The sequence below is a fragment of the Conger conger genome, chromosome 3 (assembly GCF_963514075.1).
Source record: "Conger conger chromosome 3, fConCon1.1, whole genome shotgun sequence".
NCBI lineage: Eukaryota > Metazoa > Chordata > Actinopteri > Anguilliformes > Congridae > Conger > Conger conger.
In genome coordinates this window covers 32,914,844-33,034,272 of record NC_083762.1, presented here as the reverse complement: position 1 = coordinate 33,034,272, position 119,429 = coordinate 32,914,844, and the positions used below count along the sequence as shown (strand labels likewise).

Here is a 119,429-nt window from a genome sequence, read left to right as displayed (position 1 = left end):
GTTAAGGTAGGTGACTGGGACCTGCAAGGTTGGTGGTTTGATCCCCGGTGTAGCCGCAATAAGATCCACACAGCCATTGGGCCCTTGAGCGAGGCCCTTAACCCTGCATGGAAGGCAACAGTAACTCAAATATCCATACATTGTAACAGAGGTATGCAGAAGAGCATCTCTGAACACACAACACGTTGAACCTTGAAGTAGATGTACTACAGCAACATAAGAGCTGGCGAAAGTTGGAAGTTGGAAAAAAATCAATTACCTAATAAAGTGCTCACTGAGTGTAAATTTAGACAATCTATGCAGTAAAGACCAATGGGAAAAATTGATAACAGGGAACTGGAGAGTTTGGAGATGAGGTAATGAGAAAGAAAATTAAGAAGAAGAAATAGAAGAACAGAAGAGGAAATTACGCAAGTTTGGGTGTTTAATGTGAGGCCGTGTAAATTGTATTTCCAAATGTCTGTGCTTGCTTGAGGTCAGAGGGTACAGAGTTAATGTAAAGAGGGAGAGTTTCTAGTCAGTATTGTATTTCTGTCAAAATCGCCAGAAAAGTACTGGTTGAGTGGCTGTGTGTAATTAGAATCTAATTATCGATTCATTCGGTGAATTGGTTGATTGAGTAACTAAAGGGACAATTCTTTTTTTAAAGGCATGTGTAATATGAGTGGTTGATAACTTTTTTCATTACATAACTTAAATAATATATTTTCCTTATGTCTAATATTCAATTTTGTCCAAAGATCTGAAACCATTCAGCATGCCAAATATGCTACCATAGAGGAAATCCGGAAGGGGGCAAATACACACCACTGTAAGATATTGTGATAAAAATGGTTTTAACATTTTTCGCTGACTTTATTATTTTAGCATTTTGTTGTTTAAATCTACCCTACTACTATTACCATGCATTACTGTCATACTGTATATATTTATAATTCATTTGAATATTATCTTTCTCCCTAAATGTTCTCTCCAATGCCCTTCTTGTAAGACAAATACTGTAAAAATCCAGCAGTAAACCACCTTCATCTTGCAGGTCGTCCCACCACCAAAATGTTAATGCAATGCAGTATTAAACCCTTGCCACTTACCAAACCATATTAGTTTATTTTTTGAGGACGAATATAGCAGAACATTGATCAGTTGATGATAATACTACCCAGGCAGTGCAATACAGTTAGCCAATGTCGCAGCACGACGGACAACCCTCTGGCACAATAGTACCACTAGGGGGCAGTATTCCCTCAAGACACTGCCTTTCAGATGGCATGTTGAGCCAAGGTCCAGACTCATTCAAGCATGCATATCTGCAGACCGGAAACTTCACGTGGGCGGAGTTCTTGCCACTAATTTTTTGGTCCGACCAATCAGAAGGCTTGGATTTTCGGTTCGACAAATTATAAGGCTCGAATTACGTGTGAATCAAATAGTGTATTTGCCTTTTGGCCTCGTCATCGTTATGGTATTACAATATGGTATTACATACCTCTAGATATGTGAACTGGGGAAAAATATGACAATGGCAGTAAATACAGTAGTCCACATTATTCCATTAAAAAGAGAAATACTTTGCTTTTAATTTCAGTTATCAAATAACCTACTCAGCAGGCTATGTATGTAAACATGAATTAGGTTTACTTTAGGTATACTTAAATACACAACTCTTACTGGGATAATATTTCATTAAGGTTTTTCTTAAGTTTAGAATTTGAATACTTCCATTTTATGTAGCAATTTTTTTCAAGCATTGCTATAAATGGTAAATGGCAGGCATTTTATATAGCGCCTTTATCCAAAGCGCTGTACAATTGATGCTTCTCCATTCACCCATTCACACACCGACGGCGATTGGCTGCCATGCAAGGCCCCGACCAGCTCATCAGGAGCATTTGGGGGTTAGGTGTCTTGCTCAGGGACACTTCGACACAGCCCAGGCAGGGGATCGAACCGGCAACCCTCTGACTGCCAGACGACTGCTCTTACTGCCTGAGCCATGTCGCCCCATTATCAAATTATCAATGATTATTTATGAGAAACATGCATTCATTGTATTCAATAAAATGTATTGTGTACAACTTTGGCACATATAATGATAATTAGTTATAATAAAAAAACAGAATACTAATTTGTGTGTGGAAATAGCTGATAAACAAAGAATTCCATCTAAAGTGCACCTTTAGCAAAAATGTATAATACAAACTTTTCAAACTGCCTTCTACCTACTCAAGTTTAGCAAATTCTGAGGTCACATCTGTATTTCAATCTCAAGAGTAGAGACTGAGATGTACAACAGGACAACTTTGCTTAAGGTGTGTTGTGGGTATCAAATATCAGAAAGATACTTAAAGGAACATGAACACCGGCTTGTACTCTTCAGGGCCGTGTTTATTTATTTATTTCTCATTTATCTATCCTTTGTTGCAGTCCCAGGTTCCAGTCTGTGAAATAATGTGAATAAAACTACAAAGAGCAAAAACATAAAGACAAGGATACAGGAAAGTCACAGGAAATAATAAAACAAAAACAAAATTAAGGAGAGGATAATGAGATAATTAGGTGTTTTTTAAAGATATTCTTTAAACAATGAGGCTGCAGTACAATTTGAATTCAGGGCCCTTTTAATCATCCAGACTGACAGAGACCCTCAAACATGATGAGGTAATTGTGCTGGGATGGAGTAGCCTGGAGTGATGAGGCCTGAGTGCCTGGGAGTAAACAGGACAAATTACGTAAAATCACATAACTAATATGTATATGCAGTCCCCTCCAAAGTATTGGAACAGCAAGGTCAATTCCATTTTTTTTTAAATACACTGAGGACAATTGAGTTTGAGGTTAAAGGATGTATATGAGACGACAGATCTGAATTTCAGCCTTTATTTCCTGGTATTTCTGTCTAGATTTGTTTAACAACTTAGAACATATCAGCTTTTGTATCAGACCATCCAATTTTTAGGTGAGGAAAAGTATTGGAACATGTGACTGACAGGTGTTTGTTGTTGCCCAGATGTGTCCTGTTAGATCAATTGGTTAAACAATACCAACTGCAAGATAAACACTTATCATTGTATATCTGCTGGCCTGTGGTTGAGTTCTTGTCTGAGTCCTGACAGCGTCATCCAACCCCAAGCCATAACACCCCAAACCACCATGTTTCTCTGATATGGGTGGGTGCTTTGGTTTTTAGGCAGTTCCTTTTAGCCTCCGCACTTTGTTTTTTACATCACTCTTGTACAGATTTCTCTTTGTCTCATCAGTCCATAACACGATATCCAGAACTCTACATGTTTTTTGTGTACCAAACAGTTGATTTTAACACACCTAATATTTTGTCTCATTGATTTTTCGGCCTATTTTTCTAATGATGAAACATAACACACCTGTTCAAGAATCATGTGAGCAGTCTATTGTCCAGTTACTTTTGGGCCCTTAAAATTGGAGGGACTATGGATGACAACAGCTACAATTCTTATGCTGTTCACCAAATATGGATGCAACAACCTTCAAATTAAAGGTAAAAGTCTGCACTTTAACCAGACAGTGATTGCTTTATTTCAGCCATTTGTTCGCTGGAGTACAGAGCGTAAAGAACAAAAAATGTGTCACTGTCCAAATATATTACATTATTGGATATTTGGCAGACACTCTTATCCAGAGTGACATACAGTTGATTAGACTAAGCAGGAGACAATCCCCCTGGAGCAATGCAGGGTTAAGGGCCTTGCTCAAGGGCCCAACAGCTGTGCGGATCTTATTGTGGCTACACTGGGAATTGAACCCCCGACCTTCCAGGTCCCAGTCATATAACTTAACCACTACATTACAGGCCGCCTCGTAAATACTTACAGACTGCACCGTAGCAAATCATAAAATATGTTATATATGCATATTTAAATGTTCATGCACAATAACATTTTTTATTGTAAAGTTATGTTCATCTAAAATGCCTACTGAACTTTAACCCACCATTTCACCAGACCATGTGCTGCTCCCTTGCTGCATCCTGTAAGCAAGTCCTTCCTCAAATTGTTGTATCATACTCACTTCAGCATCTCATTGAATTGCTTGCAGATATGTCATCAAACACCACTGTGTGCACATGTGTAAAATATGAAATACTTGGGGGAGGTTTTAGGGGCAAAAACATGATCTGTTGCCTGAGGGCAACACTGTGCAGTAGAGAGTTTATTGTGATGATTAGTCGTTTCTGTAGTGGCTTCCGAGGGCACCACAATTATCTTCCTGCTTGATTATTGGGATTAGATGGAGCAGAAGGGATAATTAAGATTAAAGATTATAGAAGGGATTAAACGGATTATTTGTACGCAAGAGATTATTTCCGGGTTGCAACGAGTTAAATCTTAACATGAGATTTTCTCAGCAGCAGGAAAAGTGCCTTTTTTAATATATGGAACACTCAAAGTTAGGCCAACACATGGCAGGACAGGAGGCACGCATCATAACGAGGATTATTAAGTAACCAACCATCGGGGAAGGAGTTAAAACTCAGCATTTTAACGTAGCCTATTTTAGATATTACAGTAATAATGAGTTAGTTATAGTTATAGCCTATTTAGCCTGATATTTATTTTCTTAAAAGGCAAATCCTTAAAAGTACTTTTAACGTTTAATGAATCAATGCGTTACATTTAATCAAATGTAATTAATCAAATTCAAGTTCATACTACTGATGACAATTCATAAAATGATAAGGAAATATAATTTTAAACAGGCTGTCGGCGTCTTCATATTCGATTTAATTTTGTGTTGTTTAATTGTTTTTTCTACTCGGTAATTCAACAACAGGTGTCCAGTTGAATCGACATCCCTGTTCCTGCCACTGTCTGTGTGTGCGATGCTTATTCATGCCACCGTAGCGTGATAGGGGCGTCGCTGCGCCTCGCACTGTGAACGAAAGTTAAGAAGAACAGCCTCTTAAGCGATCTCGTCGGTGGTACTACTTGGTGCTTGGGAGAGAGAACAGCGGACCCGCGCTCCGACTGCACCTCTTCAACCGGACTGAAGGCACCTTGTTTTCAAAAGCGAGAAGCCACATTCGGAGTCAACACAAAGCAGTGAGGGAATGCAAAACAGTTATGTCTTTATCATCTGAGATGGAGAAGAATTCCACCGAAGATGACTGTTTGGACTCTGGAGCAGAGACGGCAGGGTGAGTGCTGGAAAATTGCAGAAGGCGAAAAGCACTTAAGTGATTTTAGTACCTCTTACCATCTGTTAACCATATATTCTGCATACGTAATTCATATGCCTCGCAAGTATTGGCGTGGACCCACGAAAATAAGATATTGGCGGAACTGTGCAGTGCAAGAAAGCAAGTTCAATTCCTCGACATAACATCATAAAACTCCATAATCGCCATAATAATCTACACTATATGAATATTATGTTTATAGTAGGGGCACGAAAATAGACTCAATATATTGCACTTCTCGTAAGTATTGCCGTATGATCTGAAAGTGACATATAGACCACCGATATGAAGTCATACAGCAATTGTAAATATAATGTGACATCATCACCACTGTATTTCCCCGGTGTGATTTGGTGAACCTTGTGCTCAGGGAAGTTGGTTGAGGCGATTTGTTTTCTTTGAATGTGGTGCACATGGTGACATATGTGATGCATAGGGGATTCTATGTCATGTTCAAGGATACTCTGGTACCCATTTACAGCCATAATCCCAGCTGCTCTCAGATTTTGATTTTAAAAAACCCAGCAGCAGGTGCCCTTTGCAGAAATTTAACAAGCAGAAACAGATGTAAGCTAGTCGAGTGAGTGGAGACCCTGCCTTTTAGTCAATAGTTTCCATAGTGATGAGAGATGTGGACTTCAGAAGCCTTTAAAAGTGCACTTTACATGAGATAATTTAAATGTTTATTGGGGGAACAGACTATGACAGAATCAGACTTGATTTGGGGTGAAACTGAACAGTTTTGAAGTATTGCACAAAAGGTGATAACATGACCATGCTACATGCAGTGTGTAATTATCTTAGCTGGAACACAGCAACCAATTCAGGTGTAGCATTGTGTTTGTCTGTGTGTGTGAGAGAGGTAGAGAGAGTGTGTATGTGGTGTCAGTCAACACCCGACCAGTTCAGATGGCCAGTGACAGCAGCATCTTTCTTCACACAGACAGTCAGTGCTGTGGCACTGTCAGGGACTTCACTAAGAGCAAAGTGGACAGATAACTCATTCAGACCAAGCTGAATGGACAAGGGAGTGTTTTACCCCCTGTAGTCCACATGCATTTTCCCTCAGTTTCTCATGAATATGAGGTTACAGTGCAAACTGTTAGCTTTGATTTAAGGGTATTTACATCCATATTGTGTGATCTGTTCAGCAATTAACTTTACAGGCTTTAGTTTATATGTAATGAATATTATACCTGTGTGAATTGAGCATTCTGCAGACTAACCTGCAGCTCCATTTTCATAACATTGAATGTTCAGTTTCTTCCACTAAATCTGAAAGGTTTTTTGCAGTTTGATTAATCTCATCAATGGCCATCCTACGTCACCAGGGTGGCCATGAATGCTCTATTCTTGGACACATCTCTTCAGGAATTCTAATAAAGTGCAGGATAGAGCCAGAAACTAGTTTTACCAACTGTAGTTGACCTGCTAACAAGGCTGGCTAACAAGGCCAAGGTGGTGGAGAGAATTTGTTTCATTAATCCAATCAGAGAGGAGCCCCTCAGAGCAGATGGTGCATCTGGCATGACCATTTAGGATAATGAGTTGGATACACTGGTACCTGTAACCAATCCATCTGAATGACAGGGGTTTCCCATTTTAGTGTCTCACTCTGTCAGCCTTAGCTTTGGTCTGGCCATGGTCTTATTGTACTTGATATTGCAGAAATTATACATTTTACAAATCAAAATTGTTTGTTTTTTTAAACTTGTTTTTTTACTTGTTTTAAAGGTACAAGGTATGGTATCTCCTGGAAATCGACCTGGAAGATGAAGCTTTCTGAAGTTAAATCTGACTTTCAGTTGAGGCTGACCCCAATTTTTTAGCCAGTGATTTAAAGAGCTATGGATATCAGCTGATAGCAGGAGCCATGGGGGCTATTTGTCTGATTCATGAGATGCTCTGCTGCTGTCAAACCTCAAGATTGCGAGGCAATCTCAAGATCCCTTAAAGGGACATGAGCTACATGGGTACATAAAGTTTTAGAAAGAAATGCATCATACTGTGGCGATAGAAGATATTTTTACTGATATTTCTATTTTAGGCTGGTAGCTGGAATTTCCACCAGGGATAGCATAGCCATGGCTGAAACCTGTCACACTAGGACCCTGCAGTCTGAGAGCATCTATACAAACTGAGCCAGTGAGGAATGTGTTTGTCTTTGTTAGTGTGTGTGCCACCCAGATGTGTAATCTAGACTGCTGGTCCACTGTTTATCCAGATGCTTCTTCATTGAAATGTGAGAATTAACTGCGAAATCATTTTAACAGTCTGAAATGAACCCGTCCCTCTCCACCTCTCCCTCTCTCTCCAGGTCTGACTACAGCCCCATGTCTTCTGGCAGCAGTGAGTACACAGCCTCTGTCCTGTACAAACCCTCCGTGTTCACAGCTATACTGTACTGTATTTATGGTACTGTGTCCTCCATTTTCTGTCGTTTAAGTGAAATCCTAGGGCATGGACCTGTTCTCACAGCCCTGCATGAATGACTGTCGTTTCACCTCTTTTTAAATATGTGTGCTCAAGCTTGCAAAGGCAAGTGTGTGTGTTCCTTTTCTGGTAGACGTTGATTTTCCGCACCTAATTTGTGAAGTGTTAGGCTCTAGGAAGCCCTCCACCCAGTGTAAGCAGAGGAACATGGGCAGGTCCATGCTGGCCCCTTATTTCCCCATACTTCCTGTTAAAGGCCGAATAGCACTGCCTACCATTGTCTCTCCTGGTCTGGGGGGCAGTGTGGAACAGCAGTGCACATACATACTGTCCACTCAACTGTAGTTCACCTCTCTCTCTCTTCCAAGAAAAGCAGAGCCTGCGCACCTGAGAAAATTAAATACATGCCTCTGGCCTCAGTTGGTGGACGTACAGTCAAGACATAAATACCATAACTAATCAGTAAAATACATTACAACACTGTACAACAGTAGTTCTGTATCTGTACAACTTCCCCATCTCACAGCATGCTGTATTGTTGTGAGACCTGAATAAAACACTTTTCAAGGAAATTTCACTTGAACTCCGCAAGCCCACCCAGAGAAAAGATGGGACGATGTGGAGGGTAATTCAATAGCCATACTGCAAGTCCATCTGTTGCCATGAACTTAGAAACTGTTATTTTCTCTCATTGAGCTCAAGAAGGCCTAATAAGAAAATATGTTTTTGGCAGTCCCAGTGAATTCTTAGAAGTGGGACTGAGTGCCCCACTTTTACACCAAATTTAAAAACAATTGACATGTTTTTCTTCAAGGATGGGAAAAAATGAATGTGTGCTATATAAACAAATTGTGGGTACCCCCCTGCATTCAATAAGTGGACCCTGTTTCAGTACAGCGAAAATCAGCTGTGGGCTTTAGTGCTGTGTTCTACTCAATATCATTTCAATGTAAATTTCCCATGTGGGTCAATTACCCAAAGTTTAATGCTGCTCTTCACCAGACTCACTCCAGGAGTTTGATAGTGTGGTTTGGTTGAGAGATTATTTCAGACTCTCTCTCTCTTTCTGAAAACATTATTGATATTCCAGACCAGTCAGCAAGAATTTTCCATATGGTTTAACACAAATACACCACACACCCAACATGTATCACCACACTAAAGCAAAGAAAGGCTTATGTAAATGACACTATTGGAAAGAGCCAATCAACAGCTGCATTCAAAGTGTGAGGAGTAGCCGCCTTTCATCGTGTGAGATTTAACACATCACAAATGTGTCTGGAACTCCCTACAGTCTTCCTCAGGGACCACAGTGCAATTTTCCCCAATGCATTCTTAAGTTCTAGTGGTAGACATTGGATAAATTTAACAATGTTTCCATCCACAGAACTGGAACCAGGCTGAAACTGTGGATAAACACACTGTCAATCGCAATGAGCAGCAATGCTAACATGGTTTTGCTTGCTTGGCCCATGGTTTTAACACTGAACCGTAGCTGCCCCTATTATCCATGTTAGTATGGTTGCAAATAGTAGTGGACAGCAAATCAAGATATGCTTAAATTCAACAATATCATAATGTCTCCAATGCTGAGAACATGAACCTTAAAATCTGTGTTAGAAGTACCACCTCAAGAATTAAGTTTTTTTTAAACTGGAGACAACAGGACCATTAGAGAACAGGACCGGACAAACAGACCTTTAGAGCCGAGCACAAAAGGCTATCGCTTTGTGTTAGTCCTAGTAGACTAAGCAACACAATATCCAAAGGTGGTCCCCCTCAGCAATATATCTGCTTAGACTATGGCAGAAGTGCTGTTACATTTTTTCTCCCGTGTGGGAATCCTGAAACAAATTCTCACAAATCAAGGCACATCATTTATGTCATGGACACTGACAGAGCTATACAAATTGTAGAATGTCAGGTCTATACAAACCAGCGTCTACCACCCTCAAACTGACTGGTGAGTTTGTTTCCACCAATATTCAAAAGTTCCCCAAGCCTCCACGGGGACTTCCCCCTTTGAGGTATTGTATAGACAAAGACCCTGTGGCTTTTTGGACCTGTTAAAGGAAACTTGGGAGGAGAGTCCAAGCTAAAGTACAAATGAAATTCAATACGTGCTGGACCTGCAAGCAAAGTTGCACTCACTCAGTCAAATTGCATGCAAACATTTGCTTCAGGTTCAAGAAAGTCAGAGACGTCAATACAACAGGGGAGCGCAATGGCGAATATACAAATCGGGAGACAAAGTCCTGGCATTACTCCTGTCATTGGCATCCAAATTACTTGCCTAGTGGTAGTTACCGTAAGGTATATGCAGCCTCAAAATTTGATACCTATGCTATGCCTCGGGTGGACAAGCTACTTGATCAGTTGGGCACTGCTGATTTTTTTTTACACTGGATTTAACCAAGGGCTATTAGCAGATTCCCTTGTCTCCAGAGTCCAAGGAAAAATCGTCTTTCTCCAGTCCGGTTTACACCAATTCATCACTCTCCTGTTCGGGTTGCATTGGGCCCCGGCGACCTTCCAGTGTCTGATGGACAGTTAAGACCACATGCTGCATACGCTGCTGCCTACCTGGATGATATTATCACCCACAGTCATGACTGGCAGAGACATATGCAGCATTTGTGAGCTGTCCTGAAGATTCCGTGAAGGGTGGGGCTCACTGCAATCCCAAGGAAGTGTGCAATTGGACGGAGAGAGGTACAGTATCTGGGGTTCCTTTTGGAGTGGGGATTTGTCAGTCCTTTGGTAGATAAGACAGCGGCCATTTCAGCATGTCCCCAACCCAAGTCCAAAAAACAAGTGAGGTCATTCCTGGGGCTAGTGAATTACTATTGTCTGTTTATCCCGGATTCTTCTAGTCTTTCTAGTCCCTTGACTGACCTGACTTGAAAAGGAGCCTCAGATCTGGTCCAGAGGAAGGAGCAGTACCAGGTGGCATATCTGAAAACATGCAGTCTCTCTATCTCTCTCTCTCTCTCTCATTCTCTCTTTCCACAGGTGAGCGCTCCATGAGGGAGTTTCAGGACCCCTTCCGGGTCTGCATCCACATCATCACTGACCCAGGTCGGGCCAGACCTCTTCAGCGGGCAGCAGACACCCTCCTCTCCTGCATCCACCCAGAGCTGCATCTGTTTCGCGTGTCCGAACGGGGCGCCTGGCAACTGCGACCTAAGCCGCCCGTCTACGGTCCCCCCTCCGCCCACCAGAGGGCGCTGCCTGCCCAGTCCGCACTGGCTGTCATCCTGTTCCTCCACGAGGAGTACGGGGGAGAGGAGCCCATCCTGCACCTCCACCATGCCCTCCGGCACCCACCCTGGCGCTACCACCACACCGAGCGAGTGAGGGGCCGGCTCCTCCCCTTGGCCCCCAGCAGCCAGGACTTCTTCACGCTGGCACCAGGAACGCCCCTATGGGCCGTGCGCCAGGTGCACTATGGGAAGGAGGTGGTGCGCTTCACTGTGTACTGCCGGCACCAGAGCTTTGGCGACATGGTGAGGATGTATGGTCTGCTGCTACGCCGCCCGCTGGCCCAGCGCAAGGAGGGCTTCTGCCTCTTTGTGGTGTACTCAAACCCAGATGCCGAGATACAGCTGTCCCTAAAGAGGCTCCCCCGGGGCCAGAGCCCCATTCCTGCTGACTCTTCCGTCATGGAGTTCCGTGTGCGGGATGTTGGGGGGCTGGTGCCCCTCCTGCCCCATCCCTGCACCCTCATCAGTGAGGTGCGCTGGCAGACCGAGGACTACGACGGGAACAAGATATTGCTGCAGGTGAGCAGGGTAGGGGGGGTAGCAGGGTTAGCTGCCAGGTTCTGCTGTTCTTTGTTGTTGCTTAGCATTTGATCAGTTAAAGATTGGTCTGGCTAATCTAGTTACTTGGATTCAAACTGGTTGCGGATTAGAGTGAAAAAAGAAAAAACAACATGCCCAGTAGATTTCTAGTGTTGCAGCCCTCTGATATAGATGGTAAATGGTAAATGGCAGGCATTTATACAATTGATGCTTCTCCATTCACCCATTCATACACACACTCACACACCAACGGCAATTGGCTGCCATGCAAGGCCCCTACCAGCTCGTCAGGAGCATTTGGGGGTTGGGTCTCTTGCTCAGGGACACTTCGACACCGCCCGGGCGGAGGATCGAACCGGCAACCCTCCGACTGCCAGACGACTGCTCTTACTGCCTGAGCCATGTCACCCCCCAGATGGCATGCACAATGTTGTTGTAGCATTGTCAGGGCACTGGTGGGTGGAGCAGGGGGGGCACTGTGGGTAGCAGCTACTGGCTAGCATCTAGCCTCCACATCAAATACAGTCTCATAATGTATTATCATTAACTCACTATTATTACTGAGAGCATGTGAGAGCATTACAGAGGCGCATCCTGTAGCCTAGTGGCTAAGGTACATGACTGGGACCTGGAAGGTCGGTGGTTCAATGCATGGTGTCGCCAGAATAAGATCCACCCAGCTGTAGGGCCCTTGAGCAAATGCCATTCTCTAGGGGGGATTGTTCCCTGTTTGGTCTAATCAACCGTAACTTGCTTTGGATAAAACCATCGGCTAAATAACAAAATTATTATTATTATAGCATATGGAGGCTCCAAACATTACCAAAAACCCTCCAGTTACTTCTTCCAATGGGACCTTCCCCTAGACTGGAGTTTCATTGACTTGTCGCCCTGTTGCAGGGAGAACATAAAGAGAATCTGAGAGCATTTCCCACTGCACGGTTCACATGCCTGGCGGTCAGGCTCCAAGGCTTGGCATCTTAGTGCAGAAGTGGCCAATGTGCTTCATATTAAGCCAGACTGAGTTGCACCAGGCCGGCATGAGTGGGCCCAAGAGAGGATAGTTTTTCCGCTCCGGAACAAGGGTAAGAGATGCCTTCAGGACAGGAAGTGCGAGGCAGTGTTGTGATCGCTCTTATCCAGAGTAAAACAAGCCCTTAACCCCCCTCTCCAGGTGTTTCAACAGACCCCTCCCTGTGTGCATGTGTGTGGCAAAAAATACAGGTAGACTATGCAATAGCTTTCTGTTCTGTTCGTTGAGAAATCACTGAGCTTCACACACCATTAATAGTAACCCACAGCTATCTACTCTGCCTGTCTGCCCTGTCCTCCTGTGTTTTCTTTCCCGGAAAATTCCATTCCCTGGTGTAGCTCTGGTAGCATCTCTCTGTGTGTGGGCATGTGAAAGGGAGACAAAATGAGTGTCTGTGTGTGCATCTGTGCCTGTCCTGACCAGTTGAAACAACATCTGCAGGAGAGCCAGTGGGGTATTCGGTCATGGTTCTGGAAAGGTTCTTCATCTTCTTTTTAGGTAAGAGTGAGAAAAGTCCTTTCAGTTCATGATCCTGAAATAGGGTGCAGTATTGATTTGAAATAAGTTAATATTACCCACAGCACCCAGAGATGAAATATGAAATATTTCAGAATATTTAAAGAAGATTCTTTCCTGAAACCCCAAGTCGCATCAACACCGCTTTCTCCATTCAAAACCTAAATATAGACTTCCAGAAACAGTTCAGTGCTGTTTTGTAATTTATATGAAGCAAACTCAAGACAAAGTCTGGCTGCTATTGTTTTTTAAAAGAGAAAGAGAAAATGAGACAGAAAGAGTGAAGTGGGAATAGAGGAGAGTCTAAACAGGAAGTCAGGAACGGAAAATGGAAAATGATAAAATGGAAAAGGAGAGTTGACAGAAAATGGGAAACAGCAAGCAGAAAAAAGGTAGAGAGAGGGAGAGAGAGAGGTTAAGGCAGAGAGAGAGAGAGAGAGAGAGGTTAAGGCAGAGATAGAGCATTCTCTGTGTTTGCTGACAAAGAGTTAGAGGGGAGATTGGGGGGGGGGGATTGTGCCAGCTGGAGCTAGGGATAAGGAAAGCACAGGGCCGCTCTACAACACCCCCTACAGTAAGGGCGGTGTTCATTAGAGATGGAGGGTTGCTGTATGTACTGTGGGGTATTTCACAGAGCTTAGGGTGGTGTTCATTAGAGATGGAGGGTTGCTGTATGTACTGTGGGGTATTTCACAGAGCTTAGGGTGGTGTTCATTAGAGATGGAGGGTTGCTGTATGTACTGTGGGGTATTTCACAGAGCTTAGGGTGGTGTTCATTAGAGATGGAGGGTTGCTGTATGTACTGTGGGGTATTTCACAGAGCTTAGGGTGGTGTTCATTAGAGATGGAGGGTTGCTGTATGTACTGTGGGGTATTTCACAGAGCTTAGGGTGGTGTTCATTAGAGATGGAGGGTTGCTGTGTGTACTGTGGGGTATTTCACAGAGCTTAGGGTGGTGTTCATTAGAGATGGAGGGTTGCTGTATGTACTGTGGGGTATTTCACAGAGCTTAGGGCGGTGTTCATTAGAGATGGAGGGTTGCTGTATGTACTGTGGGGTATTTCACAGAGCTTAGGGTGGTGTTCATTAGAGATGGAGGGTTGCTGTATGTACTGTGGGGTATTTCACAGAGCTTAGGGTGGTGTTCATTAGAGATGGAGGGTTGCTGTATGTACTGTGGGGTATTTCACAGAGCTTAGGGTGGTGTTCATTAGAGATGGAGGGTTGCTGTATGTACTGTGGGGTATTTCACAGAGCTTAGGGTGGTGTTCATTAGAGATGGAGGGTTGCTGTATGTACTGTGGGGTATTTCACAGAGCTTAGGGTGGTGTTCATTAGAGATGGAGGGTTGCTGTATGTACTGTGGGGTATTTCACAGAGCTTTTTAAAGAACCTAGGTTGGTGGGTTGTTTTGGTCCTATCATTTCGATGAAAGGCGGGATGAGCCACTGGGCCTTCGAGGTCAGCCAGCATGTGAGAAACCAGCCCAAAATGTCCATTCTTTTGATGTTTGTCCTTTTAAAGATACTGTCACTGATTCGGTAGAAACACTACAGGGGTACAGGGATACAGAGTGACTTAGGACTAGGTGTTTTAAAGGCACTGTTTGTATGCTGGTTAATGCCTTTTCCAGCTGCCGCTGCAGCTCATAAACAGTGTGGGCTGGAAATGGGGGTCACATCATAGGGGTACCCCCTCTGCGTCCCTTTAACTACAGGGTGACACCCTTTAATGGGGCCCCATCTCAATGACTCTCTAGGGGCCCCTGAACCAGAGGTAATCTGCGAGGATGCGTTTATTATCACATTCTGTGTAAGACAGCAATATACAGGGACTTCAGGGTGGCAGAGGTGGCGTGTTTATCTTTTATCTTGGGATGGCCTGTGGCGTAGTGGTTAGGGTAAATGACTGGGACACGCAAGGTTGGTGGTTCTAATCCCGGTGTAGCCACAATATGATCCGCACAGCCGTTGGGCCCTTGAGCAAGGCCCTTAACCCTGCATTGCTCCAGGGGAGGATTGTCTCCTGCTTAATCTAATCAACTGTACGTCGCTCTGGATAAGAGCGTCTGCCAAATGCCAATAATGTAATGTAATGTTATATAATACCTCCCTAATAGATACATCTATAAACTACAGTTAAAGTGGGGGAGGTATAAACCATACAAAATGAGCACTGTGTAACTGACTGGGACACGCAAGGTCGGTGGTTCTAATCCAATTGTAGCCACAATAATATCCGGACAGCAGTTGGACCCTTGAGCTGCATTGCTCCAGGGGAGGATTGTCTCCTGCTTAGTCTAATCAACTGTACGTCGCTCTGGATAAGAGCGTCTGCCAAATGCCAGTAATGTAATATAATGTAACAGGCAAACAATCCCACCAAAATTAATGACAAAAAGAGGAGGTCTGGGTGTAGGAGATATAATTCCAGTTCCATCACTGTCTATAAGGAAAGGAGGCTTTACACTGTGTGAAATCAGGGTCGGCTCTCAGCGTATGCAATGTAAACCATCACCTAGGGTGCCATCTGTCTGGAAAAAAAGTGTGTTTTGTGTGTGAGGGCAGCACACGACCCCCTAAGGTGCAAGGAACCTGACATTCACTCCTGTTTCCTCTGTGTCTCTGGGAGAATGTTTCATGTCTTTATAATATGTTGCTTCCTCCCTCTTGTTCTCAAACATGTGTGCAGGTATTTATTGCATTTACCCTAGAGAGCATAAAACATCTAGGCAGATGCATCAGTGTATCCCCTTTCAACAAAATATGGTAAAGCAAAACAAACACTGTTATTCCATTGAACTACAAAAGGAATAACGCATTTGGTGCATTTCAACGGTAACAATAAACTAAAAAGCAATCATAATCATATACACTTATATACTGTACATATTTACCAGATGCTTCTCCTCTCTCTGTCCATATAATCTGATGGGCCTGGATGCACGTCCAAAGGTCAAGCTTGACCAGGCTTAAGCTCCTCAGTCAGTGACCTTCAGTGACCTGAAGAATAAAGAGATTGTCAGTGAACGTCAGCTGTCTGGACTAGGTGCATTTGGAGAATTAAGAAAGTTTTGATGTGCTGGCCACAGTTGGAACTGGTTTGAATTTAATGCCAGACCACGAGGCCCATCCCCAGACCACAACAGCATCTTAACAGGATGGGCCACCCAGTAGCCCCCTCAGACATCTGTATATAATGATCTGTGTAATGCTTTTGCAGTTCGGTTTTAGAAGCCAGCGCTGGAATTGACAAAATGGAAACCGTCTCATTTACCAGTCTTTCCACACTGCTGGCAGCGAAAACTGTTCAGGCTCAAAACGTATTTCATTATTTAACCTTTGTTTCACCAAGTAGGTCAACTTTTGCAGTGATGACCTAGGGAACCAAAGTGGGTCGGCATGAAAGGTGTTGTAAAGCCAGTCAGATGTAGGGGTGACACTCATGTCTCTTATGAAAGAGGGCACCATTCACAGCACTGTGCCTCAATCACTGTGCTGGGGCATTGGGTTTTCTATTTGGTCCAGAGGGAAGAGTGCCCATCAACATCTCTTCAGGCAGCAAATCCAGCCAGTTTTCCAATATGGTCTAAAATCAAGTTTTTAAAAAAAAGCCAGTTTTCCCAGGAGGTCTAGAATCAAGTTTTTAAATAAAAGCAAGTTTTCCAACGAAGTACAACCAAGACCACAACTTGGGCTGCTTACTCTAGTTTACAATTAGAAGTTTACCGGGTGGTATGACTGCTTTGAGTGACTGTTGAGCTAATTTTCATATCTCTGGGTAGGTCTAAGCAGATTAAATGACATTATCTGTAAATTCCATGAATACATAGAATTGTTGAAATGGCTATACAAAACAAGACTATATACAGTATAAAACTACTAACAAAATATATGTAGTGCCACTCACACCTTTAAATTGGAATTTAAACTGATTCTGTTTCAAAGGGTTATCCTTGTTCACCAGGTCTCCTGCAGTCTACCTGCAGTGGATTAATGCAAGGGTTAATAACATTTAATATAACGCCGTGACTTTCTGTCCTTTATGACTGCAGGTTCGAGGCTCAGCCCAGTGCAGACGCAGGCATACCATTGGCCAGTTCAATGACCTGCTGGAAAACTCACTTACGCCATCGTCCTTCCCACCAGACCCCGCCGTTGCTCCCCCATATGGGTGTGGCCCGCCCTCCTACCGAAACCGCCGCTACTGCCGGAACTCATCCCGCGCCCGACACCCGAACCAGACCCGGCTCTCCCAGCCGGACCTGGCTCTGGCCTGCCATAAGGCCCAGGCCAACCAGCGCTGTGAACCGGAGGCCTCTCGGTCCTGGTGGTCGGGCGTCCGCAGTCGCTCTCTCTTCTGCCTGCCCACCTTGAGCAGGGCCTGCGCCACCCCCTCCTCCCCCTCCCCTTCATTCTCCCTCTCCCGCCGCCCCTCCTTCCTCACGCCGCCATTTCGGCTCAACGTGGACACACTGGTGGGCGCCGAGGAGACCGACGTGGATACGGGTCTGAAGATGGACAGCAGGGCGGTGGACCTCTCTGTGGTTTCAGCGTACTCCGGGCCTCTCCCGGCCCCACCCCACCCGCAGGAAAACCCTGCTCTGCTGTGGAACGGCCGCTCCTCTTCAGCCCAGCCCCTGGTTCAGTACCGGCCTCGGCCCCACAGTGCCTGTCCCGCGGGCTCCGTGTGGGACGGAGGGAACAGAATATGGGCAGAGGCCAACGGTCACCAGGACACGCCTGCAGAGGAGGAACAGGAGTTTTACATATGAAAAGTATTGTGTGCCTAGGAGCTACTGCCATTTGCTGGCCACAGACAGAACTGCAGGGATACTTCATCCACACGCTCATGCCTACACAATATACACACACATCTTTTTGCAGTAGTGGTTAATTTATAGTTATATTTATAGTTATATTTAGAATTTTCTTGATGAAAGGGATTAATTCACAGAGCTAAGTAGATGACATCTACAGTGGGCTCCAGAGTTATTGGCACCCTTGATAAATATGCACGAAAAATAATACAGTTATTGACATAAGCTTTTGTTTTCCCAACATGCATAAAGTGGTGCGCTTTATTAATGATTGAATGGAATCCAAAGTGTTACAATTAAAAATATATGTTTATTTTTTCTTTTTCAAAAAAACTGGTTCCACAATTAGAAAGTATTAAACCCCTGGTTTAATATTTTGTGCAAACAGCCCTGACAAAGATGACAGCCATGAGTGTTTTTCTATATTTTCTATATATTTATCTATATTTTCAAATGTATTGAAATAAAAGTATATAGATTATATACAAAAGTAAAAAAGATCTTGTATGTTTGAACATAAAATATCCATGTTGGCTCACCTCATCTGGTTTCTTGGGTCTGAATTGGTTTATGATATTAAGGGGAAAACAAAAACCATCCCAGCATGGGGCTCTCAAGGACCAGGCGTGAGGACCACTGTTTAGGGATTCTGGTCCATGTTGAAATGATAGCATCACGCAGTTGCTGCTGAGTTATCGGCTGCACATTCACGCCAGGAATCTCCCTTTCCTGCAAATCTCAAAGGTGCTGTATTGGATTTAGATCCTATGATATCTAGAGCCTTAGTTTCCTCTTCTTAGCTGACAGGAGTGGAACCCAGTGTAGTCTTCTGCTGCTGTAGCTCATCCACTTCAAGTTTGACGCATGGTGTGGTCAGAGATGCTCTTCTGCTAACCACTGTTGTAAGGCATGTTTATTTGATTTGCTGTTGCCTTCCTGTCAGCCAGTCTGGCCCTTCTCCACTGACTTCTCTCATTTACAAGGTGTTTTCGCACACAGAACTGTCTTTCCCTGGATATTTTTTGCACCATTCTGTGTAAACTCAAGAGACTGTTGTTCATGGAAATCCCAGGAGAACATAAGTTTCTGAGATAGTCGAACCACACAGTCTGGCACCAACAATCACTAGTTCAAAGTCACATAGATCACATTTCTTCCCCATTCAGATCATTGGTCTGAACAAGAACTGAACCTTTTGACCATGTCTCCATGCTTTTATGTATTGAATTGCTGCCACATATTTGGCTGATTAGATGTTTGCATTAACAAGCTAATAAAGTGGTCACTTAGTGTAAATCTCTGCATTATAAATATATAATGGTATTTATAAAAACTGAGTAACAGTGCACGAAAGTGAAAATGACAGTCCATGTTACAAAGATGGATCATGAGCGACAAGTCACAACAGCTCATTCTGAAGGGTAACACCAACAGCATTGTGTGGTCTGCTTTTCTTTGTCACTATTTAAAATGTTTAAAATGTAAAATATATTTGTGTACAACCCATAGCTTTTTGACAGATTATTTCTAAATGAAGAATCACAATAAAACTTTGTCATTGTTTTACCCTTTGTATTGGTACACAGCAGGTATTTATTTGCTGATATTAACACAGTAAAATCATTTTTTTATCTTGTCTGTAAACTCTTGTGCTTGCATTTTGTGTGAAGGATATTCTACCAAACAAACTGCAGGCACGTGCTCAACTAGAGGAGGTCAATGGTACACCATAATGCATGCACAGACCTGCTAACTGAAACTGCCCTCCAGCAGGAGGTGCACTGCAGCATGTTTAGGGCTTTGGTTAGGGCACACATCAGACCCGAACAGTTATCATACCTTTCATTCCCTTAAGTCCAGGATCCCAAATTATCTTGGATTGCCTCTGTGTCTGCTGGTTATCGATGCCTTTCTGCACTGCTTCATTTAAGTCACTGTTTGGCTAAAGGGTCCTGTGTTTAATGGGAAATTTTGCTATGGATTGAAAGGAAATTGAATGTAAATCACAAAAAGCAGCAGAGATTGTGGCCCTCCAGGACTGGAGACATTCAGAAGAATTTAATACAAGGCTTTGCGATGAAATGGATTTTAACAGTTCCCCATTCTACAGGAACATTCTGTAAAGAACAAAAACCAGCATATGCCTGGGCTTTCCAGGCCCAAGGCTCCAAGCTTCTGATGTAAAGGGTCAGTCACCATGTTGTAGGAGATTCAACACTGCCACCATTTCATACCCTGGTGTCATGCTTCCAGTTAACTTGTGCTGGGTTTGGCAACAGCAGGTTGGCAGAGAGCACGTGTCCTGATGCATCACTTTGTGGATCCTGTCAGCAACAGCAGTAAATAATGGATGTGTTAACAATAAAGGCTGAATTAATGGCCCAATGCATTGTGGACCCTAACTCTGAGAATATTAATGGAAATACAGTAGGCTCTTAAGCTGGTTTGCTCTTTTAGGTGAGATCATTTTTGTACCAGAATGCTTTACCTGATATTTACCATCTCCATGTTTGTAAATTGCAAACAAAAAGCTCAGGACATTAGCTTTAATTTCAATATTGTCAATTTCATTTGGTAGAAATTGTGCTGGGTGGTGAAACTAAAACCATGACTACTGCAGGCATGTAGAATAGTATTCAGCTCACCTCAGAAGGCACATATGCAAGGTCAAATGAATTCTGGATAATTTGCTGTTATGCAAACTAATAGAAACACAATAGTGCTAAAATGATAATTGTGCTATCTTGCTGTTTTCAATTCTGGAAATCGAAATGATAGGTTATCTGTTTGAAATGGCTCTATGACAAGAGTTGTTTTCTTGTCTATTTTTGGAACAGCCAAATTATCAGCTTCTTATTAACAAAGCAATCTAAGGAGATTGCAGGGGATTAACAGATTTTGTAAATAAGCAGGTGCAGGCCCATTTAAATCCTTACGGGTTAAGAGAATGTTATCACATTAAATAACTACCTCATTTCAGCTTCTATGGAATTCTAAGACACAAACAAACCCAAAGACTTAAATATCTTCCTCTCTGGGTCTTGCCAATTATGCACTGCCTTTCTGGGCTTCAGGCTGCAACCAGCACTGGAAAGTCAAGATCTGGTTGAGATTCTGTGGCTCATCAACACATTGAAACAGTATTTCATCAGCCTGGTCTCACACTAATTTGACGACCGGTGACCGAATGTTCTGACCACTGAACTCACTGTGTTCCAAAATCTGAACATCCACCCCTAGTGGTTGAAGCTAGCAGTACGTTCTAATACCCCAACCAAAACCGAGATACTCGAACACTTGCATACCACACATTTTTGTGTCTCAATGCTCAATACCTCTGTTGCAACATTTTTTGCCATTTGCCCATGGATTATGTGTAAATAAATCTATTTTATATCTATTATATTTTCCTTGCAGTTGCAGAATGTTGTCGTGGGGTGGCGTTTATCCAGTATTCGGTATATGTGAACTGATTTCCAGGTCATGAAAAATCGGTGCAAGATCATGTTGGATCTAATAGGCTGAGCCATTCAGCAGCTGCAGGTTGAATGAGTCTTCATTTAGTTGCTGAACTAGAGATGACTTTCTAGTCTACCTCAGAGGATCTGTTGCTCTGTTAGATCAAAGGCTGCACTCAGGTCAAGGAGCAGTCATATACAGGCAACTGCAGTCAGAAGACAATCGTATACCATTAACAGCTTTAATGAGGACTGCTTCTGTGTTAGGAGCCAGACATGGAATCTCAGTTTTTAGATTAGGTCCAAAATTGTTATGATTATTTGGGATTAATTTGTTTGTTGTTTTTCTTAACCCTTTCCTCTTTGTCCCCCTAGATGACGATTTCCACCTATTTTGTACTAGTCCTATGAAAGTCAATATCTCAAAAACATTTTCTGCACACACATGGTTGAATAATTAAATTTCAGACAGAACAAATTCATGTCAGAGCATGTACATACAGTGTACACAAAAGCATGTTATGAAATGTGCCATTATAAAATGAAAAGTGCTGCCATGAAATTAAAAAAGAAAAAGGGAAAAATGCTACTTGTAAATATGAAAAAATATGAAAAGTATGCCCACCTTTGTGAAATAAAGGCCATTTTAAAATATAATATAAAATAGAAATCTAACTAAATACAAATGAGTATGAAGAAATATTTTTTAATTGAGTATTCATTCTTGAATTATTTCACAATTTCATTACTAATTTTTATATATATTGTTGAATTTATTGATATGTTTGTTTATATCATAGATGCATATTTATTTATTTAATTTGATAAACATGGTATTCCATAGAATCGGGTCACTAAATTGGTAATCCAGTCCTTGATGTCGTCCAGTGACAGTTCACTGCGCAGGCGCAGACTATTTTCTGTGGAAAAAATACGCAGTAAACCGTGTCAGCTGACTCTCAGCAGCATCACTGACAGTCAACACAAACGGCGTTCTCTATTCAAAACGGGAAAACAGCACATTTCGATTGAGCTGGGTGTTATGCTACCTAGAATACATTTTAACGAGGTGACATCTGCTTCGCTATGGCGGCAGAAATACACCCTACACCGCAGACCCGTACACCGATACTGCTGAGTAAAATCGAGGCTTCTCAAGATGTGGTGAATACGGCGGTCATCATTCCAAAAGAAGACGGCGTTATCAGCGTGTCGGAAGACAGGTAAGGATATGGTAACATGTAATACCAGAAAGAGCAGCAGCTGTTAGCGTACGGATTCACTTTAAATCAAACTCTTCCCGGGTTGTAGATCCAGACCTTTACCTGCAGGAGTCTTTATTGTACATAAGGCTATGCAATTCTCTAAGCAACATTGCTAATTGTCACCTAAATGTGGTGAACAGTTAATACCCGTTGCTAGCTCGTAAAAAATGTGAATTTCACAAACAGAAGCGAAGTGCCCCCCAGTTATTACGCAATATGCATAGGTTTGCTGTTGTCATGGCTGACACCTGCGTTCGTTGAACACATGGCTCGAGACGAACTTGGTTAGTTGAGTTACATATTGATGTTCAGAGTTATCAGTGACCAATCATGCTATCAGTGTTGACTGAAATCACCCCTTTGCTTGGAGAAAAAAATGTGCAGGGAATAGCCAAAGTCAGCTGACTTGGCAATCGCAGATATCCAGGTCAATCTTCTGTTCGGGGGCGCGCGCAAGACTAGTCATGGCCCTGCGGCCAGCAATCGCATATCCCTACCCTGTAGCTAAGAATGGAGTGTTTTTTTCTTTCGAAATTTCCAGATAAAGATTTCCTTTAATGCTGCATGGATTGGGGTGCATAACGTAGGTAGATACTGGCTCTCTTATGTTACTATGTGGGTGGAAGAGTGCAAAATAGTCACTTGTAGTCCTGTATTGTTTAGACCTGTGGTCCTTGGGACCTCCTGTGTATGCTGCTTTTGTCAAAACTCTTGGTAAAGTAAGCCTTAAGGTTGTTGAAAAAAATGTGTTTAAGTTCAACCATATTTGTGTAGTTAAACCTATTTTAACACAATTCAGGTTTGGCTTGTTGCCATTTGCTCAATTCATTATACATAGATGGTTTCAGGTTTCCACCCTCTAAGCAAATGGCACCCGACTGATTTCACCTCAGTTTGCAATTTAATCAGTTAAAACCAGTTAACCTCTTTTATTTGCCAGATTGTACATATGATACAGCACTGTAAAAGAAAGGGAAGTTTGTCTGACTGATTTAAAACCCTGGGATGTGAATATTGGACGTTATTATTATTATTATTATACAAAACTGTTTCTGGCATAACACATGCCTGACGAACAATTGCAATTTCTTTGTAAAGTGTCTTTGGGACAGTCCTCTGTGAGGAGTAAAAGGGAATTGAATTACAATTCAGAGCTTCAGGAATTCAGGAAAAAACACCAACATACACAGAGGGTTGCCAGGACCACGGTTGAGAAACACTGATTTAGACTATAGGGTGTAGAATAGTGCACACTCTACCGCTGGAGCTGGTGTGTGAGCAGTAAATGAACAGTTACAACTGAGGTTAAAAAAAAAAAGGTTTTGTGCTTTTATTGTAAAAGGGGTGGTGGAGTTGGGTGTGAAACGCTAAGGCAGCACTTTGGATGCAGCCCATGTGTCACTGTTCCATCTTTCTTGTTCCAGAACAGTCCGAGTATGGCTAAAGAGAGATGGCGGTCAGTACTGGCCAAGCGTGTACCACACCATGCCAGGTAGGCTGCCTCTGGACGGTGCTTGTTCCTTGGCTGGAGTTTGGAGTTAATGAGAAAGCAGAATATGGACACCCAAAAATGTCACAGATGCTGAGGGGATGGCATAGACAGATGAAGAATAGAGATACCCGCACAATGTATTACATGCTTCCAAACAGGTTTAATAGTCTAAAGGTCCTCGTCAGATATAGCTGTGCCTAGAGCTGCAAGTGCCTTGACTTGATATCTTCTTTTAAATGGTTGAAATGAATGTTTCGGCACCTCCAACTGTACTGGCTGTACAACACATTAGTAAAGTATGTCTAAATGTCTTATGCTGTGGATCTACAGTATTTGTGCAGTACTGTATATTGTGTCATGGCCCTATCACCTATGTCACCCAAAAAACAAACCTACAAATTCCACTGTGAAGCCTGGCAGTGGTGTCAAAGTGTGGGGATGATTTGCTACATCAGGAATTAAATGACTGGCTACGGTCATGTAGCAAGACAATGTTCCATAACACACAAGCATGTCTACGTCAGAATGGTAAAACTTAGTTTTGAAATGGAGTAGTCATAAGCCGACCTAAACCCGATTGATAATTTGGCGGGACCTGAAACATGCAGCTCATGTTAGAAAAATAAAAAATGTCACTGAGTTGGAAGAAATTCTCTGTGGATGAGTAGGTCACAATTTCACAACGGTGCTGTGATAGACTGATCAATAATCATCAGGTGAATCTGAGCTGCAGGCGGTATGAACACATCTTAAATTGTCGATGTCTATGTGCCTATTTAAAACATATCCGCTTTGATGTGTTGTTGGTAGGGTTGGGTACAGAAACCCAGTACCACTATGGCAGCGGTTCCCATTCAACTGTTACCTACTGGGCCGAATTGCAACACAGATTTCAGCACCTCATTTTGGTGCCATGCACATTCTCAAGATTACCGCTTTGTTGACTCAGTCAGTAACAGCAGGTACCGTTAGCAAGCTAGCTTACTGTAAACTCGGTCAAAATTCCAAGAGCAAAATGGTATAAATTATAAGTATAAAGTATAAAACAATTTAATTAAACAATTATTACATTTATTTGCCTTTCCAATACAAAATACACTGTTTAATGTCATCAGTTCAGGTGCCTTTGAGGCACCAGTACCACTTTATGGTATTGTTTTGCCATCAGTATCGGCTAAATCTAGCCAATACAAATCCATAGTTGCTGGTGTCTTTGTAAGCTTCAAATAGCAAAATACGTTTGTAGTGGGGATTCCTTTGCTTTATTGTTTGGGGAGAAGGAAATGTGACAGGTCTTAGAGGACTTCTGGTAAACTGCATCCACTGGTGGTACTTGGCTTTCCGCCCTGCCACATGTCCAGTTGTTCCTTCATGCAGAGGCTTACAGCTGACATCCCTAGCTCAGTTTTCAAGAATCAATCTCAACCAGACCTCTTGTCTTCTTCCTGAGTTGTGCAATATTCGTGCTGCCAGACTGTCTCAATAGAGTGGGTCACAGGTTCCTGTTTTTGTGCTGAACAGGGGTGAGGGGTTTGAATTCTGTTGAAATGCTGTAATTTTGCAGCACTTCTGTTTCTGTTTTAGTTTCTGTCAGCAGGATTATTCCCACCCACCCACCCACCCACTCACTCATTCATTTCCCCATTCACTCACACCTATTCAAACTCACTAACGTGTTAATTATTCTATTAGTCATCCCCTCACTCTTGTATGGAGAGACTTCCATTCACTCGGACATATATTTCACCCACTCTCGTTCACTCTCTCAAATAATCACTATATAATTCAGTCATTCAGTGAGCCAGTCGTTCACTCTCTCGCTAACCCAGTCTGCCCTCCATCTCCGCTTCTCCTCTGCAGCTCCCTGCTCCTGCATGTCCTTCAACCCGGAGACCAGGAGACTGTCAGTGGGCATGGACACTGGAGAGGTGTCAGTAAGTCAGTTACCATCATATAACAACCACAGGCAAAGTACCTGCTTAATAGAGAGAGAATCATAACTTTCAGATTCGCAAAACAAATGGTGTATGCTCTTATTTCATAGTAACAGGGCTCGTAAAAATGTGTGCTCACTGAGGTTTGTGCTGTGGTTCTGTGCCTACTTTCGCTCTACTGTTCTGCACCATCTTCATTACATTACATTACATTATTGGCATTTGGCAGACGTTCAGTTGATTAGACTAAGCAGGAGACAATCCTCCCCTGGAGCAATGCAGGGTTAAGGGCCTTGCTCAAGGGCCCAACGGCTGTGCGGATCTTATTGTGGCTACCCCGGGATTAGAACCACCGACCTTGCTTGTCCCAGTCATTTACCTTAACCACTACACTACAGGCCTCCCCAAAAGATTACCAAAGATTTCAAACATCATCTCTATCTGTCTCTCTCTCTGTCTCACTCTTGTTCTCTTTCTCTCTGTAAGGAATTCATCCTGTCTGAGGACTACAACAAGATGACCCCTGCCCTGAGCTACCAGGGTGAGACAGAATGTTCCAGTTTAATGATTTAATGGCAACCAGCTCAGTCAGTTCCTTCCTGGCCGTTTTCTCTGGAATGGGTACTTCATTGGTGGAAATAGATAACACTGCCTTAGATGCGATATTGCCATCTGAGGTCCCCTTGCTTTGCTCTTTGATTTAATTACCCTCTCCATCTGCAGGCTAGATTGAGGCATCTGTTCTGAAAATGACAGACACTGTGCTTTTATTTGTTCCCAGTGCAATAAGGAGAGACTGATGCTTGCATGTGTGTGTGGATATGTGTGCGTGTCTACGTGTCTCCAGCTCACCAGGGCAGAGTGACCGTGGTTCTGTTTGTCCTGGAGATGGAGTGGGTCCTCAGCACTGGACAGGACAAGAGCTTCACCTGGCACTGCTCTGAGAGCGGCCAACAGCTGGGCAGCTACCGCACTACTTCCTGGGTCTCAGGCCTGCAGTATCCTTCTGCCTGCTGTGGACCAACCAGAAGGCTGCGTCAGGAGAGGCAAAACGCTGATACAGCAATAGGCTGCATTGGTTTAGAGGGTCACATGTCTGGGAGCACAACACTGTACAATATGACACAGTATTACACAATTACAGTAGTGTAAAAATCCCCCTCATAATGCATCTGCTCTGGTAGGTAAAAATGTCATGATTGCAGTTGTCAGTTGAGCTTCTTGTACACTATTGAACTATAGTACACTATAGTGCACTCTAGTTCTGTCTGAATTGCAACTGTCGACCTTTCTAAATTTGGAGCGAAAAATACCCACAATTAAAGCTTACCTGATTTACCTTGCCCAAAACACCCAGTGTGACCCCCACCTCCCTGTGAGTAATGACCTCTGGCTCAGACTCTCTGTGAGTATTGACCTCTGAACCAGGCTCTCTCTGAGTAATGATCTCTGACCTCAGTCTCCCAAGAAGTAATCTTTAACCAGAGGCTTGCAGGTTTGACGTGGAGACACGGCATGCCTTTGTGGGCGACCACTCTGGTCAAGTGACCATCCTGAAACTGGAGCAGGACAGCGGCAGCCTGGTCACCACTTTTAAAGGCCACACAGGTAAGACCGTCCAACCCCAGGTAAATTAATCCAAAGGGAAGTCCACCCATGATCAGGCAGGTTCTGATTGTGACTGTTATCTGTGTTTTTCTCTGACCACAGGCAGTGTGACAGCTCTCTGCTGGGATCCAGTCCAGCGTGTCCTTTTCTCTGGGAGTTCTGACCACTCCATCATCATGTGGGACATCGGGGGTGGCAAAGGCACGGCTATCGAGCTGCAGGGGCACAAGTATGATGGGGGAGGGGGAGAGGGGAAGATTTAGGACTGGATTATTGGAAAGGGGTGGAGTGAGGAGTGGATTTGGGAGGTGGGGTCGATTGTTGATTTCACACTGGGGCTATACAAATCATGCAGGAGGTAATCCTTTAATAATGGGCCTTGGTTCACTGGTACCTGAGATGTTTACTCTCTGTTCTTGTGTGTCCCTGCCTATTCTATAGTGCCCATTCTACAGTGCAAAAAGCAAGTGAACAGGGTGTGATAAGAACATTAAAACAGCATATAATTTGTGTGTGTGTGTGTGTGTGTTCCTGTGTCCCTGTGAGCAGCGAGAAGGTGCAGGGACTATGCTATGTGCCTCACACACGCCAGCTCATCTCCTGTAGTTCCGATGGGGGCATCATCGTCTGGAACATGGACGTGACTCGACAGGAGGTTTCTGTTTTTCATTATTTATTGTAATGATATATTATATGGGCTTTTGTAAAACAATACCTGTGGCTACCATCTGTCATACTAGTAAATCTGAATTTGAATTTAAACTTGAAAGGATTTGGCTTTTGCATATGAGAGAGTAAGCAAGAAGTGTTGTTTTTGTATGTGTAGGACAGTGGATATGATGAGTATATAGCCCTGCCCTAGGGGAGTGATTCAAACTGTCAAGCAGAAACATTCAAGCAGAAACTATAAGACATATAGAAGTGATTGAGTAGTCACACTCCCCTGACCTGCAACTTTCTCCCGCGGTATTTGATTGGACATCAGGGAGGGAGGGTTTCAAACTAGTGGGGTGTAACTATACTACATCTCATCACATCTAACTACTGAATGTGTAGCTTTGCAAATGACTTTAAACTTTAAGCCGATCTTCTACGTGCTGAATGCTCCCTCCCTCCCCTTCTTCCACAGACCCCTGAATGGCTGGACAGTGACTCGTGTCAGAGGTGTGAGCAGCCCTTCTTCTGGAACTTTAAACAGATGTGGGACAGCAAGAGGATCGGCCTGCGGCAGGTACGTCTCCGGGGCAACTTGCCATGCGGTAACGTGTCCTTGTGCCGACATGTCGACATGGCATTGTTGCATTACGTAAACCTAAACTGTAGGTACAATACAAGTGTAAGAGTGTATAAATTTGTCTGTGCAGTGTTTCTCCAGGATGTCAGACCTGTGGGGGGGGGAGTGGGGGGGGGGTCACCTCAATAAGAATAGGCCCCCCAATAATACTTGTTTCTGCCCTACCTCTCTTCACTGACTGCTTGTTGCCTATACAAATTGCAGAGCATGCCTACAACATATCGAAAATAATGTCAAAGCAGGTGAAAAGAGAGGATCAAATATTCAGTTTAATGTTTAAAGAATCATGTTAAACAAGCTGGCTAAAATAGCATTGTTTGTGAGTTTTGTTATCAAATGAAGATCACTCACGGTAGTTATGATATTCTCTTGGCTTGTTATATAAAGCCATGGTTTGTGGAGAGGACCTCAAGTCAGAGTGTTGGACAGCTTTGCTGTACCTCTATCGTTTCTGATGGCTTCTGTATTATCAGTGGCTTGATTGATAAAGGATCAGCTCCCACTGTCACCATGAGATCATTACCTGACCTTTTTTTGGTGGCTATTTTTTCACTCTTAATAGCTGAAGATGACATTATCAGTATCATTTCACCAGGCTAGTCATTCACTTTCTTGAGGTACGAATCTCTGACTACGTAAACAAATCCACTTCTGCGCTTGCACAAGCAGCCAAACGTAGTGAGATAACTGAAAATTAGAACACAGTAATTTCATACTTGTTGTTGGTTACTAACCAAGGGGAGTCCACAGACCCTACAAATGTATTGAATCGTCACAAAATGGAGCGCTTACACAAATAAGTATATTGTTCTTAAAAAAAATTTTAGGCAGGTTGTCCTACCCCTTAGTGTATTGAAGAGGAAACCAAATTCCTAATATAGGCTATGTATAACAACATGATTGTTTCCCTTCTCAGGTGTGCATTGATAAGACAGCTTTTCAGAAACTGTGTTGATTTTTACTCAGAACTTGTGTCCAGGTGTGTTTCCGTAGTGCACCACTATGGGGCAGCAGACACTCATGGTTAGCAGTTTAGACCTTAAAGATCCTGGTCCTTTTGAAAGTGTTATTGCTGTGGAGAATTTCACACAGATTCACATTTAAAAAAACAATATCCCATTCACTGTTGCTTTAGCCAATTCACACTCTATGAAGCCCTTTCTGATTCTAGACATAATGTCTAAGGCTAGTGCCCTGAAGCCCTTTAACATGACCACTATACAATACTGAAGTGGGTCATTGAATTTCATAGTGAGTGCTTTTCAATTTGTTCTGTTGCTTGTGTAACCTGTGAGAATGTCAAGGCCCATAACCTTTCTGAGCTATGGTACAGTACAATGGCTTGGCTCCTTGCTACGCATTCTATTTGCTGTTAGCTCAGCACCAGAGCAGAGGCCGGATCCTGAGACTTTCCTGTGTTCTGCTGCCCCAGCACCACTGCAGGAAGTGTGGCCAGGCTGTGTGTGGGAAGTGCTCCTCCAAGCGCTCCACCATCCCGCTCATGGGGTTCGAGTTTGAGGTGCGCGTGTGTGACAGCTGCCATGACTCCATCACCGATGAGGAGTAAGTGAAAAGCTTGACGGGTCACGTGACACTGTATCCGTTATATTATTCTTACCTCCCTCTCGATAACTGGATAGATGATGGATAGGGTGTCTCATAATTGAGGTCTTACATTTTTACTGTAATGTCTTTCTTGTGCTCTCAAGAAATTGAATTTAGTTTGCTAATAACGGCCATTTTCAAGCTGAAAATCCTGCATAGTATGCCTTTAAAGTTGTTTTTATTGGTTTTCTCCATGGTCACCATTGTTGTTGTTGTAGCCGCGCACCCACAGCAACATTCCATGACAGCAAGCACAGCATCGTGCATGTGCACTTCGAACCCACCCGTGGCTGGCTGCTGACCTCCGGCCCTGATAAGGTTATCAAGGTGAGACTTGTTGCTGTCCAGATAAGAGTATCTGCTAACCACCCATAAATGCCCATCTCTGGACAACGCACAGGGCCGTCATACCATCATACCATACATTTCAAAGTTTCTGTGACTTGTGTCACGGAATTGAGCTTTGTGCTCTTTAAAGGATCTTTAATTAATCATTCTAAATGTGCTTCAAGAAATTGGAAAGGCATATAAAACTCCCAGAAGAAAAATCAACCATTCCTGAATGTGTGAGTGAATACCAGTCATGCTGGTTTATATATTTGCATATTTGAGGGAGCAAAATGTTAAAATTACTCTGAATTTGCATTCTTGTTCTATAGTTGGTAGAACTGAAATATACCATACTCAAAATATATTATGTGTGCGCTGGAAAACCCTTAACATCCTATCTGCCCTACAGCTATGGGACATGACTCCAGTTGTGTCCTGAGGGACACCCCATCACCCGAGGCAACATGGAGCCTTGTTCTTTGAGGATAGAGCAATGTTCGTGTGTCATTGGCACAAGAGACCACCTGGAGCGCAAACGCAATGAATGTTTGAGCACTGTTCTGACGGCATCTGAACAACATTTGAACAACATGCTAGGGAGCTTGAAGCACAGGATCTCATGACTTCCTGTTCCCTGAGTATTGTGCTCATTGCCAGGGCAACTTGCTCTGGGTTTGTTTTATCTTAGGGTTTTTAGTCCTTCTTACTGTCCTCTCTTAACCCTGTGCTATGCTGATATCTAATTGGCTGTCTTTACAGTAATGGGAGAACACTCATATTTGCACTTTTTGCGTACTGCTCTTGTTGACTTTTGAACAAAAGGTCTACCGTCTCAAAGGTTATCCATTGTTTGAAGGCGAGAGATGGGAGAAAACCAGTTCTTGCTTTTTCTCACTACCCTTTGACCTCCCTATCTTGAGTACTGTTGGATTGGAGGAATTGCCCCCCTCCACAAATTTAACGCTGTGAATAACCGAGAATTATGTGGATGAAATGGACATGGCTCTCAAACGGAGAGCAGGGATCATTCCAGAAGCACCGGAGCTCTCCAGGAAGTACCAATGAATGGGAGAATGCTTGTCTCCATCTCTCTGTTATTCTACCCACAGGCACACTTGATGTTGGTGGGAGATCAATATGTGTCAATTTCTAGGGTGTTGACTAGTTTTGATCAGTAAGTTTCATGTTGTATTTTTCACCTGTGCAGTCTGGCACGTGAAGTGCTCTTCAGGAGTTCGCATAGACCAGTCTTTCTCATCTGCTGTTTTATATGTGCAAATGGACTTTAATTCATGTCAGGAAATTATGTATGGTTGACCACCTTCTACTACTACTAGTGTGTTTTTAGAGACTGTAAGTGACTGTACTTGTGTAACAAGTCAGTCAGATTTCAGCTAACTGTAGCTATAGCAGGGTCCCTGTCATGAGACAGTGTCTTTAAGACAGGAACAGGCCACAGGGGCCAGTAGAGCTTTGTTAGAATGAATTGCATATGAGTTATCAATGATACGTATGATGAGTCGGGAGGGTGTCAGTACGCCTTGTGTTGAAGCATGGCTCTAGTCAGCTTCTGCTGGCTAGTTGAGAAAAGGCATGCTTGTGTGTGCATGTGAGCATGCCTTTTGTTACTGCACATCTAGTAAAATTGGTTGATTGGAATTCCTTGCATGATTCAAGCACAACTGCTGTTCTGTTATATGCTCTATATGTGTGTTGCACAGCAGATTTCTTTATAGATTTTTTAAAGTTGACGACGTTTGTGTGTTTGCGAGTTTCAGACTTTTTGATTGTACATGTGATGTGTGAGAACCCGGTGTGTTCTGTGGCCTGATTGCGGTAGCAACACAGTTTTACTGTCCTTTTGTGTCCTTGTATGCCCTCCCTTACTGTCCGAGTCTGTTGACTGTGTCACATACAATGAAGTCTGTAAGTATTTGGACAGTGACCCAATTTCTGTGGTTTTGGCTCTGTACTCCAGCACATTGAATTTAAAATGAAGTAATATGAGGTAGATCCTCCTCCATTTGAGGGCACTATAATTTTTGGGACAAATTACTTCACAGGTGCTTCTGATTAGTCAAGTGTGTTCAGTCACTTCCTTGGTATTTGAGCTATTTGAGAAATTTCAGTATCTAGTCTTGATTCTTGGCTTTTTATTACCTTTGCAGTCTGATTGGCCTTCAACACGAAGACAAAGAAGCCATTATGATGCTGAGAAATAATTAAAAACAGTCAGAGACATTGGCCAAATAATAGGCTTACCAAAATAAACTGTTTGGAACAGAAGTACAGAGGCTACAATGATGTAAGCCAAAAGTTTGCAACAAAAACAGCATAGCCAGGTTACAATTTGCTCAATGTACCTAAAAGAAACTTCAGCAAAAAGGTTATAGTTTGGGCATGTCTGGCAGGTGCTGGCCCACTTCTCTTCATTGATAATGTAACTGCTGATAGCAGCAGCAGAATTAATTCTGAAATACAGAAACATCTTGAAAACTGGCCCTGTACACATTAATAACATATTCATTATTTAATTTCAAATGCAATGTGCTGGAATACAAAACCAAAAAAAGTGAAATTGTGCCACTGTGCAAATACATACAGACAGCACTGTATTTACTGTATGCATCTTTCACTGATGGTATGTGCATATTGACTTCTGAGTTCAAAGGGGAAGACTTGAAACAAAACATTCCTCAAACTAGTCTGCTCTGCGATTGGGTGGTGGTGGAAAGGCATGCCCTCCTGGTAGTTTATTGGCCTGTTTGTATGGATTACCACCTTGCAGATATCACCTGAACTGCGCAGAATTCTTTATTCATTTCAGGTGACTGCTACCTGCATGAGCATGTGTCTATGACAATGCAAAAAGCTCACATAGAAGTGTTACACAGGTCTCTAGTACAATAAATGGTTTTGCTATGTAGCTTGGAAGTGCTAAAACACATTTTGTAGAGAATGTGAATTGGTCCAGGGCAGTGATCTCTCACTCCAGTCCTGCAGGGCCACAGTAGTCTGCTGGTTTCTGTGATTGCCTTTTAAATCTCTAGCCAATTTAGGGCTTGTAAAAAAAAAAAAGACGTGTATGTGTAGACTAGCCAACCATTGGCAGATTAAGCACTTAAGTGAAGCAACACATAAAAACCAGCTGACATGGCAGCCCACCAGGTTTTGAGTTTAAGATTCCTTTAGGATGCTTTCTATATAATGTCATGGAAACCTGCATATGTTATGGTATGGTTCTTCAAACATGTACAGTGCGCATTTAGTGTCTTTAAGTGCTGGGGTATGAAAGAGTCCTGGTGTGCAGTTGTAAATTGCAAGTAGCATAAGCTTCTACTGCAATACATGGAAAACATTTTTTCCAATCACTGAAATTGGAAATCCAATCAATCATGAGAACATTACACATTTACACATTTGTTGTGAAAATGCTTCTTGTTACCTTGCATTCGGTATATTGTTGCATTTCGTTGTTTGCTCACAACCTTTTACATTTTCAGACATTTGGTGATACTGCTTGGGTACAAAGTCACCCTTTTTAAAGATGGGCTAGTCTCTCCTGCTTTCTGAAGGCGGTTGACAGTAGAATGGCTAAAATAATGATCAGCCCCCTTCAGTAGCCAGTACCCTGAAAACATCATGAGTGATTGTCGGCAAAGCTCGGTCAACACAAACATCGGGCTCATTCCAATCGCTTATTTTCCTCCAATTTTTTCCTTTCCTTGCTCCTGACCCGGAAATCGATCAAGGTCCGCCATCTTTAAAGACATCCCAAGAAGTAGACGTTAGGAACTCAAAATCTTTCCTTTGAGCAACATCAGCACATCCTTTGCAGAAGTATTTTATATTTTTTGGAAAGCCCGACATATAAATAATTGACCAGTGGGTCCACCCTCCCCATCTGCCACGCATCTGCCACATCTGTAACTGACATTTGAAGGAGCAAGGACATTCCATTTGCCTAATTCACATTTTCTTGATATCTTAATTTCTTTTTCTTGCCACTTTTCCTAGCCTCTCCCAATGGGTGGAGCTAGGAGTAGAAAAAAGATCTTAAATAAAAGAGGCTTATGTGGAGTTCAAAGGTTAAGTCACAGCCAATCAGCTACAGATGGTATGATCCTACCACAATGATCCAACAAAGTGCTTCCTGGCCCTTGTGACTAACTCTGCTTTGATGTGGAGTTTCTCGCTCTCTTTTTGGTGAGGGGCATATTTTGTGAAGTAAGCCCAAAACTGTGACTGCTGCAAAAGTAAGATCATTATTGATTTTGCTCCATTAGCTTGGACCAGCTTCTGAAGTCTAATCCCTCCCCCTGTTCCCCCCTAAATTGCCCAATCTCTTGGAACTACAGACTATAAAATTACACTGGCATATAAACAGTTCTCTCAACTTATGTTCTATTGCAGCCACTTGATAGAGCTGTTTAAAGGGAAGGTTCATGTAGCTTGTGTTAGTGTGGGCCTGCGAGCCATGTTTGTGTCCCCACTGTAGGAAGCTTTACAGACAGTCTAAATATCGCAGCAGTGCTGAATGCTTGCTGTGTGAAAAGAAACAGATGACTGATTGCACTTTTGTGCACAGATAATTCAATTGGTGGATACTTCTTCCTGCTAATACCCACAGGAAGCATAAGTAGAAAGTGTGCTCCAATACTTTGTAATATCCTCATTTTCCCTCTCTTCTATACACTTACACACCATCATTCAGTGCAATTCTGCAGTCCTGCTGTTTGGTGGTTGACAGAATCTCAGCCGCCCAAAATAACGTGGGCTATGGCATTCCAGAGCGGGCACCAAGCACTATAGTGAACAAACTGCTGCAGGGGAGACAAAATGAGTTCCGATTTAAAAAAAGAAGGAAAATCTATTTTTTATGTAAATGGGCCCATAAATGATCCTGCTATCAGAGTGGTGACATTTCTGAAAATATTTCTTGGTGTTATTTCTGCAAAGACTGCGAGTTGTGCTGACCGTATTGCTCGACATTAGGCAGACTTTCTAAAGGCCGTCGGCCTGACATTCACTGATTAATGACATGTAGGAGGCCATTGTGAGCAGCCTGCACTGGAACACAGTCATTCTCTGTATAAAGCCAAAGTGGCGTAGTGGAATCCTGTAGTGAAATCTGCAGGCAGGGACATGAAGCAAACTGATTTACTGCACTCTCCATGAAAATGGGTTTAGTGCAGCAATATGAGCCAAAGGCCATGTTCAGCTAAACCACAGAGCACCTTCTCTTCATTTGAAGCAGAGGTAAATGCAAGCCATGCATTTATTTCTTAGATAATGCTGAGGCTGGTGTGGCTTAAATGAAAGCAATTTAGCGAGAGAAGAGAAAAACATGTATAGCAGGATTATGTAAAGGGGTTAGATCTACTGAGGGCTTTAACCAACAGCCCTTGCTTTTCGCATCATAAGATGAGATATAATTAGCTCAATGAGCTCAAAACTGAAGGTTCTCCAGCCAAGGGAACTCATCGCTTTGTTGTTGAAGATCCAAGGGATGACCTTGTGGAGAGGATACTAACATATCTCAATTCTGCAACACCTGCTTAAATGTATTACTTAAAGTTAAGGGTATATTACACTGGGGTAAGACAGAAGCAGCTCCAAAATATTTCAGCAGCCGGGATTGGTAAATTTAAATCTTGGTTCTGTTTATGACCTGGGTACAGTCTGGAGATGTACTGTATGGTGATACAACTGATAAAAGCTTGTTGTGAGTGAGCAGAAATAGCATTCGGTTTTTGTATATTTTCCAAAAATCAGGAAGAGTATTTGCTTTTGTTTTCATTTGAGATATGGATACCAGAAGCAGGATAAAATAATTGTACTGAATATACTTTTGTGACTTATTAGGGAAATTAAAACTTGAGAAATGTCTCAGAATCATGGGGTGACGTTTGTGATATTGATATAATGCATGAACAAAATCAATTTGTTTGAACATACTGTAGTTTAATTTATAAAGGCAAATTATATATATACACATTTTATATATGTGTGTGGATAATATGTGCAATGTGTGTATTGTAATGTGTTATGCTATAAGCACAATAATTAATGACTGTAAATTGTCTGTTGGGCCTTCATTATCTCCTGAGATGTATGTTACTTATAACTTGGCAGATTTGGAATACAGGTCAGTACTTCTGACCTCATTAAACAGTTTTTTGTCACAAATATTTTTTCAGATGAGGACAGAAACAACAGATTTGGCTAAATCCAAACTGGAAGAAACATACCTATGAAGTAACACACACACACACACACACACACACACACCACAGATGCATGAATAATAAAGATGTATTAACCAGTGCAGTTTCTTCAGTACAATCACAGAACAATGGACCACTTAACAAAAGACTACAATATAATTACCACATTATTGATTCAGAAGGGTATAGTCTTACAAAAGATTGAAATGACAGACTTCATTATGACCAGTCTCCATCAATCTGGCTTTCTTTTTAAAGTTGTAAAGCATGAACCTTTGTTACATTGGTCAGGCTGATCTGTAAAATCCAAAGCCCATTTTCCGTTTTATCAGACCCTTGACAGAACTGTGTTCGTATCATGTGAAGGGGGCCACAGGTTTATTTCACTGTCTTTTCTCGCATGGCAATTCAGTCCTCCACCAGCTAGCAGTTAAGAGCCTCTTTGTCAAGCCACTTCTCAAACAATTATTTGCAGCACCTGAATAATCTAGGTTAATGAAGTAATAGCTACTCATTAAGCACAGACGAAGACTGACGATGATGTTTACACGCAACACTTGCATGTTAAATTCAGTTTGATTGCCTACTACCACAGATGTGCTGCCGTAATTTTAAATGTTGTATATGCATGTTAGTTTTTCTTGGGAATTGGCAATTAATTAAAAATGACAGCAGTTATATAACATTCACAAAATGTTAAATAAACAATACGTTCTATTATAGTAAAAAAAATTGTTTGCAGCTGAGGTATGTTAAAACAGATAAAATAAATGAATGTCATGTACAAAATTCAATTGTAAACTCAGATTAGCATTTTCCCAGGCTGATAGATAATTGTCCTTGCTCCTTCAAATGTTAGTTTGAAGCCACGTCAGTTACATAAAGATGGCAGATGCATAGCAGATGAGGTGAGGTGGATCCACAGGTCATGCCACCCATCACAAAAAAATACTTCCACAAAGGATGCGCTTGTGTTTCCTTGCTCAAGAAATCTTCGGATTCTAATCCTAGCTCCTAGCTCCTTGAAGGAATATTTAATGGATTAGAATATGTTTAAAGATGACGGACCTCGATCAATTTCCAGGTAAGTAAAGGAGCAAGGCTCATGGCCTCAGGCTTGGAACTCTGGGGGCTCAGTTTTTGGCTGTTACACAACAAAATATTACACAACAATTTACAATCACTATGGATTTAGACATATCAAACATTAAGATTGACTCGTAAAGGCCCACCAGGTAATTTCCACAGAACTTTCAATTGCTTTATGAGAAAATTTATTAAATAATAAGTTGGTACTCATAGCACTCATTCCAATTCCTTATTTTTATCCACTTCAATATTTTTCTTGCTCCTAATCGATCGAGGTCCACCATCTTTAAGGACATTCCAAACCCTTCATTTCTAGCTCCTAGAAGGAACATTTAAGAACTTTTTAACTTTCCTTTCTCGTGGGAAAACACGAGTGCATCCTTAGTATTTTTTCACTACAGCATGACGTATAAATGATCGACCAGTGGGTCCACCTCTCCTCATCTGCCACATCTGTAACTGACGAGGATACAAACTAACGTTTGAAGGAGCGAGGATATTCCATTTGCCTGATTCACGTTTTCCTGATTTCCTCCTCTTTTCCTAGCCTCTCTCGATGGGTGGAACTAGGGGCAAGAACTTAAAAGAAAATGCAAAGACAAATAAGGGATTGGAATGAGTGCATAGTTTTTACTGTCTTGCACTGCCATCTTGGAAACCTGGGCAAAAACTTTACTTTGACCACTGAACTGAACACTCTCTTAGGCTACTGTGATGATGTCAAGTATATCTGAGGTAGTTAGGCATGGTTTATTTGGAAAAACATTCATTAACTATTCCTTTACATTAGCAGATGCTTTTATCCAAAGTGACATACAAAACCGTGCATAGCATAACTGTTATATAAAACAAGAATTAAATGTGGAAGACGGAAGATGAACAAAAAAGTTCTGTCGGTTCATAATTCTAAATACCTATTTGTCCTTTTGAAGTGCTTTTTATGAGGATCTGTACCGTTAATTTCATTATGAGAATACATCTATACTATTGTACCATATCTTTGTCTTTTTGCTTGTAAGTCATTAGTATTTTACTAGCAGCCAAATATGAGTAATATATGTAAATAAGTGGGCCTTTAAAATAAGTATCCACATAAAATAACATAATTTAGGTTTTGTTCAACAGTTGCTATCAGGAGTGAACTGATTGGTTGTTCAGACAGTTGACTTGGCTACTGTGGGTGTGGCATGAATTTCTGTGACAGCTGCTCCAGCTCTGCCTCTAGCCTCTCCTCATTGGCTGGTGTAGAGCGGGAGGCAGCCAGGGGGAGGTGGGTGGATACAGCCTTACGGTCTGGTGCATTGTGGGAAAGAAGAAAGGCAAAAGTCGACCAAGTGCATATGGATTCACCCTTCAATCACCAAAAAGCTAAATAAGTCCCTCAATTACCCATTGAAACCCCCTGTAATATTAATTGAAGCCCTCAATACTACATATCACATGGAGGGATAAGCTGTCTTGTAAATAACACTTGTCTGAGGACTTTTCAGTGACTTGAGTCTTTTGATTCAGTTTACAAAAAAGATTTGTTCACGGATTTGCTCAGTAGTACTCCCAGTTAGATATTTGTGAACAAACAACTCAAAGGACCCACGTTTAGCCTGCATTTGTTCAACACAGATTTGTTCAGTGATTCCTTGCAGCAGAAAAGCCTGTGCTGCAAGCTAACAAATGATACAAATTTTAAGGCTGCTCAGTGGCTCATTCGGTGGAGACACCATGCTGTGGTGCTTGGATGAGCCCCACGGTCTCCGATTAAATCTGCACTGTGCCAATGCCAAAATAGTTGAATTGGACATTCTAAATTAGGCTGAGAATTGGGCATGTTCAGCCCCACGTTGTTAACTCAACAGTGCTCTCTCCAAACAGGTTTATATTTTTGCATTTTTTGTTCACCTCAGTTATATCAGTTCATTCACTGATTTGTTCACAAACATCATTAGTTCCTTCAGGTCACAACTGGATACACCGATTCATTCAGTGACTGTTCAATGTCTGATTGTCTTCACCAATTACATTTTTATTAAATACAGCCATGTATCAAGACTATCTGTGCGTCATTTAACTTTTTCTATTGGCTCTCAATAGAAATATTGAAATAGAACCTGCATGTTAGCAGTCACAGATGAACAGAGTATAGAAAAGACATAAATAAGTGGCGAGGTAACACCTAAAAGATTTGCAAACCTAAAAGATGGACATGTACTGTAATTGGTTACTAGCCTAGGCCACAAGGTCTGACACCCAACCTGTGAGTCCCCCTTCAAGCCCTCTATCATAGCGCCTCACCCTGGAAGAAAAGGCCGCTGGGATGTTTGGGTGCGCTGGAAACTGCGAGCCACAGCACGGTGTCGGCTCCTTGAGCCTCTGTCCGCAACCTGTCCTTCATCTTCTCATGGAAGTCTGGCATAGCGGACCGCACCGCTGCACACACACACACACAGTCGTTCTGGACAACAGCATCTCATAAATACATGCAAATGGCTGGTCAGGGCACAGGTCAGAGCAGGGGAGGGCGAGGTATGTCAGGTTCAGAGCATGAGAGGGCGGGGTCAGGGCATGTTGGGGCAGGATGGGGTCGGTCAGGGTCAGGGCGTGTGAGGGCGGGGTCAGGGTATGTTGGTGCTGGATAGGGCCGGTCAGGGAGAGAGTGAGGGGATGGTACCTGGTGTATCAGCCCAGCCCGGGTGCATAGAGGAGAAGTGGATCTCCTTGTGCTGAGCGGCCCATCGCTCTGTGAGAATCACCTGCTGCCTCTGTCACAGCGACAAAACACAATCACATAACCATACAGTACAAAACAACACAACACAAACCAAACCATATGATATGACAGCACCAGTCACGTGGCACTCTCACCTTGTTCTGGGCGTAAGCCATGGTGCCGTCGAAGGTGCCCTTCTCAAACTGCAGGTCGTCCACATTGAGCTTCTGAACCAGCATGCCACCTGAGGACACGGTCACCTGAGGGTCATGACATAACAGAAATGTAATTCTGTTCATTTCTAAAAAAATAAACCAATGCAGGTCTTCTCAGAACAATTTGATTGCCATATGCCTATAGTTTAGAATGATCTATCTACCTAAGGTATAGCTGTGGATAACCAAGGAGCTACTGTACTTTGGCACTGCAAATTCATGCGTATCCTTTTTTTGCTATTTCAAAAGCAGTGGCTTTCCCAATGCCACTGTTGGCCCCTGTGATCATGAAGTCCCTGCCACTTAAATTCACATCCAGGTCCTCATCCTATCTGTCCACACAGCTTGAACTAGCAAGTCCACACCAGCCCCAGCCACAACCACAACCACTTTGCACAGCCACAATTTCGGAGTTTTACAAGGGAGAGTGTTAATGAAACTAGACTGCTCAGAAAATGTACCCTGATTATGGATTACAGTTCATCTGAAAATCATTTAGTTACCATCCACAAAGTTGTGTCATGCATGAAAAATTCAGATTGAACCCTGATTTGTTCAAATATGCCTCAAACAAAATGAGGAGCACATTCTATGCTGCAGTGTCACTCACCACTCTAGGATCATTTGACTTCTTCAGTGCTGGTATGAGCGCTGTGGTTAGGATGAATGTGCCTGGAAACGAAAGGAGGGAAATATTTTTTCACATTGGCCAGCTGAAAAAACTACTAATCGTGGCAGTCTGGGTGATGATAGACAGTTGAGTGTGTGTATGTGTTTGCACTTGTGTGGAGTGCTGTGCCCATGACATGCAGTTTGCTAATGTGTATGTGCATTAAACGACAGCGTTCTGTGTTCTCACCTAAAGTGTTTGTGGCAAAGTTCTTCTCGAGACCTTCCTCTGTGAGCTCTCTCGGGTTCACCATACAGCCAGCGTTGTTGATCTGGGAGAATCAAACACAGATGCACTAAAGCTATCGAGCAACTGTAGATGTGTGAAATTTAGTGGGTCAATCTGGCCTGGATATCAGAACAGAGAGATGTGTGTTCATGAGATGTTCTCTGCCTCATACCTGGGAGGAGACCCTTTAGACAACAAAAATATGTCTGTAACAGTGTGCCCATTTATGTAACTGAAGTGGCTTGGAATGTGACTGGAAATATATCCATGATACATTTGGTGATAGTGTGAAAGAAAAACAGCATTGAAATGTGCCTTTCAGCTGTGGCCCACCTACGAATCGAACCTGCAACCTCTGACTTAGAAGCTCAGGTCCCTATTACACTACACTGTTGCTCTAACAGCACAGGGTGTGAGCCTATGACAGCATACCAGCACATGTAAGCTGTGATTCTCCTGGAAGCTCTGTGCAAACTCCCACACCCGCCGGGGGCAAGACATGTCCAACAGGTGAACATGGACATTCTGGAACAGAGGAGAGGAGACGATGAAAAAGTACAAAAAAAACATACACCACTGCCTCCATTTTGACAAGATTAGACTACTGAATTATATAATTTCATATGAATTTTTAGCAAGATTTTCACTGGGTCTCAAAAACAGTATAGGCAATATGATTTGAAATCACACTTCTGTTGAAACACTTGATACATATCAGTTAAGAACTCCAGGGCAAGGAATTTGTCCTGTATGACACAAAGCATTGCTGCAGTAAGGTTTGTTTTGCTCTTGCACACATTAGTTGGTTTATCCTTTTTCTGTGTAATCACAGAGTATAATTGAGCAGGTCAAACAGTGGGTGACAGGTACCCTGCCAGTCTTTACCTGATTATCGCTCTGCTCCACGATTTCCCTCCTGGCCTCCTCAGCCCTGTCCTTGTTCCTGCAGACGAGGTGTACAGTCCCACCTGCGTACGGACACATAGGATAACAGCACTGAAGCCCCTGATATGCCGGCGTGTGTGTGTTGTGATTATCTTGACAATATTCATGACCGAGTCTAAGAACCTGTCATGACAGAACAGAAATGTAATTCTGTAAATTTCAAAAAAATAAACCAATGCAGATCAATGACATGGTCTTCTCAGAACTGAGAAGTGTCGATGTACCTATATATAATATATATATTTATATTATATTAATATAACAGTTATAGCTGTGGATCACCCAGGAGCTGCTGTACATTTACGCGTACCCTTTTTTGCAATTTCAAAGGCTGTGGCTTTCCCAATGCCACTGTTGGCCCCTGTGATCATGAAGTCCCTGCCACTTAAATTCACATCCAGGTCCCCAGCAACGAAATGTTTAGCGGCAGTTTCATACCCTCCTCTGCAAGACACACAACCATAGCTCATTACCATTAGTCTCACAAATAATGGAAGGTAGCAAACATTAGGGAACATCCAGGTAAGGTGATTAAAACCATAACCAAATTACAAATTACTACATAATTAAGCAATATCACACGAGAGGGAGTGCTGTTATACTGTATATCAGCACAGCTGTGACTCCGTCTTAAACTATAGTCTTTGCACAACTATTTTATGTTTTGATCTTATCAAATAAACAACAAAATCTAAATATTGTCTCAAATTATTGTCTCAAATTATTATTGTCGACTACAATACAAAAGAAAAAACACCGAAACGAGATCATGATAATACTTTAAAGACAAAAGAAATTATAAAATGTAATAAAAATTACAAGTAGCTTTTCAGTACCGCCTCCTTACAACCAACTCCAACCTCCCCTATTGCTCTTTGGAAGATGAAGACAAAAACAAAAACATATTAAACTATTTTAATGGTGGAAATAAATCAATCAAATATATTGCTACGATAACTTGTGTTATGCCCTCCTGATTTAAGGCAGATAATGATTTATTCCATTCAGCCCACAAGTGATTAGTACGGACTTGTCAACCATGATAATTAGAGCCAAACTCTAGTTGGAGACCTCTAAATTGGAATGGGAAATTGCAATACGCCTGTAATAATGAAACATTATTTATTATTAAAATGAAATTAAAACATTACAAAATAAACTGAAACGTGTTAGAACCATGGCATTGACTAGTGCATCGACCTCTATTACGAGCATATTTTATTACAGAAACTGTCAAAAACAACACGTAGGCTAACCTACGTTATAAAATCCGGGTCACCAGTGCGAATATTTCAAAGCATCAGCTCAGAGGTTGCCATAAATGGGCTACTTAGGCTATATTCTGTTAATGTCGCATCACGAATAAACTCAATGTAATTGAAACCATGTTGTTGTTGTAGGAGGTCGCACAATTTATCTGGTCAAAGGCAACACCGTCTTCCGATGCGCAACTCACTTTGTGTATTCCTGAAGTCCTTTCACGAACCACACCGCGTTCCTGTAAAATGACATCTTTCATATATTATTATATCTGCGACGACCGGCCACAGCACGTTAAACAACGTATTGGTTTGAAAACAAAGCCAAGCATTTAGACCGAGAGCACTAGCTCAATGTTTCATAACTTGAATAACTGCGTTTCGTAACTGAGTGAACTTGCCTCCGGAATTTCCGGTCCACCTTAAATCGGTTATGTTTTGCACGGTCTCCCGTGTGCAAGCGCTATGATGCCCTAAAAGTGAACTACAAAAAAATGAATAATGGGGGCAATGTCAGAAAATATAGGAACCCCTTATAGGGCGTTTTCACACGAGTGGTTCGGTTGCTTTGTTCAGATTCATGGACTAATAAATTACAACGTCGCACCTTCCATTTGGTTCGTTTTGTGTTCACACGGCATTATTTAACAGCGGACCAAAACTTGTCAACAAATGGCACGTGCGAACAAACTGTCCTCTCATTGGTCAGAATTCTCGTTTGGGAGACGTATCGTCTTCCTTTGGGAAAAAACGCTTAGTATCGAAAATGGAGCCGCTACTTGTATGGATAATTAAATGAGTTGCTATTCTCTGGATGGTATACCAGTATATGTATTCCGTATATGAGCAAAATATTCAGTTTGAACATGAATCAAGGCTACGTATCGAAACGTGTTGATGCATTTGATAAGACAACGGGTTGTCTCCAGACACCTCACTTGGTTTGGTTCGCAGCAGAGTGCGATTGCTGTGATCACACCTATTTTTCATACAGTCTATGGTTCACACCTGCCAAAACGAACCGCAACAGTGTTGAACGCAGCTTGCAAAAGCACACAGAAGACCGCCGAAGCATACAATGAAAGACACAACCGATTTAAGGTGGACCGGCGATTCCGAGTTGTGGGCTGCGAATAGGGAACAAACTTGAGCCTTTTACTGTGGACCTGCTGACCCCGAGGCTGTTATTTGCTGAGCAGTTGTACTAAGCAGCTTCATATTAGTTAAGTGCCAAAGCAGCATGCACCTAAAAGACCAGAATTAGTATGAGGTAAAGCTGGTAAATCAGCTGAGCCAGCTAATGTCTTTCATTAGTTTCTCATCCTGACTGAGGAATTGTGCAAATAAACAAATCCAGGTCAGGTGATTTGTACAAGATGCTGGGGATGACTTATCTTTTATTGTTATCTTGCCATGTTAAGATTCCCAGGGAGGTTAATCTACACTTTAAATGCAGTCTGAACTCACGTGTCATACATGCTTTTGCACAATACAATGTACGTTTTTACATGATTTATTTTGGTATTTGCAAATACATTGCTCCTGTTATAATTCAGATGCAAACACATTTCCATAATGCTACAATTACATGCATTACTTAAAATAAATAAATACAAATTGGTAGCCTGCTGAAACACTAAGCAAGACACTTCAAGTAATAAAATAATAAAATGCTGAATATCTAAATTCTAATATTTCACAAAGAATGCATGCTGAGTAAAGGATATTAACATGAAGAGAACAAGATTTTCTCAAGAATCCATGTAAGATCATTTGTACCAACTAAACCAAATACTTTATTAAAATAATGAAAAAACACCAATAAGCAAGTCCCTTCAGGTCAGAGTAACCATTATTTTAACATACATTTACAATTAGGTCCCATGCAGTTGGCCTTAAACATATTTGCATATCATTCAGTGGCAAAATTGCACCACAAAGAAAATAAACCCCAATAAAAATGTTAAAAAGCACCGCTGGTAAGTCTCGGTGCTGTTTTATTTCTAACAACCAAATGAGTGCAATAAAGTATGCCCCTCATTACAACATAAAACATCAATATATTGGTATACAAATCATCCAGCACAGGTAAAAACCTTTACATGCAATAATGTCATACCAAAGAGAAAGGATATTGTGTGGATAAAGGAAGTTATGCAATTGCTATGTGTTTTGTATTCTTTTATTAAAATAAAAGAGCTGTGGTCCTTAGCTTGTAGTCCAGTTAGCTGTGAGATTTCACCCATTTGATCGACTGCTACAGGGTGAAATAACTGCTAGTGGTGCTCAAATATGAAATACCAAGGGTGATGTAAGTACTGTTCTAAAATATGTGATGTATGTTCTTTGTTTTATGAAAATAGGCCTATATTTTGTCTTGAGAGGAGGTAAGGCCCATCTCAGTCAATAGGTTCAGGACCACTGCCTTATACAGTAATAACTAAGTACAAGGAACACAATTTCTTCAATATGGTAACACTTCAAAGGATGCTGAGATTCAGAAATTTTTATGCTCTGTCATGCCATATAATGCAATGTTGTGCTTTGATCATAGCAATCAATTATTATCTTTAAAGCCCTTACTAAGGTAGAAAAAATATTAACAGTGTCATTACATTGTTATGACATTACAGGACATTAGCTGCTTTGACTGTTATTACAATATGTATGGCTTTGCAGTGTACTGGCCCCTAGATATTATTTATGTTAATTTGTGTTTTGGTGTTTTATTATATTAAGCTGTTGGCTTGGACACAAAGGGAGGTCAGGGATGTGAGTGGGCAGCAGAAGAGAAACTGCACTGCACTGGTCACCACAGAACCAAAAAACAACTGAAAACAAAAGGTGGAGACAGGTATGCAGCAGATGTCCTCACCCCCTTGCCCTGCCTTGGCTCCACCCTCTGCTGCATTAACCTTCCTACAAATCCCACAATGCACTGTAGTACCAAAGTTACTCAGTGAGCAAAGAGAAATATAGAAAAAACAACGAATCTTGTCAGCAGAGTTTGCCAAGGCTCTCTTGCAAAAAGAGCTTTCCATCTCAATGGGATCTGGATACATAATTAAAATACATAATTAAAATAAAAAGAATATTGTAAGAACATTGCCAATGTGTCAGTCTTCACCATAGTCTTCCCTGGTGCTGGTGCGGGTGCAAAGATGTAGACACAAGGAGCAGCACAGCAGAAGAAACAGGACAGAGTGGCTGAGTGCCAGCACGAACACAGCAAACACGTACAGCGACTTGCGACAGAACTCGTGTGGCCGGTGGAAGGGCGGGATGAAGTTGGGCACGTAGACGGAGAACACCCAGTAGTTTCCCAGGATGAACCAGATGAAGAGGAAGGCGCTGAGGACCAAGTGCACTTGGTATTTGTAGGCGTTTTGCCGCCACGGGTACTCGTCGTCGTCGTCGTCACCAATGACGACAGACTTGGAGAGGAGGGACCTCATCCTGGTGATGTCATACAGGAGGAGCATCACCTGAAGGTGGAACATTCTCATAATGGTGTTGTACACACAGCCTAGAGTATAACTTGTATGTGTAACAGTCAAAAGATAATGATGACAATGTTATTCTTTTTACCATTGTTTTACTATTATTACTGCAAATTACTATCACTATTCTTGTCGTTGTTATAAACTGCTATGAGCTCAGGGTTGTAATTATGAACTTGGCACAGTATAAAGCTATTTTTTTTTCTGCTGACATTGAATGGAGGGAAATGGTGACTTAAATTAAGGATTTCAATTCTTCTATACTATTATTCTAATCACCTAGTGGTGGTAATATTTATCCCAAAGTTATTTAAATGTAAATGTATAATGACTAACAGAAGAATATAGAAGGATATGAGCTGCATTTGAATACATAGAAACAAGAGCTGACATTTAATCAACATTCGTCCTTAAATTTGAATAAAATTAAAGCAATATTTTTTTCTTTCCGTAGTTCAACAGTTTGGCAAACTATCCATCCATCCATCCATTATCTGAACCCGCTTATCCTGAACAGGGTCGCAGGGGGGCTGGAGCCTATCCCAGCATACATTGGGCGAAAGGCAGGAATACAACCTGGACAGGTCGCCAGTCCATCACAGGGCACATACACCATTCACTCACACACTCATACCTACGGCCAATTTAGACTCTCCAATCAGCCTAACATGCATGTCTTTGGACTGTGGGAGGAAACCGGAGTACCCGGAGGAAACCCACGCAGACACGGGGAGAACATGCAAACTCCGCACAGAGAGGCCCCGGCCGACGGGGATTCGAACCCAGGACCTCCTTGCTGTGAGGCGGCAGTGCTACCCACTGCACCATCCGTGCCGCCTCAGTTTGGCAAACTAAATTGCCAAATTGAGTTTGTGTAAAGCTGCCATTTAAGTCAAAGCTAAAGACAAAATAGTTTCCACTTCCAGGCCTATCTTTTTGTTTCAGTGGCTGCAGTTCCACTACCAACCACCAGATGTCATTATACTACCTGGGCTTTAAGAACCTGTTGATTTAATGTGAAAACTTCCTCACAGTTGTGTGTGCATACCTGTGTGTAGTTTTGGTGGAGGCGGTTCACAGGAGGAGTAAATACTTACCTTTAAGCTGCCGACAATCCCTCCTACAAGCAGGTAGAGTGGAATCATGGGTTGTGCTGGACAGTCATCAATGGTTTTTACTCCTGAAATAATGGAGGAGATTATTTTAATTCAGGACAGAAAGGACCAAATACAGGAAACCAAGTTAGCACATCTGGATCTGAATATGTACCAGCTGAGCATAACTAGTGAAGTGGATAGAAAAATATATTTGCAAAAATACTGTTCCCAATTACTTTAAGGAAGTTGGTAGAACACACCGGACACAATTACACCAGACACATGAACACCAGACACATGAACACCAGATACATGCACACTGAATACATACACACCAGACACATGCACACAGGACATATAGAAAGTAATCTTGAAGTAGCAACAGTATATTTTTTCCCATAATTTAATATCTTCTTTGCTATGGCAAACTGTGATCTGAATTTAGCATGTGACCCTAGCAGAGATTTCAGCATTAAAAAACATGGGTATTTTAAAGAATGGGCTGACAATTTAATCTGAAAAGCAGTTAATCATTCTGAGAGAACTCACTTTCATTGGATTGAAACTGTACTTTCTGCATCTGAATTAGCATGAGGAAAGTAGTCCTTATCAACACAAGCCACCAGATGAATCCAGAAGATTAAATTTAATGTGCTCTTATACAATCTTAAGTGCTTTTGATTAAACTCAACCCCACACACACGCATGCACATATGTGCACATGAGAAAAAACAAGCACATAGACACAGAGATACAAATATCTTACCCACGTAAGCCATAGTAAGAGGAAGGGCCAGGAATGCAAATAGGCCAAACACAAAAAATGCTGGAAAAATTAAAGCATAAACATTCTGTTTACTTTTGACTCCTTGCTTGCTTAGTTTTTACATCTCATTATACTGTACAGTTGTGAGAACAGACTGGACTGCCTTGACTCTTTTTCAAAGCGGTTCCAACTCCTGCCCGCCCTCCCTCTCCCCCTTGCCTTGCTCCTCTCCTTCTGAAGAACCAGCATAGCCCCTGGGAGAATCTCTCTACCCTCAAGCTCGGAAAAGCGAGAATCAGCAACAGAAAGGTCACAAGGTTACCCAAAATGATGTAATAAAGAAAAAGAACAATTTCAGGGTCATGAAGGGTGCTGGAGCCTGTCCCAGTATGCACTTGACAAGAGGCAATAATACAACCTGGATAGAGCGCCAATACATTGCAGTGCACTCACACACTCATACCTAGGGCCAATTTAGACTCTCCAATTAACCTTGCCTCTTTGGATTGTGGTAGAAAAATTAAGCACCTGGAGGAAACCCACGCAGACATGAAGAGCCCAGGCCAAGACCTTCCTGCTGTGAAGCAACAGTGTTACACATTGCACCACCGTGTCACCTTTACACAATTGTACAGAACCTTATATTAACCCACACAGTTCCACACAGACAATTTCAGGAAATTACACACAATACCACAAGTTTTCCCCAAGGGAACACAGTCTCTCATAGGCACAGTTAGCCTGTTTGCCCGTGGAGGGATTGTGCTTCACTGACATAGCTGTCACATCATTAAAATCCATGCTGCCTGGGAGAGAGGGAAAACTCACCATTACTGGCAATCTGAGAAAGGCATCGATGACAGGCCTTCTCTAGACCAGCGGTCATGCTGAATCCCTGTTCTGGTCACCTATGAGAGAAAAAACGCTGACACTCTTATGTGTGTGTGTGTGTGTGTGTGTGTGGGGAAGGGGGTGGAGAGGTGTTGTGCAGTTCAGTGCCCAATCTATTACATTAGATTCGCCATCATGTTCTACACAAACGTAATTTAATTCAAAATATTAATTCATGGTGGCTTCAGCTATCGGATGTTCAGCGTTACGGTTTTGACCTGAATACTAGTTGGCAGCACTTTTATTTCAAGATTCTAAAAACCAGTTTTCTCTGTGTAGGTGTACTATACTTAATAATTTAAGAATTCAATATTTAGGACCGGAGGTAATGTCAATGTACTTGGTCGTCCCCATATATTGATATCTTATACACTCTATTAGGTGAGCACTTTATTAGGTGTTTATTAGACTAATCTTTCTACTGCTGCTTCTACTTCTACTGCTGTAGCCTATCCACTTGCTATCCACAGAGTTATGATGCATTGTGAGTTCAGAGATGCTCTTCTGCATACCACTGCTATAATGTGTGGTTATTTGCATTACTGACACCTTCCTGTCAGCTTTGACCAGTCTGGCCATTCTCTCCTTATGTTTTTTGCACCATTCTTTTCAAACTCTAGAGACTAATGTGCGTGAAAATCCCAGGAGATCAGCAGTTTCTGAGATATTCAAACCACCCTGTCTGCCACCAACAATCATTCCACAGTCACTGAGATCACATTTTCCCCATTCTGATGGTTGATGTGAACATTAACTGAAGCTCCTGGCCCGTATCTACATGATTGTATGCATTGCACTGCTGCCACACAATTGGCTGATTTGATAATCGCATGAATATGTAGGTGTAATAAAGTTAAACTTTTCCCAATGAAGTGCTCGGTGAGTGTGTATCGATATATTTTCACATACACTCGTCTCAGAGAGCTTATTGAGTAGCTACCAAACTGTTCCAGACTGTATAACCTATGCATGTAGCCAAACTCAGGTTTAGTCAGACAACAAGCGTAAACGATCTCGCTATTACGCCATGTAGTATCATGTTTTCCCGTTATTTTAATTCCAAGTTGTTTTCAGTCATATCAATGCCATGTTTGTTTTCGTGCATGCATTATGATGTCATCGGTATATTGTGCATATTATATCGAGGTTTCCTGATCAATTGACAATAATGGATGGATTGAGTATATAATGTTTACATTGTGTGCTTGTCATCACAAAACCGGTGCGTTTTAGTGTATGACAATATATACTCAGATGGCCCAATAAAGACCCAATTGTTTTTTGTGATTATCAACACATCAGTTTTGAAGCATCAGCAAATTATCGGTAGTTTACAGGTGATGCAACCAACGCACTTTGCAATGGTGATGGAAGTTATTCACAAAATCTGCATTTCCCCCATTCGAATAAACCACCTGCACACATGCAAATACGAGAAAGATACGACTAGACTTACACATAAAAAGAAACCGTGTTGCAATATTTAGCTGACAAAGAAAAACATCTTACCTTAACAGTCTCAAAAATGCACCAGCGAAAAAACCAGTGCTTGTAGGCTATGACACAAGGAAGGTGTTTGACGTGCAGTACCACTACTTATCATATCTTATCTGACACTACATTCCGCAGCCTCCGTGAGAGATGCGCGTTTCCAATCGCGATTTTCTCATTTGCAGTAGGACGCACCTCCAGACTAAAACAACTCGTTTCTCCACCCCGTAATTATGCACGCAATAAAGCTGATGGATGAATAATTTTTTCGCTCCAACCACGGCAGCAGTTAAGGATAGTGATATTGGTTTCGGATGCTTGTGCAGATATAGGCTACTGCTCATTTAAACTATGTCCAGTTTCACACACTCCTCAAGTTGTGTTCACTTTAACCAACGCAGCACAATGCCAGATAGTAAACGTCATGAAGTCCATGCGAAACTGTACTAATTCAAATTATCATAATATCGCTTTTCAAATGGTTACTGATAATATAAAAACTAGGCTATTACTGGACATCAAACTTAATTTAAACATGATACTGCAGAACTATTATTCCCAGTCCATTAAGGAGTAGTATGCTAATGCAGAGTTCATCGCAGACTTAAGTAGCTTCCTCGCTTTGATGAATGGACATTTCAATGCCGTGAGCACAGTAGACAGGATGGAGCTGACAGGAGACACGTTAGATCTTCCCCGAATGGAAACTAGTGGAAATCCTCAAAGCTGATCACTATGGATAAAGCGAATAACACGTAAACATTGAAGTTCATGGGCACCACTGCATGCAAACAAGTATTTGAGCAAAAGCTCGCATAACCAAACGGAGTGGACGTAACATATGAAACTGTGTGGTGAAATTGTGTGGTGACATTTTAATCACATTCTGTACAGCCTGACTCTATATTTTTGGAATGGAGACTGGTGGGATTGTTACAAGGGCCCGCCTCGAATGTTCGGTATTATAGAATTCAATTTGATATGATATCTGCTTTAGATCTCATCACTGTCTCTGTGCGGTGACATGACATTCATTTTTGATAGGTGGCGGGGTGAAAGATTTAACTGCGCTGGTGCTGTCCATGGAATGTAATAATCATTGGGATGTGGTCAGTTCATCAATTCTGCATACATTCTAGCCCACGCATCTGAAGCACAGCTGGCTTCCGCCTCCCGGCTCAGATTCCCACGCTGTCTGTCCTTATGGCCTGCGGACACGCCGCAGTCGACATCCTCCCGCACTCAAAATAAGAAAAAAGGACACTGCCAAACTAATAAGGGTCAGATGAGCACATAGCCTACAATTCGCAGCGCAACATGCGGCCTGACTATGTCACTGCGTTTGTAGGCTTGTCTGCGTTAAATTGTCTTATTTACTAAGGCTACATTTAATTACGTAAGCAGCGAATGGTACTGGCTACTAATCTCATTTTTCGTATGAAGCGGAGCGCAGTTAAAAAACCCTCTGCAATTAATTGAATATCTTCATTGAATGTGGGGAAATTATCTTTTGGTAGGACGCGAGAGCGTATCGATCATGTTGGTCACCGCAGGACAAAATGTGATATTCCAGTTGTGGCTGCAATTGTCCATTGAAATGATACAGATGTAGGCAGATTGTATTTCTTCGAGAATAATAATAATTTCTATAGTTGGGTGTTTGTCACAGACGTCGCAGGTGTACTGGCACTTTTGGATAATAACTGTATCCTGTAACTGTGTCCTGAGGACCCACTGTGTATTTTTGTTCTAACCATAGTAACAAGCTCTGTGTTGTAATGAGCTGAAAATAGTTCTAAATTAAAGTTTTACATCTACTGAAGTATGAATTACCCTCTAAAAGCGACTTCATGCTAGAAACAGTTTTGCATACCCTTGAAACCTGAAGCAATTTGTGTAAAACAGAGTTTACTGACATGGCAACAAGCCAGACCTCCACTGTATTAAAATATGTTCAGCCACACAATAATGGTAAAACATGTATTCACCACCTTGGCTATGACACTAACCAGCATACACAGTGGATCCCTGGGACCAGGGTTGAGAAAAACAGTACTTTCACAATAATATTCCACCTTTCAAGAGAGTGATTTCATTGAGAGACAGAGACTGTACATTTACATATTCCAGGCCTTCCATACTTGAGGGAACAATTTCTTGAATAAACTTTACTTATTTCACTGCCATTTAATTTATTTATAAATTTTTTATTTAGTTAACATTTTTTTCCTATTTTGGTAGCCAATTGTACCCTATCTATTCCAATTATTGCTGTTAGCTGAGGATACATCGTCAACACCCCCATTCCTTGGCGGCCCGAATGGATCTAGTGATGCTGAGATCCTTCTTCAAGCCGTATCTCGGCTGTTACCATAATTATGAGGCGCTGCTCTGCACAGCAATCCTACTAACCCTGCCGAGTCCCTCTCAAGAAGTTGCAAGCCAATCATTCTGTTCCACGAGCCAAACTCGAAACCTTGGTGTGTAAATGTAGTGGATACCTGCATCATGGTCCGTTACTTTAGCCATACACCACCATGGCTTCATCGCTTTTTCACTCTGAGTAATTGAGGAGGGTGGAGAGGTAACCAAACCTGAGAATAAAAGGAAGGCAAATTAATAAATATTCACAAAACATACCAGTTTGAGTTCCAGTTCTATATACCCGAGTCCAGTTTCAGAGAAACAAGAATTTAGTTTGCTCTACAAATACACTGAGTGGGTATCCATGGAAACAGACTGGCTTTGTGTGGGCCCCATTACATAAGGGTCTGAAGAGTCTTAACAAAAGCTTAAACAAGAAGAAATAAATACCTGTCATTCAATACACTATCTTCAGTCAATTGATGAATCACAATTCTATTCCAGATATAATCTTCCAGCACTTTCAGGCATTATGGATAAAACTGATATCAAACATTATGCCCAAATTGTGCAAATGCTTAGGAAACTCAGCATGTCATCAGGAGCTTGCTCATCTGAGCAAATCAGCGCGTTACAGGGTAAACTCTTCCTTCACACTCAGTCTCATGAAGCCTTCAACAGCCACTTTGAGCACAAGGTAATTCAGTATCTACGGTTCCAACAACCTGGCAAGTTCCATCAACTTGGGTATTTACAGTGCTGTGAAGTATTTGCTCCCTTCCTGACTTCCTCTATTGTTGCCTATTTGTGACAATGAATAGTTAATATACAAACTTTAATATTAGACAAAGGGAAACCACACAAAACACATTTTTAAAAATGATTCCATTTGTTTACTGAAAGATTTTCACCCCCAAAAAGTTTAGGCTTACCAAAATCATCCGTTTGGAACATAATTAAGAAGAGAGCACTGGTGAACTGAAAAACTGGCAGACAAAGGAAGACCTCCACAGCTGATGACAGAAGAATTCTCTCCACAATACAGAAAAATCCCTAAACACCTGCCCGACAGATCAGAAACACTCTTCTGGAGTCAGATGTGGATTTGTCAATGAACCCTGTCTGCAGAGGACATCAGGAACAGAAACAGAGAGGCTACAATACAACATGCAAAACACTGGTGAGCCGCAAGAACAGGATGGTCAGTTTACAGTTTGCCAAAAAGTACTTAAAAAAGCAACCGCATTTCTGGAAAAACGTCTTGTGGACAGATGAGACAAAGATGAACTTATATCAGAGTTATGGCAAGAGCTAAAGCAACAAAGGAGTTTTTAGAAACTAAAACATTTTGAAATTATTGAGTGACCAAGTCAATCACCCAATCTGAACCCAATTGAGCATGCCTTTCATATGCTGAAAAGAACCTAAAAGGACTAACCCTAGAAAATCAGCTAAAGATGTCTGCAATACAGGTCTGGCAGAGCATCACCCAGCAACTGGTTATGTCCATGAATCGCAGGCTTCAAGCAGTCTATGCATGCAAACAAAATTCTACTAAAGACTACTTTCATTCACCTAACACTGCTGTGTCCCAAACATTATGGTGCACTATGAAACACTACTGTAATTTCTACATGGTGAAACCAAAATGTATAAAAATGCTCTATATTAAAATCTTTAACCACAATTTTTTAATTAGAAATCTCAAATTGAGTACAGAGGCATTGTAAATGTAGGCTGTGAACTGTGTGTATAAGATGAATATATGGAAGGAAATAATACAAAGCTCAATTTTATCTGACAAAGTGGAGCATCGAGTCGTGCTTGTGGTTGTATTTGGAACGAAGAGGATATCTAGTGCCTTCTAAAAATATGGGCTGACAATTACATAAGGCAGCAGTTGAAGGAAACCCATAAAAATACAATCCCATAAATGCTCATTGAATGATCTAGGAGCAAGGAGATAGAAGGCTCCCAAAGGATTCTTGAGCAAGGAAACACAAGCACATCTTCTTCCAGAACTATTTTTTCGCAACATGTGACGTATACATTATCAAGCAGCATTTAACGGGTTGGAATGTCCTCAATTTCCGGGCCAGTTGAGACGAGAATGGAAAAAATATGTGATTGGAATGAGCCCCTTGGGTTCTTTGTGAAGCTAGGAGCAAGGAAATGACACAAGGAAAGGAAGCAAGGAGTTAAAAATAGGGAACTTATTGGTGCAGACTTTAGAAAACAAACTAGTATAGAAACAGCCTAAACCTCACTCATATGGAACCTTAACATCAGAGTGAAGTATTAGCCACAAAGTTTCTTTTGAGGGTTACAGCACTTTTTATACAAAGTCCCCCCAGTTTTAGGGGACCAAAAGTAATTGGAGAAATTAACTCAAACACAAATGAAGTCAACATATTCCATATTTCATTGCAAATCATTTGCAATCAACTACTGCCTGAAGTCTACAACCCATAGACATCAGCAAATGCTGGGTATCTTCCCTGATGATGCTCTGCCAGGCCTGTATTGCAGCCCTCTTCAGCTCCTGCTTTTTTCGGGGTCTATTTCCCTTCAGTCTAGTCTTCAGCAAGTGAAATGCATGCTCAATTGGATTGAGGTCGGGTGACTGACAAACATTCCACTTTTTGTTTCCTTTGTCAGCAGTGACATCAACATCAGCGAAGTGAGCAAGTTCCAGTCACAGTCATACATGCCCAAGCCGTAACTCTACCTCGGCCATGTTTGACAGGTGAGGTGGTATGCTTTGGATCATGAGCGGTTTCTTTTTTTTCTCGAAGTTTTGCTCTTTCCATCACTCTGGTACAGATTCTTCGTCTCATCTCTCCATAATATTTTGTTCCAAACATCTACAGGTTTTTTTAATGTATGTTTTTGCAAACTTTAACTTGACCATTCTATTCTTGAGGCTTGCCAGGAGTTTGCATCTTGCAATGAACCCACTGAGCTTATGCTGGCGTAGTCTTCTCTTGATGACCTACATCCTGGAGAGCGTTCTTCATCAGTTACAAAGTCAGTCTTCAGTCTTCACCATTCAAAGGATTCTTCTGTCATCCACTACACTAGTCTTCTGTAGTCTACCAGGTTGTTTGCCATTGCTGAGCTCACCAGTGCGTCCTTGAACATTTTGTACAATGTACGAAATAGTTGATTTTGACACCTATGTTTTTTGTCTATGTCTCAGATTGAGTTATTCACACTTTTCAGCCTAATGATGGCCTGCTTACTGGCATTGACACTTCTTTAGTCCTCATGTTGAGACAACAACAGACCAATTGTCCAATTACTTTTGGCCCCCTAAAATTGAAGGGACTATGTATGAAAAACGGCTACAATTTCTACATTGTTCATCCAATATGGATGTAAAAATCTTCAAATTATAGATATGAAGTAAAAGTCTGCACTTAAACTTAGTCATTGCTTTATTTTAAATTCAGTGTGCTGGAGTACAAGGCTAAAACAACAAAAAATGTGTCACTGTCCAAATACTTACAGACTGCACTGTACAGTATATCTTGTCATTTTGTCTGTTTTAAATTAAATCCCTTCAACCAGGTCATTTCTGTCAACAGCCATTCCATATATGACTCTATCAACCCAGTCATTTTATATTTATATAATTTTAAATGGTCATATTATTCAAAATGGTCATGTTATTGTTGTGGTTCTGACAATTTGGTCATTTTGTGTTTGTTACCTTCAACCTGGTAATTGTATATGTGTGCTTCTGTCAGCCTGGCCATTTCATGCCATTATGTCTAAGGCATGTCCAGTCCCTGAGGGTTGAGATGGCCACCCACAGATGTAGTACTTTCCTCCTAAAGCCCTCCACATCCGCCCATTAACTGGCCCCCACCCTCTATACTTTAAACACTCTAAACTCCATAGGGACCCATTAATAACCAGCCAGTACAGCACAGTGATAAAGTTCTCTGCTATTGATTAGGCACAAAGGGAGGCTACTCAGGAGCCAATATTATATCTCCTGCAGCCTGTTTACTTATCTGAGGTTGTACACAGAGACACTAAGGCATTTCAGACACAGCCAGAAACGGATGCTTTCCCTGTGGCTAAGCTCAACGTTCCCCATTACCGACCCCTGCAGTCCCCTCATTGCTGGGCACTCCTCAACCCGGGCTCCGTATATCGTTCACTCTTTTCTTCAGAGCGAGTGACCACGGCTGCCCAGTTCTCTGTAGGATTCACAAGAGTTCTCTGAAGTTCACAAATCAGAGCGTGTGCAGCAGAAACCGTCTTCTGCATTAGCATCTTCATCATCACCAACATGACCAGTAATGTCCAGACACAGAGCAGGCACATTTGCCTGCCTCTCCACCTGATTGTAGAAACCACCACACCCCTGTAAAGCCCCTAGTGTGTCCTGTAGCACTCCGATCCTGGGGCAGGATCTACATTAAATCCCTTTATGGTCAAGGGTGTGAGGCCATGACCTGAATGAAATAGTAAGAGGCACTCTGTGTGTTCATGTGTCCTTAGGTTTGAGGAGCAGAGGCTCCCCCTGCTGGTGAAATGAGTCGAGCGCCACCCCCTCCACCCCTCCCCACCACACCCCCGCAGACTCTACGCCATGAGGTCGTCTCCGCGATCACTGTCCAGCAGAGAGCAGCGGTCCTGGTGGGACAGAGAGGAGGCGATGGACTGGCGGCTGCTGCGGCTCACACGGTCCCACAGGCCCAGGGCGGGGCTGCGGGCGGGGCTGCGGGCGGGGTTGCGTTCGCGGTCGTCCAGCCCCACGTGCATGCTGACCTGCGAGGGGCTGAGACTCCGCAGCTGACCCTGTGCCCGCAGCTCGTACCGCTCGGTCGAGGTCTTCTTAAACCTGTGAGAGGCAGAGGGAGAGCAATAACAATTCAGACACTGTGAAATAATAAGACAAATAATGGTAATTACCAATGTTATTGTTACTGTCATCATTCTTGTTATTATTTTTATTATCGACTTTGTTGCCAAGGTGCTTGACTGGGAACTGGAAGGTTGGTGGTTCAAGCCCCAGTGTGAACACAATAAGATCAGTGCAGCTGTTGGGCCCTTGAGCAAGGCCCTTAAACCCACATTGCTCCAGGGGGGGATTGACCTCTGCTTAGTCTAATGAACTGTAAATTATTGTAAATAACTGTAAACAACTGTAAATAACTGTCTGCCACAAACAATCATCAACGTCACTTAGATCACATCTTTTCCCCATTCTGATGGTTGATATGAACATTAACTGATCCGTATATAAATGATTGTACGCATTGCACTGCTGCCACACAATTGCCTGATTAGATAATAAGTAGTTCCTAATAAAGTGCTCGGTGTGTGTATTTCCTGCCTATAAACCACCTAGAATTAGAGAGAGAGAGAGAGAGATAGAGAGAGAGAGATAGTGATAGAGAGAGGAAGAGAGAGAGATAGAGAGAGATAGAGAGAGAGAGAGAGAGGGGGAGAGAGAGAGAGATAGAGAGAGAGAGAGAGAGAGAGACGGACTGTTGATTTAACAGCCATAATTTTTAATTGGTGGAGAGAGAATTCTAGAAAAATGTTAAATTCCTATAATTATTCCTTTTGTTACCCAAATATGTTCAACAATATGCCTATTTTTTCATTTTGAAAAATTAAGAGTAAGAAAGGAAAGAAAGTGGAAATTATCAAGCTGGGAGGGACATAAACGCATTACATAACAGAATAATGGAAAATACAGACAGGAATATCACAGCCTGAAGGCCAGGATGAGGTAGGCTCAGCAGTTTGCCAGGATGCATGTAAAATGTGTAAAGTGAAACATACTGCACTTCAGCAACGCATTCATCGCCTCGTGTGCCACAGAATAAAGCCCATTTGTACTGAATCGACTTAAATAACGTGGAGGAGATAGCAAAAGAAGCAGTACAGTACATACACATACGGTACATACATGTGCACTTGCACGCACACACACAAACACACGCACACACATACACACACGCCAGAATCTGAAAACAGAGGACCAGAGGTGAGGCGAGGGTTGAACAGTGTTCCGTCTGCAGTAAGGAGTGGGCGGACACCCCAGAGATGGCGTGTTGGATACCCCCCACCCCCTCCCCTCACCATTCGATTTTCTGGTTTCTATGGTGATGCACCTTTGGTAGACATACTGGATATTTAGATTACAACCCAGAGGGGGGGGGGAAAGCATTAGGAGCTCAGTACCCTCGCAAGAATTGCCCTCTTGCTAAAACGCCCCCTCACTTACAAAAGAGCAGCTATAACTAGTGCGAGTGCAAAAAACAAAGAGAGGAAAGCAGAGGGAGAGAGAGAGAGAAAAATAGAGGGAGAGAGAAAGAGAGAAAGATAGAGAGAGAGAGAGAGAGAGAGAGAGAGAGAGAGAGAGAGAGGGAGAAAGATAGAAAGACAGGGAAAGAGAAAGAGAAAGACAGAAAGACAAGGTTAGGTTAGGTTTTGCGCCTGGCTGTAACTGGAACAGCAGAACTTTCTCTGAGAACCTGACCCCAGGGGGCACACTTGAGTGCATTGGTGTTACTGTGTTGCTACTAATTTTGGGTGAAGCTATTGTTCCCAGCTGCTTGTTGAAGGGAAAAATGTTAATCAGTTTAACACACTTCATACCAGTTCCTTCATAAGGTGCCTGTGGGTCCAATATATCAGTGTTGATAAGGGCTGTCTAAAATGGATTTATAAAAATAAAGCAGATAACCTCATATGTTCTGAAACGTTTGCTTTTTCTGCCCCCAAAAAAGAGAAATGTGCCAAATGTACAGTCAGTTAAGTAGTAGTAGATAAGTACATAGCTGGGTGACAATAAAGGTGCTCAGGGGAGAAGTTACAGGCAAGCAAGTAAGTATCAGTATCACAGATGATTTAACTCAGATGATTAGAGATAAATGAACTCACAGTTTGAGCAGCAGAGATGAAACCACCACAGACACTGAAGAGGCAGCCATTGCTGCAGATCCCATCCATGGCTGCAGTACCAACCCCACGGGCATGAACACACCTGCAACGCAACAGATTACTTGTGACACACAAATGCCTACACCCGTTACACGGCTGCAACTGTACATACAACCAGGAACATAAGTCAAAACATAGGCTTATATCAGGGGTCGGCAACCCTGGTCCTGGAGAGCCGCAGGGTGTGCTGGCTTTCATCTCCACCTTAAAATAAGCAACCGATTCAGACCCAAGAAACCAGGTGAGGTGAGTTAACTGTGCAATCAACGGCTTTCATTGATCAATTAATGCCAAGTAACAACAAAAGCCAGCACACCCTGCGGCTCTCCAGGACCAGGGTTGCCGACCCCTGGCTTATACACATGCTATAGCACAACCTACATATACATTCACCTTCAACACACGGATACCTGTAGATATAGATAGAACTATTTGCTTGATATAGTAGGGCAGCACAATGGTGCAATGAGAAGGTCCTGGGCCTTTTTGTGTAGGGTTTGCATGTTCTCCCTGTTTTCTCCAGGTACTCCGGTTTCCTCCCACAGTCCAAAGACATGCAGGTACGGTTAATTAGAGAGTTTAAATTTCCCCTAGGTATGAGTGTGTGAGTGAATAGTGTGTGTGCCTGGAGATTGGTGGCATGTCCATGGTGTATTCCTGCCTTTTGCCCTATGCATGCTAGAAAATTAAGCACCCCCTGTAACCCTGATTAAAATAATGATGGATTAGGTAACGGGCGGAAATTTGAAGTCAGTGATTGCGCCTGTCCATGGAACAGTGTGTTTGGAATGTGCTACCAATGGCTGAGAAAATATCAATGACAGACGATCGGCTCAAAGAAACATGAGTCATTATTTTGCTGTGTTCAAGTCTGGGTCATTGTCTGCTGTAATCCTAAAAAAAGACCTCAGAATATACAATGCAGTGAATTCTTTCCCATGCATTTTTGCTTTTTTTCTGCCAAGAAAGCAATGCAGAATCCTGTGTTAACACGACCACTGTAGGTATAAAAGTCAATTTATGTTTTAATATGTGCAGAAGAGCACATTTCTGTGCAATTCTGGAATAACCTTAAATTCAGACTAAACCTGTTTTTGAAGAGGTATAAGTGTTTCTAGAACATTCATTCCCTGAAAAGCTGGAAAGTCGCACTAAAAAATGCCAACTGAGGAAAGGGACTGGTATGAACGCTCCAAGGGGATCTTGTGATACTGAATGATCCTTGCGCTCCTGCCCTGGCTAACAGCCAAAGACCCCTAGCAATGCTAGAATGTGAGCCCATCATGTATTGGTCAGTTCTCTTTATCCGACAGAAAGGCAGAAGAATGCTGACTCACAGTTGCTATCTGCTCTGTTTCGGCTGATCATTCAGGACCCCTCAGTTTCCATGCCCCAGGGTACGTACCAGTGTTCATTTGTATCTAAATCATTGCTGCTGGCTTTCCATTGTAAAGCAGCACTTGATATATGCCTTCATTGGCCAATGATTCAGTTATCTTCTTAAGATTCAGGGTGCAGGGTGCAGAATGAGCTCAATTTCCCAGAAAGTGATTTTGGGGAGGAAAAGCGTAGCAGCAATCCTGGAACCTGAAAGCCACTGGATCAATTCTTAAAAAAATGTAAAATCAGCAGACCAAAGAAACCAGATAAGGTGGATTAACTGTGCAATCTGCAATTTCAATTAACCAGCTGTAGTGAGAAGTGACATTTCATCAAACCATATATGGGAGCTGTGCTATGATGACAGTGAATTTAAGGATCTGAACCAATCTTTGTACTTCTTTTCACTTGCTCAAATAAATCAGCAATTGAGTGATCCCATTATCAGTTCCCAGTACTGAGTCACAATGAAACGCTCTCGGAACAGGGCTGGCCAGCTCTGCTCAGTAGTATATCAGTGTAACCCCACACCTGCAGGGGGTGGTGTGTGTCTTTGTTCCAGCTGGACACTCAGCTAACTAGCTAATATTGGTCTACATTTAACATCTCTGACTTGCACAGTCAGGTGTGCACAATTCATGGCACTTCTCAAAGGTCAGTCGAGATCAGTCGTCCGTATGTATTTGGACAGTTGGAACAATTTGTTCTTCTGGCTCTGTAGTTCAGCACATTGGATTTTAAATGAAACAATACATGTGAAGTTAAAGTGCAGACTGTCACCTTTAATTTCAGAGCATTTACATCCATATCAGGTGACGTGTGCAGGAATCATCTCCCTTTTTATACATAGTCCCCCATTTTAGGGGACCAAAAGTAATTGGATGGTTGGCTGCATCTGATTAGTCAAGTGTATTCAATTCCTTCCTTAGTGCAGGTGCAAGAAAGCTTTCAGTATTTAGTCTTGATTCTATGCTTTTGATTGCCTTTGGATTATTGACATTTGTCAACATTAAGCCCAGAGTTGTGCCAATGACAGCCAAGGAAGCCATTATTAAGCATGACAAACCAAAATGCATTGCCATGTGTTGTGTGATTTGTTGATAAAGATTAAACAGTAAAGGGACTTCTTCAGCATTTATATTGAGAAATATAATGTAATGACTAACCACAAGACCCAGTCAAATAAATTCTGATGAAGCTGAGCTGTTTCCATGTATCACATATAAACAGAAAGAACAATATTTTTCCCATTACGCATGAGAGTGAGGAGGTCCCTGCCTGTTTTGTCACAGTCAGTCAGATCTGTCCACTCACCAGCTGCTATGGGAATCCCCAGCAGATTGTAGATCAGAGCAAAGACAAAGTTTATGCGTATCCTCTGCACCGTTTTCTTAGACAGCTCAATGCTGGCCACCACATCCAGCAGGTCGTTCTGACGAGAAAGAGGAATTAGACAGACACACCAAATTATTTGAGGTCTTAAGTCTTTGAATGCTACAGCAAGACATCTGAGTTGAACATTCCACAGCAAGCATGATATACTTAATGGAAACACAGAAATCTGAACGGGTAGCTATATTGATATCCTGCCATTTTAAATGTAGAACTGGGAGAAAGGATCCCCAAACAAAGGGTGCCATATACAACCCTCAATCTACACAACTTCCTCCCAAACCCTATAATTAGCAGAATGGGCTATATGCTATTCTAGCCCTCATAGGTTCTGCTGCTGTTTGCACTGTGTGGCACGGCTAGCCACTGGACCCTGGAGAGCTGCAGGAGCTGGTGGTTCATTTTAACTCAATACTTCATTTATTACTTCAGTGAAACAGTTGATTACACTGTTAACTTACCACACCTGAAATTCTTGGGTGAACATTTGATTTGACCTCAAAAATAAAAACCAGAATATCCTACGGCTCTCTATAACCAGGTTTGGCCACCATGAGGGCCAATCTGTTTTGGGTTTTCATCCGAACCTCTGCTCTTAATTGTTAACTTAGCCCAACTATGTATTTATTTCTGATAAAAGCTCTGAGGAGCAGTAGCAGACTGCCCATGCATCCTAGACTTGAAACATTTTACTGTGGTCTGATATAGTAGTGAATCAGAACTGGGTCACAAATGACCCCCGTTCTGTTGCCCTGCCCTTACCCTGATGAGCACCACATCTGCGGCCTCGATGGCCACGTCGGTGCCGGTTCCTATGGCGATGCCCACGTCGGCCCTGGCCAGGGCCGGGGAGTCGTTGACCCCGTCGCCCACCATGGCCACCTTCAGACCCTGCTCCTGCAGCTCCTGCACCTTGGCCACCTTGTGCGAGGGCAGCACCTCCGCAAACACCTTCCTGATGCCCACCTGCAGGGCGGCTCACACGAGCACAGGGAAAACATGGGTCACAGGGTGCAGGCAAGGGGGAGTCAGGGATCAGCAAAAATCTTATCTTTTACCGTACCAATATTCCGGATATTCCCAGAAGACAGCGAGCGTACAGGCATGGTATCATGAGTAACAGTAACATCTTTAAACAATCAAAAGTCTTGTTCGATAGGTAGCTATGTGGAAAAAAAAAATCTTGACATGTGAATGAAACCTGCATTGTATTGGTTTGGTCCTGGGAATGAGAGTTAAGCATTAACATTATTCAATTACGATTTTAATTGAAGAACTGTTATATGAATCAATATTTAAGCTGTATTCAACATGTTAAATATTTCTATATTCATTTAATTGCCATAATATGAATATCGACATGATAAAATCCATCAAATCAATACGTCAAAACATCACTGAACCCTACATCAAACAATAATAAAGCTTGCAACAAAGCTTGGATGGAACTAAAACCAGAAACATCTCTGACACTGTCATGCAGTACCATTGCCAACCCAGCTTCAGACTCAAGCTCACTACAGCTTTTGGCTCAAGCGGGCTGGCCTGACTGTGGAAAGGTGCAGATTGAGGACAACTGGTAACCTGAGGAACTCCTGCAGTGGCAGCCACCTGAACCCTGGCCAGGATGAACCCGCTCTGTGCCGGAAGGAGCCTCTCACCTGTGTGGCGATGGCCTTGGCCGTGCGGTGGTTGTCACCGGTGATCATCACCACGCTGATACCCATGCTGCCGAGCGTGTGGATGGCCAGGGCGGACTCCGCCTTCACCGTGTCGGCGATGGCCAGCATGGCACACAGCACACCTGACACACGGATAACAGAACTGAACTGCCATATCATTCCTGACATACACAGTACCGTCTATAGATGGCAGAGCAGGGATTCTCAATTCTGGCCTTCAAGGCCAACAGCTTCAATACCTGCTCCCCCTTGGACAGTGGTCACCAACCCTGTTCCTGGAGATCTACCGTCCTATAGGTTTTAACTCCAACCCTAACAAAGCAGGCCTCATTCAACAGCTTCCGATCTCATGGAGCTGCTAATAAGAATCAGGTGTGGAAATTAGGGTTGACGTCAAAACCTTCAGGACGGTAGGGTGGGTGACCCCTGCCCTAGGAAAAGTAAAGTTATTCTATTCTATAGCAGTACTACTGATTCTACCAGATAAGTTGCATAAGTTCAGTAAGTTTGCAGATTCCACACCCCTGATATCACACATCAGCTTAGAGGGGAAGAATGAAAGCCAGCAGTGCTACTGGCCTTGAGAACATATTTGAGTATCCCTGAACTCTATTATATATTTAACCAGGACTGTACCATCTACAGACCCTGGCAAAATTTGTTTAAACTGGACTATACCATCAATGGCCACCAGGATGGCGGTCTGCCCTTTGATCTCGTGACTGGACATGGCGTCGTCCACATCGGTGTTGACATGCAGGCCATTGCGTCTCATCCACTCTCTGTTCCCAATCAGAACCGAGTAGGTGGAGGGGCCTGAGGAAGCACATGCAGTGGCCAGAGAGGTTAAAAAACACACACACACACACACATACACACATACACACACACACATACACATACATACAAACACACACACATACACATGCATACACACACACATACATACACACACACACACACACATATACACACACACACATACACATACACATACACACACACACACACACACACACACACATATATATACACACACACACATACACACACACACACATACACATACATACACACATACACACAAACACACACACACATATACACACACACACATACACATACATACACACATACACACACACATACATACACACACACACACACACACATATATACACACACACACATACACATACATACACACATACACACATATACACACACACACATACACATACATACACACATACACACACACATACATACACACACACACACACACACACACATATATACACACACACACATACACATACATACACATACATACACACATACACACACACATACACACATACACACACACGCATACATACACATATAGTGCAGTCTGTAAGTATATTTGGACAGTGACACACTTTTTGTTGTTTTTACTGTTTGATTCTTGGCTCCATTAGATTTGAAAATGAAAGAATGGATATGAGTGCTGTCCGATGAGTTTCAAGGCATTGGATCTGATTTGATCTGAGCAGATGAAATGTTTCTGTACACTTCAGAATTCATCCTGCTGCTGCTGCTGTAAGCAGTCGCATCATCAATAAAGATGAGTGAGCCAGTTCCAGCAGCAGCCAGATAAGCCCAAGCCATAACACAAAGATGAGGCGGTATGCATTGAATCGTGAGCAGCTCCTTTCTCCACACATTTCTCTTTCCATCACACTGGTACAGGCTAATACTGGTCCATAAGAGATTACTTCATCTTAACAATGCAATAAACAGTGGATTTTGCCACAACCAATGTTTTGGATATGTCTCTGATTGATTTATTCAGATTTGTCAAGCCTCATTGCGGCCTGCTTTGCCGGTATAGACACTTCTTTGGTTCTCATGTAAGACTCCAAATGTCCAAAACTCAAGGCCTTGAGTTAGCTTTCTTGTGCATGAACTAATGATTCAACAACACAGCTGGCCAACAAACAGCTGAGCAGCGAATTGCCCAATTATTTTTGGTCCCCCAAAATGGAGGAACTATGTATAAAAAGGGCTGCAATTCCTACACTTTTAACCCGAAATGGATGTAAATACCCACAAAATAATGCTGAGAGTCTGCACTTTAACCTCATATTGTTTCATTCAATATGTAGGAGTACAGAGGCAAAACACTGCATTTTCTGTCATTGCCCAAATACTTACAGACGGCACGCACACACACACCACATATGCAGGACATACAGTACCACTGTTCTGGATCATATTTCTGTAGAGAAGGGGAGGGGGTGCAGCCACACTAACCTGCAGGGGCAGGGTCAGTGTTGATCACCAGGCTGGTCTCATCGGTGGTGACTCCACGGACAGTAAGCCGTGCGTTCTCTGCATTGCGGGCGTTGGGCCCGGCCAGCAGGATCTCCTCGATGTTAGAGACTTTACAGCTGATGCCACAGCCAGGGACTGCCTGGAAGTCCTGACAGTAGCCCAACATGTCTGTCTCCAGCTCCTAAAACACACACACAAACACACACACACACACATACACACAAACACAACACATATTCACACACACACACATAGACGCACAAACACGACACACAGAAAGGGAAACACACACAAACACACACTCACACACACGCATACAACATACACACACGCATACACACACACATACACAAACACACACACACACACACATAAACACACAAACACAACACACAAACATGACACACAGAAAGGGAAACACACACACAAACACACACAGACACACACAAACAAAAAAACAAGACACACAGAAAGAGAAACACACAGACACACAGAGAGACACAAATTTACACACAGATTTCTTGTCAATGTTACAGTTTCATTTACATGCCAGGAGAAGAGCAGGCTAAAACACAGAGCAGCATTTATCTTGTCATCTGCAAAAAAGATTATAGTTTCAAGTGCTGTGGGGACTAAAGATGAAGCTCATTTTAAATCCCGGAGATGAAGAAATAGGCTTTTATAAACGAACCTAAACCACAATCAGTGCTGTTTACCAATCATCACTGAACGACCCTCTAGGAATGTGCCTCTTTAACTGCTGGCAACGTCTTTATAGAGTGAAACTCACTTTAGAAACTGCAGCATGTATCTACATGTATGTGTCTGTGCTGAGTGTGTATGTGTGTGCGTAAGTGGTTGCTGATTTTGTGGTAGGCACAGCATCTCTGAAAGCATGAATGGCAGATGCAAGGATATTATTCAGCATAATTGACAGTTGCTGACGCCTACAGGTTAACTAAAGCTCAGCAGGCCTTGATAATAAACACCCACACAAAGGCAGGCACACACACATGCACACACACAAATATTCAGACACACACACACACACACTAGCCCTTCCAGCTGCTACATCATTTATTTCACTATGGTAACTGCCCCCTCCCCCCACTCCCTAAAAAAAAAAGAAAAGGCTGCTGTTCTCAGAAAACAAAAGAACCTGTCTATAAAAGAAAAGAGGAAGGAAAAGAGTGAGAAAGGGAGGGAGTGAGAGAGGGGGCGTGGGGTGAAAAACGCCAGCGAAACGGAGAGAAAGTGAGAGGGAGACCCTCAGGCGCACTCCTCTTGCCTCCTTGCAGTACTTGGCCACGGCCGCCCCCAGCGGATGCTCACTGCTGGCTTCAGCCGTGCCCACGACCGCTAGAATCTTCCGCAGGGGCAGCCGGGCTCTCTCCCACAGAACCAGCACCCGAGTGACGCGCGGCACGCCGTTCGTGATGGTGCCCGTCTTGTCGAACATCACCACTTTGATCTGCGCAGGGAGAGGGAGAGAAAAGAGGGGTCTTAGACTAGGAGATCCCACATAGCGAGACTGGCAGGAGTCGTGGGGTGAGGGAACCATGCGTAAAGGCCATTTCATCCTCGTCAAAAAAAGGGTCATCAACAGGGTCTCTGCGGACACAAATGAGATCAGAACGGACCCAAAGTGCACCCCAAGTTGTTTCACCTACAAGCATGCCCTGTGTCACACTTCATCCTCTTCCATGAAGGACACCATTGTTGTTTGCGATTTGCACACAAATATAATGGGAAATGTATATAAAGTGGGGGGGCTGGGACACTTGCTTGGAATACGCTCAGGCTCAACTAAAAAAGGCAAGAGTCAGCGTATGTGTCTATTCCCTACTTTCAATACTTCATAAGCACCTTCGGCTTGAAGGCAGTGTGACACAGTCTGCGTAGTGCAGTCCAGCAGCCAGGCAGTGCAGTCACTGTGTCAGACTGCAGACATCCGACCTGACCAGAGGGGTCACTATTGTACAGTGATATGAGAACAGTCCGGCTGGCTCAACGCGCCCCCAGGATAGAGTGCAGGGCTGCCAGCCACAGCCGGCACTGGCACGGTCTGAGTTCTGTGGGACAGGCTAACACACAGGATCTCAGGAAATCAGGAACTCAGTGTCATAACAGGATGACCCACTCAACAGCCCACAGACTGCGGGCTTGACATCTCATGAGCTCGAGAAAGACATTGAAGTGAGCTAGGTATAAGTCTTGAAAAAAGTATTATAGGCACTTTTCATCTCTTTAAAACCCCTTGTGCATGCAACACTGAGTTGCACTGCAAAATCACAGCTGTTCTGCCACTTCAGACACTGTGACATGAACCTCAAACACATTTCCAATCTGGGCATCTGTACCATAGATATCTGCCACATTTGACTCAGGTAGGCCTTTAAGCAGGAAGTAGGAAAGCGGAAGTGGTCATACCTTGTGGGCCATCTCCAGCGGCTCGCCTCCCTTGATGAGGATGCCGTTCTGCGCGCCCACACCTGTCCCCACCATGACAGCGGTGGGCGTGGCCAGGCCCAGCGAGCAGGGGCAGGCGATCGACAGCACAGTGATGGAGGCCTGGAAGGCGAACCGCACGATGACGTCCGTCCTGGGGATGTTCTTATCATAACCCTGAGACAAACACACACACATCACACAGTATATACCCCTGCTCCACTGTCACAGTCATGTAGCCCTGGGGTACAAAGACACTAATGGCAATACACACTAGTTTGGGCATCCCTGGTCAAATTACTTTTGTTGATTGAAAAGAACACAACTTCTGCAGGGAACAAACTTTAACTTGATATATTTCTGCTAATGTTAATGATACATTTTAATTCACATTTACTTTTATTTACTCTCATATTCATGATGTTGAATCCAATGTGCTGGACTACAGAGCCAAAACAACACAAATTGTGTCGCTGTCCAGATATTTACTATATTGACTGCACTGTACATTAAATGACTGAAGTGATTTGCAATGGATTCAATACCCCAGTACAGGAAAGCCTTGAAGTGTGAAAATATTTTGTGGCACTTACGGGAAAATACTCGGCGACAATGTCAAAATTCACAAAACCAATGACAAGCCATGCTACGAGCGTTGCCAGGGAGACGATGACAATGAAAGGGACAAAGACGCCACTCAGCCTGTCCGCAAACTGCTGGATTGGGGCCTGTCCAAAACACACACACACTGTATTATTCTCATAAACCAGCAAATGAAGAAACAATGTGAATGTGAGTGTGGGTGAGTTTGTGAAGTGTGTGCATGTGGACGTTTGTTTTTCATGTCTGACCTTGGAGGTCTGTGCCTCCTCCACCAGTTTGACGATTTGGCAGAGAGTGGTGTCGGCCCCCACGTGTGTGGCCTGCACCAGCAGAGAGCCGTGACCGTTTATGGAACCAGCCATCACCGTGCTGCCAGGCTTTTTACTGACCGGCATGGGCTCACCTACAGGACACGCAGCCGTGGGTCAGTCACACACACACTCACACACACCATACAACACACAACAGACAAGCGGGCACCCAGACCTCCCCCCTGTACCTGTGATGAGAGACTCATCTGCCATAGAGCTGCCATCAATCACTTTCCCGTCCACCGGAAACTTCCCTCCCGGAACCACTTTGACCACATCCCCCCTCTGGACCAGTTCCACCGACACCTGCTCCTCACTGCAACATAAAGTACTGACATACTCACACACACAGCACCGACACTCTGACAAACACACACAGCACTAACACAGACATGGACTAACACTGAAACATAGCACTAATATGTGAACACGCAATTACACACACAGCACTGACATTCTGACAAACACACAGAGCACTAACAGACATGGACTAACACTGAAACACAGCACTAATATGTGAACACACAATTACACATGCATGCACTCCCATAGGCATGCATGCACACACACCCTGTGAGAATGTACCTGAGAATGGAGTTGTCTGTGCTGAGTGTCACAACTGTGGCATCAGTGGCTTGGAGGGACATCAGTTTGGCCAGAGCTTCAGATGTCTTACTCTGCAGAATTACACCACACACAGTCACTGAAATTGCGTGGCACAGGGAGTTACTGAAAATACAGCACAGACAGTAACTGCAGATTCTCAAGGTAGAATACAGAGATACTATTCAAAGTCATAAGCAGTTTTCTGCTCCCTCGGTGGCGGAACCAACATCCCACATTGTCCAGGACAGCAGAATCATTGGCTATGCTCCAGCATAGACTGAAGACCCACGTCTTCCATTGGCTATTGGCCCCTCCCATAGTACTCCCTGCTGTGGTATTTTTATGGTTTTATGTTATACTTTTATGGATATACTGTATGTTTTTATATAGATGTCGTCTGTATGTATTTAGAATTTGTATTTTGTTTCCTGGTTAACACAGTTAAAGGTACAATAGGTCATTTTGGACTCCTAACGGTCAAGAGAGGAATTGCTGCAAGAAACACCCTCAAACCACAACACTGTTTATCCCACTCCATCTCTGTGAACGCGCTGACATTGAAACCCCCGATGCCATTGGTGGTGGCAATTAGAACCAATTTTCATCCAATGAGCTTGAATTATTGTACAGCTATACAATGATTTGGTACATAGTGTTGGTGAGTCAACATGCCAGTGAGCCTTTTTCAATGATAGGAAGGGATTTACAATGGTCTTGTAACAATGTGTTAACTTACTAGTGCGTATTAGTGCTTTAGAGACATTGGGCCAGATTTACGGACACAAAGCTCGCAGTGGAAAATGCAGCCTGATGAGAATGTGATGGTGCGGAGTCAGTCTGCCTGAAATTAACGTCTTATTTATGAAGGCTACAGCTCAATTTGACCCTTGTTAATTGCGTAAATTCAACAGAATAGATAATCAGCTACACTTATAATATCACCGCCCTTTATTTGCGCGACCCACCCTTAAATGCATATGCACTAAGAAGAGAAGCGCATCTTCAGTAGATCACACCCATACTGCAGTTCTAGCCCTGTGTTCCAGTTTGATACATACAATGCAATGTTCCAGGGCAGAATGCGTCATATGTTTGCCTGAAATCGTCACAAAAGGCTTAGTACATCCGACCCATTGAATCTGCAGTACACTCACCAGCCTGGGAATGTTGTTAGTCAGGTCTATCACTATCGCTCAGCTCAGTCATTTGAATGTGCCTCTGTTTCTCCTAAGCTGAAAGCTGCTTTGTCTGATGTTATGTCATGCTAGGAAGTCACCTTCGAGGTTCTTCACAAGCAATTTCAGGACAATAGTTGTTTAGTACATCTAATTTAAAGCTTTTTAACCGTACAATAACAAGACCACTACGATAAAAACAAATCACGCCTTGTGGACAGTAGGTATGGCTGCATTATAGTCACATTGTTATATAATCCTCTGTAATTACATCAGCTGACCTCATCTTCATGGAGCTTTGGAAATAAAACTAAAATGTAACTTGCTGGTGTCATCTTCAGGACAGGAGTCACACAGGGTTGAAATATACTGTGATGTTTTTCCGTTTTTTTCTCTGTAGCCTGTCGACTTCAAGGATCAAAGTGTTGCGTATTCAGAGATGCTCTTCTGCTTACCACTGTTTTTCACACCATTCTCTGTAAACTACAATAACAGAACCTCTTGACCATGTCTGTGTGCCTTTATGCATTAAGTTGCTGCCACAAGATATTTGCTTTAACAAGCCGGTCTACCTAATAAAATGGTCACTGAGTATACATTAGTTGTAATATCAGAGTAAGCCATTTTTGTATCTACAATATCATCAGCTAAACTTACTTTTTAACAGTAACTAGCTTTGCATTACTGTAACTTCATCAAAGTTATCTATCCCTAGCAACTAATACAAACACTGTATAATAGGTTCCATCATTTTCCAAAAATTTCACTCAAAACTAGTTCCACGCCAGGGGCATCTGGGCAAATATCTGTTTTTGGGAGATTTAAGATGAATGACATGTGTGGAGGAGGTCATTGATCTGAAAGAGGCACAGGTTTTACTGGTCAGGTCACTTTATCCGACTTCAGTAATTAAAGGGTGTGCAATGCCCAAAATATGCTCAAGCATTGTGCTAGGTTGATCCAAGGCTGTAAAAGACACTACATATTAAGTTCCAAACTCGGCCATTCGGAGAAAGGTTGATTTTCTGAAACCAACACAAAGTGTTACAACATATAATAAATAGATAGTCATCTAGTGATGATGCCTCTGACAGAGACCTCAGTTTACTCCAATGGCCTGCACAGCCCCCAGATCTCAGTGCAATAGAGCACCTTCGGGATGAGGTAGAATGGAACATTGGCAGCATGAATTTGGCCCATACACAGCCCTTTCACAGGACGAGCTATCCAGCAGCTCCCATAGGCTTTCTTCAGTTCTGTTCTCACAGCTGTGACCTGTGCTGGACATTGAACCTGGGCCCTGACCTTTCTGGCAAGCTCTGTTTTATTGGCTATTTCTATGCTGGTGAGCAACAAGTGAACTGCTGAGTCAAGATGACTGGGGGAGAAATGTTTGCTTTGTGACATCACTACTCGGCCCCTGTAACTGATTTAAAGGAAAACTAAGCAAATTTACACAAACTGAAAGTTCAACAAAGGCGACAATCCTGCTTCGAACTGGTGAGTAACTTTGAACTAACGTAGAACTTTAGGAACAAGACATTAACCTGACAGTGAGGCATCTCTTTACGCTTCACTAAAACTCCAGTAAATACGTGCAGATATACTTCATAATAATGAATAATATGCAAGCTGATCATGCAATCACAATACAACTGCTGAACCAAGGGCTATGATTAGACCTTGATGAAGGGCTACCTTAGCCACATGCTCCAGCCAGCGGCCAAGGGCAATGAAGACGAACAGCATGGGCGGGGTGTCAAAGAACGTGATGGGGCTGCGCTCCGCTCTTTCCGCCATGGCAACCAGGACAACCACGCAGGAGTAGATGTAGGAGATGGTTGTAGCCAGGACGATCAGCACATCCATGTTTGCCGTCTTGTGTTTGAGCGAACGGTAGGCCTGTATGTAGAAGTACCGTCCCCCAAGAACCTGAGAGAAAGAGAGAGAGGGAGAGAAAGAATAAGTGAAAGAGTAACGACAAAGCATACTGTAAGTTGGGGCTGGGCTGTTCCAATCCTAGCCGGAGCTGCCATTTTGAGCCTCATCGTTACTTGCTTCAGTAGATCTACAGTATAGCAGTATAACTGTACGGTTTGTAAAAACTGTAGACCTATTTGCCTGAGCACCATTGGACCTGTGCTACTGTACACATATAGATGTGTGCAGCTGTGAACTTAGACGTCTGAAGCCTTGCATACCTGTGGAAATTACGAGTACCTTTACAACTCTACCTATGGACCTGGACACCTATGTATCTGTACACCTGTGGGCATGTACCTGGACTGGCGTGCAGAGCAAGAAGAAGGCCAGGTTGAGGGTGGAGAGGCCAGGCAGCAGGTTCTGCTCAGGGGGCATGGAGCCACCGTGGGCCTGGTGCTGACTGTCCATCACCATCATGTAGATCATCAGGCCCATAACCGGCACACCGAAGACCAGACTGAACAGGAAGGAGTTCTTCCATCTGCAGGAGATGGACATAAACACATGTACACATATACACAAGTATACCTCATACAACACACACAAACAATTTGGCCTTTACAGTGGATGGCTTACGCACCTCCACGGTACCACTGGAAAATGGCGTGGAGGAAATGTTGGACAATCTGCAGTAATGTATGTTTAGTAGACAGTACATATTTTGAGGACGCAGTAGTTTTGCGCATGCTTACATTCGGCAAAACCCTGGAAATATGTATATCTTCAACACTACATTTAGAGAAACCTTTAGCCTACTTAATTTCATTTCATTTATATAAGCAGAAGTAAGCAAGTAAGTTGTTTTGGACACAGCTCAAGTGTTTTATATGAAATAACATGAGAGAACAAGATCTATGTGCATGGAAATCGAGAAGCCATGTGCACAACACGTCATGCAGCAATGGAAAAAAAAAAGGTAAAAACAAGATGCCTTGTTTTTGGAGAAGTTCTACCTTTTAAAACTACCTAGACAATGTGTGCGGATCACTGCACTCAACCAGTGGAAGACGGAAGAAGATACATGTGTGTTCAGCGGTTATAGTTCCAACCGTCGAAACCGTCTAACGAAAACAACTTCTTCAATTTTTTTCCAACACATGTATTTCAAATACACTTGATACCGTGTAAAAATAAGACAGCTTCGGAGTTGCTGTAAGGTGTATTTCTTCACTTTGAAGGAGGTAGGCTACTGACTCTGATAGGCTTCAAGTCTTCATGCTAAGCTAACATGTTATGCTAACATAGAAATTGAGCCAGTGAATGCACAAAAATGAAAATGAAATTGAACATCTCGTCAAAGCGGTGGCAGGGATACTTGCTGTCGAATCTCCTCCTGGTGATCCAGGTGGTTACCGATCCCCTCGCCCTTCATGAGAGAAGCCCCGAACCCTAGACCCTGGAACAGAAAGGAACACAAACCCAGTTATCTCTCCTTCTCCAAAAGTTCACACTTCGACAACACTGGGCCAAAAAAAAAAAAGTAGCTCACATATTTTGAAAAAGAACAGCCAGGGCTAAAAGATCGTACTTAGGTGAAAGACTAACATGAAGTATGGAGACACATGGCATCTGAGCTATTAGTACATTTAATGAGCAGAACAAGAATAGACCGATGTTTCCATGTCAGCGACACCTTCCTGAAAGTCACTAAGGAGCAGTCATTAAGGCAATGGAGCCCACAGCAGGTGTGACTGCGGGTTAAACTCTTTACGTGTTAAGTGTAATTAAACTGCAGGATTTAATCAAGCAGAATTAGACTGTTCATGTTCAATAAAACTTTGATCCTTACCAGATAAATCTGGCACCATATCTCAGTAAAGTCCAGAATTAATTGCCAATAAAAATGTGGTAAGAATAGCAAATTATTGGGCAATTACTAAAAAGGTACACAAAAAGCTAAACCAACAAACTGAAAATCAAAATACTCAAAAACACCTCCTCTAATACCCATCAATTCAAGTGGTTATCAAAGGTTAAGGGTCACTATATCTTGAGTTTAATTGTGTACTTCTTAGTTGACACTGAATGTTTGATACTTCCACCTCCATACCATCGCTCATATCCATCCATTTCTGTCCCTATCCGACGCAGAGAAGCTAGTCCATGCTTTTATTACACCACACCTGGACTATTGTATTTCTCTGTTGATAGGTGTCCCCACCAATTTACACTCACAAATATCCAAATGGTTCAGAACAGCAATCCACTCTCCTTCTCCACTGGCTTACAGTCTCATACTGTTAGGCATAACATTACATTACATTACTGACCCACAAGGAGTTGCACCCCATTATATTACTGAGTTTTTGAATCCCTACCCCCCCGGTTGCCCTTCTCGCTCCTATAGTTCTGGCCCACTTGCTGTACCCTCCACTAAACTCCATTCTACGAGTGAGAGGGCTTTTAGCTCTGTAGTACCCAGGCTCTGGAATTACCTATTGTACCTGAGTGTATTAGGTCTTCCAATTCCATCCACTTTTTCAAAACAGTTAAAATTTTGCTTTAAAGCCAATAACACTTGTTCATGTTGGAGTCATGCTTCTCTCTCCTGGCTCCTTGTAAATACTGTATTTATTGCTCTGCTCTTATTATTTTATTAATTCCATCTATGTTGGGTTCTGCATTTTTCATTTTGTGTACGGTACAGTGCTTTGACTGTCGGAAAGGGCTTCACATATATCACTACTATTATTAAAGTGTCATTATTATTATTATTAAAACTTAGCTACTGAACCCCCTTTCAGTCACTGAGTCTATGGGTCATTAATCCTTTGATAAAGCAGCACCACAGTATTCAAGGTGTCCTATCATTGCAGCATTATATACAATTTGATTTTAAATTAAATATTACACTCTAGTAATTACCAGCCGAAGGCCATCAACTTGGGCAGCTCAGTTTGTATACGCTGAAAGAAACTGTGCTTATAATGTGCAACACTGCTTTCAGAAGCAGAAGTGCTGTATTGGCTAGCTGTCTATACCAGGTGCAGACTACTGTACATTTATATATGACATTATGGGCCAGTTTTGCAGACACAGATTAAGTCTAGTCCGAGACTAAATTCTATTTTGAATAGATTCTAAAAAAACCCCACAATTTAGTCCAGGACTAAAGCAGGACTTAATCGGTGTCAGGGAAACCAACCCGATATGTTTGATTGAATGGGAAATAAGCGCCATAAGCGCATTTCATTGAATCTAGGGGGGTGAATGTAATTATGACTACTTAACACGGATAACCTTTCAAAACATGTTTCCGCACCTCAATAACCCTGATGATGTCCCGAGCACCAAGTACTTCCGGGTCAAACTTGATGTCAGCTTTGCTGGTTGCCAGCGCGACTGAGGCCTCCAGAATGCCTTTAGTCCTCTTCAGTTGGGTCTCGATATTGTGGACACAGGATGCACATGTCATCCCTGTAATCTGAGAGGGGGAGATTCAAAACCAGGGTGACATTCTCCAGAAGGAGTGGCACAGTGTCACCAATCATAAGACAAAAGTGATACACTGACACTCTTCACAAGATGAAAGTGACACACTAACAATCTTCAAAAGACAAAGTGAAAGGACAAGTAGAAAGGATTTAATTGGTCTTGGGGTTTTAGTAACACATTGCACCCAGTGAACCCCCCCTGGAGTTCAGCCAAGAGGGAAACCATGCCAAATTCAGTACAGGCTTTTCTTCAATTTTTTGCATGAATATGAAATATATGAAAATATTTCTCAGTCATTTGTGAATACAAAGAAAGTATAAAAACAACACATCAGCAAAGAATTCAAAGATTTCAGTCCCTGTACCTTTAAATCTTTCTAGGAAATACAAAAACAAATAATTTTTATAAGCACATGTTTAACACTGGCGCTAATCACTGCACGCAAAGTGTCCCCACCTTGCAGGAACGTCACAACACGCATCATACAGGGAGAAGTGACTCACAACGAGGTCCAGTTTGCCATCCATGATGGCGCTGTCCTCCATAACCGTAGCACCGAAGCCCAAGTCTGTGATGAGCTGCGCGATCCGGGGTGGGTCCAGAATCTGGGAGTTGTACTTCACCTCTGCCTTTCCTGCCATGAGGGCCACCAGGACCAACATGATCCCTGGAACACCCACAGGACCAAGCCAAGAGAGTGCATTAATTTTCTTAAGCCGCAGAACGTTTGAGCTTAAAAGGTAGAGACAGAAATATTGAGTGGTCCCGTTCTCACTGTGCGTTTCTGCGAGTGACACTTTAGGTCACTCATCGAATCAGATCTTGTGACAGCTGCGAATATCATCTGAAACCATACAGTATAGCGCAATATGGTGAATTCCACGGCATGTTTAGAAAGTGTTGATATTCCTTTTGAACATGAAAAAATGGAGGTGTGAGTTTATCTGCTTTGGCATGACAAACCGCCTCCAACAGAAATGTTGTACGTTGTCGTTATTTAGAATTTTCTAATTATTTTGCATGAACAGCGCCTTGCGTCACACTGAACTAGGTATCCAGTATGGTTCTAGTACACACTGTTCTAACTCGGTAGTCACGGCTAAACTTTACAGATAGTGACTTGTTTGTAGAATGCGGTTGTCACCCTCTTTCACAACCAAACTGTGTGTGAACGTAACCACACAAAGCACTTTGATGGGGAAGGCGGCTAAATACAACCGTATTTAGCTGCAGTGAGAACGTAGCCAATGTTAAGATGAAAGAGCTGACAGTTGCGACACTATAACCTGGAATAACACTGAGGCAGGCTGAGAACGCCCACGCCCTGCCCTGATAATCGTCACACTGAGAGTCAGCATGGGGAAGGAGGGTGCAAAGGAGGTCACGTGCACCTTTGTGTTTCTGGAGGTTTCTCTCGATGTTAGCCACGCAGGAAGCGCAGGTCATGCCCGTCACGTGGATGAAGCACTTCTCAGTCCTCACTTCTGAGCTGTCGGCGTTAATCGTGTGGGACATATCGGGGGGCTTCAGGAGCGTGCCAGGGGCGTCCTCAAAAATCCCTGGGGGACTCGGTCCCACCCTCCCAGAGGTACCCTCTGTGGAAGCAAACAGTCAATAACAAGTGGTAGCCAATCGATGATCTGATTCAGAGTCACGTGGTTTCCTCAGAGCCCTTACTCCCACACAAACTGTTTATCTCAGGCCTGATAAAATCCAGTGCAATTGTCCCAACAATGCACTGATTACTACACACACTCAGTGATCACTTTATTTGGTAGACTTGTACACCAGCTTGTTAATGCAAATATTTAATCTGCCAATCATGTGGTAGCAACTAAATATATAAAAGCATACAGACTTGGTCAAGAGGTTCAGGTGTTTTTCAGACCAAATGTCAGAATGGGGAAGAAAAATTATCTAAGTGACTTTGACAGTGGAATGATTGTTGGTAACAGAGTGGTTTAATTATCTCAAAAAGCACTGATCTCCTGGGATTTTCACACACTCTAAAGTCTAAAGTCTCTAGAGAAACAAAAAACATCCAGTGAACAGCAGTTCAGCGGGCAGAAACGTGTTATTAATGAGAGGAGGTCGAAGCTGATAGGAAGGTGACAGAAATGCAAATAACAGCATTACAACAGTGGTATGCAGAATAGCATCTCTGAACACACAACACTTCAAACCTCTAAGTGGATAGGCTACAGCAGCAGAAGACTTAATAAATCTAAAAAATGAGTAGAATAAATACCTAATAATATGGTCACTGAGTGTATATATCGGGCAAACCTTTCAGAACACATTATAGAAGCTCATTGGATTACAGGTCTTGCCTTGCATGTGTGGAAAGCAAGGCCAGGCCCCTAAATTCACAATTGGATATGCCATTAGTTTTAAGGAAGGCAAGTAAACCTGTTCTGCATGTAATCAACATTCAGAACTTGAATTCAATTTTTTATTGCCAAGTGCCTTTAAAAATGTGGAACTGGTTTTGCCTTCAACAGCTGTTAAAATGTTTTGTTGCGCATTTCTAAAAGCGCCACTACTACGTAGCAACTGAAACATACAACTAAATACTCCTGAAGCCATTGTACAGTCTAGCTGTAATATTATCTAATATGTGGTTCTGCTTATTATAGTTAAGCTTTGTAGTTCTATGATTTCAGCACATTTGGTGGAAATTTGATTTTGAAGGCTTCTTTGGCTGGGGGTGGTTGCCAGTGGGTACGGGCCTCTTCAGCTGCCAGTCAGGGTAAAGTGGGTCTGAATAAAAGTTAATGATCGCCTCTCAGATATGTGTCTACTCAAAGAGGCGTTTATATCATGCTTTTCAAAGAGACCATTATACTTTCCCAAGAAGAAGGCTAAAATCTTGAAGAATGAAGAGTTTAATGAAGAGTTTATCAAAGAGACCATTGTTCTTTATTACATACATTGAGAAACTGACATCCCTGGCTACAGAACCCCCTCTATGAATTAAGCCCCCCCCCCCCCCCCCTCAAAAAAGCACACTTTACATCAGGGAGGTGCAGCTAAAAACTCCCCAGCATATTCAAATAAATAATTAAGCAAACAGTGAAGCTGGACTGACCTTCATGACTCCAGCACAGGTCAATCAGGAAAAGTGTTGGGGACAGGGAGGTGTGTCTAAATCAGCTCACTCTAATTCCTAATCTTGGCCCGATTGTGCCACCACAAACTGCCAGCCAGAGAGCTATCAGGAAAATGCCCTTCATGTCTAAGTAAAGTGGCCCCTTGAGAGGTAACCATGGAGACACCTTCTTTCAAACACTGTGTTTTGTTTCAACTGACAGGCACTGTTTTAGAATTGCTGCTGAACAGTTTTAATTCTGTTTGTGCATCTACATTATAAAACATGTCCATACAACCACGTTTGATGACCATTCACTGAACCCTGTTCTTCAGAGGGGAAGTCCAAAAAAACTCAACTGTGTCAGCTACAGTAAGGTCCTCCACTATAAAGTTTATTAGGATGCAAGCTAGCCCAGACAACTTACCTTTATCACATAAGTGCCATGTTGTAGCTGCTATCAAAATTTGGCTGAACTTAGATATTTAACTTCTACTAATTCTGTGCATTTAAATGGCAGTTATTTCTTAAAGGCTCCCATCACACTGAAGAGAAAATAAAACGCTACAGAAATGTAACCACACTGCACCATAGGTTGGGGTCAAAGTACCTAGATAGCAAAACTACTATTGTTATGACACTGCTATATGGAATTAATTCTGTTCGCGAGAAGCCACCTGAAATACGGCTGGATCACAAAAGTGTTTTTCAAAAGTTAATATTCTTTTCTCTCTTCCTGACATTGGCAGTTTTCAAATAAAAATCCAAAAGTGGATTTAATTGTATGCTTCAAATTGCAAATTTTAGGTTAGCATCCCCAGTGTGATAATATTATGTGTCAGAAAATTATCTTATTTTATGCACTTTATGAAAAATTCATTACGTCTGGTCTCGATTGTGACACACACAACTTGATTGAGAATAAAACCGGGCAAAAGGAGTCCCCAGAGGGAGATATTTATAGCATAGACTAAAACTAGAAAGATTAATCCCATTGTAGAGATGAGGTTGAATATCCAATGAGTTATGGACATGAAGGAACAAAGTCTTACAATTCTGAGCCTGCTAGGCATCCATGGGACATGGAATTTGATATTGATAATTGTCAGCCTGATTCTGAATGTGCTTTATGTTTTGTAGGCTATATGGCAGCTAGTTAGCTAATGACAAAATACTGGATTTGTTGGTGGTGTGAACTCAAAAGTATTACATGTCAGTTAACTTTTGTCACGAGTAATAAGTACAATAATACCAATAATATAGACAATAATTCAAATCAAATACATAATAATAATGTAATTATTCAATGATTTTATCATGCAAGGGCTTTATGCTATGAGTTTGCTGGCCATGGGCAGTGGGTTTGCTAGGCATGTGCTGCACATGTGCCAGGAGTGTGCCATAAAATGAGGCGTGTGCTAGTGCTCTGTGTGGGAGTACCTGGCAGCGAAGCGTCAAAGCCCATATCCTCAATGGCGGCCCGCAGCTCCTCTGGCTGGGTGAGACCGGGGTCGTAGCAGATCGTACCCTGCCCCTCCGACAGAGAGACCTGCACAGAGTGCACTCCGGGTCTCTGGGAGATCACCCCCTCGATGGACTGCACGCAAGAGCTGCAGGTCATTCCCACAATCGCCACGACGACAGTTCGCGAGGCCTCCTCTGCCTTCCCACCGTCTTCGGTGGCGGGCAGCGTCACCCTAAAACCCCCCGGGGGCAGGCTCTCCACCGCCCGCTTCAGCGTCTCCAAGGCGACCAGGGAAGGACAGTACTGCAGGTGGGCGCTCTGTGTCTCCAGGGAGACGGAGACGTGACGCACCCCCGCCGTGCCGCTCAGGTGTACGCTGATGTTCCTCACGCAGGACTGGCAGTGCATTCCCTGCACTCCCAGTGTGACCCCACACCACGTCCCTGCACCCTCTGACCCCCCGACCCCGTGTTCCTGCAGGGGGCGCCCTCCCTCCGCAGGGGCCAGGCAGACGGGCAGGGGCGCAGCTGCGGGGGCGAGGGGTGGGGCCAGGGGCAACAGAGCGGCCTCAAACCCCATGTCCTCGATGGCGGCTCTGAGCTGCTCGGGCTGGACCAGCTGAGGGGTGTAGGAAATGGCGGCCTCGCGGTTGCCCAGCGACACCCGGACACTCGCCACGCCCGCAAGCTGGCCCAGCTGACCCTCGATGGTGCTCACGCACGACTGGCAGGTCATGCCCTCCACCTGGATGTTGACCTTGGCCTCCCCGGGTGTGGCACCCGCTCTGCCCTCGGTCTGCTGGCACGGTTCCTGCACATGCAGCTCACTCTGGCTCCCTGGGTCATAACCCAGGTTGTCAAACACCGCCTTCTGGGGGCCCTGAGGGTTAGCGTCAGAGAGGAGCGGCCCATTCTCCTGAGGAGATGGAGAGGGTCAAGAGGTTCAGAGGAGGGGGAGAGAAGAACAGAATTAGTGAATTTGTAGACAGTTAAGTGTGAAGTAAAATGAACACTTAACTTAATATCTAGTTAACTAAATCTCTTAAGTGTTAAAAGTTTTCAAAATCAATGTTACATTTGGGTAATTAAATGAAACCGTACACTTGTGCAATTTTGCGCCTATTTTTTTGTGTTTGTGTGCTACAAATGTTTCATTTAATTTAGCAGCACAGTACTCCTGCTAAATGAGCGTGCATAAAGTCTCGACAGAATCGAATAGCGGAGGGCAAGGGGGGAAGGAAGGGATGACCGGAGAGAGAAAAGAGAGAAGAAAGAAGAGAAGGGGAGAGGGGAGAGAAGGAAAGAAAGAGGAGATACAAGGAGAGGAGAGGTAGCAGGAGGAAGAAACGAAAAGATAAAAGAGAGAGCATTTAAAACAAAAGAAAATGATGCACTTTTATTTATGACAATGACATTGGAGGGTCTCCAAAACAGTCAGCAAAAAAAGAGAACACAGGAATCAAAGGGAAGGATCTGGAATGCTGTTAGCTGACTCAGTGTCAATGTTCAGAGCAGAACTGCAGCACAGGGGCCTTCTCCCACAACTTAAAAAAAAGAATAATGATGCCCATTACATTGCAGTTACTTAGCTGATGTTTTTATCCAAAGCGACTAACAGTTGATTAAACTAGGTAGGGGCCAATCCCCCCTGGATCTTATTATGGCTACACTGGGGCTTGAAGCTCCAACCTTCCAGATCTCAGTCAAGCAGCTTAGCCACCTGCTAAACATCTTAAAAAGCCTGCTGCAAACCCCCAGTCTACCCAGGGAAATTACCTGTTTTGTTTTCAATTTACTGGAATAACAACAATACTCAGACATTATGGTCTGCAGTTAGCCTAAACTGCGATTTGTTCCGGATAATCTGTCTGTGCTGTACAATAAAGCATTTATTCACAGATGTTATACTATAGTTTTGTCCGGCTCACGGAAACTTGGCGAGCGCAAGACATTGTCTATTGAGTGCTGAAAATGAGAATCTGTAGTTTTGGGCTTAGGGGCTATCAAAATTCCCATTATTTCTGCCGTAATCTACACCACTACACAAACATTTCATCACTGTTCTAATCAGCACATGCACCATTCAATTTACTGATGAGAATCTTTAAAAAAAAATGTAAAACCCTATTCATTTGGCTCTGTTTGTTTGTACATTGTTGGGATTTTTATCCTGATTGAAGTTTTGTTCAATAAAATTAATTTTTATGTTCTTTTTAATCTTTCATTCATTGTTGGTAGACGCAGTAAAAATAACTTTGAATCCCTAGTTTCATCACCTGGTAATATTCCAGATTAACTGCCAAATTATGGATTCTTCCCCAAAGCCCAGGAGGTCAATATTAATAAGGAGAGGTCCAGGTCGATACAAAACCAAGCAAAGCCCAAGGCTAGAAGCGCCGCGCTAGAAGCCAGAATTCAATTACTTCACACATTACAGAAAAATGCAAGTCCACTGTGGAGGCATCAGAGTTGTGGTTTCATGATTTCATGATGAAGACTGTGTTGGATGAAACAATGCTTGTTTCTCTATAAATCACTGGGAGCACTGAAACAGATAGTGTGCAGGTCAGGTAAAAAAATTAATTTAAAAAAAGTATTATTATTATTAATAATAATAATACATATTATTAATGACAAACATGAGTGTTTTAATGTTTAATTAATTAAACCTTAATCTTCCTCCACCAGCAGTAGTTTTATTTCAACACCAGCACAAACTACAGGATCTATGTTTGTCACTTGTATTTTGCAACTAAGCACAGTAAAGATGAGCACATGAAGAAAAGTTCCAAAATGCCATAAGTCCCACACAGGGCCAACAATGTAATCTGTCTGTTCAAATGACAAATTACATGTTATCAGAATATGTTCATCACTCCCACTTCTATGATCTTTGATAAAACAACATGTTCTGGACTCAGCCTAATGGACAGGTCATTTGTGTTTAACTCCATATATAAGCCACTGATCATAGGTAGTATGTCTTTGCTTCAGAAAACATAGTCTTAGTCAAGCATGCAGACATGGTCAAGAAGTTCAGCTGTTTTTCACACCAAATGTCCGAATGGGGAAGAAATGTGATTTAAGTGACTGTGGAATGATTGTTAGTGCCAGACAGGGTGGTTTGAGTATCACAGAAACTGCTGATCTCCTGGGATTTTCACGCACAACGGTCTCTAGAGTTTGCAGAGAATGATAACTAAAACTAAAGACATCCAGTGAGCAGCAGTTCTGCAGGCAAAATGCCTTGTTAATAAGAGAGATCAGTGGAGAAGAGCCAGACTGGTCAAAGCTGACAGGAAGGTGACACTAACACAAATAACCACATATTACAACAGTGATATGCAGAAGAGCATCTCTGAACACACAATATGTCAAACCTCTTAAGTGGATAGCCTACAGCAGCAGAACACCAGTAAGTCAAAAAAATATGTCTAATTTATACCTAATAAAGTGCTCAATGGGTGTATATAGTGCCCTGACAATGTATATGAGACATTCGTAGAAGTTTGCCTTTTTTTCAAGCAATAAAAAACAAACCTGTATTACTTGTGTATAATCACAGGAGAGGAAAGTGTGCCACTAAATTTTTCATTGTGATAGCACCCTACAAAATCTAACTTTTGTTGGGGGGAAATCATGCTGACTTACTCTGAGTCAGCAAAACATATGGGACCTTTTTTTGATTTATCTAACAAAGTTAGGACAGATCACATGATAATCTGGCCAATCTACTGAGTGTTTTTTTTGCCTGAAAACAGTGGAAGGTCAATGGTCTAAATCTCTAAATGGCTCTTGTGAGGTCATGTGATGTGCTTTTCTCCACATTGCATAAATGTGACACTGCTTAAAGTCAACATGAATTTACTAATGGGAACAGGGATTTACACAATAATGGAACACCCAGATTATAGTGTCACATCGATTTCGTATCCAGAGTGAACATTTTGGCTTTTTACATCCTATCATTCTTCTAAGCATTGCACTGAATATTTTCACCCTAGAGAAAGTTATGTACCACTGCTTCATTCCAGTACACAAATCAAACCTCACAATAATCTATGACCTCTAGTCGGTCCAGAGTACAGACTCAAATGACAACTTTATCTCTGCTTCGTATGACCTTTTCTCTCGGGCTATGGAATTCACTCAAACCTACAGCAGAAAGGGAATGTATGACGAAATTTAAAATAAATACTCACTGTTAAAAGGTTAAAAAAGTTAAACTTACAGGAAACCAAATTGTTAGCTCATAGTAGCTACATACAAAATGAATGCTCTGCATTCTAAACTGTATAGTGAAATATATTTGTGCCTATCCTATCATTTTTAAATCCATTGCTGAAACGTAAACAAAATATATTAAAAAACCTACTGCATCCATAAAATTGATAGGCCTAACGTTGATGTTCTAGTTATATATCGAGCTATAGTGTAAACACAGTATCTTTCTTTGCTTAACATGTTTGTGGATTAATGTCTAGGCTGGATGGTACAGTTATATTCACTTAAGTCCGGGCAACTTCAGGCTATGCTATGAATTAATTTTCAACATACAAATCGCAAGCAAACAGCACGCAACTATAAATGTAGCCTAAAATGACAAGCAATAAGAATAGATATGTTCATATTGACATACTGATTTTAGGTTCATAGCCGAAGTTAACTGCTCACAAGAAAGTTACGAAACCTGGTCTGTGGCTCTCGCAGTTTACTAACCTTATGCTTAGCGAATCCATCCTTTGAAAAACCGACTTCTTGATGTCCCCGGCACAGCCTGATACTGCCCGTACCGACCGGTTCTGCTTCGGTCCCCCAAGCTCTGATCGTTGGATCGCCAGAAGAATGCGGTGGTCTGCCAACTTGACAGACGACCGAACCGACCTGTTCAGTGGTTAATACCGCAGACTTCCGAACGCGTTTAGTAACATAGTTATCTGGTGAACTTCTTTTCATTTTAAATGAGCTATAAGTTGTCAGCAAGCGAGAACTCACGTTAGTATTTATATTATTTTAAGAAGTAGAAGAAACAGCAGCACATCTGAACTGTTTTTCTGTCATTTTTGTCGTTCAGGCAACGCAGCAACCTGCTAGCTAGCTAGCTGTGAGATAAGTTTACAAAATAAATAAATTCCGTAAATTCCTTCTGCTCCGTGGAAGCTGTATCATAATGAAAGACCTAGTTTATTGCACGCTCTGTAGTAATCGTTATCTTGCTTCAGGCTGTTTGGCGATTTATTTACCCTGTACTCACCGGCATCATTTTACAGTAAATGCTGCGCAAAGGCACAAAGCGTGAATGCGCAAGTTGAATGATCTCCGTTTACAGAAGGCTATGTTATCCCATCCACGTACTGATATGATCGGTGCAGCTCCGCAACACTTGTTCTGAACTGATGCACGTGACCAAACACAAACGTATTCAGACCATTCAGGCACTCGTCCATCCACTCTTACACACATCGCTCCAAGTCTAGTCGAGTGACTCTGTGAGGAGCTGGCAACAGTAAAGCAAGTGCTAGTTGTCTAGTGTTCTACCAACTGACGTAAAAGTTCGAGTTTCTAACTGAAGTTTTTGTTAAGAAGAGGACATGCCCTGTATTTATCAATAGCAGTAAAAAGCAATCGTTGTTTGTTTTCCTTTATTCGATAGCCTATGAGTAACTTACAGTGGTGGAAGTATAAAAATCATGTACGTTACTTGAATGAAAGTAGAAATACCCTTGCTAAAACTAAGTAGCCTAGGCTACGCTATGTAATTTTCTACTTCAGTTGAAGTACAAAAGTACTTTTAAATGTAAACTACTTAAGTATCAAAAGTGAAAGTAATAATTCACAGTACTTTTACTCTCCCTTAACTCATCTCACTATTGCTTACCAGAATATTCCTCTGTCCAAATTGGGTCACATTTCACCCCTCTTTGACCTTTGGTAACCACATTAAGCAACTGTTACCTTTTACCACCAACATTGCAAAACTCCACCCCATCCTCTCCCTGTCCCATATGGAAAAGCTTTTCCACGCCTTTGTCTCCTCCAGGCTGAACTACTGCAATTCTCTCTTCGACCAGGATTCTAGACAAGAGCACCCAAAATCTCCAGTACATCCAAAACAACGCCATCAGGATTCTGGTGCGTGCAGAAACACCACCATATCACCCCCATCCTTGCATCACTGGCTCCCTGTGTCCTACAGGATTGCATTTAAAACAATCATGGAAATACTCTCCCGTACCTCAAGGAGCTGCTCACACCTCTAAACTCCACTTGCTGCATCAGGTCAAGCAACAGTCTACTCCTCCACAGCTCCAGGACCACGCTCCGCTCAATGAGGGACCAGGTCTTGAGCTCCTCTCACCCCCATCTGTGGAATATACTCCATGACCACTCGAGGGCGCCCCAGTCACAGTCACTGAGCTGTTTTAAAACTGGCCTAAAAACACACCTTTATCAGAAAGCTTTACTTCAGCTGTTAAGTACTGGCCTGAATGCTTGACCCCCACAGTGAGGGAGTCTGGTGGCTCTGTTATGCTGTGTTGGGCAATATTCCTGGCATGGTTTGGGTCTACTTGTCCCCTAGGGAAGGGTCACTGCAAATCAATACTAAGTTCTGTGTGATCACCTTTATCCTATGATGGAAACATTTATATCCAAATGGTAGTGGTCTCTTCCAGGATGGCAATGCCTCCATCCACAGGGCACAAGGGGTCACTGAATGATTTTATGAGTCTGAAAATGATGTGAATCATATGCTATGGCCTTTCTTTACCAGATCTCAACCCAGTTGAACACATGGGAAATTTTGGACAGATGTGTTAGCGTTCTTCATCACCAAATTAGGGAATATCTTTCGTGAGAATGGTGTTCCATCACTCCAGTGTTCCAGAGACTTGTGGAATCTATGCCAAGGTGCATTGAAGATGTTCTGGTGGCTCCTGGTGGCCCAACATCTTACTCAGACCTTACTTTATGTTGGGTTTTCCTTTCATTTGTCATCCGTGTGTATATGACAATTGTGTACCATATTTAATTACATGGTGTTGTTTTTGTGTGAATTGTCAAGATGGCCGGGTCTGAATCAAATGGGTTTGAATCCCCCTTCCCAAAACCCATGGCCTGGGGTACAATTTTATGTAGGATCACCGATAGGATACCTCCCCAGTGACAGGCGGTGCATTTTTTAAACCTTTTTCTAAGTGTGCCATCAAAGGATGATTATGGGTCTGCCTCGCAGGCATTTGGAATAACATAAAATTGTAGCTAGTGATATAATGAGAAAAATACAGCAGTTGCCTAGTAATTAAAACAGGAGTAGGCTTATAGCATATTACAATACTAGTGAATAAATGGGGGAGCGACATTTGAGAAAGATACCCTCACTGAGCACTTTATTAGGAACACCTATACACCTACTTATTCATGGGATTATGTAATCAGTCAATCATGTGGTAGCAGTGCAATGCATGAAATCATGCACATACAAGTCAGGAGCCAGATGGGCTGGTTTGTGTGTTTCTGTAAACGCTGATCTCCTGGGAGTTTCACACACAACAATCTCGACAGTTTACTTAGAATGATGCAAAAAACAAAAAAACATGTTGAGTGAGTGACAGAAGCTCCTTGTTGATGAGCGGTCAACCGAGAATGGTCCTACGGTAACTCAGATAACCATTGTGGTGAGCAGAAAAGCATCTCAGAATGAACAACATGTCAAACCTTGAGGCGGATGGGCTACAACAGCAGAAGACCACATCAGGTTCCACTTCTGTCAGCCAAGTACAGAAAGCTGAGGCTGCAGTGGACACAGGCTCACTAAAACTGGAAAGTTGAAGACTGGATAACGTAGCCTGGACTGATGAATCTTGATTTATGCTGAAGCATACAGATGGTTGGGTAAAAATTTGGCGCCAACAGCATGAATCCATGGAGGTGGCAGTGGTGTAATGGTGTGGGGAATGTTTTCTTGGCACACTTGGGGCTTGTTAATACCAATCAATCATTGCTTGAATGCCACAGCCTATTTGATTATTGTTGCTGGCCATTTTTTGTCAACATGGAACACAATCTCAACGGAATGTTTTCAACATCTTGTGGAATCCATGCCACGAATAATTGAGCCTGTTTTGAGAGAAAAGGGAGGCCCTACCCAGTATGACTATAGTGCTAAAAAGTTTGTAGAAGAGCGCAAAAAAACCCCGAAAATGCTCATATTTTCACTCATCTTTTTTTATTTTTTATTCCAAACTGATTTTTATGAGATTTTCAGGATTGGAATAGCGCGTCTGCCTTTTCATGTATATATTGGTCCTAGAACGGCGAAACGACGAGGCTAGCGATTTCCGTGTTTTGCATGTAAGTGTGGTTCGGACATTATCTAACGACCGTGCCTCTGTTAATGCTCAGTGAGTGTATATCCATATTATGGGACCGTGGTCTCTAAAGAGAGTAACGGTTCAGTTCATCAACATCAGAAAAGGACTGACATCTTGCGAGAGGTAGAGTGTGTCACGGCGTTTTCGTTACAGTGTGTGCTAGTTGCTAGATTACGAGAACAAATTTAGTCGGTCTCGGGAAATCTTGAAACTCGAAATGACAAACAGCTGTGAGTGTTATTAGGGGCACGCTGGTCAAGGAAATATCGTAATCGCTTTAGCAAAAACATACAACCATTTAATAATGCTGAACGATACCAATACGGAAGCAACAATATCGCGCTTTATTTCTATGTCAGGATGGCCGAGCGGTCTAAGGCGCCAGACTCAAGGTGTATGCCTTCCACTGAAATGGGTATTCTGGTCTCCAATTGGAGGCGTGGGTTCGAATCCCACTTCTGACATACCTTTTGAAAATAATTAATACAGACACCCCGTATCACGTAACGTTTTAAACTGCCTCCACCAGCCCCGGCTGCAACAGTGAGAAAAACGATTATCTTTCATTACTTTGATAGTAATACAAGTAATACAAGTAATTGAAGTAATAAAAGAATTAGCCTGTCGCCGAATTGTCACCATAATATCTCATCATGAAAGTATCCTAAAATCGTGCTTACAAATAGCACCGAACCAAATACATAATTTTACCAAGATACATACTTATTAGCTATAGCTATATGGCTGATCCATAGCAAATAAAACAAGGTATTCGTGTGGCAGTCCAATTTTTCAAATGCATAAGTAAAACACAACAATCAGGAATTTCCTTACTTACTAGTGTACACACTACTGCAGTAGGTCTACTCTTGTCTTCTAAAAAAGTTCAGCTGAAAATACCTGTAGGGAACCTAGTCCACGAAAAAAACAACAACAAAAACAAAAACACGTGGTAGAGGAACCTACCTGCTGCGTGCTCCACGTGGAACCGTACATGTTCGAAGTCGGCCAGGGCTATAGCATAACACTCAACACTGCTTTCTTCATCGGCTGATGGAAGGTAATTGACGGAAGCGTGGTCTCTCGCGCTCAAAAAAGGGAAAACTAATTTAATCTGGGAACATATGACTGTCACAGACATCCAATCGACCTCGCGATGTGAATCTCCCTTCATTCGCCTTTGGAGGAAACCCATCAATGGAATGCTTACTGCAAATGCAATAGAACTTCTCAGTTAGATTACAGGAAATAAACCACCTGTCAAATGGGCTTAATTCAAAAAAGAGATATATAATGTAAACACAGCAAAGGTTGGCTTTGGCACAGCTTCTCTTGCTGCAGGAAAACAATGACACAGTGTTTGGCTCAAGAGCTATAGCCGATATAGTCATAGAAAAAAACGGACTGTAGGCAGAATATGGCCAGAAGAACTGCGCTCAGTGTGTTTTAGAAAATAAATCATAACATTTCGTGCCTGTCACACGATTTCCAGTCTGTGCACCGATTCCCCTCACATAGCCGGCCAGCTCACTGTCATTAAGTGACAGAAATACAAATAATCATTTGGGCCCATAAAAAGATCACACATTGCGTACCATCAACCAAGAAAATTGTACATTCTACCTTTTGAGGACCCCTGTCAGTCAGGGCCATTGTAATTATCGTAACATCCCCCCAACCCTTTATGGCACCCCTGCCAATAATAATATTAATACCCGTTTCCTTTAGATTTCACATAGGCCTACCATATATTTTATTTTAAGGTTTTTTCTCTTTCACTTCTTAGTGATTTTACATCTAATGGTAAAATACATAGAGCTTGTTTATGCCACAACCACAACTTAAAACAAGCACAAGTGCTTTTGTATTGGACTGTGCAGAAGACTTCAAGCCACTGCAAAAACAGAAGATTGACATGAGATATCGATAGATATGTATTTTTATTTTTAGCCTGAGAAGTTGATAATAAGTTCACATTCTAAACATGCTTATCTTATGAGATAAGACTGTTAGGCGTGTTGAGTGTTATATGGTCATGAGTTAATTAAACACCCACAACAATGAAAAAAGGAAACATGCTTGGTCATTGTACCAGTTCACCATTTGCAATGCGCACAAAGGAGCGATTGTCTTAAAATGCACTGAAACAGAGCACTTGACGAGACTGGTTTGGCAGACTTTTTAGTTGTATGAGATTTTTTTTTGTGATGCGTTAACCCAGCACAGCTCATATCCTCTCCAAGGAGGAAGGAATCAGTCAAGTTCGTAGGCACGGTGTGAAGCACTATTCACACATTTGCATACCTCAACATTGGCACACTTTAATGTATGAAATTACATTCATAGACTAAAGTTATGTTCCACTTCGATTCTGACAACTCCAGAAAAGATGGTCAAGGACACATAAGTACAATGCATAAATGTTTATTTCAACACAGACACAGAGAAAGACACAAAGCTTGTCCCTTAATGTGATACCAGTAGTACAAGAGAAACTAAATTAATGCTTTCACCTTTTAAGGTGGTTCTGTGAACAGTGTTGTGGTTATCTGGTTTGGTCTTGATCCAACAAATCAGCTCAAAAATACCTTGCCTAGTCTCCTTCATGCATCAAATATTTGAAGGGGATTGTCACAAATAATCCCCTTGGTTGATGCTAATACAATGTAGGTTGCATTAACAAAAGGCCAAGATGTGAGGAGACAATGGGGGAAATCTCTGTGGGGGAAAATGTTAGATAGATTGTATATGTTGGTTAGGTTGTAGCCAGAAATATACAGTATGTATGCTTGATTAATGATCATACTGGTGATTCACCTGTACTGAGTAGTCCCGTGGTGTTGGGCAGGATTAAACACAGGGAATTTAAACACCACTGAAGGATCAACATAGTGAAGTTGGAGCAAGCATGTGTTATCAATATCACTGCAGAGTATTGGAGCACATGCTGCTACATACAACAAATGACTTCTTTTTAAAATTAATTTCTTATTTTTTTCTTCAAAGAAGAGCAGCAAGTATGATGAACTGTTTTTCCAAAGCATGTGATGGTGATCCTGACCTGTAGATTGCCTCGCATTTACAATGTTCAAGTTTTATTCAATTGCATTTGTCATTAAACAACACTGAATACTCCACTTTACCCTCCCATTATGTTAAAGCTCTCTGTAGCTTATATTATTACCATAATTACAACTGGGAAAGCCCCACAGCAATATTTTAAAAACAGCTGCTCTTACAGAGGCATCAGTTCCTCCATGTAAGAAAATACATTTATTAGGACACTGCAATTGGCAACATTTTCAAAGTATGCCAGAGATTTAAAGGGCGCAGTTATGAAAGTAAACATTCACAAACATTCACACAAATACATAGAAACACACCTGTGCATGCACACGTACACACAGACAGACAGATGCACGCGCACGCATGCACGCACACACTCACACACACACACACACACAAACCTGGCTTTGCCACCAATGGAGCTAAAGATTCCATGTTCTTAAAGTAGGACTTTTCCTGAAGGGGTGTGGCCCAAGCCAGAACAGCCATAACTTGTACACCACTAGAAGCACTTGAACCTCCTATAGAGCATTCCAGAATCAAGTAACACAGCAAGACAGAGTAAAATATAATAGTATCCTGTGTGATAATATGGAAAAGTGATTGTCATGTTTTCCACAGCATGCCCCTAAGGCCACATATTACTGTACTACAGTACTGCATTCTTCTAAAGCCAGACATTACTGTACTGCAGGGCTGTGCTTTCCTGAGGTTAGACATTACTGTACTGCGATGCGTTGCTTATCGGATTGCCAATGCATAGCATTTCATGCTTTCAGAATACACAGTATTCAGAATAACAGCAGTGAGCTGCCTCGCGTGCAAAATTATGTCACCATGCAGAATGCGTCTCCAGGGTACACACTTCACACTTCATAAGGCCAAATATGTGCCAGAGTCCAATTCAAGTAAATCTTCTGTACTCAGAGGTATGATGTCAGAACAACACCTGAGATTTCATCTTTGCCACAGTTTGTCCAGTTGAAAAAGCAGCTGCCCTCCACAAAACATTGAGGACAATTGCACCATGTAGCTGCTTATATATTCAAAGGAAAGAAGAAGGAAAATAAGAATTAAATATGATTCTACTCAATTGTACTCAGTCAGGAGTTAAGTTGAGTTCAGAGTCTGTCAGTGTTCTGCGAAACTGAATCCTCAGGCATTTTGGACACTCCTCGTTCCTGAAGCACTCAGTATGGAAGCAGGATTTGCAGTCTGGAGGAAAGACAGTGTATCACTTAGCAGAAACCCATTTTTAAAGATCAGACAGAGGTTCTCTGAAACACAGTGGCTCCGGTTTTAAAATAGCTGGAGTTGTCTCACCCTGACCCTGTCTGGCAAAGTCACATATTGCTTTACAGTACACAGTTATCATACCTCTCGGCGTGCAAACTGGTTACACCAGGTACTAGCATCTCGGGATATGTACTCAAGCTCTGCCCAAGCCATTAAAGATTGGCACAATAAACAATGTCTTGTTATCCAATAAACTGACTCAGTAGTGCAAGAACCTGTGAAATGAGTGGTAAGGCCCATAGTGCTTTATAAATTCCTACCTCTACAGCGTTTGCAGGTCCCAGTCTGAAAGGGGAACAGTACATCCTTTTTCTTGCAGAACTCACAGATGAAGCCCCTGGCCAGGCAAATCTGGAAACAAGAGGGCACAGCTCAGCACAGGGCTGTGATCTTTAGTACAGGACACCTGCAGCACACAAGGTCTCACACCCACATGCCCCCACCTGGCCCACACTGAGGGTAGAGTACAGTGAGTGCAGAGTGGACTCTAGTATGAAACAAAATCAAGTACCAATGGTGTCTCATGAGTTCAAAATGAGCTTTAAACTAATCATTGATCTCAACCTATTTTCTGTCAGGGGTTAGGACCGAAGAACCAATCGCAACACAGAAGTAGGCAGGATAAGTCTCTTTATTAAGTGACAGGCAGATCAGGCAAGCAGTGGTTGAATTCTAGCAAACAGGTACAGCAGAGGTAAAAACGCTCATAGTCATTATCACAAGCACAAGTCCATACAGGAGTAAGCAGTCCAAACAGGCAGAGATACCAAACATAATCCAAGAATCAAAAGCCAAGAGTTCACGCAAAGTCCGGTAGCAGGTAATTAAACACAGAACAGAAGGCTAATCCAAAAAACAGAAGCTGGGGTACACAAAGGAGGTCAGAAAACAGAACATGCAGGTAGAAGAATGCTGGAAAGAATGGAGGGCCGTGCAGGAGGGCTGAGTCGGGACACGTTGAAGGGCTTGACACGGGAGATGTGGGAAAACCCGAAGGATGCGGTATGGGAGATTCAGTTGGACGGGGCTGATGACTCTGGTGATGGAGGACCAATGAACCGTGGTGAAAGTTTGCCGCAGGCTGTGCATAGAGGGATGAAAGCCAGACCTTCTGTCCCACCGGTGTACCGGGGAGCTGGGCGTCGATGGCGCTCAGCCAACCTCTTGTGTGTAGAAGCAGAAGGGCGGCCTGTAGTGTAGTGGTTAAGGTACATGACTAGGAACCGCAAGGTGAGTGGTTCGATCCCCAGTGTAGCCATCATAAAATCCGCACAGCCGTTGGGCCCTTGAGCAAGGCCCTTAAGCCTGCATTGCTCCAGGGGAGGACTGTCTCCTGCTTAGTCAAATCAACTGTATATCACTCTGGATAAGAGCGTCTGCCAAATGCCATTAATGTAATGTAATGTAGAAGTGTGGCACAAGCTCTTTTTAATGCCCGACAGCTGGAACTTCCACCTCTCTCTCCCTCCGGCGGCTGGTAGCCAAGGTAACAGGCCAATAGGGACAGACCCATGGAGGAGACAGGCAGGGGGTTTTGGGTGTATTCCATCCAGGGACGTGAGGTAACCCAGGATAGGGAACTTGTGGTCAGACAGGTTTCAGAACAAAGAGGCGATCGAATGTCATTGGGGGCAGGATTGCTTTTTAAAGCTTGAACAGAATGCTGCAACCCTCCAGCCAATGATGCCACTCTTCAAATGCCAGCTTAATAGCAAGCAGCTTTCAGTCACCGATGCTGTAATTTATTTCTGTAAGAGTTAGGCAGCGGGAGAAGAATGTGCATGGGTGAACTTTGTTATCAGGAGCTCTCTGAGAAAGTACTGCTTCGACACCAGTGTCGGAGGCATCCACCTCAAGGGTGAACTGTTTTTCAGGGTCGGGAGCGGAGGTAAAGCATCTCTTGGGTTCTTGAAACGCTCTATCAGTTTATTGACACCAGGTGAAAGTGACTTTGGTCGAGGTGAAGGTTGTGGAAGGGGTTGTGTCGGAGCTGTAATTCCGAATGAAGCACCTATAAAAATTGTCAAAGCTCAGGAAATTCTTTACGGGTAGTTGGGGTAGGCCAGACCATGACAGTCTTGTCATGGTCCATTTCTATTTGGCCTTGGGAATCCATAAATCCCAGAAACCGGATGGTTGACTGTTGGATTTCACATTTCTCAGCTTTGAATTTCTCAGCTTCGAATAATTGATTTTCCAAGAGACGCTGGAGGACTTGACAGACATGCTAGACACGTTCTTCGAGTGAGGAGAAGATCAAGATGTCGTCCAGGTACACAAAGACAAAATAAGATATCGTGTCCTGCATGATGTCATTGATCATGGACTGAAAAACAACCGGTGCGTTGGTCAACCCAAACTGCATCACCAGATACTCGTAGGGATTGCTATAGCATCATGCACTTGTCCCCATCTCTAATGTGGACCAGGTGGTAGGCTTGCATAGGTCCAGTTTAGTAAAGAACTTCTTGCCTTGTAGAGAGGAGATCGCAGAGGAGACGATAACAATTGTCTAGCAATTCTTAACAGTGATGTCAGTAAGGCCTTGATAGTCGACAGAGGCTTGGGACTTGTCTTGGGACTTGTCTGCTCCAGTGGGGGAAGATGAGACCAGAAGCCAGAGACTCACTAATGTACTTTTCCATGGCCTCTGCTTCAGGTGCAGACAGGGAAAAGGGTCAGCCTCTGGGGGGCATAGTGCCTGGGAACAGGTCCTTGCCACAATCGTAGGAGAGATTCGATGATAGGAAGCTGGCTTGTTTGTGGAGGTCATGGTACAGAGATAGCACGTTGGGCAGATCCGAGGGCACCTCCTCGATGGTCAGAACAGGAGTAGTAGGACCGAAAACAGAGTAGAGACTGGTGATGTGGCAGCCAGTGATAGTGCCTTGGACCCAGTCAATCTGCAGGTAGTGTGATAAGAGCCAGGGTCTGCTCAACACCATGGGGACATGAGGCAACTTCAAGGCATAGAAATACATTTCTTCACAATGATTCCCAGAGACCAGAATTCCTGTGGGGGCAGTGACACTGTCGACTTTGGCCGGGGGGCACTAGAAAGTGCAAAGAACCATCGTCAGATGGGATGTGGGAATCTTCTGTCGGCTGATCAAGGCAGGGCACCTAGAGTTGGCGTTGCACCCCGAGTCAATCAGAACCTGCACTTGTTGTTGGGCTTCCTTCCAGGAAACCACAACATGCAGAATTGAGCAGAAGGTAGAATCCATGGATGTGCTGGTAAGTAACCCCTCCTTTAAGTCTCTTTCTTACTGGACACTTGGTGAGGAAGTGTGTAGGGACAGCGCAGTACAAACACAGCTGTTCAGCAATCCATCTCTGTCTCTCCTGTATAGACAGACAGGTGCGGTCGACTTGCATCGTGACTAGGATCTGTTCACTGGAGTGCGGGGCGAAGACTGGTCTGACAGGGGTTCCTAATACGTCTCTCGGTCTACCGGTCTTGCAACCGAGAATCAACCTGGATGGCCAAGTCAATTAGACCGACTAGAGTCTAAGGGAGCTCACAGGTAATCATTTCATCTTTCATTTCTTCAGAAAGTCCATGCAGAAATGTTGTTTCAGCCCGCAGAGGCCGCCAAAGTTCAAAATTCGCTGGCAAAGGAGCTGACAAGCCACAGAGTGCCACACAGCTGACCAGTCAAAGACTTTCCTCATCACAGTGGCAAAAGGAATAAAGTCGTCACACTCAGTAGCCCCAGAGGCCCAAAAGGCTGTTCCCCACTAACGTGCCTTTCTTGCCAACAAGGTGCTCACAAAGGCAACTTCCAAACATTTGTTTGGGAATGAAGTCCAACAGTTCAAGCAAAGTCCGGCAGCAGGTAATCAAACACAGAGGGGTAATCCAAAAAACAGAAGTCGGGGTACACAAAGGAGGTCAGAAAACAGAACAGGCAGGTAGAAAAATGCTGGAAAGAATGGTCTAAACACATTACAATCTGACAAACAGGTGTGAGTGAAGGGAATTGATAACCAGACAAAGAAATGAATGACAGAAAAGACTATGCAAAGTGAACTGGGACACAAGACAGGAAACATGAAATGCTAAGACAGTGTGACAGTTTTCATTCATTTCATTCTCTTCATCAACAAGCGTGCAATTGTGGGGACGAATCAATTGGCAAGTAACAAACCATGTCTTCGTATTATATTATAAATTTTATTTATCTGTGAAAAATATAATTTAATCGCCAAGTAGCCTAGCCTAGGCTTACACTACACCACTCTGTTATCTACCAGATTTATCTATTATTTCCGATTGATTAGTCAGATCATTAACGGTTGTTAATCAATGAAAATGATAGAAAACAGGTTGAGAATTAGTAAGGAATGTTTTGTGCCCCACCAATTTTCAGCTCACAAGACGCCACAGGTACGTACCATATGTAAGTACTACGTAAGTATGTTTTACAGCCCGTTTCATAGTACGTACCTCAAAATAATAAGTACCCAGTATTTACTCAGTAAATACTATGCAATTAACAGGCTGTAAAATAAAGTGTTACCAAGGTTATCATCTCCTAATGTAAATGTAATGTAATGTAATGGTTAGCTTACATACTGAAAGTGGAAACTATTCAGGGTGGAGGGTTAGTCTTTGGGAAACTTGGAGGGAGGTTAATGGGGGTGGAGGCCATTTTGCCCATTTTGAGGTTAGCTTGGGTGGACGTTAGTGAGGATGGAGTGTACTTAGAGTGGGGTGTATTGAGGGTGAATATTGGTTTCTGTGAAGACTAGAGGAGCCTTGTTTGGGTAAAAGACATTGAGGACAAGAACCTGGCAGCTGTCCACGTGAGTGATGGCTGTCCGTAGCAGTGCTCGTGTCTGGGGTACCAGCTGGCCACGTTTGATCCTCTGAAAGTCGTCCATGGAGAGGAGGATGGGCTCCTGTGTTAGGTGCCCAGGCAACTGCTCCAGCTCCTCCAAGACGCTAGCAACAAGGAACACAGCAACCAGGAGAATCAGCAGTGGTGTCTAGCAGTGGACAGAGCTGCAGTATGGAGCACTGATACTGAGATAGAGAGACAAATTTTGTCAGTGTGAGAGAGAAATAAAGAGAAACAGATAGCAGCAGCTATGATAGAGTCATCACCTATCTGATAATCTGCATGCTGTCAGCAGCTTCTTAATGGCCAGCAGCTGTTCCTGAAGCTCCTGTGATGGAAAAGAGTGGTCATAATTAAATCAGTGTTTCATCTGTAAATACTAGATACATTGAATTATTATGGATCATATAAATAAATATAATGTCACTGAATATCCCCTGTAATATACACTTTATTAGGTACACCCTTCTAGTCCAGGGTAGGACCTCCCCCAAAACAGCCTGAATGCTTTGTGGCATGGATTCTACAAGGTGCTGGAAATATTCCTTCCAAGAGACTCCTTCTGGTCCATGTTGACATCATACAGTTGCCGCAGATTTGTTGGCTGCATATTCATGCTGTGAATCTCCCTGTCCACCACATCCCAAAGGTGCTCTATTGGATCAAGATCTAGTGACTGGGGAGGGCACTGGAGTACAATAATGACATTATTGTACTCCAATTCCCAAAGTTGTCCAGGACCAGAGGCAGCAAAGCATCCCTGTACCACCACACTACCACCACCATGCTTGTTGGTATTATGGCTTTCTGTAAAATGCTTCATCTGATTTCCGCCAGAAATAATGGGACCAGTGTCATCCAAAAAGTTGCACTGTCAACTTCAACTTCTCTCCCATGAATCCTATTTTTGCCCAGTCTCTTTCTTGAAGATGAAATGTATTCACTAAAATTAAATGTAAAAATAATTTGAACTTTGAACTAGAATTCACCTACCATCCTTACCTATTCTGTGTGCATGAAAATGTATTGTTTACAGTGGTGCGTGGCTCACTTTTACAAGATAACGTGGAACGTTCAAATCCTAAACCTGATGCAAAGGCTGATTATTCATTAGACTATTATGAGGAAGTTGTTGAGTCTCTTCATTTGATTAATTTTCACTTCCAAATAAGACGTTTACATAAACTGGACTTCAGGAAAAGCACATGGACGGCGTTGACGTGGGTTTCCTCCGGGTACTCCGGTTTCCTCCACAGTCCAAAGACATGCAGGTTAGGCTGATTGGAGAGTCTAAATTGCCCGTAGGTATGAGTGTGTGAGTGAATGGTGTGTGTGCCCTGCGATGGACTGGCAACCTGTCCAGGGTGTATTCCTGCCTTTCGCCCAATGTATGCTGGGATAGGCTCTGTTCAGGATAAGTGGGTTAAGATAATGGATGGATGGATGATATGCCATATAGATGGCCTTCTGAAGGTATTGAGACAGAGAACAAAAAAAAAACCCTTGACAATGAAACAGGTGGCTAAAATACTATCCGAATCAAAAGAAGCGATGGAAAATACTACGAAAATAAGACCCAGGTAAAAAAAGAAATGTAATTACCCTTTAAGTTATGTGTGCGTGTGTGTATATACGCACCATGAAGCGGGCCAGCTCGCGGGCTCGGGAAACCAAGTTTGTGCCAACCCAGGCCAGGCTGAAGAGTGGCCGATGCCACACACTTTCCAGCAGCCGGTGTGAGAAATTACACACCGGGTAGCGGCCAAAGTCCCACTTCTCAAGCACGTGGCCCGGGATAACAGATTCTGCGTTGCTATGGCAACAGTCACAGAAGTATCTGCCCAGGTACTCACAGTAGCGTAGCTTCTTCAGGTACTCTGGTGGGGAAATTGCCAAGTGTCACGACAGGGAATATGTCTATTCATTTTGTTTGTATTCTTATCAACTGTGCATGTTATTATCTGTGATCCTTGCTGCACATCAAATCAGCTCTAGCTTGGTTGATTGATTGACAGTAATACAGTGGGAGCTTTGCAGCTGGATGTTCTTGATGATACTCACTGGCCTCCACCTGAGTCCCACAGCCCGCACAGAGGTAATGCTGGGAAGCCACAACCTCGCTGCGCCTGGAGAAGACAAGGATGCTCAGACAGCCTAGATACTCCACCCTAGATATTCACTACACTAGCGATTCCAGAGCGAGGAATCAGGGCTTTTGCTGTGGCCGCACCGAGACAGTGGAACAAGCTGCCTCTCTCTCTCTGGTCTGCACCATCCAGCAGGTGTATCTAATGAAGTGGCCACTGAGTGTATCTCAACATTTTAAAGATATTAATGGATATTTTGGACATTGTTTCAGTGTTTTTTCTTCCCACTGAGGGTTGTCACCTCACTTACTGGTTTCTTGGTTCTCTAAGAAATGCTGGCCAAATGTGTACAGACACTCCCACCCACACAGACAAACACACCCATTACATTACATTACATTACATTAAAAGCATTTAGCAGAGGCTCTTATTCAGAGTGACGTACAATGAAGTGCAAATCAAACCCAGGAACAAATACGTTCAGGACCCTAGAGGGGTGTACAGTTCCGAGTCCTAGCATGATCACATAGATACAAATTGAACCCTTGAAAAACAACTTATCAACTAGCATACCACTTTTGGCAATAACTATACATAAGTGCTATTATAATCCATGACACACACAATGTTATTCATGGTAGTGGGGTAAGGAGGGAAAGGTGCAGCCTGAAGAGATGCAGTCTGTGCTTGAAAATGGTCAAAGACTGCGCTGTTCTGATATTCCACAGGAAGGTCATTCCACCACCGTGGGGCCAGAACAGAGAGCAGGTGACAGGTGTCCCAATGTAGCAGAACCGAGGGGTCTGGCTGGTGTATAGGTGACCCACAACGCACCCACCCACATAGACAAACGCGCACTGGCACGCATGCACGCACACACAAGGAAGGAAGTTCTAGTCCTCCTTCAGAAAGGGGAAGAGGTACTTCATCTCATAACAAACCAGATGACAGCAACAGCGCTGAACAGAAAACCCTTAATGAACAACGGCACTACAGTAAGCATGTACTCAATTTGCACTTTATTAGGCATACCTGTACACCAGCTTGTTAATGCAAATATTTAATCAGCCAATCGTGTGGCAGCAACTAAATGCATAAAAGCATGCAGACCTGGCAAAGGATCCAGTGAGCAGCAGTCAAAGCTGACAGGAAGGTGACAGTAACACAAATAACTACACACTACAACAGTGGTGTACAGAAGAGCATCTCTGAACACACAACGCATTATAGCTTTAAGTAGTCTAATAAATGCCTAGTAAAGTGCTCATACACTGAGTGTATGTGCCTGTTTCAGACCCCACTTGAATCTGCCAATACTCCTTTCCTCTCATCACCTGCTCCTACCACCTACCACCCCCCACCTGCCCACTCACTTTTGGCTGGGGTGGGTGCTGAAGATGATCTGGAAGCGAGGTGGAGCCCATGCCAAAGTGCCCCTCATCCTGGACTTCTGTCTGATCTCGTTGGCCAGGGTGAGGATGTCCTCTGTTGCCATAGAGTCATTGCTAGGGAAAAACTGTCAAGGAAACAGTCAAGAGTCAAAAGGGCCTCTGTACTGTGAGTTACAGTCAGTCAGCGGAGTCTTGGTGGTACTGTGGGTCAATCAGTAAGCAGATTCTCGGTGGTGCTGTCAGTCAAAGTCAGTATGCAGAGACTCAGTGGTGCTGTCAGTCAAAGCCAGTAAGCAGAGACTCAGTGGTGCTGTATGTCACAGTCAACAAGGAGTGGAGCTGTGAGTCACAGTAATGAAGCACATACTCCCTGTGGTGCTGCTGGTTTCACCCCGGACGCGTGGTTTCCTGTGCTAATAGTAATTTCCTCCTTGCTCAATAATTATTACAAACTGCAATACAAAGGGTAGATTGCCTCGTGGGTGGACACAGAAAATTAAGTGAGAAACCTACATTACATATGAAATACATACATGCAAAAACATATTTCAAATATATGCTGCCCATCCCTACACAGTTCCTTCTACCCTGGCATGTTTTATTTCTGCCAAAGACAGAGTGGTGACTGTGGGGCATGGTGGTTTCTGAGCAGAACTAATGCAAATACATTACAAACACACTGTCACTGTGTGAGTTTGTGTGTGTGGGTGGCGGGGGTGGGGGTGTAACCGTGGTAATGCTCACTTCCTGTAGGGCAGAGTCTAGGCTGGTGACGCTGAGGTCGCCCTTGGCATACCACTGCTTCTTGAACGCAGACACCAGCTGCAGAGCCAGGAGTTCCGCTGAGCAGCAGATTGTGGGAAACTGGGGGGAGCTGGGCGGGAGAATAAGAATCACTACTACAATACATGCACACCCGCAACATTTTGTTTACAACACATATGCTACTCCAGCATTACACACGCAGAACGTTTGCTTCACGCACATTACTCAAACCATGTACAGCAGTTGTCTGAAATCCCTCTTGAAAAGTACTGTAGAAGGAACTAGGGAATGATTCTTCAGAATGTCAGCAGTGGTGTTACCTGGGAACTGTGCTGGAATCACTGTCAGTTTCATGTTCGTCAGCATCTGAAGCAGGAGTGAAAGAGGAAGAGATTAAAACTCAGTTTGTCAACGCAGACACACAGATTGCACACAGAACAGAAGATTCCAATCTTAATGACCATGAGCAAAGTCACACTCAGAGATGGCCAATGAAGATTGAAATGTGGTATACTTCCACATGCACATCAAAAGAAGTACAGTATTTGGACACACAATGTTTGTTGCTCTGTACTCCAGCACACTGGATTTGAAATTAATTAACAAGGTTCAAATGCAGACTGTCAGCTATATTTAAAGGGTTGATATGGTTGTATAAGCCATTTTTATATATAATCCCTTGAGGACCAAAAGCACCTGTAATTGTACAAAGACTTTGCATTCGATGATTTCAAATGAGGGTATCTCCCCTGGTGATGCTCTGCCAGGCCTGTACTGTAGCTATCTTCAATTCCTGTTTGTTGTGGGGGATTTTTGCCATCAGTCTTGTCTTCAGCAAGTGGAACTAAAGTTAAATGGACTCAAGATCATTCCACTTTCTGTTGCAATGCGTTTAGGGTCACTGTCCTGCTGCAAGCAGAGTTTGAGGCATTTGGTTGTATCTCAGCAGATAAGATGTTTCTGGACACTTTAGAATTAATCTTGCTGCAGCAGTCACCTATTTCCAACAGTTTGGCATCTTTTCCATAAATGTTTGTTCCAGCAAGCGTCAACCAGGCCATTCTGTTCTGGAGGTTTACCACTGCAGCAATGCACCTGAGGTTATGCTGGTGTTGTATTCTCTTTATTTAAGTCTTTGTCACATCTATGCCTACATCTTGGAGAGTATTCCTGATCAGTTTGATAGCTGAAATGGGGGTTTTCTTCACAATTGAAAGATGCACTTCAGCGGTCTTCTGTGACTACCAGGTTTTTTGCAACTGCTGAGCTCATCAATATATTATTGTTTCTTAACAATGTAAAAATCAGTTCATTATAAAAAACTGTTGACAGTCTTATTTTCTTGAGAAACAGTATGTTGAAAAAGGTAGAGAACTACATCATTTTTCAAGTAACTTCCACTTAGTTTCCAGTTTTCTGTGTAAATATTTGTCCATCCTGGTCAAATGGGAGAGCCCTTGTTAAATAACAAAGCTCTGTAGTACATCACTAACTCCCCTTATGTCAGGTTTTAAAGATGTGACATGTAATGATCTGCAAGCACACATTTCCTGTTAGCTTGTTAGAATGTAAGCTTGCTTAGCTTAACTAAACACCTACGATGTAGTTAACTCCAGTAACTTCACTTACAATTAGATCCAGTACGTGAGGGAAAATGGACTCTAGCATAATCAATCCATGCTATTATATCCAACTAGTAAAAACTTTGTGAGCCTATCTCATTTCTAATGGTTAAAAATAGGCGAAACAACAAGAGACAAAGTGATTCTGATTTCAAGATAAAAAAAACATGAGTGGACTAAGTACAGAGTGCATGGATGAGGTGAACAGAGATGGAACATGGGGTGGGGAACACAAAGGCTGATTTAAATAAAAATTATGTAATAGGAGAAAGTGTTGCAAAATGGATTTTTTTTGTGACTCAAACCTGAGAGAGGTGGTTGGTCCTGGGTGGGGGAAGGAGAGCTGGAGCAGGCTGAGAAGGACTGTGGGCTACACCACTCTGAGGAACAGAAACATGACATCACTCCTCAACAGTGGAATGGCAGACAATCCAGCAACATGTTTCTTATGTTGCAGATGAGGTACAACCTGTAATGGCATGTCCGTGTGCGTGTGTGTGTAATCAGCAAAATGTTGTATAGAAAAGCTGTGGTAATAAAGTTCCTGCTTCTGTAAATTAAAAGGCATCAAAAGAATCAAACAAATTGTAAAATGTTTAAATTAGGTCTGTCAAAATCTGAATATTTTTGTTGTACAGCTGCAGCAAGACTGTTGTCAAAGAACTCAAAATAAAAACAGCGGTACCTGGTTTTAGATTTAAACACATTTTCTAATACCTTAAAACTAGGTAACACTTGGTGACACCTTGTAAGGGAATTAAGCAAGTGATTTAACATTCAGTCCTTAGCGCTGGTAAAACAACCACAGTACCTCCTCCAGAGTCATGCCATCATCAACCACTGCACCTCCTACAGATGGTCATTTCTACACGTCACAACACCTCCTCTATATCTAAACCAGTCATTCTTAAAGGCATAGTTCACATTTCATGCACCATTGAAAAGCTACTAATCACTGTGCCCAGTAGATGGATACATGGTTAATGTTTTTGTATATGTCATGGTTACAGTTCTGATTTTAGATCAACTAAAATTCAGCTTAAAACTACTAAGATCTTGTTTTTCTGTTTTTATTTTTACTCGTTATAGGTGCATGTGTATAACTCTCAAGGTGCAAGTGTAAATAACTCAGCTTTTGGAGATGCAAGTAGAAGGTGTATTTCTATCACCAAATAGCAAAACGAATGCTGCTTCTATCAGCCAGATAGCAGTTACAGTAGTATGCAGCCTGTATATATTGTCAAATATTTGTCTCCTGGATGCACAGGGATGAAATTGGTATCAAAGATAAGATTGATATGGGTAAGACTTTCCCAAAATGTTGGGAATATCCCTTTAATATAGGTCCTGAGGTAATTTACAGAGATCTTTCTGTGTGCATGTAGCTTAGTGGATGCTGTATCTGCTGTATTGTCTTACCTACGTAGCCACTGTCAGAGGAGGCTGTAGATGCAGAGTGCTGTATGGGCTGAGGGCAGCACTTTTTGGTCTTGCTCTGGGAGGTCTCCCATATGCAGTCTGTGCAGCTCTGTGACAACCCACCCTCCTTATGACCAAAGACTGCACATTTTGCCCCCTCCAATGCCTCCAGCACCATGTCCACCACAATGAAGTGAGCGTTCTCCTGCAAAATACACAGCAAGTTACAGCAGCCATCTTATTTCAAATGTGAACATAAACATAGAAGTCGCCTCGACTCGACTCAACACAACTTTTCTCCACTCCACTCTACTCCACTCTACTCTGGTCCCTGAGGCCAGTGGCATTAGCAGTGAAACAGCAGTACCATTGACCTTCAGTTGCGATTGCTCACTTTTACACTGGAACTACTGTAAATGACCTGTGTTCAGTGGTCACATGTCCGGGGGTCAGGGGTTACTCCCACCTTTTCCAGGCCACAGTTGGATCTGAGGACATCATCAGGAGTATGAGGATTCTCACTGCAATCTCTGTCCTTTCTGTGCCCTGAAAAACATAGTAAGACTCTGGATAAGACCGCTGCCCTGTACCTGGGGTGAGTGTTGATTAGCTCCATGGAATATCACCTTGGAGAGAGCATTGATGCGTGGGAAGACTACCTGTTCGTGATCAATGCCTGGTGTCTGGGCTGAGGGGTAATTACCTGTATGTGCTGGCTGCCCTGTGTCTGAAGTGAAGTTGAACCTTATGGATTACCTGTGGATGACCACGGACTTGAATGTTGATTACCTGAATGGATTACTTGTGAGTGATATGTGAGGAGGGCGCTGATTTCCTGTGTGATGGCTGCACTGTACCTTAGGTGAATAGACTAACTTTAAGTGATAGGTCACATCACCTGTGTGTGATCACTGGCATGCGTCAGTGGTAATAGTTGTAGAAAAGTACCTGGGGGGATCTGAGCCTCGGACAGCGAGCGCTGTTTGGGGCCCTCTTCTCGGCTGTTTGCGAATGCCCCAGGGCGCTTGAAGGGGAGGTGGAGCCCCGTGCCCAGAAGGTGGTTCAGATTTGCAGAGAGGGAAACGCAGCGGGGCTTCTCTGCAGACCGGATTGGCTGAGGCTCCAGGGGTGGAGTTTTACCTGACTGTGGTGTCCGCTCTCTCGGTCCAGTTGGCGAAGGGGTTTCGGTGCGAAGGACACGGGTTCGTGGTCCGAGGGACCTTCTGGGACGGGACAGGCGCTTCCTGCGGGGCATAATCGGACTGCTCTGGGGCAGGGCGTAGCCTTGGTCCGCCTTGGCGTCGACCGGCGACGCTTTGTCTCCATTGAGCACACCGTCCCGGTTGGGCGCGTTGTCACTGTTGGGCGCGTTGTCACTGTTGGGCGCGTTGTCACTGTTAACGTCGTCGAGCGTGGAGTGGCGCGTGGCCGACTCCTCCTCGCTGTTGTCTGAGTTTGTGTGGGAGCTCTCTCTGGGCACGGGGCTTCCACGGGGAGACGAGGGAGAACGCTGCGACAGGGGCTGGTACCCAGACCCCCCCGAACTGTTGAGCAGAGAGAGGAGCATCTTCCTCACCGACACCGGAGAGGCTGAAAAACCTTGTGAACCACCCAAGTGACCAATCACTGCTGGGTTGGAGAACTCCTCTGGAAAATGAGAAAAATGTACAGAGGGATTATTCATTTTTGAAATATTAGAGTTTGAATTCACGTTGATAAGGCATTGTAATGTTTCAACGTGTGACTATACAGTTAAAAGCTTTTGCCTCCTGGACAAGTGGTTTTATAGATGTGTCTCATCATGTACCACAGGATGTCACACAAATGGGAGAGAACAAGGTGGAGAGAGGAGGAAAACAAGATCCTTAAAGCTAGCCTCAAAATGTGTGAAAAACATGCCAGCAAAACAGCATGGTAGTCAAAAATAGCGCCTGCATTGCTCCAGTGCTCATGAACCAGGAGGTCTGCTGATATATAAACAGTTTATTTTCCTTTTCTGCGCAAAAAGAAAGCAATTTTTCTAAGCTGTTTTAAGAGGTCCACCAACTGATGGTGGGCTCTACTGATTTAAGAAAAGTATAATGTATAGTTTTATAAAAACTGTTTTGAAAGTTTTTAAAAAGCCACAAGTGATACTCATATTTGTGGAGAAATATAAGGCAGGAGAACAACTGTCAGTGGCTGTCAGTGCAAGTATTTTGTTGTCTGTGCGTACTTGTGCCAAATGTCATTACATTTGACAGTGTGTCTTAATTATTTGCACAAGTATTACGAATGTGAATGGTGCAAGTGAAAATGCAGGTGTCAATGTGAACATTTGTGCAACTCATTAAGAGCAATTGCAAGTGCAATTGTGCAAGCATGCAAACTGATGAACCCTCATGGAGATGAGTCATTAAGGCTGAGTAAGTGAAATTCAAAGGAGTGCCACACACAGTCACCCCACTTCAGACACACACTGCATTCTCTGGAACAGAAGTACCTGTCACCTCTTTCTGTAGACCTGGAGAGCCACAGCTTCTGTAGTTTAGCAACCAACTTTGATTCAAGTACCCAGTTGAGGTGAGCAGATGTGACCTATCCCTTAAGTCCTTGGTAATACCTGACAGAGCAGACCATTTTGCAGTCCCAGACAAGGGTTTGGGGACTTCTGATAAAGACTGTCACATTGAACTGACAGTTGGCATACAGGGTTTCATTTCTGTAAGTTTGTTGTGACATCATGGGTTACTTGCGAGAGCTACACATGTTACTACAGTAGATATACAAACGTTTTCACAATGCTATTTTGGTGAAGCCAACCACAAGAGGGAAACGAGCAACAGACTACAGGGGGGGAACCTAAAGAGTGCACTTTCAGAACAAGGCAATTAATAATAAATAATATGAAATGAGTACATGCACAACAGGGTGAATATGTGAAAGTGGACTGCTAATCATAACTATGACAGTCCTCCTGATAACTCCCACTGTTTATAATCTACATACAGTACCTTAAGCCACATGACTACATGTTAAGACCACATTTCTGCAGCATCTATGTTTAAAAAATGAAACCAAGAATCTCTAAAATGAACAGATAATTAACACACAAAAAAAACAGTTGTCCAATTCCCTGATGAAACCATTGACTGTATTCTAGAATTGTAACAATAACCAATTTCGGTTTGGCCTACCTTGGTTTTGACTTAATGGTACGGTACATATTGGGTACAGTAGGAAAAAAATGAATGCAAAATATCAAATTGCTTTTCATTTAATATGAAAATGTAAACAGTGGCTAACGGGCCATACTTTCTTTCTGAAGAAAATATGGTGCATTACACACATGATCTCTATTTCTTAAATATGAGCATAGGTAGATGGTGCAAAAATGTCAATAGCACTGCAACTGTAGTTTGCTCAAAGCATACCGGTAGTCGGGTTTACATAGTGATCAAACCCTGCGTTCTCTACAACTAAGCACAGGAGCAGGACCGAATGGCTTGCATACCAGTCCATTTTTTCCCCTCGCTCCAGTAATAGGCATGTTTGAGTGATGCCATCTCTAATGAATTAGCATGTTCGACATGTTTCCGGCGACATGCTAATTGAACAGTGCCTGGTTGAGGGTGCTCAAGCTCTGGTTTCTCGTTTGAATTTGTCATGCAGATGAAGCTGGGCCAAACTAACAGCATCCAGCCCTTTGCAAATGTCATCCCGGGGAACAAAACAATATATATCAAAACCTTGTGTGAACTTCCTGGTCTTGTTCAGAGATGCTCACTAACATCAGCGTGGTCGGCTCCAGTATAGGCCATTCAGCCACAATTGTGTGGTATGCAGCACATAGTAAACTGAAAGCCCTGGTTTGGTATAACTATGTGTACTAGGCTACCGTTTTCCATGAATTTACTGGAAATGCCTGGTGTGGCATTAACAGAAATGGACCATTTCCTGTGTGTACCTGCAAGAGAGGGGCCAGGGGCCAGCAGGGGTGGAGCCAAGGACTGGTGGGGTTCGGACCAGCTCACACAGTGCGGCCGTGAGCGAAGAAGAGGACTACGAGGAAGAACAGAGGCACTCCTGTTGACCTGAATGTCAGAGGAAGAGAGATTCATTACACTATACAGCAGCGCTAGTCAACTCCTCGTCCTACGGGCCGCGGTGTCTGCAGGTATTTTCTCCGACCGTGCGCTACACCACCCAACTTCACTAATTATTTTACCTGCTTGGTTAAGATAATAAGCTAATTACTGAAATCAGGTGGCGTAGCGCACGGTTGAAGCAAGTACCTGCAATCTGTAATTGACAGAGACAGAGAAGCACACAGATAAAAAGCTGAGGAAGACCTTTGAATCTTACATTCACTTTTACCTCGAACAAAAAATATTTATCTTGAGTAACTGCTAGACAAAAAGTAGTAAGACTAGTAAGTAAGTGCATAGACAAAGGCTTAGGTAAAAATCAGAGAGTATACCAAGATATCAGTGTAACTGCAGTTGTCAAACATATCAAACTTTTGAGGGTGCGTGGGTGTATGCGCATGTGTGTCATATGTGTATGTGTGTGTGTTTCCTCTGTATGAATCCAGATTCAGTTCCCATTTTGAAAACTTCCTTTTCATTTTTATAACATTGTTCATTTCACAGAAGAAGGCAAAGCACACACTAACCATGATAAGAGTACTGAGCCTTCAAAAGCTCTATAATCAATCTTTTGATTGAAACCCCACACATAATGGGTGGACTGATCTTCATATGCCCAGGGGTGGCTGGACAGCACCCATGATAGAGCAAAACAGCACATATTTTAGTCTTTCCTTCATATAGCCTTCCACTCACTGAAAGCTAGAGCTGGACAACCTGATACATTGGCCCGGGCCTTGGAGGAGGACAGTCCAATGGTCTGTGAACTTGTGGTGAATATTACTAATTAATGTCATTATTAATGTTGTCCCTGTCCTGGGAATTTGACAGACCACCTGACGGGCCTTCCCAAAGCTGGAAAGCCAACTTAAGCCAACATCTAGAGCCACATCTAACCAACATCTGATTTACTATGACCAATAGCATGCAAAACTAATAACACAGCCATTGATTGGTCATGTTATTAGTTTTTGTGTATGTCTTAATAAATCAGGCCCTAATCTTTAAATCCTAACTGAAATCAAGCCTGTTCAGACACCTTTCTGACATTCCTGTTAAAGACCTTTCATCAGAGCCCCTTCATATGTCTACCCATGTACAGTAGCTGTGGCTTGTTTTATCTACGGCCTAATATTCTGTGACTTACGTAAGCTCATTTTCTTAAATACACAACTCTCATTATAGTGTTCATTGCAAATATTTATTATTTTACACATGCAAACAAAAATTTGTGAGAAAAAGCAACTGTATTCAGCAGTGTAGATCATTTCATTTTTTAATTTACAGCCAGCACCATCAAGATCACTGAAATCCTGTACTAATTATTAGTAAAAAAGAGCCTTTATGCAAGTATTTATGCACTTAATGTCTCATTACATTCACCTGTGCAGTAGCCAGGTCTGATTCACTTTTGCATTAAATATTTTGTGATTTGTCTCTATATTGCACAATTTTAGATGTGTAATCAAACTGGGTTAGGTACAGATTGTCAGCTTTTATTAAAGGATATTTTTATTCATTTTGAAATTACTGCACTTCATATACATAGCCCCTCCCCCCATTTCAGGGCACCATCATGTTTGGGACAAATTACTTTGCGGGTGTCTGGTCATCTAGTCTTGACTCACTCTTTATTGCCTTTGGAGTCGGTTATAGGCCTTTGTCAACATGAAGACCAGAGTTCTGCTAATGAAAGTCAAGGACACAATTATGAGGCTGAGAAAAGAGAAATAATATCAGAGACATAGGCCACATGCTTACCAAAATCAAGCACTGGTGAGCTCAGTAATCACAAAGGGCCTGGTAGGCCAAGGAAGACATCTACTGCTGATGACCAAAGACCATAATGAAGAAGTATAGGAGGTAGTATGGGAAGCAGTATAGGCCTGGCAGAACATTGCAAGAGAAGATGCGCTGCACCTGGTGATGTCTATGGGTCACAGACTTCAAGCAGTCATTGCATGCAAAAGATATGCGATAAAGGATAAGCATGGCTACTTTCATTTACATAACATAAATGTGTCCCAAACATTATGGTGACCTGAAATGGTCACCTGTCATTTCTACATGGTGAAAGAGTAATGCTGTTAAATAAAAGCTGCACATGTGCACACCCATGTGTGAATCATTTTATTACATAGTCAAATCAAGAAAAAAAATGTCTTTGTCCCAAACGTTGTGGAGCTCACCGTATAGTGTTCCTGCGTGTTCTGTACCCGTGTTCACAGTTACCCTGGTTATTTGCACTGCTGTCACTTTCAATTGTAATGGAAGTCACTTAAGAGAAAAGTATCTGTGAAATCACTAAATTAAGTTGACTTGTTGGCATAGGTGATTATATCTGCTGTCTTACACTCTTAGAATCAACCTCTACCAGAGACATTATTGCAGGACTTCCTAATCTATGGTTCTTTGATTATGAGTCTGTTGGGAGGAATCTGAAATGGCAAACTGCAGTAAACGAAAGTGGTGAATCATCAACAAGAACAGTCTGAGTATCATTTTTAGGGACAGCTCACAAATTGTTCAAATTATTAATACTGTTCATACAAAGTTATAGAAATGATTTAGACTTGAATTTGAATTTAATTTCAGGGAGGACACCCAGTCATTTGTTACTGGGTTAGCTGATGAGACTACCTATGCAGCGCAGAATGACAAATATGAGCCAGCTCGGTGTTTTGTCAGGTTCCCATGCAAAACGAAATTCTGAGCTCATTTGAATTATGGTCGTTCTTATTTATATGCAAAATTAGTAACGTGGCAGGTGAATGACTGGAGACCAGTGTGACCAGGTATGACTTGTCAGGGACAAAGTACACCTAAAAGGGCAATAGGCCTTATGAGGGAGAAACTGTCTCTCCTGAGAACACCAGCACACAATGTAACACATACAAGCGAAAGTATTGGCATGGTTGAAAATAAATTACCATCAATGTCTAATGAACAGTACGCGGTAACATAAGCTGATACGTATCATACTAATAAAGTGGCCTATTCTTTTGGAAGAACTTTAAAGCTGATGTAAATGCGCAGCGTTAAAAACTTGAAGTCAGTTTAGAACATTTTAAAATGAAACAATGGCTTGATCTATCTGCCTATATGACACCTCACCTCTTGTATAGCTGGATATGCCCTGACCGTCTAACCTGTATCCTTTGGAGAAAATTCCAGTCTTTTTAAGCGCAGTTCACATCGACACTGTCCCACATAAACACGCTAACAGAAAACAAACGAAAGGAACCGAGGGAAAACGACAAATGGCACGCACCTTTAAAACACCCTCCGGATCCATGTCGTGGTTCCTCTGTTGCCTTTGTTTATACGGTCACGATTCGAAGATTCGCTCAAGCCAAGGATCTGACATCCAAGTTCACAAAGTCCACTTCTTCGTATAGATTTTCCACAGTAGCATTATCTGAGCCCTGATGTCATTAATAATTGCGCGAAACGGGTTGTCCAATTAAACAAAACAATAAACATGATGTTTAATTAAAAATGAACCAAATTACTTGTAGGATAGGTTTCCATAATAGTCTAGAATAAATATCAATTATTTTAAATCAAGTGAACAAGTTGGGTTCAAATATGCAATTCTTCCAAGGGGTGTAGGTGTAGGCTATTGGCTATTGTACAGTTTCCTGGGCGTCTTTGGGTTTTGAGCAAATCGAGTAACACCAGTTTCACAACTGCCTAAAAATGCCTGTCATACTATAAACACCAAGCACGCGCTTTTACTAAAGGAGGCTTTCTGTCCTATTCAGTGAGTCTCTGCCACCCCAAGAAAACGTACTTTAAGCATAGTGTATGAATCGCAGTAGGCTACTGTATATTCCATATGTAAAATATTATACAGAAATAAAACATTTATTCCAATCGTTAAATCGTTACAATATTAACACATACCATCCCAGTACCCCGCGTTCAAAGAGAGTCGCTGCACAATCGTATAGGGAGCGTGCCTATAATTGATACAAAACGAAGGAATTGTATAATGCCCTGTGCGCATAGACGGTTAGACCTGTGCTTCCTGTATTTGTAGTATCTTGCAACCAGCTGCGTCGTGCAGGATCCCCTTTTGAAGACGACTGCAAGTTATACATTTCCTTAAACAAAGTGACACGTCACTGATAGAGTGATCAGGCAGACAATTGCTTGTCCACTCTTTTCGAAATTGCAATGCTTTCGAAAAGAATGCTAATTGTAATGTGTGTTCTTAACACGTCATTACTACAAATGCAATCATGATCTGGAATCACATTTAACACGCAAATAATAATGTTGACCCCCCACCATTGTTGTACCTGTGATTTAATTTGGTATGGGGCGCCGTTGGTATTATGAATGCACTTAAGTTCAGCTTTTAATTGATAAACAGTAGGCTTGTAAATTGGCTATTTAGCTACAGTAGTATGCTTTTTTCTTTAAGCACAGGTAGCGAAACAGCGGCATCTGCTGTTGAGAAATGCCAGGTTGGATATTGCGGAAGGCAGAACCCGGCAAAATAATTCGGGGAGCTACAATCCAATCGCTAAAAAACGAACATCCGCCCATCTGCCTACCGTTGTAAACGATATGTCAAAGGGAAATTACCTCGGTTGTAGCCTAGGGCAAACGAGACTGAGTTTCGTCATCACCTTAATAATACGACATAATAATACATCGTGACAAACGAGCGAACCGACTGGCGGAGAATTACTGAGTTAGCTGGACAACCGCAGTCCATATTCCAATCTTATGGGGGTTCTGGGGACTTTGTCCATTTATCCAGTTTGCGCAGTAACCCTGCCTTGTGATACATGTCCCAGAATGTCGTACTTATGAGATTATATGTTCAGAGATCTGTAAATTATGAATCACATTGAGAGTAAGAAAGGTAAATTAAACAGACTCGCTATTTTAATTTTGTCAAGTCAAGGTTGTTGCCTTGTTTTGCTTTATGTTACTATGCTGCCACCTTGTGCTTTGAGAAATTATTATTATTGTATTGACTAATTTATTTATTTACAGTTACATGCACATTTTCTGAACCTATACCTCAAGTCCACACTTAAGTACATGGGCTAACCCTTTTTGCTATCGTGGGATGCGACCATTGTGGAAAGGAAAGATGTGAAGTGCAAGAGAGATGTGTTGCTTGACTTGGCAATGGACCTCCTGGTTGCGGATGGACTTCTACAATAGCATGGTGGCAAATAAGATTCCTTCTGTGTCTTCTCCACTTTGTCAGGTGAAACCTTATCAATAAAAATGTAATGCAAATGCGACTTGTATCTATTTCAAACATTCTCATAAAGAAAATAACATAACACTATCAGGAACGGACACATGACAGCCAATACAGCTACACATTTTTAAAGCATTTCAGAGTGACTGGAAAGAGTATCTTTGAGGTGAATCAAAACCCACTGTATTATTTAGTAAACAGCTGTACAAACTACTGATCTGATAAACATTCACCAGTTTTATTGACAGTCTTAGGGAAACTACTCAAGGAGTAGTTGTAGAAACTACCAAAAATTATGTATATGGGGGGCCAATATACACACTGCTCACTGGGGAAAACCAGCAATGGGAAATTACTGTATAGTGGAGTGCTTCTCACAAATCTGGGAAAAAATATTGTAGGGGGTCAAAAGTAGTTGGTAGTTTCTACACCTCAAAATGACAAAAATATAATTAACTAGCTACTACAATCACAGCAGAAATTGCTGCAAAATGTAATTAAGCAGATTTAAATTAGTAAATGTTTGCCTCACAAAAAAAAAAAAAACATCATAAAACTTAGATATTAGAACTGGAATCATCTATCATATTTTCAAAGGGGTGGGTCCCAATGTGAGTGTCATTGGTTGGTACACTATATTAAACATGATTAAATAAAATTCTATACAAATCCATGTAATTTTTGTGTGAGTGGGGCACTGAGTACAATATTGTCATTAATGTCCCATCAGTCACACACAGACACAAAAACACACATGGGTAATGGCACACACAGTTCATAGGCCTGATCCACATGCACACAGGTTTACACACACCACCACAAACACACAAACACAAACACGCACGCATGCACATACGCACACAGACGTACACAAACACAAGAGGAAAGAGAAAGGGAGAATGGTGGGCCAATAGGCATGGCTACTTTCTACTGATGAACTGGTTAAAAATACAGTTTGGTTTCTCTATTTCATATTATATGTATTATAGTGAGATACATATATGTATTATATGTCTGAGACCTTAACCTTTCATTTAGTACTGATCAGAATATTCCAACACATATTATGAAAAGCAATATGGCCAGAGTGAAAAGTGTGCCAACTCCACCATTGGGTGTTTACTTACAGTTGGGTACTTACTTGCACATGTGGGTGGTGCATCATCCTAACTCAAAAGGGTTTGCAGTACACGGTTTGAAATCAATTATGTTCAACTTCAAGAAAGGTTAATCAACAAAGAAGAAACAACGTGTACCGAGGCGAGTTTTTTTGTTGTTGTAGTTGATCTCATATATCACATGTAAAAAAAAGGTGTCCAAGAATATTTTTATTTTGAACAAAACGAAATATGTTTTAGATTGTAACACAATGAGAATGTTGTACTGTTCACTTATACTGCCTTATTTGTGTTATTGTGCAGAAGTGTGGGGTAACACATATATAAGCAATACAATGCCATTGCTTTTACTACAGAAAAGAGCAGTTAGAATTATTCACAAAGTCAAATTTAGAGAACATACTAATGGATTATTTGTTAAGGCACGGTTATTGAAACTCAAAGAGATAATTGAACAGCAGACATTATTAATTGTGTTCAAAGCTAAAAAGAGAGTATTGCCAAAGAATGTGCAAAAACTGGTTGTGTCCTCAGAAGATGAAAATCATAGAAGGAGATTGGATTTTAAGCATCAAGTTGCTAGGACCACTTTAAAACAAATGTGTGTTTCTGTTAGCGGCGTCAAACTTTGGAATTCTCAACAGAAGGATTTAAAGGGTCGTACAGATATCTTTCAGTTTAAAAAAATGTAGAAAGAAAGACAAATTAGACAATATGCATATGAAAATTAACTAAGTGTTTTGAACTTGAATATCATTTCTATTTTACAGGTTATTTTGTTTTATGTTGTTGGAATTAAGGGTGTAGGTGAAGCTGTGGGTGAAGGTGTAGGTTAATGGAAAAGGCAGACCATCTAAGAATGTTGTGTTCAAGTAAGGGGCAGACAAAAAATAAGAATTATATTCTTCTTTCTGCTCCTTTCCAATCATGAAAAGCATTAATTTGACAGATGTGTTGTGGACTTGTGTGTTAACTTTATATTGTAATGTGCATTT

The 119,429-nt window shown here is 42.5% G+C and overlaps 6 protein-coding genes and 1 non-coding gene across 11 annotated transcripts; 3 read left to right on the top strand and 4 right to left on the bottom strand.

Moving 5' to 3' along the window:
* The first annotated feature begins 5,066 nt into the window (after nucleotides 1-5,066).
* LOC133123454 (protein FAM124A-like) lies at nucleotides 5,067-17,771 on the top strand. Its single transcript, XM_061233919.1, has 4 exons — nucleotides 5,067-5,170; nucleotides 7,530-7,561; nucleotides 10,658-11,427; nucleotides 17,052-17,771. The coding sequence occupies exons 1-4, from the start codon at nucleotides 5,097-5,099 to the stop codon at nucleotides 17,769-17,771; spliced, it is 1,596 nt and encodes a 531-aa protein (XP_061089903.1). The 5' UTR covers nucleotides 5,067-5,096.
* A 4,436-nt stretch (nucleotides 17,772-22,207) lies between these two features.
* LOC133123401 (WD repeat and FYVE domain-containing protein 2) lies at nucleotides 22,208-36,991 on the top strand. 2 transcript variants are annotated; one of them, XM_061233861.1, is made up of 12 exons: nucleotides 22,208-22,497; nucleotides 23,964-24,031; nucleotides 25,892-25,965; nucleotides 26,452-26,506; nucleotides 26,813-26,963; nucleotides 27,461-27,573; nucleotides 27,676-27,802; nucleotides 28,123-28,228; nucleotides 28,703-28,804; nucleotides 30,300-30,430; nucleotides 30,691-30,799; nucleotides 31,212-36,991. In XM_061233861.1, exons 1-12 carry the CDS (start codon nucleotides 22,361-22,363, stop codon nucleotides 31,239-31,241), a joined length of 1,203 nt encoding a protein of 400 aa, XP_061089845.1. In that variant the 5' UTR covers nucleotides 22,208-22,360; the 3' UTR covers nucleotides 31,242-36,991. The 2 variants fall into 2 exon arrangements, with proteins under 2 accessions (XP_061089845.1, XP_061089846.1); XM_061233862.1 differs by lacking the exon at nucleotides 22,208-22,497 and adding an exon at nucleotides 23,001-23,122.
* A 108-nt stretch (nucleotides 36,992-37,099) lies between these two features.
* On the bottom strand, nucleotides 37,100-44,728 carry LOC133123403 (dehydrogenase/reductase SDR family member 12-like). Of its 3 annotated transcripts, XM_061233864.1 has the most exons (11): nucleotides 44,541-44,728; nucleotides 44,337-44,378; nucleotides 43,191-43,324; nucleotides 42,821-42,903; nucleotides 42,368-42,460; nucleotides 41,897-41,978; nucleotides 41,648-41,709; nucleotides 40,978-41,082; nucleotides 40,784-40,874; nucleotides 40,408-40,542; nucleotides 37,100-39,411 (listed from the first exon to the last, which is right to left on the bottom strand). In XM_061233864.1, exons 3-11 carry the CDS (start codon nucleotides 43,249-43,251, stop codon nucleotides 39,290-39,292), a joined length of 834 nt encoding a protein of 277 aa, XP_061089848.1. In that variant the 5' UTR covers nucleotides 43,252-43,324; nucleotides 44,337-44,378; nucleotides 44,541-44,728; the 3' UTR covers nucleotides 37,100-39,289. The 3 variants fall into 3 exon arrangements, with proteins under 3 accessions (XP_061089848.1, XP_061089847.1, XP_061089849.1); XM_061233863.1 differs by lacking the exon at nucleotides 44,541-44,728 and having other exon boundaries at nucleotides 44,337-44,530; XM_061233865.1 differs by lacking the exons at nucleotides 43,191-43,324; nucleotides 44,541-44,728 and having other exon boundaries at nucleotides 44,337-44,527.
* Nucleotides 44,729-45,505: 777 nt separating this feature from the next.
* On the bottom strand, nucleotides 45,506-52,215 carry LOC133124984 (transmembrane protein 272-like). Its single transcript, XM_061236624.1, has 5 exons — nucleotides 51,903-52,215; nucleotides 50,331-50,410; nucleotides 49,503-49,562; nucleotides 48,737-48,819; nucleotides 45,506-47,624 (listed from the first exon to the last, which is right to left on the bottom strand). Exons 2-5 carry the CDS (start codon nucleotides 50,386-50,388, stop codon nucleotides 47,256-47,258), a joined length of 570 nt encoding a protein of 189 aa, XP_061092608.1. The 5' UTR covers nucleotides 50,389-50,410; nucleotides 51,903-52,215; the 3' UTR covers nucleotides 45,506-47,255.
* Nucleotides 52,216-57,667: 5,452 nt separating this feature from the next.
* On the bottom strand, nucleotides 57,668-88,349 carry atp7b (ATPase copper transporting beta). The gene is made up of 21 exons (XM_061234762.1): nucleotides 87,820-88,349; nucleotides 83,077-84,016; nucleotides 79,940-80,143; nucleotides 79,052-79,215; nucleotides 78,376-78,537; nucleotides 76,433-76,509; nucleotides 75,411-75,594; nucleotides 74,829-75,062; nucleotides 71,935-72,026; nucleotides 71,538-71,665; nucleotides 71,287-71,441; nucleotides 71,029-71,163; nucleotides 70,418-70,612; nucleotides 69,276-69,458; nucleotides 67,967-68,168; nucleotides 66,350-66,487; nucleotides 65,651-65,793; nucleotides 64,752-64,955; nucleotides 63,912-64,029; nucleotides 61,158-61,260; nucleotides 57,668-59,103 (listed from the first exon to the last, which is right to left on the bottom strand). The coding sequence occupies exons 1-21, from the start codon at nucleotides 88,054-88,056 to the stop codon at nucleotides 58,845-58,847; spliced, it is 4,257 nt and encodes a 1,418-aa protein (XP_061090746.1). The 5' UTR covers nucleotides 88,057-88,349; the 3' UTR covers nucleotides 57,668-58,844.
* A 3,477-nt stretch (nucleotides 88,350-91,826) lies between these two features.
* On the top strand, nucleotides 91,827-91,936 carry trnal-caa (transfer RNA leucine (anticodon CAA)). The gene is made up of 2 exons: nucleotides 91,827-91,864; nucleotides 91,891-91,936. It is a non-coding gene; the product is annotated as a tRNA-Leu (tRNA).
* A 1,944-nt stretch (nucleotides 91,937-93,880) lies between these two features.
* Nucleotides 93,881-116,150, bottom strand: rubcnl (rubicon like autophagy enhancer). 2 transcript variants are annotated; one of them, XM_061236789.1, is made up of 15 exons: nucleotides 115,361-116,150; nucleotides 111,909-112,035; nucleotides 108,911-109,609; nucleotides 108,429-108,508; nucleotides 107,963-108,167; nucleotides 106,849-106,923; nucleotides 105,242-105,287; nucleotides 104,901-105,030; nucleotides 104,139-104,281; nucleotides 102,740-102,804; nucleotides 102,317-102,555; nucleotides 100,945-101,006; nucleotides 100,629-100,782; nucleotides 96,095-96,185; nucleotides 93,881-95,753 (listed from the first exon to the last, which is right to left on the bottom strand). In XM_061236789.1, the coding sequence occupies exons 1-15, from the start codon at nucleotides 115,382-115,384 to the stop codon at nucleotides 95,638-95,640; spliced, it is 2,256 nt and encodes a 751-aa protein (XP_061092773.1). In that variant the 5' UTR covers nucleotides 115,385-116,150; the 3' UTR covers nucleotides 93,881-95,637. The 2 variants fall into 2 exon arrangements, with proteins under 2 accessions (XP_061092773.1, XP_061092775.1); XM_061236791.1 differs by having other exon boundaries at nucleotides 109,103-109,609.
* Nucleotides 116,151-119,429: the final 3,279 nt, after the last annotated feature.

Coding starts and splice junctions, on each gene's coding strand:
- LOC133123401 (XM_061233861.1), top strand. CDS start 22,361: ATGGCGGCAGAAATACACCCTACACCGCAGACCCGTACACCGATACTG. Junction 26,507..26,812: donor CCCTGCCCTGAGCTACCAGG/GTGAGACAGAAT, acceptor ACGTGTCTCCAG/CTCACCAGGGCAGAGTGACC. Junction 26,964..27,460: donor TCCTGGGTCTCAGGCCTGCA/GTATCCTTCTGC, acceptor AGAGGCTTGCAG/GTTTGACGTGGAGACACGGC.
- LOC133124984 (XM_061236624.1), bottom strand. CDS start 50,388: ATGACCGCTGGTCTAGAGAAGGCCTGTCATCGATGCCTTTCTCAGATT. Junction 48,820..49,502: donor TCTTACTATGGCTTACGTGG/GTAAGATATTTG, acceptor CCATTATTTCAG/GAGTAAAAACCATTGATGAC. Junction 47,625..48,736: donor GGATTGTCGGCAGCTTAAAG/GTAAGTATTTAC, acceptor TTCCACCTTCAG/GTGATGCTCCTCCTGTATGA.
- atp7b (XM_061234762.1), bottom strand. CDS start 88,056: ATGAAAAGAAGTTCACCAGATAACTATGTTACTAAACGCGTTCGGAAG. Junction 76,510..78,375: donor ACATCATCAGGGTTATTGAG/GTGCGGAAACAT, acceptor TTTCTGTTCCAG/GGTCTAGGGTTCGGGGCTTC. Junction 64,030..64,751: donor CAGATGTGGTGCTCATCAGG/GTAAGGGCAGGG, acceptor CTTTCTCGTCAG/AACGACCTGCTGGATGTGGT.
- LOC133123454 (XM_061233919.1), top strand. CDS start 5,097: ATGTCTTTATCATCTGAGATGGAGAAGAATTCCACCGAAGATGACTGT. Junction 5,171..7,529: donor TCTGGAGCAGAGACGGCAGG/GTGAGTGCTGGA, acceptor CTCTCTCTCCAG/GTCTGACTACAGCCCCATGT. Junction 7,562..10,657: donor CCCCATGTCTTCTGGCAGCA/GTGAGTACACAG, acceptor CTCTTTCCACAG/GTGAGCGCTCCATGAGGGAG.
- LOC133123403 (XM_061233863.1), bottom strand. CDS start 44,392: ATGTCATTTTACAGGAACGCGGTGTGGTTCGTGAAAGGACTTCAGGAA. Junction 42,904..43,190: donor CTTTGAAATTGCAAAAAAGG/GTACGCGTAAAT, acceptor GTCCGTACGCAG/GTGGGACTGTACACCTCGTC. Junction 40,875..40,977: donor TGGCTTACGCCCAGAACAAG/GTGAGAGTGCCA, acceptor TCGCTGTGACAG/AGGCAGCAGGTGATTCTCAC.
- rubcnl (XM_061236789.1), bottom strand. CDS start 115,384: ATGGATCCGGAGGGTGTTTTAAAG. Junction 102,556..102,739: donor TGGGACTCAGGTGGAGGCCA/GTGAGTATCATC, acceptor TTTCCCCACCAG/AGTACCTGAAGAAGCTACGC. Junction 100,783..100,944: donor GCATGCAGATTATCAGATAG/GTGATGACTCTA, acceptor CCTTGTTGCTAG/CGTCTTGGAGGAGCTGGAGC.